The sequence below is a fragment of the Accipiter gentilis genome, chromosome 10 (assembly GCF_929443795.1).
Source record: "Accipiter gentilis chromosome 10, bAccGen1.1, whole genome shotgun sequence".
NCBI classification, from domain to species: Eukaryota; Metazoa; Chordata; class Aves; order Accipitriformes; family Accipitridae; genus Astur; species Astur gentilis.
The window spans coordinates 9,968,466-10,089,219 of NC_064889.1; the positions used below are offsets into that span (position 1 = coordinate 9,968,466).

General features: G+C 39.3%; 1 protein-coding gene across 2 annotated transcripts; it reads right to left on the minus strand.

Annotated features, from left to right (window-relative positions):
- Positions 1-47,736: 47,736 nt before the first annotated feature.
- On the minus strand, positions 47,737-113,026 carry MYZAP (myocardial zonula adherens protein). Of its 2 annotated transcripts, XM_049812237.1 has the most exons (15): positions 112,847-113,022; positions 106,660-106,749; positions 96,959-97,117; positions 94,326-94,418; positions 91,810-91,923; positions 90,801-90,953; positions 88,394-88,519; positions 87,401-87,529; positions 82,528-82,613; positions 78,516-78,621; positions 64,803-64,886; positions 64,275-64,375; positions 53,036-53,731; positions 52,164-52,386; positions 47,737-51,173 (listed from the first exon to the last, which is right to left on the minus strand). In XM_049812237.1, the coding sequence occupies exons 1-15, from the start codon at positions 113,000-113,002 to the stop codon at positions 51,036-51,038; spliced, it is 2,454 nt and encodes an 817-aa protein (XP_049668194.1). In that variant the 5' UTR covers positions 113,003-113,022; the 3' UTR covers positions 47,737-51,035. The 2 variants fall into 2 exon arrangements, with proteins under 2 accessions (XP_049668194.1, XP_049668193.1); XM_049812236.1 differs by lacking the exons at positions 47,737-51,173; positions 52,164-52,386; positions 53,036-53,731 and adding an exon at positions 61,805-62,804 and having other exon boundaries at positions 112,847-113,026.
- Between the last annotated feature and the right edge of the window lie 7,728 nt (positions 113,027-120,754).

Consider the following 120,754-nt stretch of genomic DNA (forward strand, 5'->3'; position numbering starts at 1 on the left):
GAAAAAAGAAACCCATGTAAACTGCAGCTGGCATATGCAAGCCAACCTGCTACAGGCAAAACAGCAGTGTTTACCTACCCTGTATTTGAATTTTGCTTGTACATCTGCACCTGCATGAATTCTATCCATGTATATACTAAGTGCTTTTTATGAAACTTTTGTTTTTCTTTTGAATTCTCTATATGATCCAACTCAGACCTATCTGTCCACAAAAATATCTCATGCTATTAATCAGAGGCTGTATCAGGATCTTTGTACTATGAGCAAGGTTTTACAGGCATCAGTACTCATGGAAAGCATGTTGCCTTTGGATCTGCCAGTGTTCTGCTAAACCACAATAACCTTTAATCAAAAATACCATGAGAGGGAAAAGGCCTGCAAATCAAATTACTGTTTTCTTTTGCAATTTACATGGCTTGTAAGCGGAATGTATGGATTATCTTCAGGCATTTCAAATATACTGAGAAGTAGCATCAGTGAAACTCCTCCAGTACGAGGAGTTGATGTTTTGATCAAAATTTTAGTATTTTCTGGTCAAGTTTTCAACCATGACCACTGAAACAGATCGGATTCTTAGGAAATGTGCATTATACATTTTCTGAAAAGTCAGGACCCTGCAACATATTTTGAAATACTCAAGAACTGAAGCACAGAAAACCATAATAATTTCTGGAAGGCCTGATCATGAGTTATCCCACCTGATGTGAAATTATAAGAGAAAATAGAATAACTTGACACTCATTCTAGTCCCTTGGAGCTTGGAAAGGTTTTAAAGGATGTATATAAAAATCAGTTTAAGAATGGACTGAAAAACATAAAAAAATACTTCAAATGGATTTTGAAATTTTCAAAACTATTTTGATATCAAAGCAAATAATTTTTCATTTACTTTTAATCATTCAATTAAAATTTGTATTAAAAATTATTCTGACATTTGGTTGTTATACTCCTGTTTCTCTCTTTCCTTTCTCTTTTCGCTTTTGAAAAAAAGGAACAGAAAAGCAGGGAGGACAAAACATGGAAAATGCTTTTGTCTGTTGATATTGTTCTACAGAAGATAAAATACCTACATGCAATTCACTGAAAAAGAGAGAGAAATAAACGTGTATGCACACACCTGTCCCAACAATTTTGCATTATATGTACATATTATGTACAGTTGTCTGAGAATGGAAATTCTCTAGTCAAAACACTTGTACTTCTTTAAACCTTTGAGATTTACATTCGCTATGCAGATAATTATCCCATGTGATTAATTTATCTATTTGTCTGTAGACAGAACCATAACATTGTACCTAACTAGCTAAAAATCAAAGTTCTGCCTGGGTTTATTTGATTTCAATAGCAATGCAATTAGGGTATGCTCCTTTGTGAAGGCAACAGCTTACAGTTTGGCTAGCATCATATCCAGCTGCCTTGACTTGCCCAGTCTATGTGAGGAGGTACTCAGTTTCATCTGGTTTGGGAGGGTCAGCTTTCAGAACAGACTAATCCTAGACCCAAACAACCTCATCCTTTCTGCTACTTTATGCAATTTATCTTCTGAAACATGAAGTTTAACGTGCAACTTTAATATTGCTTAAGAAATTTTTATTCCCAGAGTAACTCATACTGGTATCTCACTTCCTATTAGGATTAGAAAGTAAATAAAGCCAATTGTGGCTCTATACAACTAACAATCATGACCATTACTATGTCACTGCCAAGAGAAATTACATGTTGAGTAATACTTAGACGTTACAAACCCTTCATAGAAATGCTCCTCATAAGACTTCAAGCATTTGAATTGTCCCAGCAGCACTGCTTTGTCCGTCATGAGTTTTTTGTTTAGGAGCAACTCTGCAATATATTTTCTCATGTGCTACAAGAAAATAACTTCCTTAAGCTTATTTTTCCCATCAGGAATTTAGACCTAATCTTCCAAATTCTTCCTCAGATATACACAAAACAGAATAGATTCTTTCCAGTTGACAGATTCTGTCCAGTTGTCCAGAGACAGTTGTTAATGGGAATACTTGCAAGTAAAGAATCTCAAATCCTTTGTTAGAGTCATCCAGTTGAACACTAGATACCACAAGTAACGTGTATTTGAATTTCCTCCATACTTCGTATTTTCAAAAAAATCTGAAGGACAGACGCTTCTCTTTCACAATGCCAACAGAAGCTATCATTGGACAGGTCTGGTTGCTGAGAAGAAACTGCAGAACTAAGCCATTTGTTTTGTTAACTACTTGTCAATGTTGCAAAGTGATAATCTAGCTGAGGTACCTAGATTCGCAGCCTTCTTGAATAAACACTGTACTTCCCCACCCTGAACTTCTAAAGACAGAGTTCAAAAGAAAAAGTCAAGTTCATTTTCATATGCTGAAACAGGCAGTAATTAACAACCCTTAGTTAAACAGAAAGGGGTTTATACCTGACTTCTCAGTTTACTTGCCAATATATTTGAGCAACTAAATAATTGAACTAATATGTCTGTTCATAATGTTAAATCTGAAACTCCAAATTAAAATAGAAGTTATGCCTTTAAATGGCATATGATGTGAAACACATTTCATCAACCCTATTAGTATTTTCCAAAATGTTATTCAAAAGGGGAAGAGTATACCTACATACCAAAGCAGCTAAGTTATTGCAACGGAAAACACAATTGATAAATTCAGTGTTCTGCTGAGTCTTTAGTAAATTTTATCATTTTATGCAGTACTGTAGCACATGCACATTTACGAAGTCAAACAGCAAAGATTTTCCCTCCTTACTAGGTGTTGCAAAAGCAGCAGCATAGCATTCTTGCATCTTCAAATTTGAGCTCAAAGGTAACAATGTGTATATCAAGCGTTCCATCATCATATTGGCAGACCCCTGCGAATTAGGAAAATATTTATAAATGCTTTGTTTTGTAAGCAATCACTGTTTCTCTGATGTGTTTGCCCAAGAATTAACACAAATTATTCCCAAAGTACTTTTTTTGAGGTGTAGTATTTATTGGAATACTCCAGCTAGCACTGGAGATCTTAAAACCCTGTCGCAGTAGATATATGTCAAGCTGCGGCAGTAATGTTGCTGTTAACTGTGGTGTGCAAGGCAGCACTCCTGGAATGAAGCAATACCCTTTACCAGATGAAATGATAGAGAAGGGAAGGACAGAGAAGATTTCAAGCCTGTAGGTCAACATGTAGGACACCTGACTACCTCACTGATATTTTTCAGCAGAGTGCCAGTGGAACTAAACATCACGTTTAGCTACAATAAAGATGACTCAAGAAATTTGCTATTTTACCAAATAGGTGTGTCTAAGGCAAGTCTTTGAAGTAAAAAAGTTTTCATGTCTCTGTAGAGAGTGCATGTCATTTAGGCTCCTTATCTCTCAGATGTGCTGCAGTTCTGGTATCTCACCACGCTTTCCATTTGATTAACCCTTCTTTGTCCCATTTCTCCATTTTTCCCCCACATATCTTAAGTGACTTTTGTGTTCTAAAGAGGCTATTTTTGCATCTTTGTAGCATGAATGGCATTCCTTATAGAGCCCTTTAACAAGCAGAATTCCAGACAATAACATTGCTTGCTGCTTTCAGAGAGACAATGCAACTGTACAAATCCAGTTTTAGGATTGAGAATGCTAGTTCTTTACTCAAATGGCCTTTTAAGACATTTTATATCTGATCTCATAGACATGATGAACAACAGGATGAGAGTTCAAGGGTGCAAAAAGCCAACCTGAGTGCTGTTACTCCAGTGCCAAGAGATACAGAAGTCAGCAGTCTTGTTCTGGCTGCAGCTGATTCAAGTGAAGAGGTTACTGGTTCCAGCTGCTTCCCAGCATATCCAAGATCCCTGCCCCACTACTTGTTTCCTAATCTAGTTCAATTAAAATGACTAGGTTAGCTTGAACACTTAAAAAATATATGCATAACTTTTTTCTCAGATAGACTAGAGAGCATTTACAAAGTTATCATGGCAGATCTCTAGGGAGTGGGAAAAGAAACAAAGAGAGCCCCTGAGCAGTAACCTGTTCACCCTGCAAAGCTGCAATCAGAACAGAATGTGTGACTTTATTGTATCTTCACATTATGATTCCCTAGACAGTACTGAGCATTGTTTCCTTTGTCCATAGAAACAATGGCATGTATAACTCCACATGAAAACGTTATTTGCAGAAGTTACTTGACAGTATTGTATTAATCTGACAGAGTTGGGGGTAGCAATTAAATTGTGGAATCAACAGAAAGGCACAATGAGTGCATGCAAAGTACATAATAAAGGAAGTAGATATGACAAACAAGCTAAGGGAAGGTCAAGTTGTCATAGGTACCAAAGGACACCAGACGGATTGTAATGGAGATTCTCTAAAACTGAGCTGGCATGAGACTGACAACAGCTGATAATTCCTTGAAGGAAGAACCTTGGGCAAGTCTGCAAAGCTGGCAGGTCCTCAGGAGAGATGGACTTACTGTAATCAGAGCATTCACCACAAGAAATATTTGGTCCATGCGACCAACATCAGAATGCCTGGACTAGAGGGAAGATGTTAAGAGAGAAGGAAGAATAGTTGTAGAAAGCACAGTCTCTTGTTTAAAGAAATGTGGGAATAAAGAAACTGCAAAGCCTGAACAGGTAAATAAAGCTGAGGAAGAATCCAGGGAGCAGTTTTAATTTCTTTTCAGTGCAACAGTTCAACAAGCACTGAAGATCCTGTACCATTAGTACTGCATAAGTGATGTCATCCATCCATATGCCAAGGGATGACAGCATCTGATCTAGAAAGGAACGGTGCTGTCATTCTGGCAAAATATTTGTTTCTGTGGTTATAATTAGAAGTTTGAAGAGACCCTAGATTAAGTCCCTCTGTATAGTCAACACTGTGAAGTACAACTTTAAAGCTCAAAAGACCGCCTGCTGGGCAGTGCAGGATAGGCCTGCTGGAGGAGTGTAGGAGAGGAGTCATATAGCACAAGAGCCTTTATGGGATCGTCCTGGCCAGCACGACCTGTAGCAGCCCAGAATACAAGATGCTCTGGAGGAAAGCTCTCTGCCCCCAGTCTGCCTCCAGCTGATTACAGAATCCATGAAGATGACTGCTTTAAGCCCTTTTTTGCTGTCCCCACTAGTTATTTGCCTTGAAAAGTAACAAATACTTTCTTTTTCCCTTTTAAATTAAGAACAAAATAAAACAGCATAATCAAGTTAGAAATAAATTCTGACTTATTCTGTGACTCTAGTCATACAAACCCTCCGCAGGATATTGAGTTACACAATAGCCTCAACCAACAAAAAATAACTTACAGGCATTACATCATCTAATCAGACCCAGAGGCAACAGCATTGTTACCTAACAACTTCAGACAGCTGATTAACCACTTTTTGTAGGGTGTCAATTACACCACACCCTGCTTGTTCATAACTATGTTGTTGACAGCACAACACAGCAAGAGAAAAGCATACTATCCCCCACATACACACCCCATGTACACACATTAATGCTACTGCCAGAATGATGTGTTTAATTTGTCATGAACTCAGCTAGAAGTATTTAGAAACCTTCAGTAAATAAATAAACAAGCACAGCAACATAATGGCACATCAGGGCTTGTTACAAGATGGTATAGTGAAATTTTAACTTTCTGCATATTATGTCACTTGTTTGGGGAGACAGAGGGTTTTAGAGGGAACAATGACGGCCTTTATGAAGAGAGCCCTTGACAATGCCACTTTGAGATTCAAGAATCACATATGGAAAAGGTCTTTTAAAAAAATCTTGTTTTATTCAATTTCCTTTACATTCTTTCTCCTTATCTTTAAGGTACATTTCATCATTATGTACATTACTGGTGCTGAGGAATTTAATGTGATTTTTTCAGTTTGACACAGAACTGATAATGCATACTTTCCTTACAACCTCTCCTTTCCATGTGCCTGCTGGAAATTGTTTTTCATTGTTCATAAATCCAAGGCGTGTTTACACTGGAATACAGGAAAAGCTAAAGGAGAATGCTAGTGTGTAAGCCATAGTGGCTTTTTTTGGCTTTTGCTGTGAAGTGATAAATGATTCTTGGTCCCCCATGGGTTAGAGGGCACCAAACTTCAAATAACTACAACATCCGATAACAAAGTTTTTCTCCATCATTTGCAATCAAAACACCAAGAACACAGCCCTCTGGACCTCTCATCCTTCATGTTCAATTGTAAATCCTGATTAAATAGCTTGCAGGTGTCAGGATTAGAGTATATTCATTGGGAGCCTAAACATAGCACCAGCTGGGTTCCTCATTTGCCAGTTGTAGTTGCTTCTTTGTTTTGAAACTGTTGATAGTACAACTAAAAATATTCCTCTGGGTAGAGACGGAGTTAAATAACAAGCAGGATGAGTAAGAGAACAGCTGTAGATATTTTTCTGTGTTTAACATACCTGCCTTGTTGATTTATAGTAAGCCCTCCATATAATGTACATTCTGTGTAATCCAAAACATTTAACCTTTTGAGCTGGGGCTGTGATAAAGCTATCAAACACAGGAAAGGGTCTTGACAAGTCCTGTATTACCAGCCTTTTTCTCAAAGGAAAAGTGAAATATAGTTTCACCTCACTTTTAGTATACAACAACAAGCTGTATTATGCCTTATCAGTTGCTACCAACTAAGCTGTATGCCAGACATCTACATAAACAGCAGCATGGAGATAGAGAAGAAAAGATGCAACTTTGGCAAGTTCTCAAAATCTTGCTGTAGTGGGCGACCAGTTGGTTTGAGCATGGCTTCCTTGAAGGGAAGTTCAGCTCTTTTAAAAACAGAACCAAAGTGAGTACGTGCTCAAAGAACAGAGAGGCCATTTTCACAATTAGTCCTTTGCACAAAAGCAAGCAGCATCCACCAGCATGCAAGACCACCAGTTCAAATTCAAATCCTTTTTATTATGATTTTATAATGCAAGGGTACTCCACTGCCAGCACTGTTGTCTTAAGATGTAACACCGGGGTTGCAACTCATTTCTATCATTAAAGAATTTCTACTGTTACTTCTATTTTGTCCAAAGCCAAATTCTCCTTAGAATTAAGGTCTGGCTACTTAGAAATCCCTAAAGTTTTCAAAGAGTTATTAATTTTGACTTCCTGTCCCAAACTCTTGAGTAAAACATTACTATGTTGTAATCCCAAAGGCCACTTCATTTCAGTGGGCAGTGAACCAAGTCATACGGAATAGATGTAAAGAGAGAGACATATGCGTACAAAAGACATTACTACTTTCCCTATAAAAGAGCAGAGGGAAAAATCTGAAAAATTTAATAGTCTTTTATTACATGGCACTGAAGCAAAAATAAAATTTTTGAGGGTTTCAGATAATCAGTCCAAGATAAGCTTAAACAAAATATTGACAACTTTACACATCTGTATTTATGAGGGGGGAGAATCATGAGTAGACATGGGCCAAATGGTCCCAAAGCAATTTGCACAGTAGTGAGGCACTCACCTCAATCATGACTAATTGAACTCACTTTACCCAACATCAGGTCTCAGGAGAAATTCAAAGCACACTATAGCGTCTATCTTTAATACTGAGATTTTAACAAGTTAGCCTGCAATGCTGCTAGAGTTTTAAAGGCAAGTTCTTCCCAGTAAATAATATAACGAGAAAACATCGGCACTTAAGAGGATGCCACAGGGTTAATGCCAGGTTTTAAAAGACTTCAAAATGGATTTTACCCAGTTCACATGTCAGGAGGCACAGCACGGAATCAATTTACAGCAGGAGCCAAAGATCACAAATTTTAGGGGAGCCTGGGGACTGATTCCCCCAATCGGTGCCGTGGGGTGCACAGATGAAAGAGCAAACTTGTTTTTTTTCTTTAATGGTGACAGCATATTCTGAAATTACGCACAGCAGGCAGGAGAAACCTGCATAGATTTCAAAAGATACTGCAGGTTTGTGTGCTGAAGGACACATTTAAGGTCCTAGTTAATGTGCTAGCCTTTCACCTCTGGAGGCCTGGGCTCAGATTTATCTAAGGTAAAATGAAGGAGAATTTGGGACTTCTATCTTCTTAACCCTTATTGGCCTTTAGTCCACATCACAGAAGTACAAACCAGTTATCACCTTTGGCCCAAACTCTACTTTATGATTCTGAAGTCAACCTGCAATAATAAATCTAAATACTAATAACACAGTTCTGGGTTTCCACTGATTTAAACTGGACTTGCTGAATGAAAAGCCAAATTCTGTTCTTGTTTCTATCAATGGAAACCTAGACCTGTACCAGTATTCAGGGAAACCACACAGAGAAATTAAGTATAAGACATAAGAGAATAAGACACCTACCCAGAATGCAAAGCAGACTTTTTTTCAGGTCTAGAATATTTGCTCAGAGCCTGCTTGGAATATGCCATGTTCTCTATTTTTCTTGTCATGCACAAATACTGTGTAAGTATACCTTCTAAAAATGTGTGCATACACTTGGCTTTTACTAATGCTGTTCTAGAAAGAATTAGAGATCAAGATGTGCCAGGCAATTTCAAACAGACCAAGATAATCCTTTTTCTTGAAAGTGTAGAGCATCACTAAGAAAACAACTCTCAAAAAAAACCCCACCTAAAATGTACTTATTTGCATGGATGTTATTCTGACAGAGTGGTAATCTAGCATCTGTCCATTGAAGAAATGAGTTCTTAAAACAGGGAAAGAGAGCTCGGAAGACCTGTTGGATTATCCAGATTTGTAGGTTTTAGGGCTTCTATAGGATTGTTCCTATATAGTCATATTTCCAAGTGTTTTTCTTAATCTCATTTCAGAATTTCCAAGCAACAAAGTACTCACACCACTTCTGCAGCCCAGTTCCTCTCACTTTTAAGAATTTTCTTCCCAATGCATTCATTCTCTGTCCTAATCTTCATTCTACTCATGTGAATCAAATAATTTATGTGAAACCTTTCCTTTTTAGACCTACCAACTACAAATCTGAGGTTATACCTAACTATTGTGTACTTTTATGCCCATCCTTATTATGTGTAAGATCTACATTTCAAAGATTTGCACTGCATAGGGTATATCATGAGTGGATGTATTACACAGTACTTTTTATGTAGAAGAGCCATTTCTCTTGCAGCATGCTCTGAGGATAATGATGGTATCTTTAATGTTATGTGCTATAGAAAGCTAGTCTGCATTCATAGTTTCTCATATACAGGCTATTCTCTCTCATATCCGTTGTGCTGTCAGATCTGTCAGCTGAAGCAACTACACCTAGCCTTTAGGCTGACCAATCTGCACTCTCTATCAAGGCCAAACAAACTTTTATTGCACTCAGGTACTTAGAGAAAGGTAACGGTACCGAGTTTAGTTCCATGCTGATGCAGATGAGGCTATGTACAAAACCCACTGGTCCTGTATATAAATTCAGTCTTTAACAAAGTCATCTTGAATCTTCATCATCCTCTCTGGCAACAGTAAGCCCCTTATTTCCTGCTAGTATAGACAGTATTTGTTGCAGGCTAACAATTTTTCTGTTAGCACGTTTCCTAAGGACAGACATAACTTCTTGTAGGATATGACATTCCTGAAAAGACATATATATTTTTTTGTTTGTTTTAAAACACAAGGTCATCTTAGGCAGAAGTTTATCCTTCCATTTGTCTTATTTCCTTTATTTTTACAATGAGCATAACCACCACAGTAAGTAATATTCACTGTTGCTTTTATATATGAAAATGCACTTTCTTCTCATTGCATCTGGTTGCAGTTTCCCTCCGAAACAAATTTAACCACCAAATTATATTTAAAAAAAAAATCTCTTTACAGCTTTAAGTCTTCATTGTCTCCAGAGTAGCAGAAAGAGCTGTGAATGATTATTTTAAAAAAAATCTAAATAGCTTTGCTTAAGCTTTCCTCTGCAACCATTACTTTTTAAGTCCCTCTGAAATTTAACTTTAAACAATGCATGCAGCGTTAAGCCTAAAAATACCTCAGCAATATTCTTTCCACCTTGGTTGCGGAAATATTTTGTAGGAAAACATGATTATCACCATTTCTGTTTACTCATCAGGAATGTTCCTCTTTTCCATGAAGGACCTTTGAGTAAATTCCATTGATAATGAACTTACGAAGTCCTCAGCAGGTTGAGAGACTGTTATTAGAATAATTTTTATAACCACCGAGCCAAAAACTTGCTGTATATATTCGCTGGAGTCTCCCTTCCCTGTACTCACTCTTTCCAAGTTCATTCAGTAATCATGGGTATAAAGAAGCCTAGCATACACAGCTGTTTCAATATTGCTGGCTAAGAAGTCTGACATGAACATACAAGTTTGAAGTTTGGCAGTTGTTTGTGTTGCACATGTTGAACAATGTTTTGTCTGTACTTCAAGTGACAAACTGGTTTCAGAAACAGGTTTAACATGACAACATAAATAATGATGAAAAGGGCCACTTCTGTAAGGTAAATATCACATGCAACATTATCAGAGCTCACACACATAGAAAAGTATGTCAAAAGAGAACAATTACACAACAGAAAGGAGTCAGTTATGCCCAATCACTTATGTTAACAGGAAAGTTGCGTTATACAATCCCATACAAAGGAAAAAAAAGTTAACTGTGCTAAATATGACATTTTACAATCTGACACAGTAGACAAGCCTCTAATACACAGAAACATGTAGAAATAAATATATTAGACTGAAGGACTGAACACAAAATGGCAAAATACACCTTTGCACTGGAAGAGGCAGTCATAAAAGATGCATTTTGCTAAAACTCTTTCTTGCTCTGGCTCATTTTCTTTGTTTTAGAAAAATCTTTTTAAAAGGTGTCGTGGTTTAACCCCAGCCAGCAACTAAGCACCAGGCAGCCACTCACTCACTCTCCCCCCACCCAGTGGGATGGGGGAGAAAATAGGGAAAAGAAGTAAAACTCGTGGGATGAGATAAGAACTGTTTAATAAAACAAAAATAAGAAACTAATAATGATAATGATAACACTAATAAAGTACAGTAGTAATGATAAAAGGATTGGAATGTACAAATGATGCAAGTGCAATTGCTCACCACCCACCAATTGATGCCCAGTTAGTCCCCAAGCTGCGATCCCCCTGCCCCCACTCCCCCCAGTTTATATACTAGATATGAGATCACATGGTATGGAATACCCTGTTGGCCACTTTGGGTCAGCTGCCCTGGCTTGTCCTGTGCCAACTTCTTGTGCCCCTCCAGCTTTCTCGCTGGCTGGGCATCAGAAGCTGAAAAATCCTTGACTTTAGACTAAACATTAATTAGCAACAACCAAAAACATCAGTGTTATCAACATTCTTCTCATACTGAACTCAAAACTTAACACTGTACCAGTTACTAGGAAGGCAATTAACTCTATCCCAGCTGAAACCAAGACAAAAAGAAAAAAAAAATCCTTATCAGTTCATCTGAGATCTCAAGTTTTTTCTAAACAGGACAGGTGAGTGAAGCAAGGAAAACAGTGCACAGTGCCTGAGTTACAGTTTACAAGATGACAGCCTGAGCCATACTGCACAGCAAACAGTCTGGCCAGAACATACAGAAAACAGAAGCTTTCTCTTTATAGGTTTCCTGCAGGTATGAACAACCAAATAACTCGAATGTCATCTCCTATGATCAGATACAATATATGTTCATTCATTCACACAAAGCTGAAGTGATGTATGTGAGGCATTACTTTCTCAGCTTTTCTTCAATACAGTTCTATGCCTATATATGAAGAAATATATTTCCCCAAATGGCAATGTCTTCATTCTGTTCTAATGCAATAACTGAGGATAGAAACTATGTGAAAAATATGAGTAAATTTTATTTTAATTGGTGTTTTAACTTTGTTTTCTTATTGACATAAAAAAGTGTATAACATATTCTTTCTTGGAAAGACAAGTAATCTGATCTGTTCATACTGAACTGCATGCGTATAATATATGCAAGTTGTGTGTATATGTGTAAACAGAGAGAAATAAAAAAACCCTGCACGTCTTGTATACACAGTTGGTCAAACAAATCATTTGCCGATTTGAAGCTTAGATATCATCACTAAAATACCATCAATGCCATTAAAGTCTTTTCAGGCAGCTGAAGTACGATGGACAGTCTTCTGTCAGAGTTGTCTGGATTTTGCTTGTCTATCCATAGAGGCTAGCACAATGGTGTTCCAAGGTAAATTATGGAACCTTCAACTCCACTTACTTTAAAGGGGACTTGCTTGGTTTCTAGCAAACAGAGAGATTAGCCTGAAGCATGGCCACCACAAGCAAAGCATAAAGGCATTAATTTAACTTTAAACACTTGAATGGGGCTTTTGAGATTCCTAATCAGCCTGTTGCTCCTGTTCTATCATTCATTTTGAAGATACATTCATTTTGTTCATGGATGATACTCAACACCCCCTGGGACAGCACTTTAGCTCTACCACATGCAGATGTTAAATTTGCATAAGACACCTAGCAATATGCACCCTGCGTTCCATGCCTCACAATTTGCACCTCGCTTTTGTACCCAGACCACAACAGCAGAGTTGTTTGTTGAAACTAAAGTATGCTAGCAGGAAACAGCATCAATTAAAAGATGCCTTGTTAAAAAAACCACACATGGTGGCCTATAAGTGATACAGCCTGTAACTGTTAGGTTATCACTGATTTCTTATGCCCGCTAAAGCAAGAAAACTTGAAAACTGTGAATCGGTTGTTCATGGGAAATAGCACTCAACAGAGATCAAAATGACTATTCAACAGGAATCTAAAAAAGCTACCAGAAATGCCAATTTATACATTTTAGAAAGTATTTGGCATGGTACAAACTGTAGTTTAATACTAACAAAAACACCACCTTGCATAAAAAAGGATGATTTTTCAGCATACATTTTCATAGAGCACATGAATTCCATACGCTTTTATTCATTAAGTAAAATAAATCTGAGATCAAGACATACAGACTGGAATTAATACAGCTATCTTGGTGACATGCATCAATTTAGGGTTTTGTCTTACATGGGCAAATTATTTCCAACCAATACAGGTAATTGTTTTCAGAATAATTATTTTCTGAATGAGTTGCTGCCATACGTTCTACAAATTCTGCTTTGGTACTCCTAAACATTTCCTAAAAGATGATGGGACTCCTGCAAATTCCTCCTAGTCACAAAAAACAACCCTCCTATACCATCTCAAATATTTAAATCAGCAAGAACTAATTATGAAATGATGTTTAACAGAACTTTATGCCTGATCTACCATTAAGTATTTTCATCAAATATGATGGCTAATTTTACTCTAAGTAATAAAAAGCTCTTTCATGTAGTGTAATTTAAAATGACCACATTTTTCAGCAAATGAAACGACATGTTGTCAATGAAATTTAAGCAACCTCAGGAGTACCATAGAGGTTTGACTAAATAATGATCAGTTGAAAAATTAGTTGGTTAAGTCTTACTAAGGATGTCCACACATTAGAGTTGAGTCTGCACTGAAATGCTGCATAAACATATACTTCTTTAGGGTTTCCTTTTTTTCTTTTCTTTTTTTTTTTTAAGTGAGTGTTTTTCATTTGGAGATTATATCATGAACAGATGTAGGATAATGTTAATAGTCCCTTCTGGAAACATTAATCACAAGGTTTTACTTATTATTTGGTGTCAGCATTTAAAAGTTAAAGCATTTCCAGAACTGTCACTGTTGAAAAATTCTTTTTGCTTAAAGCTAAATTACAAAACAGTAATTTATTTTACAGTCCCAGCATCTTTTTTAAGGCATATATAGGAAGGAAAATCAGGCAATGCCCTGTTCTCATGGCAACAGTGTAGACTGACAGTAGTAAGCCTCTTTCTACTTCAGGAAGAGGACTGAAAACCCAACACTACCAAACTTTTAAAATGTTTGGGCAAATTTAAGTCTCCACAGAAGAGATTTTGGTTGTCAGCATGATACTTATATGACGCTTTCAAAGGTGGATTTCCCATTTCCAGCTCACTGAGCAAACATTAACCAGAATCAAAATAAAAGCAGGCTAGGGCCTTGTTACCAAAGAGACCTCAACTTCTCTTCCCTTTACATTCCCACATGCAGAACATTGTGCAGGTGAAGCAGACTGCTACCACTTCAAAATACTTGTTTAATGTATGTGCAGACATGTCCCACTAACTATGTTCAAAACACCTAAGAAAGCAACCAAAACAAGTCCATATCCTTCTATTCCCAGGTAATGACCTTGTTGGTTAGTTCAATGTCCTGGAACGCAGGAAGTCTGCATTACTCTTCCAGTTCAAGATTTGCTATGTATCACCCTGGACAGGTTCAGCAAAGAGCTTACATGCACATTTGTATTTGGGCTCTTGGGGAAAAAAAAAAAAAGGGAAGAAAAAAAGGCAGGGCTGTCCTTAAAGCATCAATGAAATGTAATCAAACACGGCAGCACAGTCTCAACATCCCCAAAATCATTCTCCATTCACATTTGACCAAGGTGAAAGTTAACTGTTTCACATGAGACTTACCTAAGGTTTTAAAGAAAGCAGGTAAAAGAAAAACTATTCACTTGTTTAAACAGTGCTATATTTGTCAGCATTTAGAGGCTAAGAGCTTTACTATAACATCCTCCATTACCTCTTCCCTTTTAGAATATACAGGATGAACATCAAATAAACTCCTCCCGGAGATGCCTGTCTCTCTTCTCCACTGGCTCTAGAATTGAATCAGCTTCAACTAAGCACCAAGTTTTTACAGTGAAATGAGACCATTTAGCTATTCTTACATCTTTAGTTCTGAAATTTCAGCCTTAATCCTCCTCCGCCTAACTCCACTAATTGGTCCTTTAGATCTTGTCTGGCACCTCTAGAGAACAAAAGTGAAGGGCTAAAGTAAAGATGGAACTGCTTTTGCTTCCACTTTTAGTAAAAGAGACCACATCTTGCAGTCTGTACAGAAAAGTGGCTTAAGCCTACTCCCTGGCAAACTGATATCTCTATTTAGTTTCCACAGTATAATTTTCAAAAACGTCTGTGTGAAAATGCAAGCACGTGCACCAAGGATTATTTTGACACATGGTATCCATCATTTGGATTTAGTAATTTTCCAAAATAAACTGTTTTGTCAGTTTCCTTGTGCATGTGAATTTTTGAGTAAAGGCAATGTGTAATGTTACAAGACACATTCATGTGCTGACCTTTCACAAAATCAAAATTGTTAGTAAAGCTAGGGTGGTGGGAAGCACTGCATTTTCGTTTTGGCCACAAGACTAAAACACCCAGATTTGAAAAGAGAAGCTGACTGGCACTAGCTTGTGGCCTAATTCTGCTACCTCACGAGTGATCTGACTGAGAACGCAGCATTAATGAAAGTTACTTGCATGACAAAATGTTTATATAAGTAGATCCTTTCACAAAATTTATCTGCATATGACATGCACAAACCAGGCCTATGCAAGTAACAGTAACTAACTACAGCTTATTTCCAGATCTAATTCCAGGGACTCTGTGTTCCTTTAGTTTGGCACAGGTATTTCCGCAGCACACACTCATAGAGCCAAGTTTTGTGTATTCCTTCCTATTCCTATAATCACAGCTTAACCCCTACTTTTAAGCAATATCCCCTATCACTTCCCATTCACTGGGTATTTATGCACGTTCAATTTATTGACAGACTGAATTCTTCCTTACTTGACAAGATTTATTTTTTTTTTTTAATGTTTTGTATTTCCAGTTAAATACTACACTGGATTTGAATGTATTTAGAAGCCAAAATTCCAACCTTTATAGATAACTACTGAGCAGCTATGGGACTCCATGAAACTTAACCATGGAAAGAGGAGTTACCAATGCAAGTCACTCAAAGCTGCAGTGTGCTCCCCTACCAGGCTGCAGAACAATGTAGCTACAATTTTCTTCACTTGACTTGAGCCTCCCTTCTGGAAAGGGTTTATACCACTGCATGCTTTTTCAAGAGAATTTGCATGAGATCAGTTTATATGCATTCTACTTTTACCAAATCATGGCTCACGTTTTTACACAAAAGCTTTTTCACCACTCATGCATACTGTCTCATAAAATTGACCTCTATTCAAAAGAGCTCACAATAACACAGGTTTTTAAGCTGCACAATCTAAATTTTAGATACACTGAGTTAAAACTAACTTTCCTCCAGTTCAGACTGGTCTCCTAGAGGGAGGAAGCTTAAACAATCACATGCTCTATCCTTCTTTCCATCTGTCATTAAATTTAGAACCCATTCACTCATTTCAACTAAATGCAATGAAGGCAAAACAGCTATAACTCCGAGACCTGTTTTGTTATGGCAAACCTTTAAAAAGCCAGCCTTGTGCCTTCTCCTTTCACTTCCACCAAAGGCAGGAAGAAGCTTCAAAGGAGCAACAGCAGTCACCATCTTCAAAGCACCAGAGAACAGCAAATCTGTTTCATCAGGTCTCTGTTCCCCAGATCAACTTTAACTTCCCACTCACGGCTGAGATACAGCCCAGGTCCTGTCCCCCTGCTCCTCAAGGCAGTGAAATCTAGTTTTGCCAGCAATGCTGAAAAGCCTTTAACTGGTAGCGAGTAATCCTGGTACCTCTCCATGAATTACATTAGCAGAGTAAAAATTCCTGCTTTGTGGACTCTTAACTTCCACTTTCCTACAGCTGCAGTGTTCAGAACAGCCAAGACACTCTGAGGGTCTGAAAACACATCTTGTTTATCTCAATTTCTGGGTACTCAACTCCAGACAACAACATTGGAACTGTCAAGGATCGTTATCAATTTAAGTCCCAGTTTAGAAAGTACTTCTGAAAACACAGTTACAGACAAAATAGGAACACTGAGAAGCTTTTAACTAAGACTCTTTTCACAGAGCTAAATGAAACCCTTACACAGTCCTTGTGGCATGGTCTGGAGCTGCACTCATCCTCTCCTAGGAAGTGCTGTGGCTGCATAACCTGAGCTGTGCAAAGCCATTACTACTGGAGATGTTCATTAATCCCATACCTTATTGCAGCTTCCAACTCCGATTCTTTTGGAAGATGTAAGGGAATACCTCTCCCTGTCTCCCTTCCCTCCCTCCGCACCCCCACCCTATATAAAAATCCACATATTCAAAAAATCCAGACATTAAAAAAATAATAAAACTTTTCTTCCCCTTGAAGCACTGCTCCTGCCTTAAACAATATCAAGTAAAAGCACTTTTGTAAGGGGGAATAATCAATTTATCTTCTTAAAAGTATCTGTATACAGAAATAATGAAACGATCCTTGAACTGTACAATCAGCCTTTGTAGCAGAAGGAAGTTAATTCTGGAAGGACACAGAACTTCCCACCCACACAGCCCCAGAGTGTGCCGGTCAAGGACATCTGACTTTGTACCTATTGTATTACATGACTCAATAATGGGGGTTAGTGTTTTCAGTTTGCAGTTTCTGGCAGGATCCCCAAAGTAATTTTCAATTAAAAGGTTAAATGCTGGTACTTGTCAAATGTGAAGACATACAGTGCCGTAACAATATCAAATAGCTTCCTTACAATTAAATTAATTTCATTGGGTATTTAAGTAGGGGTTGCAAATATTATGCCTTTAGGTAACTTGAAGAAATACCTAAATGAAGTGCAATCATTTTCTGTCACTACTGTGTCTTAAGTGGAATACAAGCCTGGCCTTCAAATCCTTTCAACTGAATGATTCAAATACATGTAGGTCCAACAAACATTTGAATATTTTTGTTTCCATTAATAGCCTGTTTTTGTTAAATTAGCTGTGTTCTTAAAAAAACAACATTTCTCTTTCCAGTGCTAGTCTGTTCCCCCCCCCCCAAATATGTAAACTAGCCATAAATGAAGAAATAGTGATGCTTCCAGATAATCACACAAAGAATCAACAACTTTGACTAAAAAGAGGCAGTACTGAATAAATTAACCCCACCCCACCCCCCAGGTTAACCTTTCTCTAATCAAACTGTTAAATAGAGAATCATTTCTCTTTTATAGGTCCATAGAAAAAGGCTTAGGAAATAGAACACACCTGAAACAAGGAAAACAATAAATGATACGTAACTTCTGGGAATTGAAGGCTCACTCTTACTCCCAGTGAACTTGAGAACAAGACTTTCATAATCTTCAAGACATATATGACTGGGCCTCTAATTTTTACATCTAATTTGATTGAGGAGTGAGAATTATGAAAATATATGAAAGTATACTTAGCCAGAATTTTGAAGCAGTCTGGGCCTATGGCTAAGGCTCTGGCCTGGATTCATCGGATGAACTAACAAGGCTTTCATAAGTTTCCCTGGTTCTAATACTCCTGCAAGCACTTAACCTCTACATGTTTCAGTTTCCTCAGGTATAAAGGGACAATAATGATGCTTACCCTAATTTGAAATGTCCTTAGACATCTGTCGATGAAAACATTTCATAGTTATTTATAATTTAATTAATTTTCAAATCTGTTAAGTAAAATTATATTTTCAAATACTGCTCCTGTTACCTTAGGAGGTCAATGCAAAGATCCTATACCTGGATCATTGTATTAAGTGTTGCAGGATTTAAAAAATGTGTGGAATTAAAACTTCAACTCAGCAAAGTCTCTACAAATGAACTCAATGTAAGTGATGGGATTATCATTGTATTTAAAATGAAGCTTATACACAACTTATGTGTTTAAATGCAGAAGTTCAGCTTGGCTGCAAGAAACATACTGCATACAGAAACAAAGAAAGAATAAATCTTAATTTTTCTGTGCAAGTATAAGTGATAGCCCCCCCTCTTCTAGCCTTGTAACTTGTCCTCCATTCATCAGCTGGTGTGTTTATTTTTGCTATATGTGATGTGACTAGCAAAACTTAGGCAATGAAAACTTTTTAATCCAGTGAAGATCTTCTGAAGAAAAAAGAGGACCTGCTCCACTTCTCAAAATGCAAGGTCAAAAGTTATATACACTCATTTAGACCCCAGTTTCATTTAGTTAAGTTTACAACTAAGAAAAGGAAGCATTTCTTCATACAACCTGTGAAACCCATCGCCACATAGAGTTACTGAAATAAATAACATTTTGGCAGTAACAGAACAGAACTAGCTAAGTATATAACCATTAATAATCTATGTACTTATGCAGATTATAACTCTGTATCGCATCACACAGCCCACACATAAATCAGGCAGAAGTTACTTCCATCTGATGTACAGCACTCTCTTACCCCCAGACAAAGCATTGCAGAAATGTGTTTTTATGCACTCACCTACCATCAGAGTATCAAGTTTTTCAACCAGTAGATATATGAGTAGTCCTGTATTTCACTACCTAGAACACAGAATCAGAAATTAGTCTCTTGCTATGAGGAGTTGTCCCTGCAGCCTCACGTTGTAAGAGAGGAGTGCAGTAAAGATTAACAATAACTTGGAGTGAAATACATACATTGCTGTGGAGCAAGAGAGATGGAAAATGGCAGAGATTTTTGAAGGATTAACTCAGCTCACCTCAATTTTAACAACTTCAGTGAAGGGCATTATCTTACACTTATCGCAGAACAAAGACACAAGACTGAAAACAGTCCTACCTCTGCTAAACATTTCCCTAGAGACATGCCCTTCTCAAAAACTCTGAGCTCTTTCTTTGTACTCCTGGGAAATGCCTTGGGGAACTATGGGATATGTGGTCTTGACTTTAAAGTGCTAGCAGTATGTATTAGTGCTGGAAATGAGAAATGAGTTATTCCTACACTCCAAGGAATGAACAGGAAAATAGGGATAAAAAAGTAACTACATATTTGTTCCTGATTTGTTATTTATTTTCCTTGTTTATCTCCCTTCATTCTTTCTCTATAGAGGCAGAATATGTTCATTTCTTTTCCGCTTTCCAGGCTTGGTTAGAGAAATACAGTAAGTTTACATGAAGCTTAGAAGACAAACAAGTCAATGAAGCATACATCAGCAGAGGAGATGATACCTGAAACTTAAAGGAGACAGGGCAGTGAAGCTGCCCACATGGCTTCATCAGTGGAAGGCACAGCTGTAGACCAAATTTTGCACCGTCTTTAAAATGATGAAAGGAAACAAGTCAAAACTATGATAGCCTTTTCCATTCTGTCTCTACTACTTCCTATGTATGCCCAAGACTACTTTTTCCTTTTTTTAAGCAAAACCAAAAATCACAGCTAGGTTTCTTTCTCCCTTCCAGTAAGCTTGCTTTGTCCATGGCGCCTGCTACACAGCCACAGTGGCTTTGCTTCCTTCTAGCCTCAAAGCTCCTTCTAGGATGATGACCCCATGCTAGCCATGGGCAGATACTTCAGCACTTCACCCAGTGAGGCACTCTCTACATTGCTGCTATCAGTTTGGCAACCGGAGGTGGATTATAACGTCAGTCAAACAGAAAGTTATTTGCATTCCTCACAGACTACGAGGAGGTTACCTGAAAGCTAAGTTATATCTGTAGTGATGTATATACCTCAAATGTCTGTCATTCCATGCTAACTTCTGTGTGTGCTCTTACACACCACTAACTGTCACAGGTATGAGTTAACTTGACCTTCTCTCCTCTACCTGTAACTGCACCATGAAGTTCGTCTTACAGCAGAACGAGAGCATTGACAAAGGCAGTTAACACAGTATACCTTGTGAACTGTGGTTTCCCTTTCATTTGTACCTCACAGTAACTAATTTTTGTACCCACTTGTCTTTAAGCATGTGAAGTACAACAGCAGCTGCCAAACTGAGGATAAAGCTGTATTATACTGTTTTGTAAGACCATTCCAAAAGAAGAGAGAACACCACCTGTGTCAGGAGAAAAAGCTGGGGAAAGAAGCAAGCAAGTAAACATGAGAAAATGAGGGAAAGTGGAAAAACATGAACTGTTATAATCTGCATACAGCAGGAGTTTGGGTCTGATGAGAGAGGGAGTGAGAGAGTGGGAGAGAAAGAGAAGCTGAAGCTTAGGAAAGGGAGAGCAGTTTAGCAACAATATTTGAAAAGACCAAAAATGAGATAGGAAAAAAAAAAAAGGAAAGACTCAAGACTTAAGTGGAGATATCTTTTGAGCTTAGTAAGATAACTCTTCCAGAACCCTATGGCTTAGATTTAGAGCTTTTGGATTAAAATAGTTTTATTGGACTTAAGAACAGAGTCAGCTTCTTAGCTCAGAAGGAAATTTCCATTCAGGAAGTTCATAATCGCAGCCTTCAGTACCAATCAAGAGAAGAAGATGGGATTGTTCTCACTTTTTTTAAATTGCATGTGAAGTCAGTAGAAGGAAGGGCTCATTGCTCCACATAGTTATAAGCTGTGGGGTGCATCAGCCCTAACAGCACTACGTCCACGCTTTGTTCTAAACCATCAATAAAGAAGCCACAGTTAATGATGAGGTCACATTCAAAACTGCTAAATTCTTTATGGCCTTTTCCCATCATAGGACTATGGCACTAGAAAAGGATTTTTATGAGCTAGTCTGCAACTGCTTTGTCAAACCATTCAAAATAATCTAGTTATTTCCATGTTTCATACAGATGGCTACAGCTTTCTCATTAAGATACAATCAGCTTACATTAATTTAAAAATAAGTTTTAAAGATATAGCCAGCTTTATCAAACTCTTATTCTATTTTCACATGTATACATTCCATTCACCTATTTTGTCAGGTTCAGATAGTTTAGTTCCATATCCAGTCAAACTTGATTCCTTCAGGGAAGCCTAAACAACTGCATATTTAGCTCTCTGGGTTTATTTTGTCAACAGCTATGCTACTTACTTTTAATCCTTCTACTGCAATGTTCATTTTCTAGAGAACTGAAATTCAGTGAAACTACCATTACCTTTAAGCACCAAAGGTAAGACATTATTAAGGCCAACAGAGGATGAAATATAGCCTTAGGGAAATCAGCAATGTCAGATGTTCACTCAGCATCAGAAATTACATGGGTTCTGGTCTTTGCATCTTGAAAAGAAATAGTAGAAGTAAAGAATATGTAGAGAGAGCAGCTAAAGTGATCAATGGTTTGCAGCAGTTGACTTACAAGGGAAGAGCAAAAAAGTCTAGGATTTATCAATCTGGAGAGAAGATCAAAGGGGAATACAATTGGAGTTTCCAAAACAATGAAGGAAATGTGAAAAATGAATGTAGAAATTTTATTTACAAAAATCCTCCAATTTGGGTGCTATTAGGAGGCACTGAATTAACACCTAAACCAAAACAGATAAGGTACTTTACACAGCAGGCAGTACGCTTCCTGACCTTGCTGCCAGAGGAGGTGGCAAGGACAGAGTATACCAGCAGGTTCAGAAAGGGATTATACAAATTCACGGACAATAGGTCCATAAGTGGATAATATACAATGATTATTGGTGGGCTGTACACACTGATATCCCTATATAACAACTGCAGATGCTGGGGAGTCTAAGGAGAATAGACCACAGCAAGCGGTAAGGCTCATGTGCACTCCCTATAGTGTCTCCTGTTGCAATGGTGAGAGCCACAGAGCTCCTCTGATCCAGTAAGTCTTTTCTTATTTAGATGACCTTAAGAAAACAGTCACTTTATTTAACCATTCAGCAAGGAAATGTTACCTGACCTATGTACTAAAAACTTCAAGATAGCTGCACACACCAGATTATTTGTGAAACATGCAGCCAGATTAGGACGCTAAAGGAGAGCTGTGTGGAAATGTCAGAATGCGTTAACCTGCATTGTATATGGATGAGGAATGCATACATAAAAGAATGGTATTTCTGTATTTAATGTGGACGATCTGATCAACAGTGTTACTCATGTTTATCTGGAGTACAGTGCACTGGTATATATATGAAGAGTTTTTCACAGTTCAGTAATTGTCCCAACCACAGAAGTCATACAAAATAAAAACTTCACATGGAAAACCATTATTGTGTCAAACCAGTATGCAAACTTTGAGATTGTGGGTTCTACAATTTTTTCTTTTGAGACATAACATTGAGAAAAACATCACCATCCTTCCTGTGAGTAATGAGCATAGCAAGTTCCCTGAACAAAACCCCTTCTTTCAAGAGAAGTTCTCCTAAAACCACAAGGAGCATAGAAACATATCTTAAGTAATGCATCTTAAATTTTTCAGGATATATTACAAACACAGCTGCACAAACGTTAGCATACGAAAAAAAGAATTTTAGCTAATTAGCACGTGAATCATCATTTAAAACCCCCTTCGGTGTCATTTTTTGTTTCAGTCAGAAGAACTTAACTTTCATTTGCAAATATTCTGGGATATTTATTTTATGTTAATCCACTTTTCAAAAGTTTGAATCTACTTTACTTTCATTGAAAAAGATGTTTCTAAAATGAAACATCTGGCTAAAAGAAGAGGAGGAGTTTTGGCATTGCTGGGCTTTAAAAATCTTACATATATGAACCTATGGTGACATGCACATCAAAAGGAAAAAAAGAGAAAAAAAGGAGAAAAGCTGTCATGGACTTAATCCTGCCAGAAGGACAATTGTTTTTCTTCTGAAACAGAAGTATTACAGCAGCTTTTAGAGGATTTCAAAAGTACAACTTATCTTGACCAGAGAACATAAAATACTGATTGACGTCTATATAAATTTCCACACAGCATATTTATTTTCATACACTGCTGCATTCTATTGTTATGAATGGGAAATACTTATGAAATATTCCTCTTTGAATACCATGTCATTCTGATTAGACCACGAATATGTTGACAATTTTATCAACAAGATTTTGGCTGTGTATAAATTAAGAGAGTCCTTTTAATAAGAAGAAAATTATTCTGGTTTCATGACACCTTCCTTCCTTGGGTGCTCTGAGAAGGAAACAGATAAGAAGGGACTTTAGCAAATGTATTTTTGAGCAAGTTATAAACACAAGTTAAACTGGGAATGTCAAATATTTTCTTTATTGGGAAGTAAAAAGGCCTGGTCCATCTAAATACATTAAGTGGAATAAGTAAGCCATTTGTACTATTAATTGGTGAAAAATGAATGTTATAAAAAATAAATTATAACAAAGCATATGAAAATCTGGAAATCCATGAAATGTGGAATAAATATTGGCACTGTGGAGCAGCTTCTAGCTCTGCACACTGATTTGCTAGTCTTTCACAAGGGGTAATGACAGATGACCTTTAGTGCAGCTTTAATGCCTTCACTTCCAAAACTATAAGGATTTGTTACATTTTGTGGCCTCCTAGAAAGGGTATTTTTCTCTACAGCACCAAGGTTTGATCTACTACAGTGAAAATACCTTAAGGCATTACTGATTCTCAAGTTTAACCACTGAATCTAAAATAAAATGTCACGTAATTTCTACACACTCCTTAAAATGTTGCCATCCAAGTGCTAACCAAAAGGGAGTAACTTATGATTAAGCAAGAAATTATAAAGCTCCTCCATAAGACTTTTGGGTCATGCCATTAGCTTCATCCACAGAAAAGCATACTGTACTATTCCTCTGATAAACTGATACAGCTCCGTAATAAAACTAGTTAGTTCTTCTCATTAGGTCCCACTATGCTTGTTCCAGAACCTGGCTCTTCTGTTAGTTAGAAATCTAAACTGCAGCTCAAATTTCCTCAAGGCCAGTTTATATTGATTTGTTTGTGTTTAATTGTTTTCTTTTAAATAGCACTGCTTTTCTGGCATTTTCTCCCATGGATATTTTATAAGTCATATCTCAGATTTCATTTTGCTAGGCTAAATAAATGATTGCCAATTTTGTTTCTTCTTGCAGATAAGCTTATCATTCCCATGATCCTGGTAACTCTTCTGTGGATTTGTTGTGACTTGAGTTCCCTTTTTGCAACAAGGAAAATTGGAGTTGTACATGGTATTCAGATACAGCTTTATCATGCCTTGTCAGACACAAATACTTCCTTATTTCAACTGGGAAGACTTGGTCAATCTCAAGTTCCGTTTGCCCTTTTGTACCTGGAACATATTGCTGGCTACTACCTATCCTGTGATCACCTAATATACCCAGGTCTGTCATTTCCTCCGTTATTTCCATATAATGAGCTTCCAATTTATATCAGAAATTGTCAGTGATCCCAAAGTGCATGACCTGGCACTTCATTCCATTACTTTCAGCCTGTTCCTATTACTCCAAACCTAGAGGACATCCATTTCTTCCTGTAAGATATTCTTGCCCTTTCTGCATTAGCAATGGGTCCCAAATGTATATCATCATCATCAAATTTCCTCAATATTCTATGTCTTGTTATGCCAAAGTCATTAATAAAAGTATAAAACATATCCAGTCCCCTGACTGATCACCAAGGAACTTCATTTGTAACCTTCCTTCCTACCCAGTACTTCCCCTTTCAACAGAACCCACTCTCCTCTCTCCTTCAAGCAGTTCCTTACCCACAGTGCCTGTACAAATCCTTGCATCCTACAGTCTAACACTAGGAGTCCCCTCTTGCTCTCTAGCAAATGTTTTGCTGCAAAATATCTAGAACAGATGTAGTTTTTCTAGACAAGCTGTTGTTTTAAATACCTGTTTAATGGGCTATGATCTAACTTTGGCAAGCATATCTCACTTTTTTTTTTTTTAAATCTCCATCTTTAATTATATTTTGTCTTTAACACTTGCTCTCAAGCCTTGAAAGCACATTATATCCACTACAGGAAGGAGTATGGAGTGGCACACAGATTCAGATCCTGAACTGTATCTACTCTTGAAGAATATTTTAATATAAATTCTCTTTCTCATTGCTTTTCTACCAATGGATTGGAGGACAGAGTGTATGACATAGAGATTGTTCAATACTTTCTAATTCTAGATCATTTGTTTGGCTGAGATCTTTACTAGAAAGAGACGACAGATATGAAAAAGCTTCTACACAATGGGAAACAAAATAAAATAACACTTTAGTTGAAAAGAGATAACTTGAAGGAAATATGGTTCAACAGAGAATGACTAGTCATTATTTTTCCACAATAAAAAAATAAAGTAGGACTACCATGTAAAATGATGTAAAACAAACAAAAGAATTTGTTGCCATAGGATATGTGAAAGTCAAAAGTAAGAATGCTTTATGAAAGGGATTTGATCAGTTCATGAAAGATAAATATACCCATGTCTATTAAACACAATAACCCAGCACAAGATATTCTTAAGCTGCCAGTTTCCAAAAGTTTAGAGGGTCTATACCTGGCCTATAAGAAAAGGCCACTGCTGGTATTTCATTAAATGAATATCTGGTCTGACGCCATGATTTTCACTGTAAAACGTGACTGGGTGGAACAGCTAACACAGCTAATTCATTTAATGATCTCCAGTTATATCATCCATGGTGTTGAACAGAACTCAGGCCTCTTCATCAATACATAGGAAATATCCCTTAGAAATTAATGGAACATACTTCCCTACTGTATTCATTGACCCACACAAAATTCCAGAAGACTGTACAATCTTATTTTATCATGCTTCTCAACAATTTACTCAGCTCTCTGCTGAAGTGAACTTGGTCCCACATCCCTCTTACAGAGCACAGAAAGCGTTTCTTCCCTTTAACTTTTACTTTATTTGAAATTGTGTAATAACAAAACATAAATAACTAGTCATGTATGGAAAACCATGAAGATCAATTTTACAGGAAACCTTAGCACTTTGATGTACTCAAGTGAAGCACCTCCCGTCCAATACAAACTGCATTTGACAGTATACCTGTAAGATCCAATGCACTCTAGAGAGTTCAAACTCAGCCAAAAATATGTTTCCTGCTGAAGCATAAGACAAAGTCACAGCCCCCAGAAGGAGGCTGTGGGTGGAAGAGAGATGGGGGCTGAATAATTTTTCTCCCAAAATCAAGGAATTGTTTTGGCTTCTTCTTTGCTGAGGTCATTTTGTGTCTGCATAGATAATAATAAATAAATACATTGTAATCACTGTGGATTTCTGAGACAACTGAAGCTATTTGGGCTCTTGGAGAAAGCAAGGCTAGGAAAATAAGCTGGCAATTTTTTTGGTGTGTCACATGCCCAACTTAAACAAGCTTAAATATAATTTCCCTTATTCATCTATACTTAAAAAAAAAAAAAAAAAACAAACAAAAAACCCCAAAAAACACCAACCACAGCTGTCATTAAACACGTAGTGTGTGGGCAGCTATATTATGTGCGCAATTTGCAGACTTCAGAAGGAGCACTCACAGGCTGGTTACAACACTGACAAAGCAAATCCTACCCCAACTGATTCTCACACACCCTTGGCAATCAGTTCTCTTCCTGCTTTTTTTTCTGCCGTAAATTAATGTTCCAAATCCTACACCACTAGCTACACCCTGCTGATTTTGTGTCATACTTATGAGCACAATACAACCATTAGAGGGTTTCTCCAGATGAGCCACCACAGAAATAAACATCACAATTTATTTTATTTTGTTTTGTCTTTCCTGAAAGGAAAAGTTCTTGATGTGGCATCTTAATTTGGATATCTATTGACTGGTGTAGCAAGCTGTCTCTACCTCTGAGATCCCAGCTGCTTCCTCTACAGACATTAAACTTTTTGGAGCTTCTATAGTAAAAGGCCAGGTTCAAAATATTGGGAAATAATACCATGATATTTCCTGAAGGAGACCTTATAAGGTCAATTCACCCTGGCATGTCACCTTATGAATACTGTGATTTGCTGAAGTGATTTTCAAACTCTCATTAAAATAAGTGTTGTTGTTTCCTTAGCAATGCCTTTCCCTCCACAGGAACACATTACTGGAAGCTACTAATGGTGCTATTTCAGTCCTAAGTTCCCACTCATCTACAGCTTTGGAGTATAAAAGGATATAGGGACCTGCTTTGGGACCCCTAGCAACGTGCTACACAAGAAATACATACCTCAGTCTTCACACCGTTTTATTGCCAGCTTTTTGCCATTTCATCTGTACATTTATTGAGGTAGGCTTACTTAAATGAAAAAGATACAGTATGTAGCTTTTCCATTTTTAAGTTCTCCAAGGGACTCTAAATCTCGTCCTTGTCCCTAAGCCTTGCAGAGATAAGAGACAACAGAAGGAGACACAAGGAACCCCAGCCATTTCAGTTACGAATGCACAGCTTTTGAGTGGTCAATGAATTGAATTTGCCCTGCCCCCAAACATAAACTACTGAAACCAGTCAGATCTTTCACATACAATGAAAATAAAGTTTTGGCTGACTTAGCAGGAAGAACTCAACAAATGGAGTGAACAGGACAAACACTTTTGTAATGATATGGGCAGCCTTATAGGACTCCACATTCAAAGCTGACAAAAAGATATTCTTAAGACAAAAACATTCTTATATCTTCCTTAGGGATATGGCACATCTCTAAGGATATCCAAGAACAAGGACCAAAAATTAATCTCTAATCACTTGCTGAACATGGCATTTCTCTGTTGCTAATGTTACAATCAGAGGTGCCAGTTTACTTAACAGAAAGTACTTTACCTTAGTAACAGGTCTGAATATTAACTACCACAACTACTACTTGAGGCCCACAACATGAATGGGAGTGAGGATGTGTACCTTAGTGCCTAAAGACCAAACACGACCAGAACCCCTTCCTCTAAGTATTGCCAAAGCCTGTGTGCGCTGAAGCAGTTTAAGAGGACAGCACAAAGGGAGGGGACAGCACATACAAACAAGCAGAATGAGCAACATGAGACCACTTAGTCATGTTAGTTCTACATTTATGTATTTAATTTTCATGGGTAAGACAGTATGTCACTACCAGGAGCCTAGCTAGCTGTAGTGAAAATGGGTTGCCTTTAATTTCCCATTCTTGCTAAACAGAAGACCCAGAGCACTACAAATGCATATTTGCCCACCTATGAGATTTTGCAAGGTTTTAAGAGCCAGGAACAATATATTGCACAACATGGGTTATGCTGTGAAGTTCCAGCTTCCCTGAAGTCCACAGCAAAATTCCCATTGACTCAAGCAGAGCCAGGACTTCCTATCAGTTCCCAAGAGGTCAGCTGTGCTGAGAACTGTGAGCTGTGTGCATTGCAAAGAGCGAGTATCACCAACCCTTCAGCTTGCACTCACTCTTCTTGTGATCGTTTTTGCATGTGGTGGTTTTAGCTTTGCATGCTTTACAGATCAAGAAGCCACCACAGCATTCTGGTTTTGTTTTATTTATTTCATGCAATAATGAGGCACACTTAGTTTCTGTTTTCCAACCAAAAGTGCTGCAGGGATGGAAATCAGATAAAACCTCATAATTCATCTGGTTTCCCACCCCCACCACCTAGTTCTTTTTGTAATTACCTATTTGTTGCAGCTCAGTTACTAAAACTTTTCCCTGCTCCAGATAAGCTTCAAACCTTGTTTCTTCAGCTTCAATTACACATTATCAACAGAGCTTAAACTGTTCTTGCCTTCCTGATGCATGTATGAAATCTGAAGACAAATTTAGATTTGGATGAATTGCTGTCCCCATAAGGACAGTGGTTGATCATGGAAAGACAACACAGTCCATTGGCAGTACTGCTCCTGACAGCTACCCTATCAGGCCCCTATCAGGGCCCCTAGCCCCCACAGCCACATGGCAAAGAAGAGGAGACTAAGATAATCTGCATAAACAGATAGGGCCTGAGCTGTAGGAAATTTTGCAAGTTTGGTTTGCACAGGTTCTTGTGAATTTTTCCTTTAATTTTTCCATATACGTGTTTTTGCACCCCCTGAATTTCACTTTGAGTTTCAGGTTTGAACAAGAATGTTAAAAGCTCAAATTGAAACTCACTTGAAACCATCAGGTTTCATTTGCAAAACCGTAAATGGGCTTCAAGTCATTTGAAAGGTGCAAATTCAGGAATTTAAGTGAAACTTACAACAGACAGTTTTATACCTAAACGCAGAGCAAAACTTGAAAGTAGGCAAGTTTTGTGTGGTTCTGTAAGAAACATTTCATGCAGCAGTTCTCCTGGGCTTACTCTTGGTGTATGTGGAGAAATGTGCTCTCTGCACTCGCTTAAGATGTCGCAATACTCTAATATGCCAGATTATTTTTTCTTTAAACCTCTGCTTAATATTGCTCCTCCTTACTCTCTCTGGAGCAGAACCAGCACCAAGACCTTTGGGCAAGGAACTTTTATAATAATTCCCCATAAATCTCTTCTCCTATTTTAGGACCTAAGGAGTTCCTTGCTCATGGTTATGCACCATCTGTCATTATCTACAAAGACTAAAATGCCAAGGATGGCCTTCAGCTGTCAGCTCTGCCCCTCTAAACAGGGTGTTACAGGATGTCTCATTCAGCATTTGCAGTCACAGGAGAGGGGAGATTCTTTCATTCAGAGCAGGGAATAGCCTCCACAGCTGCAGAACACAGGAGGCCCAGGGAACTTCCTAAAGCCAGCAGCTGTGGAAGCAAATTTTGGCTGGATTGGTCCATTATTGTTGATGTACATAAGGCCTGAAAATCAGTGTCAGGAAATAGTGCACATGCAGAAAGACTCATGGTCTTATTTTTCATATTTAGCTATGCAACTGCATAATAGTTAAACTTTGCTTTGATGTTATGTTCAATATTGTTAATATTAATAAAAACTTATGCCAGCTCTTCCGGTGAAGTCATATTTAAAGGAAAACTCAGACCTGCCACCACCTCCCTTTTCAACCAAACCAATTCCCCGGTGCAGTAATCACGAGTTGAAAAAGTTGTCACAAGCACCAAGTTAAACTAACTCAGACATCTCTTCTTTCATACTGTAGTGTGTATGAAGTTGAGGACATTCAATTTTCACTCTTACTGTGACATAAGGACCAACTACTTACCATCCTAAATTAACCAGCAGTATAGCTGTATGCCCAATCACATTGCAAAAGTTCAGCTTTCAGAAGCTTCCTAGGAGACCTACATGAAGACAATGAAACCTAACACAGCATTCGGCACTATGCTTTTTTAGTACTTCTGGCTCCGTCATTATGCACAACCCTGAAGATGGGGAGATTTTCTGTCACTCTGTTGCCGAATTGCTTGAGTCTTCTTGTTAACTCTGGGCTAACTCATATTATTTTTGCACCTTGATTTCAACTCCAGTAATATAGAGGCAACTCTTGCCTAACTTCACAGAGACGTGTGTTTAGTTCATGACCTTCCAATACGCTCAGATGTAAATTCAGAACATTATTAGCAATACACATAATCCTAGAAACGTCAAGGACATTTTTCCCAACACGTTCAGGCATACACTAGATATGATCCTTCCATTTCCTTACAGTTTCAGTCTGAGGCGAAGGGGCAAAGACTGCCCTCCAAATCTAGAGTCAGCAGATTTGGCGTTCCCTACTTCACACCTTGCAGAGCAAGCCAAAACCTAAGAAACAGACTTGGTCAACAGCTGAATGACAGAGGCAGAAACAGATCCATTCAGCAAGGAGAGCCAAAGAAGGAGTCAGAAAGAAAGCCAAAGCCACCAGCTTCCTCATGCTGGCTATCAAGTAAGAAAGGAGCCCAGAAAAATGGAGGCAGCAGAACAGGATTACACTGGGGTCATTTGGTTAACTCCCAAGTGGCTGCTAACAGATGCCTCTAAGTAAAATTTGCTCTGCGTTGCTGCTGCCTCATCACCCTGGAGCCACATACTCCATGCTCAGTTTGGCAAACTGCTTCTCCTCGTCTGCTTCATCTACCCAGGCTGAGACCCAGACATCAATGGGCCCATGTGGGGGGTCCAAACTCTGCTGGCTGCCCTGTGTTTTGGACCCATCCCTAGAATGGGTAATTATTCCTTTAGCAGTGCTTGCCTGCCAGAGAGCATCTCCCAGCCCACCCCTGCGGAGTTATGAGAAAAGTGCAGCTGAGAAAAGGACTGATATAGAATGTGTCAACTGACAAGCAGAAAAGGATCAAAGACCACTTGATAAGCATAGGAACAGAGGATAGTGAGACAGGAGAGGACACTGAAGGAGAGGACACCAAAAGGGACAGAGAATTTGGGGAACAAAAACGTAAAAGGAATAGTATGACATGGTGGCTCACAACCTATGGGTTGAAGGCAAGACATTGTAAATGTTGCTTGTGACACAGGAAATGAAAATGTTCCCAGGAGGGCATAGAAAACAAAGTACAACGTTGCCAGCAGCGTGGTACTTGCTCAGTGTTGTTGTCAATAAGCTAACACAGGTTGTGGAGCACAGCTCTCTATCTCCCTTAGGTAGAAGTTAAAATTACTCCACCTGATTCCCCTCCAATTTTTTTTATTTTTATTTTTATTTTTGTCGCTGCATCTCTGGCTAGAGGAATTTGGCTCTGGAGCTGGCCAGCTCTAGCTGGCTACAGCATGTGTAGGCACACTCTGTAGCCAAGATAAAATGGTCACAGCCCATTTCCCTACAGACAAGCAAATACCGCACAAAATGTCCCCAACCCTGCCTGTGGCTGAACTGGCCTCTAATTCTTAGTGCTGCTCATTTTGGTGCTCTCACCAATGAAATGGTGACAGGCATGTGGAGAGATGCTCACTGCAGCTTTCTGGGCTGATCCTGTTTCTGAGGGTATGATCTTAACTTCCAAAAGTGCAAATCTGCCACACTTCACAAGTACCCAATATATCACAAAAAATTGAAGATTCCTGCTGGAGATCAGATGAAGGAAAAGACCCTCCTGTGAGAATCAGAAGATAATGGAAAGTCTTCATTTCTAACCAAATAAACACTGGAATGTTTATTCTCTGGTCCCCATTTCATGTACATGATGTTTTTGAAATATTTCTGTTTATTTTGTAATATGCAGCAAAATGAATGCTTCTTACACACAGAAACAAACCACCCTTTTTCTCCCTGCCATACACACACACACAAAATTCTAGTAAGAAACTTCCTTCCACATCCTTCCTCTGTGGTTGTGAACTCCTCTGGGGCTGACAACTCCCAGCAGAGCCAGCAGAACACTTGCCATTGCTTTCTGTCAGAACATGATTGTGCCCCTTTCTTGTAGCAGGCAGAGAGTTAATTGAACAGAGTAGGAGATGTATTGTAGGAGACAGGAGTAAATCAAATTATATGAAAACATTCCCACGGTTTTGATTTACTTCACAGAAAGAAGCAAAATATTAGACATCTTATATTACTTCACGTATGCCTGGAGGGCAAATGTGAGGTAAATGTTCAGAAAATTCTAAAAATGTAGCAATAAGCCCCTTGTACTCAAGTCCTGTCTGACCTGCATTACTGAGAATACAATATTATTCTAAGATGCTGAATAGCAGTCTCTAATCCTGTTTCAGAGGGCAATAGATTCCACCGGTTTAGATGGGCTATTCCTTTGCAAAACTGAAATTGGAAAACTCACTAAAATCGTAAACAGCACTCTCTAAGCGGTAAACTGGTCACGTTTGTAGTTTTGCTGACATCTACTGAGGGAACGCGAAATTGCACATCTTGGCAATGGGATGAGGGGAGACTTGGGTGTTATTGTTTGCCATTTTAGTTTTCAGAGCATTTTATGCATGTTTGCATATTTATTTATTACTTACCTTGTATCAGTATTCACTTGCTTCATCTAAGGTCAGTGAGTCAACAGAGACGTTACAGGAAACGTTTAAGAGGAAATACAAGGGACATTCATGAGGCAGTATCCCTTATATAAATGCTGCAGACTTGTCCTTACAGTTATAAAAGTCTGAATGCCCGGATTGACATACAGCATCAGGTATATCAGGATGCACACCTAGTTCATACTGACTGCACATAAAGCCCTCAAATTATGGCAGCTGAAGCCAAAATCCACATAGTACAAAATACTAGATTAAGCAAACCATGCTGCGTAAGTGATATTGAAAATTTATGTATCATTTTTTTCCTATAGGAAGTGGATAATTTAGCTAAACTATGGCAGGAATAAAAGTATCATCACTAACAGAACGGTACTCAAAATAACAATTCAGAGATACTTTCTGATCTGTGTGTCTGTTGTCACGATGACATATGGCAGTTAAACTATTCAGGCAATTCAAGAAAAATTTTTGCTGGTATCTCATGCATTATAAAGCATATTCTTTCCCCATGCTGAACAGAGCAGAATCCATAGCCATCCTTACAGCCACAGAACAATAACCATTACTACAGATCTCATGTCTAGGGATTTCATTCTACAAAGTTAACAGATCCGTGTAACTCAGTTTGGGTAATAGCAAAACTAATTTGGGGGGGATACAGGAGGGAGGGAGGAATAGAAACAACATATAAAATTCTAATAGAGTTGGAATTAATCAGGGTGATAATGATTGTGAGTTGATTTATGTTTCTCCACTTCTGGGTGAATTTCTCATTGCTGAAGTTACACTGAATTTACAGGATTATAAATAAAAACTAATTTGGCCAATAAATATTTGTAACATAGGGCAACACTATCAATAAAGCAGCTTAATTAATTTTCTTTTTGTAATAAGAGAAACATCCAAAGTCAAAATTAAATATCGTATTACGAGATTTGATCTGTGATGAAGTTGTTATGAAATGCCCCTCTTACCTTGACAGGGACAGGATTTCAGTGTCTGAAAGGGCTTTTCACATTTGTTTCTGCAGATTCTGAAATGGATATAAACATAAGATGAGATCTTTGGCTCATGTATCTGATGTATAAAATATCCCCAGCAGTCATTTGTGGTCACACAGGGCTAAACCCCAGCTTTTTTACATGAGTAGGTCCAACGGATAAAGCTGGTGATAAACACTCAGCTCCCACTTAAGTTATGCTTTGAGTATCACACATAGATTAAAAACTGCAGTGCAGCGTTGAAAACCCTCTCCCAATTGTTCTCTTACTGAAGGTACCTCATTTCCATCTATACTCCAGTTATCACCTTGAAGTTTTCTTGTTACCTAAAGTTTGGCTTCTATATACATTCTGACATGCCACAGTCTTGGGAGGGCTGTACAACTCAGCACTTACTTCTCACACTGGGGTCCATCAGGATTCATGCAGTCATCACTTGTATCTCATCCAGTATACATTCTCATTGGTCACACTGGCCTCCTCAGAAAAAGTAGTTGCAGCCTCATCTTTCTTTCTGGAGTAGGAAAAGGTGGGTTATACAACTTGTCCACCACAATAATCCTTTGAAGAGTGACTGGAACCTAATCTTTCCCTTCCATGTGTCAGAGAGGTTAGAAACCCAGGCCATGTTCTCCCTCTCCCTGAGGCTTGCTAAACTGCATAACAGCTTCCCCAGAGAAGATAAGCTTACACCAGTACAGAATAGTTTGCAGGCCTGTGGCTAATGAATTCTTCAGAGACATAAAAGAAATAGACTTGAAGGGAACAAGCTCTCTGCAATAAAGGGATTTAATTCCAGCTGAATTTTACAGTCACCTAATCATTGGATGGAGTGATTTCAGAGAAATGACAGTCACCTAACTTCTGAAAAGAAATACCTAGGAACTTTTTCTCTTGCCTGTCAGACTGCAAATCCAGCGTACCTGGAGGTACTTCCTTACTGGCTCTCTTTTTGATTTCTGGTGTGATCTGGACTTTGCATGGGTCTTTCAGAGGCAGCTTCTCATCTGTTGTGTAAGAAGCCCTGGCACTTAACTCACAGCTGTGCCTTTCACTCTGTGCTCAGACTTCTAAAAACTGCACAGCACAGTGCTCAACACTGTAACATCTAAGTCTCAGAAAATCTCTTAGTGAAACGCCATTTATACACTTACATCAATGCACTTTAAATGGGCATTTAGGAGGGTCAAGTATCTAGCGAAGCAAAATCACACAGCCTGGTACTTGGATGGAGTTCTAACACGGTGTTATATCTAAAAATACACAGATTAGAAATAAAGATGAGGGAGCAGATATATTTGAACAACTGTTCCTGAACAGAAATAATTTCCTTATTCTATTATAAATCTACTTCTGATTACCTACAAAGAATGTTGAAACTTTTGGCTTTCTAGAAATAACTTGGTTCCAAAGATGAGTCTCTGAAAAGGCTCATTCTGGCTTGCACTCATTGAAAACTAAGGCACTCAAATTAATATCAACATTTTGGCAATTCTAATAACAAAGACTGCCAAGAGTATGTTGTCTATCAAACATACATGGAAGAAAGATGTTAGAATATTAAGAACAGATGTCACAGATATCTTTGAAAATACTCATGCTCCCTAAGTACTCTGCAAAACAAGATGTACAAAAGCTCATGAAAGATGAAATTAATGCATTTTGTCCAACTGCTTCCAAACGCTGTATATGTATGTAAACTACTTATAAAATATGTACACTTAAAGATGTTAGAAAGGAGGATTGTGTCATAATTTGATAATGGCATTGTATCTTAAAATTTGAACTTTAACAGTTCAATAAAATATTAAAGACTACTTTTTATAGTCTGTAATTTAAATCTTTTTGTTCTGTTTCACAGAAAGCGTGCAAAGTTTTCCAGTTGAGTATTCATTTATTTACCTTTTAATTCTTATCCTACTGACAAAGAAAGTTTACAAAAAAACTTTTCAAACCCTACAAAAAATTTTACAAAAAATTTTCAAACCCCAAAGCAAGTTCAATAAAAGTAATCTTTACATAAAAATAACTTACTGTCTAAAATTAAAAGACCACTTAGAAAACCTAAGTATCTTGAGAGTTTATTTGAGCAGGCACAGAACATGCTTTCATCCTCTGCTCTAGTTACTTTCAGTATTGACAATTGCAAATAGTAAAAATTAAGCCAGGTTCCAGAAAATCATGGGGATTGGCTGATTTACTTATTTATTTATTTGTAAATATAGGAAGCATTGGATTCTTTTTAACTGACAGAATTAAGAAAAGATTTTACCAGCAGACCTGATGTTTCCAGATCTCAGGTACTGAAAATCACCTTACACAAATTAAGCCAAAATTTTAATATATGACAGATTCAGGTGATAGTGTGTTAAACCCTCCCCCCCCCCCAACCACCCCCCCCAACCCTACTGAATATTTTAAAGCTCATAATAAAACAATGGGCAATGACAACACTGTGTTACTTATGAGATGATATTTTAAAGTCAACAACCAAGAAACTGGAACATAGCAGTTTGAGCTAATGATTTTGATTTTTTAATTTTCATACTGAAACCAACATTTCAGTAAGAAGTGGATCATGGCTCTATAAAATACACCACCAACTTGCATTCACTTGAGCAACCAGAGCCGAACAAGAGTTGTCTTTATTTTAAGTTTAAACCTGTGTGCATGCTAAACTAAAGATTTTCTGAGGTAAAAGACTAACTATTTGATGTTAAAATGACTGTTCTGAACTCAGAAGCATGATGTTGTGGATGATATAAGAGCAATGTAGTAACATAATAATAAAACAATACAATCATAACGTAATAGTAGCAACAACAGTGACATTTTCTGTACTTTAAAGTTTTTAAAACAGTGCTCATGTCTTCTTACTGTATAATGCTGACAGAATAATAGCAACTCAATACTGACCACTACAACGATAATTTCTTGGCTAAGGGCGGACTGGCATACCCTCACAGCTTCACAGGACACAGACTGTCGAGCTCCAGCCCCACCATGGAGGCTGGCTCTCCTCCCGCAGCACAGCCCTGAAAAACATGTTTTATTTCCATGAGCACCAGCATGTGTGAGGGCTTCATTGAAAAGAGATAGATTTAAGCCTGGTTTTGTGAAGTACACATTTACAGGCTTTGCTGAACCAGGCCCTAAACCATGACTTCTCTTTTTTTCCACAATCATCCCCTTACAATTAACAGATGTGAAGGCAAACTTGACATATATGGATGGCTTAATTTTTTCCCTTTGAATAACCTGGTTATATCCAGTTTCCTCAGCAACTGTACAAGTGTTTACATTGGGGTTTTTTTTGTTGTTGTTGTTTCCCTCTTTTAGTAATATGAAGCAGACGCGGTGCATCTGATTTACCTCAGGAGGCAGCAGGAGAGGAAGGGTGCTGCCGGCTCCTCCGTGGAATGTGCCGAGGGGAGTGGAAGGGGGCGCTGCGGTCGGAGTTATTTATATTGTTAATATCTTCAGACCCCAAGGGCCCCATTCTCATCCTCCCTGGCCGGTCTCCAGACCGAGGCTGTCAGCCAGGGAGAGTATAACATCTTCAGGCTATGGCCCATTTAAAGTTTTTCCTCAGCTCTGGCTGAGCTTTTCCTGCCGCTCGGGGGGGGGGAGGCCACGCCATCCCGCCTTCCCACGCAACCGCCATGGCCACCAGGCCCCACGGGGCTGGGCCCCCTGGTGCCTCACAGGGCCGGGGCCCCACGGGGCCTCTCCCCCCGCCTCGGTGCACCTGCGGAGCCACGGAGTCACCCACCTGAGCCTGCTGGCACACAGTGGTCATGAGGCCAGCTCCTCCCTGCCTGAGCAACCCAAGACCTGCAGTGCAGCTGGGCCATCGTTCTCATTTCTGTCACCCCGGTGTTTTCCGCCCCCTCACAAAATCCCTGGGCCAGTACTTGAGGCTGGGATTTCTCCCCCAAGCCCCGGCCCCTGGCTTAGGGGGTGACTTGCAGGGAGTTATTCCTGCTTTCTGCACTTCCCTTCTTAAGCTCCCTAAGGAAGGCTGATATTTGACTAAAGCATCATGAAAGAACTAGATATTTAATTACATGATTATGTCAGATAGCCTAGCTTGATAGAACATCATAAATCCTGAGAAAAGCATGTTAATGCTGGTGTTAAGCTGTTACCCAGAAATTGCAAACAGGCCAGCTACATTCTTCAAGCAATGGAAAGAGAAGGAATATCAGGCAGGGTAGCATATACCTGTATTTTTCAGTAAAAATATCAAAAGACATTTGAAAACCCTCTTAAAGAATATTCAAAATTTATCTTGGTTGGTTACTCTACTGACACAAGGGTATGCTACCTAGCACAACATTGTTCATTAGCAGGGCTTCGTTAACGCAGGCAGAGCTCGGTGCTAATGGGGCTACATTGCCTCCAGTGCCCTGACAAGTCAGCCAGCTTTCTGGAGTGCTGCCTGGTGCCATGTTGATGTCTCTAATGGCGTTACACCAGGAATACAAAAAACTAGTTAAAATTTTCAAACCCTAAAGCAAGTTCCAAACAAGGCCTTTTTTTTTTTTGGGGGGGGGGGTGCGGAATTTGGTTTCACTCTACCTTAGGGTTTAAAATTACTATGGCAGCCTTGAACCATCGGCACAATGACAAAAAACACAAAATGCCTTGTAAGGCACAGCTCAGCTCTGCAGCAGGGAACAGGGTGATCATGGGGGGACACTGACTCTCCACCCAGAAGCACAAATTAGGATTTTACTGAGGTCATGGTTCAGTCAGATGGCAAGCCTGTTTTTAAGCACCTAGTCCTGACCACAAAAACCCCACTACTATGCAGGTGAGACAAATTGGTACCTGGTTCAGACTGATCCCACAGTTTCACAATTTGTTCAAGCTGTTCTGAAAAACACCTTTCTCCTGGCAGGCTATGTGCCAGATTATTGAGTATTGCCTGTCCTTATGCAGCTGGCATAAAATCATAAAGGCAGCACAACCAGCATACTGTCTGCTCCAGCTAAAGAGACAACAGGAGTAAGTTGCGCATCCACATAGCATCCATCCTGGTTGAATTAGTACTGTTGGGTGATCCTGTATTACACAGCACCAGTATTACTAAAAGTAAAACCATAACCTAGAAAAACGTTTCCTGCTGCAGTGGCAGGCTGTAAAGTGGAGAGTTTCTCCTTCAGTAAGTCTCCTGGTTCTCCACTGGCTATGCATGGCCAGGTGGTCCTTGATCAAAGTCCATGTACAATGTATTTATATGCAGTCTGATCAAGGGCGGCCCTGAGACATACAGCACTCCTACAAACATCCTCTTAGATTACTACCACTGACATCCATCTCACTGCAGTGTCCAGGCAACAAAGTATGGATTTCATATCAAGTTCCACGATAAAGTGTAATCTGACTCTCATGTCTCCTCTACTCCCATCAGTAAGGCCATTTATTTAGACATGAGTTTAGCAGGGAATATGTAAGTATTAAGTATAGGCTAGGCTTAAGGGTGAGTGTCACGCTCCCCTTTCTAGCACATGGCTGGAAAAGGCATTCTAAGCTTTCATCCTGATTTCTACATCATTGAATCTTAGAGCCTCCAAATATTTCAGAGCTATCCTTTCTTATGCACTAACACTTGAAAAAGAGCACACCAAGTTCTCTGTGAGTGCTTGCCTCCTAAGCTGTGGCAGAGAATTATGGACTACATACACAGGTTAGACAGATGTGACACAGGCTGAAACACAAACTGTTGCTCCCTCCAGACCTATGAAACTTTATCTCTCTTCTCCTGTTTTTAAAAGGTAGGAAATGTGCAGTTCGGGTGACAGTCTCCCACAGATCCTCAATCTACCAGTAAAAGCAAAGTCTGGTCATTCTAGCACAAAACAAGAGGCAGAGACCCTTTTCTGTGGAAGAAGAGTGTGAAATCTCATAAGACAGGCATAATGGGTGAAATCTGAAATGGTGCTTTGTCAACTCCTTTTATGCTAAAAGCCAAACACAACTGATAACCCTGAGCAACAACTTGTAAGATAGAGAAGAGAGGTCCTCTGAACATCTGGCTAATATACCTGACCTGTACTCTGTTTTGCAGGAGTCGTCTCATATCCTAATAACAATATATGCTGTTTGCTGGGTTGTTCTTTTGGTTGTGGGGTTTTTGTTTAAAAAAAAAAAACAAACAAAACAAAAAAAGGGTGCTATTTATTAAGTAGCAAATTGTAGCTTTACCATCTAATGAAATATTTACTTAACATTTTTTTTCTACATCTTGCCTTTTCTCCTTTTTTAAATTTTCTCTGCATATAATGTGGGTAATGTGGCATATGAGTACAAAAGTCAGCTTGTAATGTAGATACTTGAAGGTTTGTTATCTTTGGATCTCTACAAAACTTTATAGTCATTTAGGAAATAAAAATACCCAAACAGAGTAATCACTTAACATTTTAAATGTACATATGTCAAGTGTCTCAATAGCCACTAAATACAAACCTATGAAGTTCACTTCCTCTCTACTGTATGGCAGTTTGAGTCAAAGGAGGGGTCAGCTCAGGCTCTTTCGCCTTTACACAAAGCACAAAAAGAATACATAAGGAGAATTTACATCTGCTACAAGTAATTTGAAGTTAATCTTATTACTGTTTTCTATCAGCATTTTTCATTCTTGGGAAGAAGTAATCAATGTTGGAACAGGGCACAGCTGATAAGACAGCTACCCAGACTGCCCCATCCTTTCAGCAAGACCAGAAAAAAAACTGGACAAGGAAACCAGAGCTGTCGGTGTATTTCAGATTCAAGATCTGATATGCAATTTCCATTAAATTCCATGGGAGTTAAGGTAGCCAAACCAGACCCTCAGGTTTTAATCACAAATAGAACTGGAAACAGTGGCTGCCCTGTAAGAGAGGAGTATGCTGCAGTTATGGCATGGGGCAGCACACAGAACAACAGCACATCCTGATTACCCATTTACCTGGTCAGCACAGACCTGTTCTCTGCAGTCAGTACTTTGTCCAGTGGAGTTTTAAGCACCTGCAGATGAACACCTAACACTTTCCCATAGGGGATCATTCAACACATAATTCCTCTGTTTCAAGAGTTTTTGCTTAGTAGTCACAATCTACATTTTCCTCTTAGCTTTATCCATTCAGCTTTATTCCCTGCCTTTCCTCAAATGCATCTCTCCAAGTAATAAACCTCTAAATAGTTTGTCTTCCTCATCCATGTTCCTATAACAATGAATAGACACCACAAATTTACGGTGCATAGTTTTAGCAATAAAGAATTAGGTATTCTGATAAACACAAGGTTAAAACTAGGGGAAATTAATTACCAAGCTATAGTTCAATGAACAAAAGGTGAAACTGCTGAAGAGATGCTCTTATTAGATTATCAGACTCAAGGCTTGATTTATAGCTTTCACTGTGCTTCCTTATCCATCATTTTTATAGTATGTAGAAAGGGTTATAAAGCACAAATTGCCTTTTTTTAATTAACATTGAAGTTTTACATAGGCTTAGATGAGGATAACCAGGCTGGGTTACTTTTTTTTTCTTTTCCCCAAAACATGAAATCAGAAAACATATTTTATTGATCCAGGGGAGCTGTGGCAGAACTGAGTAACACAATATACTTGTCAGCCTACAGCTTCCTAATATGCTTGCCTATGATTTACCCAGAAATTACAACAAACTGGGGAGCAGCTGTGCTGAAAAGGCTCTGAGGGTCTTGGTAAAGAGCAAGCTGCACAAGCTAGCAGTGTAGTGTACCTATTCCGCCTGGAGAAGGGGAGACTTCAAGAGGACTCAACAGCAGCCCTCCAGTGCCTATGAGGAGGTCATCAAAAGACAGAGGCAGGCATAAGCTGAAACAAGAGAGGTTCAGACTGGGTTTAAAGAAAGACTCCCGCCCAGGAAGACAGTCATATCCAGGAACAGGTTGCCCTGTGAGGTTGGAGGTTTTCAATACCAGACTGGATGAAAGCCCTGAGCAACCTCATCTGGCCTCATAGCTGACTGCTTTGTGCAGGAGATTTGGCCAAGAGCACTCCTGAGGCCCCTTCTAACCTGAACTGCTGTATGAACCCAAGCCTGACTCAGGACACAACAATTTTGACAGCTAGCACACAAGGGATTTTCTGAATTGTACTCAAACACAATTCTGCCTCTTCCACCCCCGAAAGCGATGATGACCTGTAGGTCAGGCTAACGCAGCAGTTTGCTAAAACTTTCTTAACCTGTTGGTAAAGCATAACTCAACCAGTGGCTCAACAAAATTGACAGCCAGCTTACACTAGTGCTCCTGCTAGCGACAGCTAAGGTAGGAAACTGTAGGAACATGTGCTGATGTTGACATCCTGGGCTGTGGGGAAGCATAAATTAAACTGAAAGTGGCAATAAAGATTACTAAATCCTGAATTCTCTTCAGAAGAATCCCTCAGCTTGTCCAGGGCCACTGGCAACAGAGATACAGATAGTCTCAAATTAATAATAATTTAAAAATATAAAGCATGAATGTAGTAATTTTAATATAATGTGTAAATAACTCTTCAACTTCAGAGACATGATTCATTCCTTCTGAAATAAGTGATTTTGCAACTGTAGCCCACACTAGAGGCTTTTCTAAGGAATATAAAAGTTGCACAAAATCTGAGCATGCTTTTACTAGCCATTCCCTCATCACAGTTGTAATATCAAGATCAGATCTGGACTGCAACCAGTGTTTCATTCAGTCTTGTAGCTTCATTGCTACCTCTTTTAAATACTTTGGTACATACAAACATCTCTTCGCTGCCTGTAAGGATCAGATCTGGACTGCAACCAGTGTTTCATTCAGTCTTGTAGGTTCATTGCTACCTCTTTTAAATACTTCGGTACATATAAACATCTCTTCACTGCCTGTAAGGGATACCATGTTCTTAGCACTACCATTTTACCAAACTAAAAAAAATTTAAAAAAGCTTTACATAACTAAAAAAAGAAAAAAAAGGAAAGGATCTTAAAAAATATTGAGAATAACTTTTAAAAATTATTATTTATAATTTTCATTTCAGCACAATTTAGTGGTTACCATAGCTGGAATGAATTACAGTGCACCACCAGGATTTTCAGAAAAGGCCCTTCCACCCCAGGAAAAGTTCAGTTGCATTCTGCTTTAATGGCTCTTGGCAAGCTTGCACTATTGTTTTTGTACAAACAGAAGTAAATTTGATATAAATAAAAAATGGAACTTTATGTGAATGAAATAAACATCAAATTCCTTTATCTTCAAAAGAAATTCTATCCCTGAATAATTAACTATGATATATTTATAAAACTAGAATAATTGAAAACAGAATTCTAAGTTGATTCATGTGGACTGTGCTGAAATATTTATTATTGCAAGTCCAGAAGATCTGTCTGGGTTTTGTCACTGGAAATGTCTAAACTCAGTGTCCAGATGTTTATTTAAGTTGCTCCCACATAGTTCTAATGTCAATTACCAGGGGTTATCAGAGAGCATCACTGTGTATCTTCCTTGACTAATATTCTCATTTCTTCTGCATCTTTGATGTTTTCTTTCATTAAAATTCCTGGCTCACAGCCACAAAAATCTGCCGTGCAGGCAAAAAACTGGTCTGCAGACATGACACATGATGATGCCCAATGTCTGTGCAAGGATAATATTTATCATCAGCTATCATTTAAGCAGTACTATAATCAGTACAATGCCAATTTAAAGCAGCTCAGAGAAATACATGTGAAACCAGGGAATAAGAACTTCTAACCAATATGAAATAACTTGGGTCAGTAAAGAAAATATTATTGCATATAATGAAGATTTTGTGAATCTGTGCTGGGGGTTTTTTCCCCCCTTCAGGAAAAAGCAGGGGGAAAGCCAATGACAAAGTAATTTCACACATAATTACAAATGGAATTGATGGATCTGTAACTCTGGAAACCACAATTACATCGAGACTTTTATAGTAACCAGGAGACAACACAGGCCACTCGTAACAATGACTTAAACAGAAAGAGCTTATCACACAGTCTCTGAAGATTTCCTATATTGAAATACAAACAGTTAGCCAACACAGCTCATTTATACATATATACACACATATATATATGTTGCCCAAAACCAGTTGGTTCATTTAGTTTGTAGGCAAATTCTGGGAGATTTATTTTTAAAGATTTGTATGAAAACAGAAGAAAATCAATGTTAACTCAATATAAATGGAAGCAGAAATATAAGATGGCTGGAGAAAACGGAGCCAATGCCATTTCATGTTTTCATGTTAGTACCTGGGTAGTAAGACTCCTCTCTTGGTAAGGAACATTACCCATTTTCATTCTAATCAATCAGTAAGAGATGGACACCTTGTGACTTCAATGGATAACAGTCTGAATGACTTGGAAATGTAAAACTCATTCATTATGTAATTTACTTCTCTCCCTACACTGTCAGTTTGGGAAGGTGTACCCACCTAACAGAAAAAGCCCTAATAGCTAAGCATTCAGCCTTGCTGAGAGCCGTTCTCCCTCACCGAGATCTTCTACAAGTGGTGTCGTTGCACCTCCAGATTCAAGTGTGATTCTGTGTGTGCAGTAAGAAATCCCATAGCTTCTTGCAGAATCACAAGTTTTGTCACAAAATTTGTGCTCATTGCAGCACAGGTTGCATGCAACCTGTACGCACTGCAAGGGCAGTGCAGATGATAGTTTCAATTCAGAGATGGATACAGGAGATCCCATGCTGTTATAACCAGAGCTGCAGTACTCCCACCACTATCTGACTAATCTCTGAGTAAATTAAATGTATATGTTATGAGCATCAAGTAAAAACTGGGAAAACATTTTTCAGAAAAAAACATCAGATGAAAAACATGGACAGAAATTTTGCAACTGAAATTTCTATTCAGGAGAAGCATACAAAGAGTATCTCCTATCAAGTGCTCAGCTTTAGAGACTCAGCAAAACCTTGGACTGCAACTACTTGCCACATTATATCACTGCCTTGATCTGATAAGCAACGATATAATACCAGCTGTGTGGATAGAGGGAGGAAATATGAATATGTTCATTAAGCATTATGGCCCCACTTATCTCCCTCATGACTTCAGTGGAGATGTGCCAATTCGTGCATGACGCAATTATGGTCCCCAATATCAAACCTGGAAGAAAACCAATAAGGGTGTCACTTAGTACAAACTCTTATAAATTACCCTGTCAAGAAATCTCTCTTATACTTACTGCTGGAGGACACATTCACTCATATTTTGGTATAAAAAATGAAATACTTAGTTCAATGATTCTAGCAAGTTGAAAATCAATTTGCTTCCCACACACATTTCAGTGTGCTCACTTGTGTCATCTCCTCACATTCAGTAATTGGTTTGCAACTCTTATTCACAAATTCCCTTGCACACAGAGATAAAACAAAACACAGAGTCAATACCCCAGCTCAACAGTTCACCTGCACATAAACGTTCCTAGAGCAATCTTTGAAGTAAGCTTTGACTTCAGTACATGCTTTCATGCTTCACCAAATCAAGGGCCAATTTAATAAAATCTTAATAACTAAATGATCAAAACAGTTGCTTTAAACAAGGGATGACTAAACGCCTCTAAATCTTTGCATACATATGGAATAATAATTACAGTATTTACAAAGGAGTCAAATGGAGTTAAGCACTCATATCGCACAGAAATCAATGTAAGTGTAAAATGTTTGGACTACAGTCAGTTAACATGTGCCTGCCACAACATCAGAAGTCACACAGCACTGCAGAAGTAAAAGAATAAAACACAATCATTAGTTTATGAAAAAGACAAAAATACCACAGCAAAATAAATGTTGTTTTCACACAGCTGTCTATTCTACTTCCCTTACCCTCCCAGAACTGTGGGAGTTCACAACCTAAAAACAAACATTAAGAAACCAGGAAATCTCAGTAGTGATCTCCACACATACCACCCTAAGAGCAGTGGACTTGCAACAAAACATGAACCACAAACTCAGGAAAAATACAGTTCAGTTAGCACCTCCCTGAAACAAGACCATACCATGCAAGATCTACTCCCTACAAAATTTGTCCTTACAAGACACTTTGGAGAAATGGCGCTTCTTCTTATACTGCTCTGAAAAAGAAGCAAGGCTGGCAAAGAAGAGAAAAGCCACCTTTTCCTACAACAGAGTCCACAGGGTAGGGCACAGCTTCTTCCAACACTGGACTCCCATTCCCTGACCTCTTTCTGCCATTCGTTTGATATAAAAGGCCAAGAATTCATTGCAATTCCCCTGGCCCAAGGACACTCCTTGCAGGCACTAACTTGCTAAAGGCAGATGATGAGCCAGATGCCGCTCAAATTAAGCCAAAAAATTTTCTGAACAGGGTACCACTACAGACCATTTTCACTGGCAAAACCCAGCATGGTACACAACACAAAACAACTGGCCAGCCAGACCTCCACCTACAACTCAGGCTAGTCAGGTCCTACCTCCTCCGCGAGACTGCTAAAGGCTGCCAGCTTGTGGTGTGTCTGCGATACAGGAATTGTCTGCGAGTTCCAAACACAAACCCCCAAACTACTGCCCGGGGCTGCTCATGGAGCATGACCAGCTTTTGCCATGGCTTCCTGCTCAAGTTTCAATTCATCAGTCTGTAGCATCTGGATATTCTTTTCCCTGACTCCTGATACTGCAACCCTGTGGCAGGTTTAGAAATTCCCCTGCACAGAGCCATGGTTTTCAAATTCTCTCAATTTGCAGGCCCCATTTCCTCCACACAGGAACTTGCAGCTTACTGTCACTGACTTTTTTTTTTTGGTTGCATGGCCCCTAGAAGCAGTCCACAAGCCTTCAGACAGAAAACTTACTTACAGAACTGCTGACCTGTCAGCTAGGTCTAAGTCTAAAAACCAGGAAAAGCTGATGCATCTTTTCTACCCTTACTTACTCGTATAGTCCCCCAAAATAATTAAGCAGCTTTTAGGCGTTTCTTCTTTCAAATGTTATTTCCCAAATACTTAACATAAATTTTTAAGTTGCTAAATCCTCTAGATCATGTTATCACCACAGCTGGCAAACCAGACAGCATGTTCTCTCCCTCAGGAAAGATTATAGATCTGAACAGAAACTCTATTACAGTGCTTTTCTTCTGTGCAGCCTGGGGATTGGGTACTCCTAACAATGCAAAAATCAACAGACTACAGGTCCTGCTGCAGATACCTGCCTCACATGCTATAGCTCTCAGACTTGCAGCACACCTAAGCTCTATCTCTGTGCCATCTTTCAGACTTGCACGATTGCCCAGCTTTAGGTCTTACAGATCTTTTCTCATCCATTTGCATTTCCAAAAGTTTTCTTTCTCTGTATAGCAACTGTTTCCTAACTGCATCTCCAGTGCTTTCCTTTTGGAGCACTGAAGCTAAAGGTTCCAGTTTTCCCCCAGATTTGACTGCAAACTTTACACGGTCAAAACAAAACATTATTCACATGAGGAACTTCAGAAACATATTATCAATTCTTTATTTTCTACTGGGTTAACAGCCCACTCCAATAAAACAGTCCACTCCCAAAAAAGAGAGCAAGCTCCTCAATTCTCAGTGTACATTTTGAAATGTTCTGGAACTGGAGAATAGTGAAATACACAACAGCAACATCATACTCGATCAGAAACTTAATTCAGTATGACTAAACCATTCCATGATTCATCCTCTTATTCTCTAACTTTTTACAACCTTCTGGATTGCACATCCTCCTTAACATGGGTCTCTCTTTATACCTGACTCTTTGCTTTCTTATTACGCACAAAATCTTAATTCAAAGTACCTACTGTGCTCAGAACCTAGGACCAACAACTCCCCATGAAAGCTTCCAGTTTTTGCAGTAACACAAACACTTTATCAATAACTTAATATTCATACCTTAAGCTTGGTTTTGTATTCATGCAGCACTCTCTTCCACAAGAACTCCCCCAGCACTGTGCTGAACAGCTGCTAATTGTATACAAATATATAATACACTTCACCTGTTACTACAGTGATGAATTTCCCCCCCCTTTAAGGGTGAAGTTTGCCCATTCAGGGGATCCACTTCGGCAAAGCCCCAACATGTTGAACACTATCAAAATACAGACCAAGAAGACTGCCTCTGCTTCACAAAGTTTAGAGTGCAAAAGTAAGCCTTGAAAGCACAAGGAAAGAACATAATTTTAGTTCGCATACAAGAGCAGTCAGCAAAAGCGTACATTGAGATAGATTTCAGTAATCTAGAAACAACTGTGTGGATTTGTGTAAATTCCTTTAGCACAGAAAAGCCAGCATGGAAAAACCACACACAGTAACTTAAAAAGGTGTGACAGCACAGTCAGTACAGGGACAAGGATGATGATATTAACAAGGGGGAAAGACGCACACAGGCCTGGAAGTGGTAACGTGTGCTTCATGCAACAGCAAAGGGAAAGCCAATACACTTCTGAGGCCTTTTGTCCTTAAGCAGTACAACAGACTGAAATAATGGGAGGACTGATGGTAAGACCCAGCTGACAAGCAGGTGGTATATCATGGACAATGATGATCTGAGAGACAAACTACATCCACAAGAGAAGAGCACCCCCTTGGCCTGTGGAGTCAGAGCCACACGCTGAAGGCAGAAATAGATACAGCTGAGGATCAGATGGATCATCAACATGGATGCCGACATATGAATGACTGAAAACATGCCAAAAAATAGAGCTAACAAAGACAAGTGATGGTGAGAAGCTGGAAGGATGAAGCAGGAGCACAGAAGATGGGCGGGGGGGAACAGGAAAAGGTGGTAAAGAAGAAGTGGCAAATGCCTGCACAGTCTGAAACCAAAATAGGAACTAAGAAAGAAAAGCCTCAGTAGGGCAGCTGTGGCAAAAACACAAAGACATTCAGGTCTCTGTCAGCTATTCAAGTGACTGAGCTATGTAGAGGGTGCCCAGGTGCACAGCTGATATTTAGATGGAGTTACAGAAAGCCAGAGAAGATAGCAATGGCAGGAGGATGCATGACACATGGCCCAAGTTAAATGCAGACACAGGCAGCGATATGTCATATGAAAGAGAATGGGTGGTGCAGGGATGCAGAATATGAATTTGCTTTAGTGATGGAAGGTAAGCCTTATGAGGAAAAGGGAAAAGCAGACAGCTGATGAGAAGACAATGAACAATAAGAACAAGAAACCCGTGAGAGGAAAGGGTACAGGAAAGTGGCATCACAGATGACCTAGTCAAAATATACCACATATTAGCTTAGCAGCAGTTCCACCTGTCAAACCGTATAGCCAGTGTACAGACTCTGCCACAGGGACTGCCTGGGAGAGCTTGTGGAGCGTTTGTGAGAGAGTTACTGCCTGCTAGTAAAGTGCTGTAGGCACTCAAGAAGTGGCAGAGACTTTCATCCCCCATTTCTAGATGGTATCGTGCAGCTTTTTGAATGACTGAGCAACCCTGGTTTCCAGAAACACCATTCCTGCAAGAATATGTACACATCCAGGGACAGCCTTGCACACACTGCTGCATCTTGGAAAACAGGTGTTGCCAAGCTATACAAGGAATCTCTGAGGTTTGTTTTTTAAAACTGAACTCATACTAGGCTTGGAATATCCTAGTCAACAGTGGAATATCATTGTGAAATACTTCTCAGGCGTGTTCCTTATCTTTCAAAATTCATATTAAAAGGCAGAAAATGTTATTGTAAGGAAGAATTCTTTTTTTATCTTCAAAGAACAGCTAAAACTTCAAAATACACAGAACATTTTCTCCAAGAAAACCCGAGGGTGGATCTCTTAATCTTTACAGTATCAGGCTATGAAAAAATAGTATTCCAAAGTATGAAAGCAGTGTACAAAACCATGGAAGAACACCAAGACCTTTAATAAAAATATTAAAGTCTTTAGATTAACTTGATCTCTTGATGTGCTTTGCATTAATAACAAAAAAATGAAACAGCAGAGTCCCTTAAAGCCCAAACAGAATTTGAGTTACAAAATAACTTGAAATTCTAACTTATTTACAACATAAGGGCAGAAAGTGTTATTTTAAGGTGCAGGCACAGAAACAAATTCTCATATGGTACGAAGCTAACTTACAGCCTAACTATCACATATTTATTGTAGCTGTCTGGGCATGTATTTTCACCATACAGTAAAAGCAAGATAATCTTAAATAGGTAACAGAAGTATCTCATATTTATACAAGATAAGAGCTTTCACACACGTGAGCATTTCACAGGCACCTTGGCTTACTTTACAGACATCTGTGACGATGCCCTCTGCAATCACATTTCTGTGCAGAAGAAACCTTCTCTTGTAGATGACTCATCACAGCCTGCAAAAGCATATTAAAGAGCTCACTTTGCTGTAGCTGAAAACTATGGGGCATTCCACAAAGATTAACTGCCCCAAGTGCTCAAAAAACAGTCCCCAGATAACACTGGGGCTACCGCTTAATAACACATATATTTATGGGGTTTCTAATGAGCCCTTCCCATAGCTGAAATGTTAAAATTTTAAGAAAAAACTGACTAGATCAAGTATTCTCAATATCCAGGTTTGCGTTTTAAGAAGTATGACATAAAGATCAGTTACGTGGCTCATCTTCAGGTACTCCTTCTTGAATTCAGTCCTCTGCTGAAAAATAATCTTCATCTCTCACTTCTCTGTATTGCAATGAGGCCTCCCCCTCTGGTTCAAACCTGAGCATTTTTATATTCAATCTCTCTGCAAGCTTCTGTGCTGCAAGCCTGGCTTGCATTTCCTATATAAAAGAAAAAGAAAAAAATAGGACACAAGTTAGAAAAAGTGTTCATTTGTCATTTTTATCCTGGTCATGAAAAAAACTAATATACTGAAGTATAAACTTGACATAATAATATTAGTAATTCCAGAGTGGGCTTAATTAAAAGCTTTAGTAACTAGCGAAGAAATTTCAGGTTTCTTTTCATACTTATAAGTGTGCTATTAATATTTTAAGACCATTTTATAGGAGTTGAAATTCTCCATGTGGCCAGCCATCCTCACCTGCGATACTAATGTCAGCTTTAACAGAACAAAATCAGTCCACAGAAGAGAGCAGCTGTGCGCAGTAACCATGTAGCGATAGCAATGCTTGGCATTCAGCAACTTCAGCAAAAAAATCTGTCTCCATTTTCCAAATAAATTACCTCCATTAAAGTGTCAAAACGACTAAATTAGCAAGTGCTTTTAAAAAAATACGCAGCAACAAACACTTTTATGATAGCGTCTAATTTAAACGCTAGCTTGGCACTACCTGGAAAGTCAAAATCAAAATCTATTCCGACAGAATTTGCAGAACCTCAGAACTCAGATTTTTCAGGCACAGCATAAATAAAGGACAATGCAGATACTTGCATATTTTAAGACTGACAAATACTGCTAGGCCTTCATTCATGCAAGGGCCAAAACCTATTTAAAGACTAATAGGCAAAGTATAATTTTAAATTTCTAGTCAGAGATGAAGTGAGTGCAATGAGGTTAGCATATCAATACATGAAAAATCACACTGGATTTTGTTTAATGCAGGAATAATGGTTTCAGAAGGGATTATTACGTTATTTAATTATATCATTAGAAGAAACAAATAAAAGAAAAAGTGCCTTTCCTCAAAGTCTGCCCATCTCAATTTCATCATCAAATTCATCAGTATGGAATGATCCCTTTATGCTTTCTTTTCTAGGAGTGATCCCAATTACATAATTGCTTTTCAGACCAAATCGTAAATTCGTACCTCATAAGCTTCTTTTTGCTGTATCTGAATTGCTATAGATTCCTCTATGGATAATAGCTTAGCAGGAGAATGGTGAAGCGGTGGTAGCCGAGCTGCTGTGATGTCATTCAAATGTTTCTTATCTCTAAGTCGTTTTTCTTCAGCAGTGATTGGAGAGCCAAATCCCCCAGGTGACTGACTGGATGAGGAACTATGCGATGATCCACTCTGCTCTCCTGATAATCTGGAAGAGATAAAACATAAAAGTTGTGACCCAAATTTGCAGCACGAGGTCAAACAACTTCCATTCCAAAACTTGTTATTTTCAACATGTAAGAGCTGAAGAGAAATCTGAAGTGTTACGACACCATAAGCAGCACTCAGAAAAACTAAAAAGATTTCTCTGCAGAGAGACAATATTCCAAGTTACTCCTGACAAGTTACAGTGAACAAAAAAGGTATGCCAACTAATTAGCAAGCATGAAACAGCAACGCTTTGGGATTCACACAAAGTATAAACCGTCCAGTACATTGTCATTTCTCTAGAGGTGCAGGAAAAGCAAAAGGCTGCCTGCTATTAAAGTTCTACAAGTTCTAGAATCGATCCACAAGAAAGTTTTGCCAATTTTTTAACAGTTTTGTAGCTTAAGCTATGAAACTCTGTGAAGATTCATGACAATTGTTTCAAATGGACAGAATTAGACCAATGCTCAATATTGAGATCCTGCAGCACTTAATGCTAAAGAGCCAACCTATTAACCTTGCATGTCCTATGACTTTAAATCTCTTTAATCATCAGAAGACAATAAACCCACCATGCTTGTTCTGTACTATTTCCAATTTTATACAAGTGAATTATTTCACAAAAGGTTTTTCTATTCCATAATACTTACACATTTGTTTTAAATTTGCTTTTTTTAATGACTGGGTTCTTGGTTCTAGACTCTAGAACTTCAATATAATGTGGTGTCTTGGGGTGCAGGCTTCCAAAGATATTGCCCTTATGTTTAGCCACATTCTGCTGTTTTTCCAATACTTTTTCACTATCATCCCCATCTACAACTGTAACTTTTTGAAAGGCATCAGCCAACGCATCTTTACTGTCGTCCAAAGCACCTGTACTTTCTGTACCATCCTCAGTATTGCTGTGAAATACCTGCTGATCATTTGTCAGATGACTGCTTGTGGCTGACTTGGAGACGGTGTCACAAAAAAGACTCTGATCTTTTGTAACAGTCTTTACTTTATCCTTTTTCCTCCGAGTCCTTTGATTTTCCAGAGCGTTATTTATGGCATCTTGCTTAATACATTCTGCCTCCTGCCTTTGGGAAGCAATCTCAGAACTTTCCTTAATATTAGAGTTTTCATTAAAGACTAAGAAATCATCACGGTTCAGCACATCTTCGTTTAGGTTAACTTGCTGTTTGCTTGTATTAATCTTCTCCTGTTTCACCTGAAACTCCAACCTGACAGCAGATAACAGCTCAGCCGTCCTTGCCACTTCTTCCTCCTGTAAAATGGCAAGCGTCAGCTTTTCAGCAAAATCGGAGATCTTCTTACCCTTATCTGGAAGCCTAGCAATGAATTTCCTAAGGCAAAAAAAAAAAAAAAAAGTATTTAACAGGGTATAAACCATCCTATTTCAATCTGAGATAGAGAACTGTTTTATTAGAATAGTTAATGTGGCAGGTGTCTCATTCTAACATTAGCTTCTTACTTACATGCTAGATTTCTGAAAAGCGGCCAAGATGCAAAGCACTTGCAGCCTCAGATGTATACTGTGATAAAGCAATTATTACACTGTTTTCTGCCCAAAGATGTAACTACTGCTCTGAAATGCGCCGTGTGCAAACAACGCCCAGTATTTTCATCAGTGGAGCACGCAGATTTTGCTGTCCGTGTTCCCAGAAATACCCATACAGCCGTCAACGTGAATGCCCGCGGGCTGCAAGACCACACAGGCATGCTTCGTTTGAACGGTATCGCCCGCCCAGGAAGGCGCGGTGCGGTTCCACGGCCTAACGCAGCGACAGAGCCGCTACCGAGGGGCCGGGCGGGGACGAGGCCCAGGGGGAAGCGCTGAGGGGCGGCAGCCCCACGCCCTCCGGCAAAAGCAAGAGGCCCCTGCGAGGTACATGCGGCTGCAGCGGCCCCCGAAGGGCGTTAGACAAGAGGTGTGCCCTCTGCCGCCTACGCGAGGACGGGGTAAGACGGCGGGAGGCCTGACCCGCTCCTCGGCGCCCGCTCTCTGCCTCTCCTCACCGGTTCGCCAGCAGCCGCTCCTGCCGACTCAGCATCTCCCGCAGCTCGGAGAGGCTCCGGCCCCGCAGGCCGGCGCCGGGGCCGCCGCCCGCCGCTGCCATGCCGCCCCGCCCCGCCTGTCACCGGGGCAGCCGCCCGGGCCCGACGCCGCCGGCGCCGCTTCCGCAGCTTCCCCGGAAGCCGCCATCTTACCGGAAGCGACGGCACGGCGGCAGGGCCCCCCCTTGGTGGGAACGCGAAGGCCGACGCGGCCGCTGCCTGAGGCGGGAGGCGCGGCCCCACCCCGTTTCACCGCTCCTCCTCCAGGAGGCCAGGGCAGTGCGGGAGAAACCACCCCGAGTAAAGGGGGGCCAGGCGGGGATTCTCAGAGTGCAGAGGCCGCCGGGGCCATTTCACCTCAAGCGCTAGGGACTCGCTTCGGTACATACATCCAACGGAAGCCTACAACGAGGTCAGACGTTGGTTCTCCGTCAGCTCGAGCAGTTGTTGCGTACTGCGGAGGGGAGGACGCGCCGGCCTCCCGGCGGGGTGGGCCAGGCTCCATGGCGCTTCGGCCGCAGCGCTGTGGGGGCGGCGGAGGTGCGCTCAGCGTCCGTCCTTGCGTCACACCCCCCTGGCGACAGGAATGACTTGGTATTCAAGAAGCGTACGTCCCATGAGCCTGGCTGTGAGAAGTTGCGCAGAACAGAGGCAGACTGCTGCTCCTGAACCCGGCACTCTTTAGTATGCTCAAAAAGCTGCGAAAGATTGAACGTTTCTTAATTATTTTGCGTTTTCTTTGACGAAAGCCATGCCATTTCCATGTGTTTGAGTAGCTTTTAGCAGAGTTAGGACTCGAGGTTCACTTTCCAGGGATACGTTAAAATTTTCTTTACATGGCATTTAAACAAGCTTATGTATGAATCGGGGACTGAATACAGAAATTCAGACTGTAGCACAAAGTCAACCTGCTTACTGCAGACTTTCCTAACTAACTGATAAAAGCGCCACGAGCTTTAAGTAAGTCCGCTCCATCTTCTAGTAGTAAGGTCATTAGCCGAATGGTACTTCCCAGGTGGCAGATGTCAGCCTTTTAAAGTTGATCCCAGTGGAGCTTTCCTGATCCAAGTAATAGTGAAGAGGCACATTTCTCAGAGATTGTTAAAACAGTTGTTTTATGAACAGGATGAACAGACAGTCTACCCCGAAGGGACTGGAGGAGGAAGTGTTTTAAAATGGCTGCCCACCCCTTTGTTTGCTCAGCTGGACGGTGAATGGAAAGGCTGAGGGCCAGGGGAAATGAGATTAATCAAGTAGGCAGCTACCCATGGAAAAAAATACCATGATCGGGGTGAGAAAAGCCAAGTTAAGCGACTGGCTGAAGAGACCATTTCACTGTCTGTTGTGCACAACCTGGCTCATCTGTGGAAAATCCCTCAGGGAGTTTTTCCTAAGAGTTTAGGGAAGAGGAAATTACTGTGAATTTTTCTCACCAGGAGATCACCAACTGCTAAAGCACACAAGTTCTCTGAATCGCTGTCTCTGTAATGCAGGCTTAAGTTATGTCATCTATGTAACATTTCTGCATCTTGCAAGAAGGAACACTTTAGCCTGCTTTTTAGCCTCTTTCTCCTGTGCAGATTGGAGAAAGTGGGAAGGCTGGGCATGGAAACAGAGCAGTGCTGCTGCCCGCAGGGAAGGGAGAGTCCAGAAGGAATGATCTCATCAGACCATGGCTCTGCACTTACATGATGATGGTTCATCTCGGTTCAACTGCTGTTATTACATGTAATGCCAGTATTTACAGCAGGTTTCAACTTATGTGCCAAACTGCATAAACACAGAAAAATAGAGCAAAAAATGAAGAGAATAAAGTCTTAATAACATGACTGCTGGGAATCACGACTGATCATTCTGTAGCCTCACTTGGAATACCATTCACCAAGTCTGTATATGTCCAAGGTCATTGGGAAGGAATATTGTTCATCTTTATAGTTCAGGAGTGTTAAGTTTTAGAATACCATAGTCTGTTTACAGGTAACACACAGTTCCAGAATGATGAACAAATAGCTGAAATTTTGCAGGTGTCAGAACAAATATATTCTTGTTTATGGAGAGATGGGCAGCGTCTAGATACAATGCAATGTAGACAGTATCAATTTAGATAGAAATGTTAAGAAGGAATAATAGATTTAAGCTTTCTCAGATAATGAGCAGAAGTATGGAGCATTTGTGGGACTGAGGAAAAGTATATACTTAGGCATTGCTTGCCCTGGGGCAAAATACAGGTGTGTAGGAAAATCCTCGCTAGCCACACTCTGAACATGAGTAATCACCATCCGGCAACACTTACTGCAAGTTTAGTCTTAGGACTTTGCTCTTGCTTCTCTTGGGAGACTAACAGACTGTCATTTGCAGTGCACAGTCATATTTTTATTGCTTTCCTCAGAGCATTCTTGGCCTTTTTGATGAGGAGCTTTGTTTTGTATCACTTTCTTGAATATTCTGATCAGCATTCATGTGAGCTAAATATATAACAAAACTGGGGCGTTTATTATTTCTTACGTAATGGGCTTTCCTATGTTTCTCTCTTAGGACATTATCTCAAGAGCTATTATTAGATACAGTTTTCAGTCAGTCTGTTTTCTGTCACTAGATATCTAGAGTTAAATATAATTTATTCTGCAATAGCATGTCTGGAATTACTGTGCAATTTAGTATTATTTCTACAGGAATATTAAATTTTTAGAATGACAAGAAGAAAATCAGATATACTAACAAAAAAGAATAAACTGCATAAAAAAAACAACACAAAGCAAGGTGTGACCCAGGACTACCCATCATCTTACATAGTATGGCTAAAAAAGAAAGGTATTCAAATAACAAGTAACTTATTCTAGCATAGATTTTTTAAAATAATTACACCAGTTACAAGGAACATTGCAACAGACATTTGTGTCTGAATTTTTAGAATTTATCAACACCAGTAGTGACTAAGCTGATGTATTCTAGTCATATGACATTTTGAGGGAGATGGCCATGAAGTACAACTGGCTGAAATTTTTCAGGTGGAAAAATTTCATGTCGGAAATATCTGTGTCTGCCCAAAATTGGTATTAAAATTAAAACCAACACTCCTGCTTCTTTTCTGTTAAAGGTATAATTTCCATTGTCCTTTTCTCCTTTCTTGAACTTTATAAATACATAAATGTTCCTTCTTTTCACTAGGAAAGGGGTAACATACTATAGAATGTAGGTTTTGAGGGGGAAAACCCCTACAGTTTCTCTGCTCCTAGGTGGAGATACTGAGGGGTAGGAGGAGAAGAATCAAGCCACACATACAAAATAAGGCACCCCCAAAGTAAGAGAAAAAGTGGTATGAATATTTGCAATTTAAATTAATCATTTTAATGTCATTAAAAAAACCAACCCTTTTAATCAGCATGATGCAGCTTTGTAATAATTTGTTTTATTTTCCTTAATTTAAATAACTCCTCCCTTAACCTTATTTCTCAAAAATGCCCCAAACACTTTAAAAGCAATCCTACAGATGCTTATACTTATCAACATACTGTTTTACATATGGGAAGCAACTGTCAGGTTATTGTAATATGTTTATACACCACACACACCTTTAAAGAATATTGTAACTTCATAGATGTTCTCTTCTACATATTTTCTCTTTAATCCACCAGGTCCCCTTTTCTTTTGAAAATTTTCACATACCTTAAGTTGTAGATGGCTCATATCACCTCATTTTACTGTGTTTATTCCATGTGCTAGTGGTTGAGGTAGAGCTGGAAGGGCCTTAACTCATCAGGTCTCTTAAGCACATTTCTTCTTTTATGCATGCAAATAGCCCCTGGTGCTGAATGGGAATGAAATAAAACGTAATTGGAATAAAACTCTCAGCATGTATATCTCCATTCTGTGGAGCAGGGATTTCCTGTACAAAATTACAAACTTAACAATGCGGAGAGAACTTACTTCTTACTTATTTGCTCATCTATCCATGTCTAAAACTCTTCAGATGTCAAGATTTAAAGCCTCTCTGAAAAGCATTAGTATCCAACTCCCAGAATCCTATGTTGCAAGTTCAGCACTGAGCATTGCTGATCTCAACAAGATTTTATGAGGTCCTTTTGGCAATCTGTACTGATTGAGCATTATAAACTGTAACACTGTGATTGTCATGTTTGCATGACCTCTTCTTTAGTTGACATGTAAATTGTTTCACTGTGACAGTCTTAAAGATAAATCTCCATTATCAGTGAGTGGATATAAACTGCAAAAAAAGATCGGCCACAGTCATCCCAATCTCATCACGCTGAAGCCTGGAGAGCATCATCCCAGATGTATTCAGATGTTATTATCTGTGTGATCTGAAGTTGTTGGGGTTTTTTTGCAAGAGCTGTGCTGCCCAGTTCTTGTTTATCCTGTGCAAGTCAATAATTCTTTATTTCATAAAAGAGTTCATCTACTTTTGTTACTTGGCTTTGAGAAGAGTCTTTAGTCTTTAGCAAGGGAGTGTCTTCCTGTTCTCAAGAGCCCATCTGCCAAAGGAAACACTGACAAGAACATCAAGGCTCCAGAGGAACTGCTTTTGGATTCATACATGTTTTGAACAAACAAGATTGTGTAGAGTAAGAGTTTGCAAGGTTTTAAGGTAAGTTTATTTCTAAATGAATGTTGACCCAACAGAATAGAAAGTTTAAATACAATATTCATTGCAATTTATCCTTTTTGCGTCCCACATACAGGATGTATTAAAAGCATACAATGTAACTGCATTATTTATACAGCATATATGAAAACTGTATCCCAAAATACTTTCCAGAGTATCTGGAATAAATCACAAAAGAATACTTATCGTGGTACAAATGTAGTCATACAATTGACTTATATTTATGCACTTTCTGGGACCTATCTATATGGCTTTTATTGATGTTTACAGAAATTTTACTAGTTTCTAATGTTATAGTACTAATTAACCCAATCTCAAATTTAAAAAATTTATACTGAAGTGTTACAGTCTTTTCAGTCAGATTTGTTATTATCTATGCTAATTTACATTGCTGCTAATTTGGCTGGGAAGCTCTACATTTTCATGTAACAATTATATAAATACTGTTCCTCTCCCATTCTTCACAGTTAACAAATTTAGACCAGTAGTCCAATCAAATGATGGTCATCCAGCTCATTGCATGTCAAAATGCTCTTAAAATACAGCATAGACTTCAATCCTTACTTGGTTTAGAAAAAATAAATAATCGTATTTCATCAAATAGTCAAGACAGAATTTACACTGAAAACTTCCACAGGAAAAATTTAATGCCTTGCTCCAGTCTTGGTAAAGTCTTGAGCAGATTATCGTAATTTTGTTAAGTCTCAGAGTTAAAATAGCTCGCAGTATTTTCAGAGGAGATCCTCAGGAGCATATTAGAAGTAGAATTAACTTCCTTTTGAAGTCTATGTCAAAACATTTTGATACTTCATCCTGCCCTTTCCTACCATTCACTGAGCACCTCAGTCCTCAGGTTCTGTTTTTGGAATTATGGCTAAAACCAGAGGAATAAAGTATCTTTACTTACTTCAACTTATCAGTTAACATCTTTTACAACACCATGCATTTCCTTTTATCTATAAATACCACCTTCATCCATTCAACTTAAGTTTAAAGGTAACCTTTGCAAACCATGGTTCAGAATTCCTGAAATACAGATGGACTATTTGGGCACAAAAAAATGCTAAAAGGCATTATGTAATGAACTAAAGCTGCATCCCTAAGGGACATTAATATGGCCAGTTGGGATTAGTTTTTAGTGTCTTTCGCTTCAAAAAACAGATACTGTCCAAATATTTGCTGTTATCAGCCACTAGAGGGAGATATGATCACACAAGTACAAAGCTTATCCCTGAAGTATGGAGTAGGGTCATCACCTTTTGGGTTCATCCATACACTTCCAATTTAAATGCGTTCTCTTTTAGAGTTTCACTTCATTATCTTAGTTGTTCATAATCATAATTCATTTAGTTATTGATCACATTAACTGTTATTTGGGAACTTGGTTCAGCAAACTCAGTCTCCCAAATTCATTCAAGCATCAAAACTTCAATCAAAAATACCCTATGCACTGTTAAAGACCACAGCTTCTCCATGTATCAGCTGTTTCCATGTCTTTGGTATTCAGGTACAAGACAATTTCTCTGCTTTGCATAATGAGGGGGTGCTTTATCTAAGGACTGTTTTTATAGGGAGCAGACTTTATTCTCAGGGACCTTCTCTTCAAGACCTTTCCCACTCTAGAGGTTTTGCACCTCTTCTCTGGGAATAGCTGTTTAAGCAAATGTGTGGGATTATGCCTGTTTACCAGTGTGACAGCTGGAGGGTTTTCTTTGCCCTTTTGATGTCTATGAGATCCTATGCAGTCCCTCATCATGTGCAAAGTAAACAGAGTTTCCTTTTAGAGGTATTAAAACTAATGATGTATTTTTTAATTATTCTTTTTAAAAGAAACACTGAGCAGCTGTTAATGTTTGCAACTTCTGTACCAGCAAAGATTACAGGCTTCCTTCACTCAGTAGAGAATTTACCTTTTTGTTAATGGCTTTGATTGCAATTATTTCTTGAATTTTGTGCATAATTCAGTTCATAATACTGTTTGACTTCTTAGAAAGAATGACCATTTTAAGTTCTCAGGAGTTGAACACATTGTGAGTTAAAAAATAGCTTATGTGCAAACAGAGGATGATCTGAGCACAAAGCTGGAGACGTTTGAGCTTCCCATTTTATTTTGTACATGCTTTGATAACATCAAGCAATTCATGTTCCTGCAAGATACCTGTACCACATCAAAACATCCTTCAATCCATCCTCCAATACAGGCTTCTTTATTTAGTAGTTAAACGGCACAGCTACAAGAATAAAGTTCCCTAACAAATTCAGAAACCCATGAAATAATGTAGGAATAAGATTTGGATTATGAGGTCAATATTATTATTTTAAATACAACTCTACTGAGTATACTTAATTTGAACAAACAGTACTGAATTTTAAAACTTGCATTAGACTGGAGATAAAAGCAATCACTTTGTAAAGCCCTGTGACAAGATGAGTACCTCCTGGGATTGACATTCAATGCAAGAACACTATTAACCATACAAAATGTAAGTTGTTTGTTTTCCATAGCAGTTACTGTAACCAAAATAAAACAAAACCCTTCATTCATGTTAATAGGACTACAAGAAAATATTCATAATTCATTTTAGTTCACCAAGACTGGGAGATCAAAACAAGATATAAAAAAATACCCTATTTATATTTAAATAAGTTCACTACTAGATGGAATCATTCCTGCTGGTACTTTGAAGTCAAGGATAAGATTTTTAAATTATTTTTTTTGGGGGGGGGGGGGGGGGGGGGCGAGAGAGAGAGTAATCAAAAATCAAAATCTTGATTCAGGATTGCTATTGCTCTAGGAATTGCAGAGACTGTTGCAGGTTGCTGTAGGCAAAATTCTGTTTAATGAAAATTCCTTCCTCTAATGGCAAAGTAAATTTAAAAAAGTGACAGCGATTTTCCTACACAATTGCTATTGGATGTATCACCAATAGTCACTCTATCCCATGACTGAGGAAGTGCAAACCAGTGCCTCAGTCCAACAAAGCAAAATCCATTATAATCTGCTCTTTCGCTTTCTGTTTTGAGCAACAAACATGCCATTCATCTGCATGCATTGAGGGAGTTGTTCGAAACAGCCCAGTTGCAATCTCTCCCTCCCAGCAGAAGTGTGATGGTTATGAGTGAACTTCTTCCAGGTGAACAGAGCCCTCAACTATACCAGGTCTCTATGACAGGCGTGAACAGCCCTCACACTTCGTACACAGAGAAAGGGGCACCTTTCAGACTAATGCCATCTGCCAGCATAGTTTCAGATACTGGTTCTGGTAATATTGTAAATAAAATATATTAGAGCTTCATTACACAAACAGAATTACAACAGAATTGAAGAAAAAAACATGTACAGCGATACAAGTCTTTCCTTACAGACATTTGAAATGACACATTGCACTAGACAGCTTCTGAAGAAGCAATATTGACTGCTGTTTCACCCATCCTGCTTCTTCCATAACCCCCTCATAGTTAATGTCAGTAGAAACTTCAGATACGAAGTTACTAAAGAGCTGCTCTCAGGATAAATTTAGCAAGACTCCATGCTGCTGTTCTTCTCTATGACTTGATAAAAATTTATCTAATCAAGCTGCAAAGGCGCAAGATATTTGCTCATATTTAGAAAGCACGTTGACCTGAATGCTCAAGACGTACTGTTCTTTGTGCTAAATTCCAACACTCTCTTGAATGGGGTGTATGTCCTCACCGGCCTTGCACTTTCAGGAGATCTTCCATTCTCAGTACTTGTACTGTTATGGAGACAAGAAAAAGCTTACAGAGTTAATGTCAAGAGTATCAGACAGCTGGGCTGGAAATGCCACAGCAATGAACTTGTGCCTCGTTACTGATACTGACAGGCTAAAATGAAACTATTCAGTGTATTTGCTATGTTCCATATTTCTTTTGTATAATGCCACAAAGAATATTTGATAAAAACCATGGCACATACAAGTTTACATGCAGACATCTGCTGGAGCTCATATTGGAATGTCCAGCAATACAGTTACTAGGACTAAGGATCCTGCAACAATAAAGGCAGCAATATTACATTTAAGAACACAATTAGTTGTGAAGAGTAATTCCATAAAATCTAAATTGCATAGAGGTAAATTTCTGCATTGAGATAAATCTCAAAAACAGGAAAAATACCAGATAAGTAGGGCCTGTGGTTATTACATACAGAGGGGCCCCAGAGAGGACAACAAAGATAGCTTTCTTTTGGCACCCTGAGTGAACAACACTGTTTTTGAGGTTTCAAAACTCATGCCATTAAAATATGCTCTAGGCTGAACACTGAAATGAGTGTATTTTTTAAATGAGAAGGAAAGTTTAGTTTGTATTGCAGCTTGCTGATTTCATATACTAATTTACATTCCTCAAACTAAATTATTCAATTTGCAGGGCAGTTAAGGTGAACAAGTTTACTTGGTAGTAAAAGTAATGTGCAATGGTCCTCCTTACCTTACTATTTTCCTTTCTGTTTTGCCCTTCCTTGTGGTGACTCATTGGGGGGAAGATTCAAGTGCAAGTCCATAGCCTTGCTCCCAGGGCTCAATGCAACCCTGTTGCTGTGTTCAGGGCAGAGAAAGGGGAGGCAGAATACCTGGATCTTTACAAAGCCGGGCTACAGAACCACTGGCCACCACAGATCAGAGACAACCATTCCAGTGCAGAAGTGGTAATGTTACCACACTGTTTACTTGGCAATCTTCCACCTGAGGCTAGGATATCTCCAGAAATTGCTGCAGCCCTAAACTGTTACTGTTAGTGTTACCTGCCCTTTAAAATGGTCCTGGACGCATCTCCCAGAACACAAAGAATAAAGCATGCACGAAGCCAGCACTAACCAGCCTCAGGGTAGAGTTGTCCATTGTCTTCTGCATGGTACCCACAGACATATTTCATCAATATTTCCCATATTTCACAAAGTCAGATCTCTTGACTTCTAGCTTTACTCCCTGCTTAAATCACATTACTGTAAATAAGTACTCCCCAAGGGTTTGCAGTATGATTACATCTTTTAAAAAAAAAAATATATCCTACTCCATAAGTCACTGGAGTACACTACACCTAGTAGATGGGCTCTTTTAAACTGAGGAAAATTTTGCAAGACCCCACAATCCACTCTAACAATTTCTCAGCACAATGGTTTACTAATACAACACCAACAACGGACATTATGAAGATGTTTCCTATGAACAAGCAGAAAAAGTAAATACCTGTATGGAAGATCACATCCTACACCAGTATCTCTGGTTTCTATATTGGTCTTTGGTTGGGTTTCCATTAAGTAGTCCAATTTATCTTGTAATTCTTTATTCTGGAAAGCAGTAAATTTCATCGCAAGTTTATTTTATTTAAATTATGTTCATTAAACAAGGAAACAAAATTGCACATTGGCTTATCCCATAAGAAATAATGTAGAAGTATTTATTGAAAAAATAAAGGAATCCTTACTTCTGGGAAAAAATATAAATTAAACCAACAGTTTTATTCAGAAGCTTCTGTTTTAAGTAATTATAATACTGTTATAAAATTGTATGTTAAGAAACTTAGCATGAATATTGAGACTTTGTATTACATACATTCCTCATGCGACTGGTGTCGTAAGTTTGATTTCCATACTGAAGAACAGCAAACACATATAGTAAATATGCATCCAGATAACATCAGGTGACATCGGTTCAAATTTTATTTGGTTTCATAAAATAATCACAATAATGTAAACTTAAAAGGTAATGCCTTACCTCACATTCTAAGAAAGAGATTTTTTCTAAAAGTTGTATTATAAATAATTCCTTTTCTTTTACTTTCTTCCTTAGCATTTCAATCTATGAAGACAAATAAAATAAAGACATTTAGTCTAATGGGGATGGGAAGAGGAGGAAAAAGACCTAGATACCACAGGAAGAAAACATATTTAATTTTACTGTTAAGCAACAATTGAATACCTATACGTATTCACAAGCTGCTTTAATCCAGGGATTAGCTATCATCCTATACAATTAGGAGCATTTACATAAAGATGATACACATATACTAACGTGGCTTTTAAGAATTTGTATTTTTCTGGAAAGACAACAGAAAGTCAAACGTTGTCATGTAACAAAGCAAACTAGGGAAAACTCCATCTTTGATTCAAAGGCCTTTGCTCTAGTCAATTTTAACAACGTCCAAAAACATGTTGCACATTTGCTAGTTTCTTGAAGGTCTAATTTCTTTGGTTATTTCCTGGCATACCAGACTCCTTGGAAAAAAAGTGCATTTTCATTTTGTATCTAGGAAATGGAAAGAAGTTATTTACAAATGTTCATGAAAATTAAAATAAAGTTAGCTGTACCAGAAGCATTGCATCTTAATACTGTTCCATATGGAACGGAAGACCATGCTCCTTATATTCTGGGATTTCTGCTGGTCACAGAGCCATACACAACAAGAATTTTTGCATTAAATCTTTCCCTGCTATCAGCACAAGCAGGTATAACCAGAGAAACTGGGTATGACCCAGATTTCATACCAGTCCCTTGCTGCTCGCCCAAAGCTCTTCTGATTGTGTGGTAATGGCTTTTTAAAGTTCCTAAAGCCACAGTTTTCCATTCTGCTGATCCCTTTGCTTAAAGCAAGATTTGCTGAGTGAGGTTCATACTGTTACCAGCAATAGTCTAAGAGATCTGTTGACTGGCTGAGAGGTCAGTTCCTTTCAGTAAACCGCATTCAGGAGACAACAGCATCTTGTGCAAACAAACTGAATCTTCTCCTTGGACCAAAGGAAAAGTCACTTGTTATTCTCTCTCAACCTATGCTGACTACACCTACTAAAATAGCAGCTAATAAAAAGAGCAAAACAAAACAATAGCTAAATAACAACTTCAATTGTTACTGCTTCCCCAGGAGGCAGTTCAGGTTATTATTCTTAGACAGCTGTAGACATACATCACTTTGCAAGCACAGAAGACAAGGTACTTCCTATATCTGTAGTTACAGTCTACTTCAGATGCAGAAAGCAGTATTAAAAACATGTATCTTCCAAGGAGAATCATCAGAAGTGCACTGAAAGATCAGTCTGAAGGAGAAATCGTATTCTGCATCATGTTAGTGTGCAGGTAGGAACTGGAGATTTCCCACAGTGTTCTGTGCTCATGCAAGTCTTGTCCTGCAGCAACGCCAATGAAAGCTGATAGCAGTGGATACTGGGTTTGCTCCCAGTGTTAAATGGTGCCAGGTCAGTAATTTTTCCAATTAAATTTCAATCCACCTTTCTTCAATAAGCCATTTCAGGTCAGACAACATGAAAGTCAAAAACCCTGTTTTCCCCCTATTAAGTCCTTGGGAACGTGTCTCTCAGCTGAGGTGCTTCAACATCGTTAGCTAAGCCCCTCTCCATGCTAGCTCTCTTTAACTAGGCAGAACCCAACCAACAACTTCTGCTTTACCAAACAGTGCATTATCTCAGGCAATTGTCTCCACAATTCATTAAAGTAAATTGAAGATATAAAAACTTTCCAATCTTAAGCCTGAAAGCAGAATCAGAAGTAAACCAAGCTAGTAAATGGATGGTCTGCATCACAAATGGAATGCTAGAGTCTGCCATGCATGCAGTGCTTTTAGTAAAGTCTCTATTACTGTACATATAAAAAAGTGCACCCCTTAAAGCTATGTTAGATGAGGAAAGAAAGATATTCAAACTGCCATTTCAGCACTAGAAAAGTGTGTATCCTGCACATTCCTTCACATTTTTGGGCAATATGCCAACAGTGAAAAAAAACCCCACATCTATGTCTATAGCTTTTTTATCACCAGAAAACTGTAAAAATACCTATCATAATAAAAAAATAGGTATTTTCTGTAAAACTTCACATTAAGTGAGATAGATTTATTTTGTCAGGTTACCGATTGGCTGTGGAAAAAAAAGTAAAAAGTATTTGTTAGTAAAAATTTAGTGGACTTTTACGAAAGTGAATTCATTTTGTAGAACAGCCAAACTGAAATCAAGGAAAGCTCAGAATACATTAGTTTTTCCTGGCAGTCATTATGTTACATCGATATGCAAGAAAGACCATTTCTAAATATGTGGGTCAAATTTTCCATGCACTCTCACCAGTCACTTTTTAACTCTCTATCTTAAAATCAATTTTGTGAAAGAACATTAACAAACCCCTTCAAAACCACCAGTGTAAAACTTTTCAGCATGTCTGGAAACAATGATTAGTAGAAATATCCACATCCTGCTAAAAGAGAATGATAAAATGCTCAAAGGTACAATAATCAAAACAACAGTAGTACTATCACCCTCCCAAAATTTACTGCTAGGTATTATAAAACATTTAAATCAAAACATACAGAACTATGAAAAAAAATGAAGCAAAACAAATGCATAAATTAAACTAAAAAATTGAAAAGTTATAAAACCAACTTAACTTTGGTCTCCATGATCTTCAGTTATCACATCTCATTGACACAATGATCAGTTATTACTTGGAAATGCTAACATGTAAACCCCATACAGTAAGTGTTTTCAGCTGAAGAGTTACAGAATATGAGTGCTATCATCATCCATCTTTCTCAAAAGCAGGTTTATGGTTTTTTTCTTTTAAGGTGCATGTAAAAACTATCCACGTCATCTAAAGCTATTATCATTTCAGTTTTCAAATCACAGAAACACAAAGCTTATAGCATTTTCAGAAAATCTTAGAACATATTTTGATCTTCATATTTAATTACAACTTTATTTAGTAGTATGACTAAATTAAGTCAGCTATATCTTCACTGGTTCAATAGCTTCAGTCCTGCCAATAAATTCCATTTCAGAAAAGATAAACTGTTCTTTTAGGACTTTCAAGTGAGTCTTCTCTATTAATATTCTGTTCTCCTACTATGCATACAAGGAAATAATTTTAAGACCAGTAATCAGTATGACACAAAGATGACTGAAGACAAGCGCAGCTATGTGATCAGGGGAGTGGTTTGCCCTGACAGGTATCCATTCTTGTTATTGAAGATAATATACTTCAGCTGCTGCCTATTCCATTTTTTACATTCAAACACAAAACATTTCTGTTTCCAAGTAAGATCAAATTATCTGTTATCCAAAAGCAAGACCAAACTCTTGTGTTTCATAGCCATTTACGTTGATAAATTCACTATATGATACAAAGTGTCTAAGATGTGAAATAAGCTATGATTGTAACCCTTATGTTTACCAGTATTATGTACAAATAGATTTAGCGTAAGTTAAAATCAAACTTTTATTTGTTTATTCTTCATATTGGCTACAGAGACACAAACTCCCTAAGGATGTTTTGGAGTTAATTTAACTAGAATAGTCTGAAGGCAAAAATGAGCATGGGCAGCTTAAAATCTAAAAATCCAACAGAGAATACAAAGACGAAGACCTCAGCTTCCTCCCCTTCCCAAACATAAACCTGAACTCCAGAAAGACATTTTGTCATTAAGACATTTTGTCATTTGGCAGGAATGTTAGTGCTTTTCCTTTTTTTTTTTTTTTTTTTTTTTGTGAGGATCTGCTAAGGACTGGCAAACTGAACTATACACAACAGTACTCCCTGCCTCATTTTAACATGTTTACATAGTACCAGTCAGAAGCCATTAAATCTATCCACTTTGTCCCTCTGAAGAATTATGCCAGAATTTTAAAATATGCCTTCTCTTCTACGATATGGAGAAGAGACAATGTGGTACTATATCATCACATGCACAAAGTCTTAGTCTAGCAGTAAAACAGAATGGAATGATTAGACCATGCAGATTACAGATATGATAAGGGTAACATATAAAACCTTTTGGTTATGAACTCAAAGACGCAGCCCACACAGACCAAATACATTCCAGGAAAAATAAATTCAGCAGTAGTTAAAATGAGAGGCTGTTTCAGCACCAGGAAAAAAATCCTGTAGTCCCTGCTCCCCACATGCAGCAGAGCTACCCTTTGAGACTGCTGCAGAAGGAAAGCATGGCCAGAATGTAGCAGGGCACCTGTATTACTTCATACAGGCATGCTGCACCCCCAAACAAATGGCCAACTAGTTGTCTCAGAAGCTACTAGAGTCCAAGGGCTGAAACAATTTCCAAAGTTATGACACACCTTTAAACCTACCCACAAACCAGACATAGATGACACATCCCACCAGAGTGGTTTACTACAAAAAAAAGTTTATTTACTGAACAAGGACTTGAGTACACATCATCTTATGCCATTAGGACCAGGAGTGAGCAAACTTGTTTTGATTAACCCTTGAGGGAATATGTCCCAGGAAACCAGGAAAAACAGGAATAACTTTAGGGGATTACATTAATATATTACTATATTAAATAAAATGCAGCCTTAATTCAATACATTTATATGTCACATTGCATAAAGTAAAAGTGATCATAATGCTGATATTTGGTAAAAGCACTTCAAAAATAAAATTCATGCCTTGCTACTTAATATCATTTTGATTTTTCCATGAAAATGTTAGTTATGGTGAACTAAAATAAGATGGTAACACTTACAGCACCATAAACCTGTATTGCACAAACCCAAGTCTTCAGAGTGTTTTTATTTCAAGGAGTTGCATAAAGCGAGAGAATGACTAGCAGGAGACAGAGCCATAGATTTTGACTTTTGGTTGAATATAAGGTAAGGAGGAGAGGAGAAGCAAGATAGGTCAGACACAATACTGAACTGAGGGTCCAAGTGGCGGCCAGAATAGTCTAGGGTCAGAAACAAATCAGTGCAAGTCAAAGACTCTCAACTTCCACGGACTGACTCTTGCATCTGAGTCACTTCTGGACTGACTCCAGGACAAACTTATCACCAAGATGTTCCTACATTTTCTTTGCTCAATGCCCAAGGCCTATAATCTACCTCATCCTTGCTCTGTCTGCAGACTTTAGCATTTCAGCTCACTGCCAACTCAGCAGTTTGTTGCCAAATCTGGTTTTTGCACAACTATCCTCTCAGATTTCTCCATCATTTTCTACAAGCGCTATTCAGGTACATCCTTCAGCCTCTCCTCTTCCAACCTTCTCTGGAAATGCCCAGACAGACCTCCCCTAGCACTTACCTCTTGACCTGACTTGCACTGTTAGACTGACTAGCTGTTCTTTTCCCTCCATGTTTCTACCAGTGTTTTTACAACCTTCATGTCCACATTAAGCAGTCAAACAAAACTGGCAACCTACTTAGCAATATCATTTTACATTAATGACACTCATTCCTTTCAAAACAGTTCTGCCAACAGCAAAAATGTGAGTTTAGCAACCCTGGGTGATACTATCACCCTTTTTCCTATCACTTCATTCTCTCTTGCCTCCCCCACCCCACTTTATTCATTCCTCCTGCTTTTCCTTCTCCCTTGGGAGACATCTGACCATTCCAAAACTGGGAAGGGAAGAGCTACAAGGCCCAAGCTATGGTTTGTAATTTATCTGGTCTGCCAGCGACTAAGGGGCATCACGTGCTCTTAGGCATCCCAGGGGCTGGGGAGCAATCCCCCCAGTGCTGTAACAACTAGGAAAGATGAATTCCCTGGCCTGGTCTCAGTACACACATGCTGCTCAGGAGCTCTGTATCTGGCAACAGGGTAATGCGGTGGGGTGCACATAAGCTCAGCCCTGCGGCCACCCCTCTTCAATCCCCAGCATTTGGCTGTCAGGCAGAGGAAGGGCACCTGATTTCTCCTCATCATGGCAGGATCCTGGAAGTTCCCTGCAGATTGTGCTGGGTGTGCAGCTTGCATTTCACATAACCCACTGCAATTTCTAATGATCTGAATCAGCATGTAAGGCCCCACATGCAATGTGAATCATCCTGGATTTATCCATTGTCTCAGGATTAATATGGCCACAGAACTTCTTTTCAAGCGCTCTCCTCCTTGATTCAGTCCTATGGCTGTTAGCAACTCTATGTTTTTGCCTCCTTCTGAAACCTTAAGGTCATTTCTCTCAAACTCTCTCAACTCCCAGATTGTCACCTTATCTTGTAGCAACTCCCAGAAAATTAAATTCTTATTGTCCATTCCATCAATGAAGATGTGTTTCTTTCTCACTACCGCACCTTGTAGAGTCTTCAATGCATTTCCTCAAATACTAAACAAAATTGTCCTGCTACTTGAATAGACTGTGTAAATACTTTCTAGTAAGAGCTGAATTTCTGAATTTCTCTTGCTCCACCAAGCAACTAAACTTTGCTTCAGTAAGATGGAAAGCTAGATGTATGAGTCAACAGCGTTAAATTGATCTCATGGTGGTGTGGTTTATCCCCAGCCAGCAACTAAGCACCACACAGCCGCTCACTCACTCCCCCCCCCCGCCCAGTAGGATGGGGGAGAAAAATCAGGAAAAGAAGTAAAACTTGTGGGTTGAGATAAGAATGGTTTAATAGAATATAAAAAGAAGAAACTAATAATGACAACGATAACACTAATAAAATGACAGTAGTAATAATAAAAGGATTGGAATATACAAATGATGCACAGTGCAATTGCTCACCACCCGCCGATCGACACCCAGCTAGTCCCCGAGCGGTGATTCCCCCGCCCCCACTCCCCCCGGTTCCTATACTAGATGGGACGTCACACAGTATGGAATACCCCCTTGGCCACTTTGGGTCAGGTGCCCTGGCTGTGTCCTGTGCCAACTTCTTGTGCCCCTCCAGCTTTCTCGCTGGCTAGGCATGAGAAGCTGAAAAATCCTTGACTTTAGACTAAACATTACTTAGCGACAACCAAAAACATCAGTGTTACCAACATTCTTCTCATACTGAACTCAAAACATAGCACTGTACCAGCTACTAGGAGGACAACTAACTCCATCCCAGCTGAAACCAGGACACATGGATAGAACGCCTAAGAAGAACAGTCAAGAGAACTGCAAGATCTAAAAGAAAGACTCTCTAAAAAAATGCTGGAGATGCAAGTAGTGATATTAGAAGAGGAGTCAACAGAATTACAAAGCAATTAAAGCAGAAGGAAAAAGCATCTTAAGAGAAAGTTAAAGTTCTGTCCAATTGCAGAACCTTTATAAAGAAAGTCTGAAATAGCAAACGTTGTTTTATTCTGTGTATTCAGACACAGTTCTAGAGGCTTGAAATATACAGTGATCTATTGCATTGGAACAGATCCAGCTGTTAGGTAAATTCAGTCAATATTTACCACTTGATATTGTCATCCAGTAGTTTAAAATATTTATCAGAATATGACAGTGTTAATATATTTAAGTATTATATATTATTCAAGCATTGTGTATTTTCCTTATTCATCTACCATTAATGGATTATGCATCTGTAACACTGATATAGAAACATGAACAAACTGGTCATAAATATGATGAAACACAGGACAAACACATACTATATGATACAAAACAAGACATTGCAACATCAGCCTGAACTCTCAGGCTGTAATTGCTGTACAAGAACAAGATTTGACTCAGTCCAATATTTCACTGGACCTTAAGTGGTATTTATCAGAGGCTAGACAAGTGTTGAAATTTTTTCAGGGAACATAATACAGTAGGAATGAGCACCTTCTCCTTTCAATCCTCCTTAAATCACTTGAGCGATCCCTCAATAGTTTTTGTATTTTAAAACTCATATTGTATTTACAGAAAAAGTAACAGCTGATTGATTTAAGTCAATGCACCACCTCTGAGACCTTCCTAAACTAATGAGCTGTATGAACACATTACACCAGTCTTTGATGTACATCTATTGCTAACGCAGGCCTGCAGGGCCTAGATGTCCTAATGAGTTATAGACATTGGCACATTGTCTAACAGTTCAACACACCTTATCAAAAGCTACCTTAGTAATGTCCAAGTTTTCTAATTAATGACTTGGCCAGGCAATTCCCACCTGAAAGAGCTGATGCTATGCATGAATAAACACTCTCACCCAATACCAGCAGTGATTATACTTCTGCCAATAGATAAGCAATGTACTGCATTGCTCAAGTCCACTGAGGTATGCCAAATGCTTGAACTGGGGGGTTGGCAAGTTATTTATGTTCTGCTGTTTATCTTCTTCCTCCAAGCTCCCAAGGTGGGTTTCTCTTTCTACATCTTTTTGTTGTGTGTTTTGTTGTTGTTTTGTTTTTACTGTAGGTACTATGCAATACAGATTTCGGTTAATAAAAATTTGGCATCTGTCTGTGGCTGGTAATTCCATCTTCTCTTCCTCTATGCTTCTGTATGGCTTTTTACTTGACCTAAAATTGAAACTGTACTTCCATATTAAAACTGGGATATTTTGCTTTATATCTGGAGTTGGAGTATCTTGACACAGAAGTTTTCAGCTGGTTAAGTCTTTCATGGAAAAATTTCTTCTTTATTCCCCATTTATGCAGTACAAAGTATCTTCTGTATTTGGGATATCATTTGCTCATTAGCACTTTGTCCTTTCATGCAAGTATCTTCCACAACAGAAGAGGATACAGCTTCTCCCTGGTGTTTGGTCACCATTTATTATCCAACGAATCTGAGACTAAAGCTGGAGAACAGCTCATGGGCCATGACCTAGAGACAGTTCAATTCAGTAGTTAGGGGGATTTCATGTGAAATGCGAGTTCTGTAGATAATTTCTTGGCATGGAATAAAATATCCTTTTCTCATCTCAGTCCTCTTCAGAACAACTCCCTATATCTGCATGAACGCACTCGCCTTGCTTACAAAATGTAAATGCTTATTTCCTTCCCTCTCCTGCTTCTCAACAATGAAACAGTAATACATATAAAATAAACTTATTGTGCCATGAAACTGCAATCCATTTCAATGTCAATTGCACAAATCTCAAAAGTAAAATTCTCTTAAATCTCTCCAGGTTTTAAATTGAGATCAAGCCAGGAAATACTTCTGCTGCTGATTTAAAAATCAATGTTTTGTATTTCATTTGAAGACTTTTAGCTTTATCTTACACTAAACTCTCTCCCATCTCCTACACTGGCACAGACAGGATAAACTGACCATATCGAACAGGTAACTTAAAAGACAAGCTTTCAGCCCTCTCACAGAACAACAGCAATTTCAACCCTGAAAGAAACAATGTGGTAGCAGCTTCCCATGCCCTCCCATAGTGCCTCTGTGCCTGCATTTGGCTGCCCAATTCAGTCTCTGCATTGGAAAGTCCTTAGTGGAAGGCCCTGAAGTTTGCATGCTTCCACCTTTCATGCTGTGAGTCTCCCTGCAAATTCTTCCTCTGATCAAACTGGCTTTTTCCTGGATTGTCTTTGAAAGTCTCTCGCTGCCCAGCCGTACTTTAAGATGGCTACAAAAGCAAGGGCTAAAACCAAATAAACAAAAAAGCTAGTCAAGTCTAACCATTACTAATGTTCACTGACTTCACCACTGAGCTCTAGGTGACCCACGCTGGCCACCTGTCTCTTCTCACTCTTTTTTTGAAAGCCAGATATGTACAAATAGTATGAGAAAAGGGCTAGGTTTCTATACACCTGCCAAATGCAGGTCCTGCTCTTTCAACTGCCAGCACTTCATGTAAAATGTACTGCACTAAGCTGGGAACAAATAGGTTTATTTAACAAACAAGTTCAACACAGGGATAAACCTGTCAGCCTTAAATAAGCTGCAATCTCTCTCTATTGGACATCATGAACATGAGACTTTAAGACTATGCAGGATAACTTTCTGATCAGCTGGTGCTCTAATGGGCTGAGATCTTAGCTATCACAGCAGAGAATCCCTATGAGGCTGAAAAATGTGTGTGTGTGTGATCTAGCACACAGAGATGTTGAAGGTCACTGACTCCAGCAAATGCGCATTTTATTTCTTCCATTTATTTTCTTCTGAAAGTTGTTTTCCATTCTCCTATTTAATTTATGGCTGGTCTGACTAGGTCAAGTTGAAAAAGGTTCTATTAATGCCTGAGATAGAAGGATTTATTTTCAGAGGAAAAAAATATAGAAGCAAATGGTTTCTTCGCTAAGGAGTATAAACACACTGAACTGTGATTGTCCTCTGCCTGGCCTAAATTCCACAGGTCATGTACCTACTGTGTTCAGTGCCAACAAGGTGGGTCCTATGAAAACGAAGGCTTTAATACTCTTTTTCTCCATGGCCTCTTACATTTGGTCCTTCTCTGCCAGCATCCCCTTTCATGCATGCCTAGATTAGGACTGACCACAGTCTCCTAACACATTTTTAAATGCCATCAAAACAGCACTGGAGGTGTTAGAGCTACCTACTGCATTACAAAACTCCACTATAAAGCTTCTCTTTCACTTCCTCCTGACTGCTTGCTATTCTTTTACAGAATGCCCTGTATCTGTCACTTGCAAATGATCCACTATTTTTCCCTAAAAAGGCCTGAAGAGCAATCTATTTTGTGATTTTTCAGCCAGCAGATTCATCGTTCAGCACTTGTTTGATTTTGACAGTTCTCCATATGAGTTTGAAGCAGCATATCTTGTTTGTTCAACACCCCTTTGAAATGATGTTCATTTCTGTAGCTGCACTTTGTCTAAATTGGAGATGAAACCCATTGTGGTTTACACTGAAAGAATAAACCCCTCATTTATACTTCACATCTGTGTCCAAATATACCAAGATTAACACTAAATAAAGTTCATCCTGTAGTCAAGCAAGTATAGGCTTAGCCATCATTCTGACCTAGTTCATACAGTATCTTTGTTTCAGCTTCTAACAAAAGCACTGTTCATAATTTTGACTATTTACTTTCTTTCCACTTCTCAGTTTCCCAGGTTGGCCTGTTCTTGGTCTATTCCCATGCAACAGAGAAGCTAAGCATTTCAGAAAGCAGGCTTTCTAGCTGCTTTGTTCATTCTGTCTTTCTCAATTATATTATTTAAATGCAAGTTATTGATCATTATAATACCCTCATAAACCCTAAGATGGAATGTTACTTTACAGATACCAGCCATGAAAGTATTGCAATAACGAGTAACACGGCAGGTTTTCATAACGGTTTTCTAAATATCCCTAGCTGTTACAGTCTGCATTTGGTTAAATTTAATGTAGTGAGGACTTGCATTCAAATATGCAATGAACACATTTTCTGGGACTTAAATAGTAGTGCAATTACAAAATCTTCCCTATTTACTCTAGAAAGTAAGTTTAGTACTGCTGCTCACTAGTTTTTACCTTAACTCGAGAACAGACTCTTCAGATAGCATTCCTTTTCAACAGCCTACCTTTTAAGAAGTATCTTTGTTGCTGATTTTTCAGCCTCTGGCATAGTTAGTAAGTGTTGCTTAAAGTGAGCCTAAAAATACTTTTCTAATATTTACGTAGAGAAGTGCACAAAATCATGCAAACTACCACATGTGTGGATAGCTCAGAGCATACACATCTGCAACGCTTTTTATCTTCCCCCATGGTGGACAGCTACTCTTCTCTGTACTATTAAAGCTCCTATTTTTAGGCCTTTATTTAAAAGAATCCAGTTTAAAATAGTGCATGCCAACTATATCATAGATATTTCCTCAAACACAATGCAAACATAAACCACAGATAGCATAAAATTAAAAAAGCATTAAGTGCCTAATGTATTTGGTACCATCTGACCTGATCAAACCTCTGTTACAGGAGTCTTTAGTTAGCTCACTAATGAAAATACAGATGTAGCTACATGCGTTCATGCAGTTCTCAAGGAAACTGAATTAAAGAAAAATTAAGACACACAAGGACCAAATGAGAGAGCAAAAACATATTCCCTATGGCTACATGGGAGTCAAGAATTTGTACAGAGATTTAATTGATTTTGAAAAGCAGGTAGTCAGACATCCATAAAAAGTAGACATATTTGACAGATAAGTAGTGAGTTGGCCACCTAACATTCTACTTGTTAAACAGGATAACCAAAAGATCTAGAAGGGCTTTCTATGTATATGAAGGCACCAGCACACATACATTACAAGGAATCAACAAGCTAAACTCACTCATTAAACCTAATATTTATGAAATAATAATCATTGATCCAAGCTTTATATGTGTTTTTGCCAAAATACCCCATGGAACTGATAGTATTTGTTATACCAATGCAGCCCACTAGAGGTCAGGTTACGTTGAGCAGTTTAAAATAAATTTAGTAATAAAGGACAAAGTTTAGCCCACCATCTTCTTATATATTACTAGAATCATCTAGGTTGCCACATGTATCACAAAGTGACAAGTCCTTTAGAACTTTTGGTTAGAACAAAAAAAAGCTCATAGTATGGCGGTTGGCTTGGAGAGATACAAAACAGATTAAAGAATTGTTGATAGACTGGATTATTAGATCGGAGAAGTTTTCCTTAATAGAATACATGGTATAAAGATTGTTAGCTCTGTTTTAGACCACCTGCTATGATGCTTGAAAACAGTGAAAATGGCAAGCTGAACTAGAAACAAAACCTCAAGACTTCATACCAGTCTTCTATACTGATGATATGACAGAATAACTTTAATGCAAAGAGATACTTTTGCATCCCTCTGTGTAAAAGACACTATCACACATCTGATCATACAGCAGGACTACATCAGAATCTTATAAAACAAAACAAACATAGGTAAATATATATATATATATATAAGTATAGGATATATATAGATACATATATAGGAGAGAAAGATATATATAAATACCACCCTGATAAAAAATGGAAAAACCCCATGTCTAATGAGAAATCCTGTAAGAGCACATTGTGAATGCAGAAAGAATGCCTTAGGTTAGAATGTTTTACAAACATTTGATTTTGTGAATGTGTGATGTCCAAATACAAATATAAGATATTTCATGAATGCCTATCCTCTGTGCAATAGAAAGGCTTAGTGTAAAAGTGCTGTCAGTCTGCTTTGTAAAGCTCCAATTCAGACTTAATTTACCTATTTCCCATGTCATTCTTTCATCCACTTGGAGAAACAGAAATGTTTGCCATCACAGCCTTCTGACTGCTAAACAGTTTCCTGGCATGTAGGTAGCCTGTAACCTAAAGCAGCTTTCCAGCAGAAAGCCACTTAAATTTTACAGGAATTTATATCAGCTAAGGTGATGTCCCAAGACCAGGGTGAAAAAGATGAATGGTGAAAAACTGTGTTTGCCTGCCTATTTCTGTGATGAACCACATTAAAAAAATTAAAAAAAAAAAAAAGGGAGGGGGGCAGTTTTTGCCTTCCACTTCTGTACAGTAAGGAGACCCTTAATGACTAGTCTGCGTTGTTTCTGCAGTTACCCTCTGAATGCTTCAAATTAAGTTGAACATTGTATTTCCTTGACTACGATGAGGAGTTCCAGAATTAGCATCAGCCTAAAGATCACAGTATATAACCCACAGCCACTGCATTAAACTGCTTTCACCTAGTCTTTCTGCTTCAGTAGCTCCAGATGCTTCCATTCTGTTTGTAACTAAGGTGGCATAAGGAAACTGCACACAGAACAGAGATCTCTTTCGATTATGTACTAAAAGAATCAGTGTTCCCAAAAGACTCAGAATTGTTTTACTAGATCTCACCTCCTCAACCATGTGCTTGACTTTCTTCTGTTGGCAGTGGACCATATCATCCAGATGTTTGATTCGCTCTCTTAGACTAGCTGCTACCTCCTCCAAATGCTGTGACCTAGCAAAACATGGAAGAATTTAAGCATCTAAGTGGGGAGCTATGCAGTACAAGCAAAACAAGAACAACCCACACAATTCCACCATAAATCAGAAAGACTAGGTCAAGAGGTAGGCAAATCAAATTCCACTGACAGATGTCAATTTGTCCAAAGTATATTTTCATGGTAGTCTTTTAGACAAAGTGGTTGTCTCCACCCAAGCCAACTCACCTTTCTCTTGCATACTGGCATGCTTACTCAGAGCCTGAAGTGCTGACAGTTAAACAATTTGACAATGCTCATCTCAAGATGTCTGTTTTTCCTTGAAGTGAAAGGCATTTAGACAACTAGATCTTTATCACCAGAAAGACACATTTACCTTGACTTATTACCACCTGCAAACTTTTTGGAAATATATACTAAATAAAAGCCAGGAAGCACATCTGCTGACATCCTTTTAAAAGCTCTCCTACTACAGGAAAGCCTTGAGTCAAGGATTTGGCATAGTTGCCAACAGCAACAGAATGCTAACTGGAGTAGTATTAACTCATCAACAGTCAGCAGGAATTGTTCTGGATGTTTTAAGTTTGTATGTACAACTCCTTAGATAAGCAGATTTAAAGAAATGCAGAATCTAACACAGAAATTGAACAACCACAGAACTCCTGCCACAAGTTGGTTTGACAGCTTGCCAGAAAAGTAGTTTTAGAATATGCAAAGAAACAGGAGGGATGCTTTTTAATAAGTTTTTGACATGTTGGCCGTGGGAGCCTCCATTTTTATCTGAAGGTACAATTCTTGAAATTCTTCAAATAAAGCAATTGCTTGCTTACAAAATAAACTTCTGTACTCCTAGGTTCAGGACTGGACAGAATTTGAGAAGTGGAGGAAGGGAATCAAAACCAAAAAGGCTCTTTTCATCTTGGTCTGTGCACAGCAGAAGTGTATTGGTTTTGTCTGGCCAGGTTTTGGTAGCGGGGGGGGGGGGGGGGGGGGGGGGGGCTTACAGGGGTGGCTTCTGTAAGAAGCTGCTGGAAGCTTCCCCTGTGTTTGAGAGAGAGCGAGCCCATACCAGCCGGCTCTAAGACGGACCCACCGCCGGCCAAGGCCGAGCCAATCAGTGATAGTGGTAACGCCTCTGTGATAACATTTTTAAGAAGGAAAAAAGTTGGTACGGGGAGAAAACAGCTGCCGGAGTGAGGAGTGAGAACATGTAAGAGAAACAAGCCTGCGGACACCAAGGTCAGTGAAGAAGGAGGGGGAGGAGACGCTCCAGGCGCCGGAGCGAAGATTCCCCTGCAGCCCGTGGGGAAGACCCTGGTGAGGCAGGCTGTTCCCCTGCAGCCCAGGGAGGTCCACGGTGGAGCAGATATCCACCTGTAGCTCGTGGAGGACCCCACACCGGAGCAGGTGGGTTCCCGAAGGAGGCTGTGACCCCGTGGGAAGTCTGCGCTGGAGCAGGTTCCTGGCAGGACCTGCGGATCTGAGGAGAGAGGAGCCCACAGAGCAGGTTTTCTGGCAGGACTTGTGACCCCGTGGGGGACCCGCGCTGGAGCAGTGTGCTCCTGAAGGACTGCACACTGTGGAATGGACCCATGCTGGAGCAGTTCGTGAAGAACTGCAGCCCGTGGGAATGGCCCACATTGGAGAAGTTCGTGGAGGACTGTCTCCCGTGGGTGGGACCCCACGCCAGAGCAGGGGAAGAGTGTGATCAGCCCTCGCCCTGAGGAGGTGAAGTGGCAGAAAATAACGTGTGATGACCATAAACCCCATCCCTGTCCCCCTGTGCCGCTGGGGGGGCTTGGTGGTGAAATCCGGGAGTGAAGTTGTGCCCGGGAAGAAGGGAGGGCTGGTGGGAAGGTGTTCTGAGATTTTGTTTTATTTCTCATTACCTTGCTCTGGTTGATTTGTAATAAATTGAGTTAATTTTCCCAAATTGAGTCTGTTTTGCCCGTGACGGTAATAGTGAATGATCTCTCCTGTCCTTATCTCGACCCGCAAGCCTTTTGTTATATTTTCTCTCCCCTGTCCAGCTGAGGATGGGGGAGTGATAGAACAGCTTTGGTGGGCACCTGGTGTTCAGCCAGGGTCAACCCATCACAAGAAGAAACTGTTGAAGTTGCAAACAGAACAACCATTCTAAGGCAAAGCAGCAGATGGCAAACTGTATGACATTATTCCAATGAATGACTGAATTGTATGCTGTTTCCCCGCCAGAAAGAGTCTCTAGCAGTGAAGTACTCTACAGAACTGTAACTGCAGCACTTTGACAAGGACTCAAAAAATCAAGGCATTGCCGCAGGTTTTTCAATCCTGCATATTAAGATCTCACAAACCCGCAATTTACATTTTGATTGCGATTGTAACACATATGTGGTCTCTCATTGAAAGATTCAGAATTTTAAGCCCTGATAGCAATGGAACAGAAGTCCTTCCTCAGGTGGAGCTCAAGTGTCTGGTTGGGTAGAAACAGGTAAAGAAAACTTACGAACATCTGAACACAGATTCATTGCTTGTATTGTATAGATTACAGCTGTGTGCTTGCTTGCATTGCACAAACTCCTGTCTGAATATGGCCTTTACCCTTTTTACTGCAGCATAACTTTTCATGCTGAGTGGACAGGGCAGGATTCACTGAAGTGAGAAGAGTGTCTGTTATCCAAAGGTAAAGGAAGAAAGCAATTATCTTTCATCTCCATATTCTATGTTTTATGTGGCATCAATTAACTTCAAATTATTATTTTAACAGGCTGTTGTGAAAAGCTGTTATTACCCTGAAACTGGATAAGCTGGTCTCAGATCAATACAACTAGGCAATGAGAAGGTCTTGGCAGGGACCTCCCTTTATGATTATGCTTCCTAAAGAACAGTGGGATACCAAAACCTTAAAACTGAATTTCTGGGTGCCACAGAAATATAAGTAGTAATCAAGTACAATTTTTCAGTCTCTGCTTATAAATCATCTTTACCCACTCAGGTAGTGTCATATAAACCTTTGAGTGGCAGATGCAATTTTCACTCCAATGGCAGTTACACTGTTTCAGTGCTGTATAGACTTCTCTTCAAACTTTGTCTCTGGCTTTGCTTGAAGCTTTCTTCTGCCTGGTCATGGTGCTATGTCAGTCTCAAAGAAGTAGTAATGGATGCACATGCCACCTGTGGGCAGAAACAGCACATCCAGGTGCCACCACACCACTAGACCTTGCTTCCAAGCCTCATGCTTTTGAGGACAACCATTCACAGAGGTCTCACTGCCAGAAACATGACCCTCACTTTCCCCAAATAACTTAATAGCTTATTTCTGCACTGTGATGCTACATGACAAATTTCCTCCACACCTTCATTTTGTTCATGTGCATATGTTAATGTGTACCACATGTGTAGATCTGCACCTCCAAGCCTCAAATATAGTCCCCTGCTTTCCCTCTTTTATATAAGAAAAGAGGCCTCTGGCAGTTATATGAAAAACTCTTGCTCTCTTCAAGAGTTCTTTTCAAAGGGGATGTCTTACAGCTTAATACAGGATACAGACTGTCTTTTCTTTTAGAACTGTGTTGAGCAGTTCTCTCTAGAAGGAGATAATCAAAGTATTCATAGTGAGAATCATACTGTGCTGAATTTCGGAATGCAGATTTAAGAAAAATGCACTCCACAAATATAGCACAACTTGTTCCACCTAAAATGTACTCTGCATACTCGCTAACAACTTTTCAAGAAAGATGCACAAAAGTGGTTTTTGTTGCAAAAATTAATCCTCTTGATATTTTGTATGTAAATAAACTTATATCCAGATGGACAATTCCTACCAGACTGCAGTTTTAAAGTTAGAAAAAATAAAATTCAGATGTCTTCAAAAGCAACCAAACCAATCCACCCCTAAAGTTTCCTAGCAATACTAGAATTTCCACAGACAAGACATATCTCACCTTTCACTGTCACAGTTGTTTTCAGATTTTGCTCCAGATATTTGTATTTCATTTAGTTCAAGTTGTTTTTGCAGCTGGTGACGTTCCTAAACAAGAAATGTTATCCTTCAGTTCTCTGTTTGTCAAAATGTAAAGGCTTCACAAAGCATATTTCATTGCAATTCCAAAGATCATTTGTGAAATTAAAATAGAAACTGATTAAACAAAATTGATGCATTTCCTGTAGCCAAGGAGCACAGAATGCATAATAATAAAATCAAATTCCCAGCTATGCATGGAAAAAAAGAGTTTTCCATTTCCTATTCAAAGATGTACAGTTGTACTTGAAACTTAATTTTTTTAATAAAAAGATGAGTCATCACAATCTTTACATAAATGTAAAATTTTCCATGTTATCCCTCCAAAAAGATCTCTCAATCCAAGGCTGAGATAAAAGGTATTGCTCAATTTTCCTCCCCAAAATATTACAATTTTTTAGGTGTCCACCGGCACAGTACTCGTGAAGATCTGTATCAACTTGGGAACTGAGTCAACAGAAATTAACAGAGGAGTATGCTATCCACTTTAATGGGAATTTAAGAGACATTCAGGTTTACTCTGCAAGTATCAGCCAGATAAGAGCAAATTAAATAATCAACGTGAAGAAACTCATCTGTACTTAAGAACTATATCGCAATCCTTTATTCACTGCATAATACTTACAAGTTGTAGGCTGAAGCCCAGATGACGTTAACAGAGCTACTAAAGGGGAATATTAAGCTGAACGATTTCTCAGCGTAATCGCTAATTCTACTAATAGATTTGCAAGCATTAAACAAAAGGGGCTCAATACAAATGCACATTAGACTAACCAGTCAAACTAACAAGACTGGCTTATAAGAATCTGTTTCTCAGTAACAAATATTTACTATACTAAACTAAAGGTGGTGAATAAACACTTCACTTGTAAAAACAGAAGATCATATTCTCTCTACTTACTAGAATGCTCTCTGCTTCTGTATTTTAGATAGCAAGGCACAGATCTTTAAAGGTAATGAGATGCCGGCTACTGAATGAGATAAGAAATGCCGAAGTACATCCAAGAGCATCAGAGTCTTTTGGAAGGCCTGCTCTTATACTATCCCCTATTCAGTCTAAGGACTAAATAACATTCATTCACAGCTAGGTGAATGATACCACAAAACGAAAAGGAAATTTCACCGTAAATGTTTGAGACAGAAGATACAAAACTTTTTCAGATACCTGAAAAGGTTCAACAAATGAGATTCAGATGCATTGTATTATGCAAGGAGGGTACTGTGATACACTTAGGCTTAACAATACATTAAAATAATAATCATCTGACTACTAGTCTGAGTTTTGCCCTAGAGCAAAGTCCATAAAAGAGAAGAAAAAGCAGGAAATAAAAAGAAGCAATGCAAAAACTGCTACAACTAGTTTTACAGTAGTGCTGCCAGTGTTACAAGAGGGAAATGTGTCTCAGCATTTCTGCTTTCAGAGCTTTAAAAGTAAATTGTCAAAAACCTGCTCTCAACTACAGTTTGGTAGGGCATATTTAGCCAGGGAGAGGCATAATTCTGCTAGCAAGAAAGGAAAAACTTAAGTTTTGGATTAAAAGGCAGTAAAAATGATTTTTTCTTCTCTCCTCAAAATATTCTGAGCCATAATCTAAATAAGATAGATATCTGCATGGAAGATTAAGTGGTTGCTACATACCCACAAAAAAACCTCAAAACATTTTAGTCTGAAGCTTTCAGTTTAGCATTTCATCCACATGTGGAGAAATTTGGACACACAATTCCAATCAGGACTATAAATAGCTAAATAGTAAGGTCTATTCCTAACTAAAATGCATTTTAATCAACCATAGAATCATAGAATGGTTTGGGTTGGAAGGGACCTGAAAGATCATCTAGTTCCAGCCCCCCTGCCATGGGCAGGGACACCTTCCACTAGACCAGGTTGCTCAAAGCCCCATCCAACCTGGCCTCGAACACTTCCAGGGATGGGACATCCACAGCCTCTCTGGGCAACCTGTTCCAGTGTCTCACTGCCCTCACAGTGAAGAATCTCTTCCTTGTATCTAAATCTACCCTCTTTCAGTTTAAAGCCACTACCCCTTGTCCTATCGCTACATGCCCTTGTAAAAAGTCCCTCTCCAGCTTTCCTATAGGCACCCTTTAGGTACTGGGAGGCTGCTATAAGGTGTCCCCAGAGCCTTCTCTTCTCCAGGCTAAACGACCTCAACTCTCTCAGCCTGTCTTCATAGGAGAGGCGCTCCAGCCCCTGATCATCTTCATGGTGCTCCTCTGGACCTGCTCAAGCAGGTCCATGTCTTTTGTATGTTGGGGGCCCCAGAGCTGAACACAGTACTCCAGGTGGAGTCTCATGAGGGTGGAGCAGAGGGGGAGAATCACCTCCCTTGACCTGCTGGTCATGCTTCTTTTGATGCAGCCCAGGATGCAACTGGCTTTCTGGGCTGGGAGCACACATTGTTGGCTCATATACAGTTTTTCATCCACTAAACCCCCAAGTCCTCCTTAGGGCTGCTCTCAACCCACTCATCGCCCAGACTGTATTTGTGCTTGGGATTGCCCCAACCCATGTGCAGGACCTTGCCTTGTTGAATGTCATGAGATTAGCACAGGCCCACCTCTCAAGTCTGTCAAGGTCCCTCTGGATGGCATCACTCCACTCCAGCGTGTCAACCGCACCACACAGCTTGGTGTCCTCAGCAAACTTGCTGAGGGTGCGCTCAATCCCACTGTCCGTGTTGCCGACAAAGACATTAAACAGCGCCGGTCCCAATACTGACCACTGAGGAACGCCAGCCGTCACCGGTCTCCACTCGGACATCGAGCTGTTCACTGCAACTCTTTTGAGTGCGACCATCCAGCCAATTCCTTCTCCACCAAGTGGTCCATCCGTCAAATCCGTGTCTCTCCAATTAAGCAACAAGGATGTTGTGTGGGACAGCGTCAAATGCTTTGCACAAGTCCAGGTAGATGATGTCAGTTCTTCCCTCATCCACCATTGCTGTAACCCCATCGTAGAAGGCTACAGAATTTGTCAGGCAGAATTTGCCCTTAGTGAAGGCACATTGGCTGTCACCAATCATCTCATTATTTTCCATGTGCCCTAGCATAGTTTCCAGGAGGATCCGCTCCATAATCTTGCTGGGCACAGAGGTGAGCCTGTAGTTCCCTGGGTCTTCCTTTTTTCCCCTTTTTAAAAATGGGGTTAAATTTCCCCTTTTCCAGTCAGTGGGAACTTCCTTGGACTGCCACTTCTCAAATATGATGGGTAGTGGCTTAGCCACTTCATCTGCCAGTTCCCTCAAGACCCGTGGATGCACCTCATCAGGTCCCATGGACTTGTGCACCTTCAGGTTCCTTAGATGGTCTCAAACCTGATCTTCTCCTACAGTGGGTGGTTCTTAGTTCTCCTGGTCCCTGCCTTTGCCTTCTGTGACTTGGGTGGTGTGGCTGGAGCACTCACCACTGAAGACTGAGGCAAAAAAGTCATTGATTACCTCAGCCTTGTCCATGTCCCGGGAAACCAGGTCTCCTTTTTCCTTCTGGAGAGGGTCCGCATTTTCTCTAGTCTTCCTTTTATCACTGATGTACCTATAGAAGCCTTTCATGTTGCCCTTGACATTCCCAGCCAGATTTAATTCTATCAGGGCTTTAGCTTTCCTAACCTGATCCCTGGGTGTCTAGACAATTTCTCTGTATTCTTCTCAGGCTACCGGTCCTTGCTTCCACCCTCTGTAGGCTTCCTTTTTGTGTTTGAGTTTGTCCAGGAGCTCCTGGTTCTTCCATGCAGGCCTCCTGGCATTTTTGTCTGACTTCCTCTTTGTTGGGATGCATCACTCCTGACCTTGGAGCAGCTGATCCTTGAATTTTCTTGGGCTTTCTTGGGCCCCTCTCCCCTCCAGGGCTTTATCCCATGGTATTCTACCAAGCAGATCTTTGAAGAGGCCAAAGTTCGCTCTCATGAAGTCCAGGGTATTGAGCTTGCTGTGCACCCTCCTCGCTGCCCTAAGGATCCTGAACTCCACCATTTCATGGTCACTGCAGCCAAGGCTGCCCTTGAGCTTCATATTCCCCACCAGATCCTCCTTGTCGGTGAGAACAAGGTCCAGCATAGCACCTGTCCTCATGGGGTCCTCTGTCACTTGGAGAAGAAAGCTGTCATCAGCATATTCCAGGAACCTTCAGGCTTATGCCCCACTGTGTCGTCCCTCCAACAGATATCATGGTGGTTGAAACCTCCCTTGAGGACCAGGGCTTTTGAACATAAGGCAGCTCCTATCTGTCTATAGAGGGTCTCATCTGCTCAGTCTTCCTGGTTGGGTGGCCTGTAGCAGACCCCCACTATAATGTCACCTGTCCCTGCCCTCCATTTAATCCTGACCCCTAAGCTCTCGGTCAGCTCCTTATCCATCCCCAGGCAGAGGTCCATGCACTCCATGGACCCACCAACAGCATTTCTAAGAGACTTTGGATCATTTATGATTACTACTTCATTAGGTTTAGGAGAACTTGCACACTGAAGGAAGACTGACTGGCCTTTTTTAACTCTTTCTTTAAAATATTGGTTAATTTACTAAATAAATTTTGACACTTTAGGCAGTCCTGACTGTAAAGACCACTAGCGAGACAGAAGAACTACTTAATCACAGTGTCTCTACAGTAGTCCAGGTCCATTTACTTATATGGATACATAAGTAAGATGCAAACAGCAATGGTATGTTACTGAACAGGATACTGAGCAGAAGACAAAAGAACGAAAAATTAAATTAAAAAAAAAAAAATTTCCTCCATGCAGTTCTGCATTTCCTTTAAAGCTATCAATCAACTAAGTCTCATACCTCTTCCATGCGTTCAATCAGTCGGTCCAGCTCACCAATTCTCTGGTCTTTTTCCTGTATGCTTGTTTCTGTAATCTGCATCTTCTTATTTGCCTCTTCAATAGCCTTCAGAAGCCGATTCGTTTCCTCCTTCAAATAAGGACACCTACAGTCACGTTGACATCCAATATATTGATGAGGATTTTTTTTTTTTAGGCCATACAGCCAGGCCTAAATAGCTTTTAAGCTGTGCTCAAAGCTTTTCACTACACCCGCCCAGAAGCCTGGAAGACCTGTGACCCTAAATGTGAATTGTATAAACCAAAAGATGTGGGGCACTTCAAATTGCATAGGTGTTTGTAAAGCATCATTACGAAAATCTAAGAAAAATTTTTACCCGTTTCTTAGATAATTTTTTTCTCTTCTGAGGATGCCGTGAAGTAACAGCATAAGAAACACACGCTGCTGCAGAAGATGGCAAACTTTGCTGTTCAGAATGCTACGTTTAGCTTTGTACTTTCCTCACATATAAAACAGTATGAATAGAAAGACACTGGGGAATCTACCTTCAATCTCAGTCATTACCTATCTTTATTGGTTAGAAAAATGCAATGACTAACTGCTCATAGAAACATTTTACTTGGGGGTGGAGGGAAACCAGGGGACAGGAAGAGTTCTTGCTCCAGTAGCGTCCAATGAAGTTGTTCCGCCTCCCCTTCTTAAACTATCACTAAAATTAGAAATTATATTTTCCTCTTTTTTTAGAGAATCAGAAGTTAAAAAACCCAACTTACTCCATTTCAAATTTTGAAATCTACATTATCATCACTGTTACTGTGTTTGAACACATTCTTTTCTTAGCCATACAACCCCCAAAGCTTGGAAAGTTTAGTAATTATGGCATGACTAGTCACAGAGACAGGAGTGAAAGAACACATGTCAACTCTGGAGTATTAAGTGACTGAGAAATGACACCCAAGCTAAGCACCACTCATACAGACTGGCTGTACATACTAGGAGGATTTCTTTCTCAGCTTTATGTTTCTGCTCCTCTTCTCGCATTTTTTCCTCATACTGACTATAGAGTTTTCTTGTCATCTCTCTCATGACTTCAGCATTGGCTTCCTGTGACGATTCCACCTATGAGAGGGGAAAGTTGACCCATCAGTCAGTAAAGCACTGCTGGCAGCAGGAGAAACAAAGTTCATATGATGTGAGTGTAACACTTTGAACTTCAGCTCACCTTGTTATAACTTTAACACTGCTGAAGCAGATTTTTATTTGCATCTAGAGCATTTGTCTTCCCCCATTTTATAGAAACATGGATTAGAGATGGTCTAGACTCAACTCCTGTTTCTGGATGACCACGACCATTCAAAGCAATAATTCCTTTAAGCTTGACGTAAGTATGTGTTGTTAACTAGAAGACACTGCTGTACCCTCCCTCCTCTCTCTTGCTTTTTCACATACTGCTCTTTGTGTAGGCACAAGAACTGGGGTGACCACAGAGCAAAGCATAGCAGGGAACAATCAGACTTAAAATTAATATACTTGGGGGTTTGGAAGGGTTAATTTTTAACCACAGGACCAGAAACTTTACTACTGCTATAGGGAAGAGGGCAGGAATGGTAATTCAGAGACAGGATTTCCCGTCTGTTGGCTCAAAATACTGAACCACACCCTCAGTGATTGGACACCAGATAGGGTATTCACAGCTTAAACCCATCTACTCTGTAAACCGCAATAAAAGCAAAGTAAAATAGCTGGTCCAGAACATAGTTCTCTTACCAGAGATGCTATAAATCAGACAAGGTTATAGCAAAATGCTGTGGGTGCTACAAAAACGTCAGGAAGAGGAGGAATATACTGTCATCTGGAAGAAGAATAAAGTGTTCCCTGCTGATCGCTACAGTTTACACAGCCATCAAATACCCGATTCTGATGATTAACATTTTGGGTTCATTTTTTTCGTTTGAAGGACTGAAAGATTTATTAAACCATTGTGTCTATCTTGCATGGTGGGAACAAGCTGTTTTACTATCCTGTAGGATAACAACAGTATATTTTACCCTTTGAAAAGGGACTGAGCTCTGAAGGACTCCACTTGTACTGCAATTGCCCCCTTTGGCATCTCACCTAGACCAACACTGGGGCAGGGATAGTAACCTGCACTTTATGAGAGGGAGTGGAGTTAAATTAAGTTTCAGTACAACACAAAACCTTCCACATTTTAGGAAGCCTGAAAGAATCCTATAGTTCAGAAAAAGCCAACAATGAAAACTCAGAGTTCTTAAGATACACTGAACTGGAATATGATCTCTGGCACTGTCTTTCCATCATTCCTTTGCTTATAGCTTGAGCAATGAGAGTAAAAACAAGCATAAAAAGGTAGACGCATCAGGGCATCTATAACAGTACTCTTAAGCAATGTCTCCAACCTCAGTTATTGTTATGATTGTATGAATAAACCAAACCTACTTAATAAGCTACATGGATGTGTTCTCCTACCCAGAAGGTAGTTACTGCTTTTCAACTGTTAACCTCCCAGATTCCACACCATCTTACGTTCACCACTGGAATGGTGAACATCCAAGATGTCTTAGTATCTTTGATACACAATTTTATGCTTAACTTTCAAAGACAGCAATGAGGTATTTTATCCACTAAGTTTGTAATAAAACTGCAACTTTGAGGTAAAAATTTAAACTTTTTCCTCATTAATTAAATATGAATAAATCAGCAGTCATTTTAATTTCACAATGACAGATTCCAATACAGTACTATACCCAAATTAGTCTATTTTGAGCAATTTTAAGAGAGACAAAGGTTTCCAGAAGAGGTATTTTTGGTTGGGGCGTGGTTTGTTGTGGTTTTTTTAAATGAGATTAAAGGAATACATTTGGCAGAGGAGGGGATAAAACAGTCAAGCTTTCTGGCATATAAAACCTTCCAGTTTGCATTTTATTCCTGTACATTTCTCTGAAAGAAATAGCTTAATTCTCTTTCCAAGACACTTGCTCTTACAGCATGTATCTGCTGACCATATGCTTGTAAGACTTAACAGATTACCTATTAAAAATTGTGCAATACCAAATAAACAAATTCAACATCAAGAAATTCTTATAGCACTGTGTACAGTTATAATATTCCCTTACTTACAGCAATGGACACTAATAACCATTTAATTATTTGAATTTTCACCTGCCAACATCCCTGAATGGTAATCCCACGTTATAGAAAGACTGACTGCTGCCAGCTGAGATTCTTTGCTATTAAAAGAGTATTGATTCGCAGGAATATGTCAGCTCTACGGAACGATGAAGGCATGAAGAACCCTTTACAAATAAGGCCAAGGAATTAATTTAACATACTTCTAATGCCCATGCTGTGCAATATTTTCAGGGGAGTTTATATACCGCACCTTTAATTTCAGTAACTGATTTTCAATTTGTGCTGTTTCCAGTTGCTTTTGCTTCTCTCTCAGCTTTTCCATAGATTGCTCATGTGTATGTTTTAAATTCCTTATTTGTTCCCTTATATCGGTGTTCTCCAATGTAACATCCACTAGAGTTTTCTAGAAGAAAGAGGGAAACCACATATTAAAAATCATAATCAGTCTGGTGAACTAATACAGCCAAGAGATTATGGAACAGACAGAACATTTAAGAATTTCCTGATGTATCAATGCAGCATGAACAGTTTTGCAAGTTTTAACATTTAAATTTATGGCTTTGGTTGTGTTTAGTTTGCTAGGATGTCTTTCCATGAGGACATGCTCAATGAAATCAAGTCCTGGAAAACTATATAAAAAAAGAAAGGACAGGGATACATTTCAGTATGAATGCTACTCCCAACAATCTTGTTTTCTTCTCTCCAAAGGCCATTCTATATGTATTAAGTGCACTAGACCGAGAAAAACTGTGACATACAAGAAAGCAGGAACTTTAAGTTGTTCAGCTCAGATACATGGGAATTTGGAAGTCTTTAAAACAGAAAATTCATTCCCATCTTCTCCCTCTCCCTACATTTCACAGTATGTAAATTCTCACAAGTGTTTAGCATCCAAACATGCCACTTCCATTTATGTTAACCAGTGAAGGTAGGAGTAAGTCAGATGTACCATTTTCCACAATACAGAACAAATCACATTTTCAACTTAGACTTTTTGTAGAGACATAACTAGTGGCATTAGTCTGCTGCAGATCAGTATCTCTTTATTGTATACTATTTTTAACAGGTTTTTTAAAAAAACACAGGCGTTGGAATTTTTTTTCTTAGTTTCCTAAATTAGCTGCCATAGATATCCAAGACAGTACTTTATAGGCTTGTTTAGTGTTAGAATCTATATTTGTCATCCATGTTTTATGTATGCTTTTAAATCCATGTCAGAAAAGGCAGTTGTCAGCTGTGAAACAGCTATTAAAATGTACCTGCAAGTCTATTGATGCTGATGTCAAGGAGCTGTTCATTTCACTAAAGCTATCTAAGGCTGCAGCCTGCACTCGCACATGATTCTCTAAGGATTCCTGATGAGCATTTGTCACCTGAGCAGGAAAAAAAAAAAAAAAAGTTTTATGTAGAATAATGATTAAGTTTACCTATTCTTTCAAAGGGAGCTATGGAAGAGAAATACCCCATGGTTAATTTTCACAGTACTAGGATGCTTAAAATATACAGGCCTCAAACCGTATTCTTGCACCTCAAAAACAAACAAACAAAACTTAGTATCCAAATATGCTAACAGAAATAAGGCACAAGTATCTATGTTTATTGCTAGTCTGTAATCACTGTAAAAGCTGCTCTTTTTGAAAGGACAAGAGGACACTTGTCGGATGTCTACTTGGTTTATACACACAGAGAGGGCAGATTGTAAAAAGTCACAGAATGAAAAGCAGAAGAATGCAAGAAATGAAGGTTTGGGTGAACTGTAGAATAGCTTTAACTAAGAAGGAACTGACTAATCAGGTATGTAAAGAAGCAACATCAAGAAGACTTAAGGATGAAACAATATGAAGCAGGTAGAAGTCAGCAGAGAGCTTTGTTGTATGATAATATGTCATATTCTGTTAAGTACACAAATGCACTTAAAAACTGGAGGGGTAAAAAAAAAGGCAAAAAATTACATCATTTAAGAAGAGACCAAAACCCAAACAGTGTAAATAATTATGAACCATCCAATAATAAAGAGAAAAAAAATGTTACTAATGCAGGCCAGCCCAATTCACATTCTTAAATAGACCAGACTTGTTTCTTCATAAAAACATAAGAACACTAGGGACTGATATGGAGAACAATGAATGTTTAGTAACCAAGTCATACACAGATTAGGTCAGCACAGGGAACAGAAGTTACTGTTAACCCTATATAAACGTGTGTTCATGTAAAAACAAACGAACAAAGAAAAGCAGAAATGCTTTGGATTGATTAAGAAAGTTACAAGATAAGAATTTGTATGAAGAAGCATACTGCTCAGGGCAGGATATTGGAAGTACAAATTTCAAACAAACTTTATGAACAATAAGTAGTCCTGGAAATTGATGGGGGAAAAGCACAGTGATTTAAAGCTGAAGCAAAGAGTATATAAAGGATTTTAAACAGGATCCCCAAATAGTGTGAAAGATGGCAGTCATGTAAAACTAAAAACAGAAACCAAAGCAACCAACCAAACAAACAAAAGCATATATTATTAGGTAGAACAACACTTGTGCTTTCTTTCAGGCAGTCTTAAGTATTAAAAAAGGGGGGAGGGTGTCTCATAATGTGCCATTTATGTCAGAAAGAGTGCTTCATAAACTGCTAATTTGCTGCAGAACTAGACATTCTGTCAGAGCTGGTCAGAAACCCTTAATTAAGAGAGATGTTCAGACTCATGCAGGATTTCTACAGGTCTGACAGAAGATCTGGAAGTGCAGAATATCATCAACTGCTATTCAGTAAGGATCAGCAGCAATGGCAACAAAACAACATCTGAATCAGCATTTGCCTGCATGCATACTGGGTGGGAGACTCACCTTGCTGGCATCATTAAGACTATTTAACACAGTTTACAGAAGTGCAGTTTTCTCTCCCTCCTCCTCTCAAATCAGGGTGATTTTTTTGGTTGTTTTTTTGACACTAGTTGCCACAGAATAAAAATACCAGTTTAACAGCAAGTTCTGATCTTTATACATAATGCAGCATGCAGGGAGCTGACAGCCTCCAAATGAGGACAGCAGAAGGGCACAAGTCAGGGTCTCAGTCCCTTGAAGGCTGGATACATTTAATTGCCAAAGCTTCATCTGAACCAGGGCTGTGAAAATCAATGTTGAATGCAAAATCCACAGCAAGTTTTCAGGGAGATTTTTTGGACCAAAGAACTTAGCAGTTTATTATGAAGGATGCTTCTACAGACTGCAGTAGCTTTTATTGCTAAAGCAGCATGTCAGAAGAAAGAAAGGTCATCAAATGACCACTGAAAGCCTCAATCAAGAACCAAAAGGTAAGTAATTTCTAGAACTGTCAAGCACTTTAATACTAAAGAATATTGCTACCTCTTTTACTACAGTGTCTAAACAATGAAGTCAGTAAAACAGAGCAAAGCCTGTTGAAATGACACCAAGTTGCATGTTACTCCTAATTATGTAGGTTATTTATTCAATTCACCTGGCAGCTTACTGGTACAAACATCTCCACTAATTGTCAATACACAAAGACAATGCTATCAAGATCATTCTTTTATTTCCAAGAAGCAGGCAATTAGTAATCCCATATGCAAAAGCACCCCTCTCGTACTTTACCTTCCTGGAGGGAAAAATAAATAAAGAAATAAAAATATAGATGTCACATAAAACAATGAACTGGAGTGGTTTGAGAAATTAATTCTGTTCTGCTGAAGCACAAAAGGTTTCTAGATAACACTGGGGCACTTATTCTCATATGCTTTCCCTGCAAATAAATGTATACTTACTTTCAGTTCATTTGTAAGCTGCTGTATTTTTCGTTTCATTTCATCATATTCACCATACATTTTCTTTCTTACTTTTTCCAGAGTTGCTCTCACCTGGTGTCAGAAAAAATAAAATGCCTTTATCAAACTTATTGATGATACTGTTTACATGAGGACGGGATTTTTTTTTTCTATGTCCTTCATTGTTACTTTCAGTAATTTCTGTTGTTAATCTACCTTTTCATCAACAGCAATTTACTCTCAAAAACAAGACAAAAACTTAAGTCTTTAGACTTGACTACGTAGGGCTGACATGAATAAACATCTCCGAGTAATTCCAAACTTCTCTGTACACACGTAAACACTTGTAAATTAATAATTTAAATAATGAAATTCAATTAAATTATCTGTAATTCATTCTAACCTTACTAAATGAATTAAAATTAATTTGAGCATATAATGTTTTCTTTCTGAAAAAAAGCATCCACACATGGATTTAATACACCTGCATACTTTTTAAAGTGGTTAATTAGTTTTCCCTGAGTATCCCTTGAGGATAAACCCTTTAATTTTGGACTTTTAGGCTCCTATCCAGCTAAACAATGTATTAGCATAAATTTACCGATGCGATTTCAAATCTGAAGAACAGAGTACTCAATATAATTTTATTTAAGAACTATAGATGTAAATTATACCTTGCCTTCTTAAAAAAAAAAAAAAAAGAAAGAAAAAAAAGCATGCTGGAAGCCACTTGGGTTTACATGCCATTGCAATCATGCACAGAACCAGTCTTCTCAAGAGCACACATTGTAAATGATAGTGAAATATTTGCCTACAGTCTACCTTCCAGCTACATAATTCAAACTCCCCAACCCATCAAACACAGACTGACTGCAGACAATCTAGGGCTGTTAGCTTACCTCTTCTCTGCATAGGCTTGGGGAAAGGAGCGAGGGGAAAACATTAGTAGGGCCTTATACAGGAGGGGATGTTTCTAGCAGCTCTGCACTATACCCACTCCTGCCTAGAAAGAGGGGCATTGGCCATCAGATCTATGCAAGGAGTAGGCACAAGCTTACCCCAAACTACATGGAAGGGAGCTGACTCCAGCACTTCACCTCAGGAAAGCACCCCTCGCCCTGTCCCCGCCCACACATAAGCATGCACACACATGCACACACCCTGCTCTTTGCGAGGTGCAAATTTGAGTCAGATACAGAGGAAACTGTCAGCAGTTCTGACGTGGCCCATCATTTTTGGTCTATTTAAGTCAGCATATACGTGGCACAAGCTGAGGACTCTTATTTAAGACTCTAGAGATGAAACTTATCTGACAGACCAAAGTTCACAAATTAGCATAGCTCAGCACAGCTTCCAGAAGATGGGAGAGCAAAGGCCAGTGCGTCTCTTCCCACATCTTTCCCACTTTTTCCTGAAAGGATCAGTACCCTGAATGCATACGCAAGACATGTAGTTCACCTGGTCTGACATGTCCCTCCACGCCACAAGCCGGCTGTGAACAGGAAAGGCCAGGGAGATGGTCCCAGTGCAAGCAACCTGTGCCAGGTACCAGAAACAGCCCAGCCCGGGGAGCTGGACCTGCTGTCTGACAATTCACCCATCCCCTGACACCATCCCAGCAGGGTAGATAAGCTACCCGGGCAAACAACCAGCAGCCAAGGCAACTCGAGTGCCTCGCCTGCACTGCAGTAGTGACATACCCTAACAGTGAGTGCTCGAACTTGAGAGCGGTGAATGCTGGGAGCTAACAAACTGTGAGTAATAAGGGACAGAAGCAAGTGCGGATAGGTAGGACCAGGCAGATGTTAAGAGCACACATAATTACAATCTTTACACTGCTGGCTTGACTTGGTGTTCCTCCCTTTTATATCAACTCAGTTTGCACTTGAATCAGTGTAACACTGATAACCATTGAACAATAGCCTCCCGGGTGGTGAAGGTGGATGGAAAGAGAAGGTCAAATTACTTGCCCTGGGCTATTTAGGGGATTATTGTCAAAGTAAGTCTGAGAGCCAAGGACTGACAGGCAAAGAGATGCTGAGTTTCAAGCACAGAAACCAGCAGCATCAGAAATGCTTTTTTTTTTCTTTCAGGACAGCTTCTGCCAATTACAATAAATGAACATAGACAGAGAAAGTAGTACAAAGTCATCCTTACTAGGCTGACTATTTTAAGGCTGCCCCAAAACACATTCAAGTGATTTTACTATGTCACCTAATTTAGGAGCCTTTTCAAAACTGGGGGGTTTGAAGCAGGGGAAGAGAGGAGAGAGTTTATCCTTTTAGGTGTCTGCTTACATAGTTTCTTCTGTATCACATTTGAAATTACGAAGGCTTCAGGACAGGAACCCCAAGATCTGTTTGGCAGTTTGCTTGCCCAGCTGTAGCCCAGTCAGCAAGCATTAACAAGTACCACTTGTCACAAAGGCCCTGAGTCTGGACCACACAGTTCCCAGCTATGTAGCATGCTTTTTTTCCCCAACTCAAATACTAACAAGGCAAGCCTTTAGCTTCAGAGTAGGTGCCCAATTCAGGTGTTGGGCTAGATGTCAGTCGTCCCACATACACTCACAGCTCTACATGAATATATGGAAAGGATATTTGACAAATTTTGAGGCTGAAAGCATAACTCACTTCTTTAATGTAATTCATCTCCTCTTTCAGCTGATCAGCTGACCACCCATAAACCACCATTTCTCTCTTATGGTTGTTGTCAGTTCTGTGCACAACGCCATACACCATCCCATGAGAGAGCTTCCCTGGAGACATGCCATTTGGTACATGGTAGAGCTCCTTAAAAGTAAAAAAAAAAAAAAATTAAAAAAAAAATTATTTTTAAATCAGTACTAGAATAAAAAAATAACAAACAAAAATACAGTAACATAGGTCCAGGAGAGACAGCCAACTCTAGTGAAAGCATAACAGTACCTAAGAACATTAGTTCCCAAATGTTTTGGGGCCAAACTGTCAACCTTCATGTTTTTGGAAAGATCAATGACCAGTTTATAATTGATAAAGATGATAGAGATATCTAATTTCCACTGGCTTTAATGGAAGTGATATAGGTACAGCTAGAGACAACAGATTGGATTTGTGCAAGGAGAGGTAAAGGCATGTGAGAGAAAAAGTTATCCTGGCTTATTTTCATTCACCAACAGATGCCACCTTTCTGCATTCTTCCAGAGAATTGTCAGCTCTCACAGTTCCCTTTAAACTCTTGCAACCACAGAATTGCCCCTCACTCCCCGAACTCCCTTCTGTAGGAAATATAAAAATTCACAAGTTTAATGAAAAATTTTATAAAGTTCTCTGAAATTCAAACATCTTAGGCAAGGTTCCTTAAACAGAGCTCAAAAAGTATCTGTCTATCTTGGAGATAAACAAAGTAGAATTTCAGTTTGCATTTAAAACTAACTAAGGACCTCCAAAGCAATCAAATATTCATTTCAGGGCTGCATTTCTCTTATAGAAGTTGTACAACTGGCATTGTAAGAGCCCAAGCAAAGCTATGAAACAGCATTCATGTGGGTGTTCCAGTGTTATTAACGATTGTAGGAAGATAAAACTTTGAAATCAGGTCTTGACAGGTAAATAGAAAGGCTGTTTAAAAGTGCCTACATTTGTTATCTTAATGATCTGCAGAAATTTGTAAAAAGTACTTGTATTAATTGTGTATCGTACTTTAAGGCACTCCTTGCAACAGACTCCTCTTATTCATCTCATCGATACACTTAGTAAGAAAAATATTCATGTAAACAGTAGAAATCATTTCCCTCAGCATGTAAATAAATATCTGCAAGGTCAGATGTAACCACCCGACCTGACTACTCACCTAGCCTCCCTCCTAATCGACCCAGAGAAACATCCTGTAACAATCATCTGAAATGAGTCAGTCTCCAGAAGTACTAATTTCTCTTCCTGATTACAAAGAATTTAAACTAGCTTAGATGAAGACATCCACATTATGACTTTTTAGAAAGAAGGGAAAAATATATTCTTACCTAACTTTGAATATTTGCAAGCTAGGAACCTAAAATTAGATTATTCCTGAATAGAAAGTTGGAAAGATGCAATCTTGGAAATACAGCTGTTACTGCTTAGCTTTGCATGTTGTTTTTCAAAGGACAGTGCTGGGGACAAATCAGTTATAGATAATTTTACTGAACTTTCTCACATTAGACATACCAGGATATGGGTAAAATTGAGAATATTTACTACATTGACTTTAGAATATGTTTGGGGTTGGTTTTTGTTGTTCAGTAATGACACTGTATGAAAACCGACAAACTTTGAGATTCTTTACTAAATTAAGAGTCGAAGCAGCATTTAAATAATCTCTTTGACACCAAACAAAGGCTGCAAGAGATGAAGCTCAGCATCTTATACCCATCTGCAGCTGCATCCTAGAGAGTCTCCAGTCCTTACCATGACATACAGTGATGATAGCATCTGCAGTCTAAAGCAGTAGCACTTCCAGTTTTTAGCAGCCAAACAAACACGACTATGGTGGCAGTGTAAGAATAAATACTTCTTTGGGTAAGGGAAAAACAAACAGAAAAATCTACTTGCATTAAGAAGAATGGGTCATTTATTTACATTGTGTCCCTCCCGCATGGCACTGACAGATTTTCTGAACGTTGTAAATCCTACACATTTTCCTTTACCGTATTATTAATAGCTTAACCATTTTGATGAAGCTCTGGGTGTGTGTGTGCAGGGCTGGGAGGGGAACAATCACAGAGCAGACGCCTAATAAATAATGTTTCAGGCAAAGAACAACAAAGCTATAAGCAATCATTTAAAAAGAAAGCCTTAAAACCACACAATGGAAAAACAATGGGCCACCACCCCTACCTATACATGATAGCATTTTGCACTTTGAAAACATTATATGCAAAGCTTCATATCCTGCTAATCAGAAGTTTCATAATTATGTATTATTGGGGGTTTTGTTTTGCTGCTGGATGCATACAAACAAAACCCTCACACCTGATTTTTTGAGAGTAGAGAAAATGCATAAACTAGATGGGGACATAACTCAAAACTTTTTTGTGTTTGTTTGCTTCCAGGTTTGTACAGTTTCTTTGATAGTTTCATCACAGCTCCTCCCCTGCATCTGGATATAGGGATTACATCCAAGTTTCCATCTTCCTGATAACCAAATAAATAATCACTTTGATTGTTTAGAGGTTACTAAGGCACCAGACACTGAATTCATAAATCCACACCCTTTACCCATGACCATTCATTTTTTACAAGCTGAACAGCTGAAAACCAGAAACTATGAAGATCCTTTGTGCCCCAAAACATTAGCAGAATTGTTTACAGTGCTGTTTGCAGAGTTCTGTAAGAAAATTATGATCACGTTCCTTATTTTTAGAATATTGTAAACACATTCGTAAGGAATGCTTTGAAGGATTTTTTTTCCCCTCTAAGACCAATAAATTCAGACCAATGGGTTTGCCACTGGAGATTCACTCATGGCACTTACATATTTCACAGCTGAACAGACTTAAATTTACATCATAATGGGCAGTACATGCAGGATTAAGTATGCACAAAGCCAGACTGGTGACATGTCTCTTGCAACAATGCTAAACTTGCCTGTTGTCTATATTTGCAAAAGCCTCCCAAGATGCCTTTGTCACTTCTCTTTCAGAAGATGAAAAGAATCTCCATCATCTTTTGAGTGTTCCAGTCCTACTATGTGCTACTTAAAATACAGGATATTGCTTTTACCCCCTTCTTATTCCTCCTTTGTATCACAATCCCCAGGCAAGCACCTGTTAAAATTTCAGTAGAGTTCTTGCTTGACTTAAAGCTGTGTGAACCAACAGCTATGCAAATAACTGCTCTCCTTATTTCTCTAGTCTTTTTCCTTGCTGTTGTATTCCACCTATGCTTACCTTCCACTCCCGCTTTTCTCTGGTTGGTAACTCTTAATTTCCATTCAATGACAACCTGTTTCAGGGTTCAGCATATGTCCTGACAAAAAAGAGTTAACCTGATGCAGTCTCCTCTTAGAGGAAGGGTTACAATCAGGAAACTTTGCTCAATGCAGGGTAGATGGGTTGCTTTGTTTGTTGACTATTTTTTTAATACAGGAGGCCTTGCTGAATGGCTCAGTTCTCAAATTGCTCCACGAAACTGTAAGACTAAGTATGCATCAAGTATACTTTCTGCCAGTTTGTCTCCTCTTTTAAGCTACTTTCACCCACCTTTGTTTATTTTTCTCCCTTCAGTGTTTTTTCCTTTTCTGCCTTGTCCTCTGTTCTTTCTCTGTCATGTCCTCTCTCTCCCATGCCTCCTCTTCCACAAATCCCGGATTTTCCACATCTCCAAGGTCTACAGAATGTTTTTTAAGTCAAATAATTTTTACTGTTTTCCTCTATGTCCCATACGTATCCACTCTCAGAACTCAGTTTTCTGAGAAGGTCCTCACCTGTCCCCACTCTGATCAGCAGTGAGGCATCTCAGTGATGATAACAGATTAAGTAAATACATGCAAGTAATTAGGAACAAGTCAATACTGTAAAGCTAACCAGAAAAGTGCTTGAAGATGAAAGGTTTTGTTAGATTAGTTAACCATTGCTATTTAAGATCAAAATATGAGCCAGCTCTGGAGTACAGGGAAGTTCTCACTCCCCACCTGCGTATGCACTTGCTGCACTGAAACAAGCCCAGTTGTTGCCCCAAATTATGCTCAAAATCCCTTCTAATCTGAGCTGCTGATCTGAAAAGGCAGGCTTATCTTAAGCAATTTGTGAATATTTCTTTGTACGTATAGTCAGTTATATGACCGTCCAAGGTAACAGCAAGACATCATGCTGATGCACATGAATACTGCAGCAGCTTCCAGGAACATGCTTTGTCTATGTTGAAGCAACAGTCACGTTGCACTTCGTGTGATCACACAGCATGTACTAAAGAAATGCAGACTATGTTTACTTAATTCATAAATATTTAAAACTGAAGCCTACACCCTAAGGTTGCAAAAGTCTTGATAATTGCCATTCATCCTGCTTATGTCTCTGTCCAAGGAAGTAGTACAAGTAGCATGAAACAGGTGAAGCAAAGACAGTGTAAAATCAAACCCTACATATGAGTTGTTAGCTGCTTTTTTAATTGCCCATGGTTTTATTGGCATTATGTAAACAACGCTGAGGGATGATTTGCTACCTAATCTATCTCCATCAGTTTTTGAAATGGAAGTCAGATACCTCCATACTTTATAATTTCTCCCAAAATTGGAAGCAGAAGCACAGAAGAGATAAAAACGGACATCTAATGTAATGATTAGCACAATTCTGGTTTATAAACAAACTCATATGGCCTTAAAATTTTGCTAAATCATGATCTGTTTACCTACACCATCTAAAAACTCTTCTTTTAACCAGAACTATGTCAGTTAAGCGAGGTTTTATCTTTTCCTCAACTGCCACATTCCAGAGGTTTCTAAAATATCCAGTTATCTTTTGTTTTTCCACTAGTTGTACAAGGAACAAGAACATTCACATTGTTACTTAGGTTATGTATTTTCTGTTTAGTAAAATGACAAGTTTATAATATAGAGCTCACCAAGGAAAGTTACTGTGCTCTGACAAAAGCTAGCTATGCTTTTATGTTTTTTTATATTCCTCTCCAGCCCATGAAACTCATGTAACATTTATGGATGTTTCATACATAAATAGTATTAAAATAGGGAAAACACGTGAAGATGTAGACATGGTGTTCTTAAATTCATGACGTTAAATAAGAAGTATCGTTTAACACATTCCAACTTTTAAGCTCCTTGAAACATAGAATTTAGATGCCTATCTCAAAAAATAGAAGTGACAGGCATTATAAAAAGTCGTATCTGATCAGTGAAATCCGTGCACAGAACACCAATGTTTATACACTAAGAAAAGAAGATACAACAAATACAGCAGTAACCACAGAAGCCAGTGGAATTCTTTCTGTGGTTTTCATATAGTGCTGTTTTTAATTAAGGTGTCACTTAATTAGTACACATTAAAAAAAAATCAAGCAATCGGTGCTGGAGGGGCTGAGAAATGCTAACATCAGCCACCTGTATCACGTGAACCACATTTGTTATGACACAACTTCTGCTATGCTGATGGGAGTGGGCTGGCAGCAGCAGATCAGCAGAGAAAATAGACACTGTGCTCATTGAATCTAGGACAACAGCCCCAGGTTCATTGCACTCATATTCTTTGGTCCAGGCCTGACACAAGTTTCTGCCTGATTCTCTCCATCACATACAGGAGCAAACTCCCCTTCTGGCTTCTTTACAGCCTACTTTTTTGCTGGGGAAAAAATGTTGCTATGTTTCTGTATTCCTGCTTAGGAAGCAAAAAGAGTTTCACCTCTTGGTTGTGGTGCTTTAAAAACATAAGAAAATTAAAGAGTTTGAGGATATATACAGCCAAATTACCAACTAGAGTTTAAGACTAAATGCTGTTCAAACTCTGTTGAAAGCCACAAAGACAGGCAAATGACACAAATTTCTAGAGTGTTATCTCATTTTCATTCTCTTGTCCATGTGTCCAAATGAAAAAAAAAGAAAAATCTGTCTATACATATGTCCATATTCTGCCCTCAAATGACTAGCTGCAGCTTCCAATGACACTGCCAAATTTAGGCGTGACAGTGAAGAAAGGGACTGATGGATAAAAATAAGCTCAATCCCAAACAGGGACAATACAATTGTCTGGTAGCCTTTTATTACACAAGACAAGGCAGGCTTCAGGACATGCAGATTTTGCATACAATCTGATGAGCACAATACTCCTTTGTACTTCATGGTGAAGTAAACAGCCTCACACTACTGTCATCCATTGTCTATCATGAACAGAAGTAATGGAACAAAATCATGATAGTTTCAGATTCTCCCTACCTAAAGTGCTAACAATTCAGAGATACTTAGCAGTAGGCTTTTAGCCTGTAAAAAGCAAACAAACCAACCAGCCTTGACTTGTAACTTCAATTCTCATATACTTTCTTAAGGTATCATAGCCTAAATACGAATATAAAAATCCAACCTGACACACTGGAGCAGACGCTCACTCCCCCTTCAGTTTTTGAGATCAACTTCTAAGTATGCACCATCTGCCAGCCTTTGACAAAAGACAGGAAGAGGCCATCCTAGTACAGTAGTGCCTGCAGCAATTTTGTTGCAACAAAATTGCCCAGCTCCATCACTTTGTTTTAATCTCTTACACTGGTTCTTTTTTATTTCATGGGTATATAGCAATAAAAAAGTCAATCTAGAAACTTAATGCAGTGATACAGATTTAATGAAACACAGTACACATTTTTCTGCTAAACTTGGTCTACAATGAAAAAGGCTAAGTTAACACAACCCATAGAGAATCAGTTCTGACCTGACATCAAGCTCCAGAAAAAATTACTGGGAGGATGAACACTATTAAAATCTTCTGTGCAGTTCACTAGCTGATTTTGCAACTGAAACATCTCTTAGTGGTACTGAGCCCCAGAAAGATACAGAACAGTAGGAAATGGTCAGTAAACCACCACCATGTCACATTAGGGCAGCTCAGAATCACCTCCTTCTAATGAAGGATTTGGAAGAGGAGATTACAACCAAATGTCACGCCATGGTATATTTATAGTTTTCTGGCATTCCCTTTGACACAGCAAGGTCTCCACTCTCCTCCCTCACCAGGAGTAGGCAGAGGCAGGGAAGAGTCTGTTGCTCTTCAGCACTTGCCCTGCCCAAACAGGAGAGCGCCTGGCAGCCAGGCGCAGACTGCCTGATCTGCCTGAGTGCTCCAGCAAAAACTGTGCAATCATAGAACAGCTCAGGTTGGAAGGGACCTCAAAAGATCACCTGGTCCAACCTTTCGTGGGAAGGGGAGCCTAGCTGAGATTATCTAGCACCCTATCCTATTGCATCTTGAAAACCTCCAGTGATGGGGACTCTGCCACCCCTGCAGTTCATTTCCATAAGTCACACTAATATATTTTAAATACAAAAAAACATTTTTTTATTTTCCCATAATACTTAATACAAGAGATCTGCCGTTAAATTTGATTCTTGAAGCTGTATTTTTGACCTTAAATTATAAAGTGCAAGGCAGAAAACTGAGCAGTTCCCTAATTTCTCTCTATTATCCCTATTTCCAAGGGGGCACAGTTCTCATAAGACTGTATGAGGATTATCTAGCATTTGTAAAACCTGCTATTCTCAAAGTGCTTAAGCAGTTTCATTAACATGGAGTCAGTTGAACATGGGTGGATCCACAGAGATACGTGATCACTGCTTTTAGGAGATGCTTTTTTTTTTTAAATTAAATTTTGCAGTAAGAGAAAAGTATCACAGCATGACTAGTCAAGAATCCTGTGTGCATTGTAAGTTGCTGTGTAACTAATTAAAATACATAAAGCAATACATTACATAGACAATAAAAATCTACAGGTAATACATTACTGTCTTGTTTTAGAGACATGAGGAAAAAACAGTTCATGATCAGTGATTTTTTTGTCACCACTTCTATAGACTATGACTACATGATCTGTAGGGCTATTTTTTTTTTAATTACACAAAGACTGTAAAACATAAGTAGATGGCACAATTACTCTGTGTTTTTTAATTACTATGAAATTGACTAATTAGATCCCATCTACCTCTGAAGGCTGTATGTATGCTTTCTGCAAGTCTTTAAATTGTGTAAAAGCACTGACCTTTAGAAAACTACTCAGAACGTGCAATAATTAAGTTATATACCTTTTCTTTTGGTCTCAACTAAAAAGGACCCATCTCTTAAAAATCACTGTGCAATATACTGGAATGTAAGATGAGCCTGATAATGTATTCATTACCTTTCATATCCTCTCCTTAACAATCTCTGATGTAAAACCCACTTTCCTTTACTTATATTATGGGGGAAATACAGCTTTCCTTAAATACAAGGTGCCACAGAGAAAAAAGTTGATCACATAAGAAAGTCACTACAAATTGTCCAAGTCCTAATCATTCACACTTCTTTCTTATTATTACACTACTCAGCACAGTAGAGTAAGTCATGAGTCAATACCTATCCTCAAAAACAAACTTACATTACTCTGAGGGCAATGAGCCCATATGTTTAGGCCAGGCTGAGGGTTTCTGCAATCAGATATAAACTGACAAGAGACTGACAGAGTAAGTGGTGGGGGAAGCTACTCCAAGTGCTACAACTAAACACCTCTGTACAAAATTAATTACTGTTCAATGGTGGCCCAAATTTAGTTTGCATTAAGGCCTCTTTAATCCATTCTGTAAGTAACATTTACAGATCCTCAAGGACCTATTACTCTGCCAGAGGAGTATATGAAAAGCTGAGTGTATACAAGATTCCACCATTAGAAATATCTGATAAGGAATCTTTATCTTGACCATTTTACTTTGCATTTATTTTTATTGCTTTAAAATGTCTTTGAGTCATTTTACAGTTACTTTTCCTTCTGAGTACCACTAAGAAATTATTTCAAATACATCCTATTGTTGTTTTGCTTTCTATTGTCATATTGCTATTCAGACACTGGGTCTGGTAAACTTAGCCAACTTGTTTGATTTTGGTTTATCAAAGTATAAATGTGAACTTGTGGAGCTTGTCCACCTTCCCTTTTTAGTCTCCATCCTTAAGACAAATTAAACATCATCTATTGGTCTGAAACAGCTCTTAAAGAACAAGTTCTGCTTCTGCACCAAAGCAGCTGTAAGATTTTTTTGTGTGCACACTACTTACTTCTACAAAAAAATTGCCCTTCTGAACCCTTCTACGCACATGACCTTCAAATCACTTTTCACTTCACAACAATCTTGAATTCTTTATTTTGTATTTCTTATTAGTACATCACCCATTACCAAAATCAGCCAACACAGCAAAACATTTAAATACCAGGCAAGCCAGCTTCCATACACATTGAGGCTCAAATCTTGCACACTGTTAAGCTTGCATGAAACATAAAGTCCCCTTCAGGTGAGCATCAAGATCCTGTTTAATGCAAGACCCTGCTCTTGATAGCAGTTTCCTACTCTTTAATATATATAGATATTAAATAATGAAGTCTTAAAGGTACCTCAGTCACAAATCACTTACAATCTCTGTGCTGTTCCTCTACTACTGTCCTAGTTTACATGCAATCTTGCTATCCCCCCACAAAGAGGCTCAGGCTCAAAGCTCACAGCTGACTTAGCTTCCACACGTTCTTCAGTCTTCCAAGTTGACTGGGTTTTGGGCTCCCAAAAACAACTAATACCAGCTTCTGTGGATGGCAATATTTACTCTTTGTTTATACAGGATTTAACTTTGATTCTTAAAACTTACATTTTTCTTTCTTTCAGGTTCCTTTGCTCCCTGTTCAGGCTGTGAGCCTTCATCAGGTGGTACTGTTAAGCGTAACCTACAGACGTTCATCTGAAAGGAAAACAAATGTTTGGTTTTAGATTTAAGTGTTAAAAAAATTATTTTAATAACTTGCTTTACAGAATGAACTGTACTAAGATTCAAGTTTTAATTTACTATTTTCTACCTTCTGCCACGTGGCTGACAAAAGATTATGTTTTTAAAGGTTGGAGGGGTTTTTAGCTGGCAAGAAATAATTCAAGGGCATCCCCATAATTACATGCCTGAAATAGCAAAAATCCATTTCAATCAACATGTTCTTATGCACTCATAAATGACATTGAGAGCTGAGATAACAGAACAATGAACACCATTTTCTAGTTTCTCAGTTTTGTTTGCAGATTTAGCATACATTTAATCTTCAAAAACTTAGAAACACAAAGTGTATTCTGGAGTGAATGCCTCTTTTCTGTTCAGTATATATCTAAGTATTTGATCCAAGCATACCTCAGCACTGCAATTCCACTGAATGTGAATAGGAATATTACTGAAATTGGACACATACAAGTTGTTTGTAAAAACTAAGCTTCAAAATGATTCAGAGAGAATTTAAGAGGTATTGTTTCCCATCTGATTTCAGAAAAGCCATTCTCTTGTTGAGCAAACAGGCCAATAGGGTTGATACCTTTCTATCCACAGTTGCAGTTTGCCTTGCCTTTGCCTCACAGATTTTAGGTGTAACGATATTTTTAAAGCAATACATTTCATACAAGAAACTTGTTTAAAACTTTCAGTCTTAGTCCTCTTCATGACACATTTTTGTGGAAAACAACTATAGGTCCTAAACAGAGCATAGCAAATATGAAAAGAAAAATTTGTCTGTCCAAATTTGAAGCTGCACAATACTTTCCCATGAAATCCCAGCTGTTGACAACAAACAGGCCTCTTAAAGCTCTTGCTCAAAATGTCTAAAATATCTCTTTCAAGATTACTGTGGGCCATCACCACTGTTCTACAGCCCAGCATCTCATCTGATCTAGATCTCTCCAGTTTCTCCTAAATACTTAACTCCAGTCATGCTGAATGTGTACCTTCCCTCTGAAAGCCACCTTTCCATTGCACTTGCCCAAGCTCACAGCTCATGTTTTTGCTCATTACAGCACTTCCTTTTGCCTTCAAAATGGCAATCGTGTTCTGCTCACAGGCATTCAGAACACAGCTGCAAAGTCGTTTTCATAGACCCTAAATCTGCCGTTTTATAATTCACTTCTTCCAACTGTCTCTCATATCAGTTAAGCTAACTTGACTTCACTTTCAAGGCTCTTTACAACATGACCTCATCAGAGCACCGCTCTTCAGCATCACAAGGATTCCTGTTTTCCCTGTTTGCAAACAACAGACTCTTTTCAACTCTTCAAACAAGCTTTAACTTTTTCTTCTTCCCAAGCAAAAGCAATTAGAAGAACCACCTGCAAATATCTGCAGCAACTTCACTGTTTTTCTTCCAGCCTTTCTTTAAATCTGTTGAGATGACAAATCAACAATGTTTAGACTAATGGTATACTGCCAACTGTCTTAAAAAAAATTCTACTTTGTATTGCTTTTCATCTTCCTCCTCAGCTTTGTGTTTTAGGTCTGTGAGGCCTTCTACCAATAAAGAATAGTGTCCTGAGACACAGCTAAAGTTTCTATAAAATATGTGAGCTGTGTCTGTATTATAAATTAGAAAAAAGAAAAAAAAAGAAGTCTATAATAAGGTCAAGGTGAAATATAACCTACTCTTTAGACACATCTGTGGAGGCTACTTTTTGTGCAGTGGGCTCCTCACCGTTAATTCATCATTCAGCCATATACTCGCAAATACAGAACAAGAAGCCACAGAGAAAGTGACATAAACCCCCCAAAACTTAGTATAAAAGCAGGTTATGCTTTCATGTTTGCTAAAGAAATCTGAAACAATGAAACGCATTTAAAAATGATGAATCCTTGCACAGTGGCTTTTCACACTGATTTGACTGCTATCTTTGTTCTTCTGAGAACACCAATGCTCCCCATATACTGCAGAAGCTCAAGGTGCTTCCCGCTTACAAGTCAGTTATCAAGATATACTAATAATAAACTCAACTTTGGAGCTTGCTGATTCATAAGGTAATTAATACCACCTTTTCTCACCTATTTAATTTCCATTTCCCCCTGCTCTTTCTTCCCATTAGCTTAGCAAGGCGGCTCTTTCCTCTTAAAACATGCCTGTTTACAACAAAAAGGGAAACAGACTGGCTTTCCTCCATGTAGGCAAACAAAGAAAGACCCCACCCATAAATAGGAAATTGAACTGAATTTGTGCTGTGCAGAAAGTGATAGATGAGGCCAACTTTTTCTTACAGTGATTTCAAACGAAGAAAAACTGGACTAAAAGGAATGAAAGGATTGTTAGGAGAAAACATGAAAAATACCTCAAATAAATAAAAACAGGTAATCACTGGCAACTCTAAGTTAGGAGAAATGGAGCTGTGTATGATTCTCTGAAGCTGGCAAATGGCTTCCCTGTTAGTCCCTATGCAACTAATTATAGCCAACATACTTATAGATTCACAGTGTAGCGATTGTAAATAAGTAATTATCCCTGTACCTGTATACCACTTAGTGAATCATGACTGCCTGTCCCATTACAGCAATTGATGTGTTACAGGGTTACTATGAAGGAAATCAAAGCAGCCCAGTACAGATGGCAGTCAAATCATAACAACTACGTTGGAAATCTAAATTAATAACAGTAATCTGCTGAGACTAAAACATTGTACAACCAAAGGGTTGTTATAATTTAAACTGCTTTTCTTGCCCTTTTCTTTTCACATTGCTTTCTCTATTACCCCCCTGAATCACTTTTTTCCCTCACTTCCTCATTTCCACACTTGCTCCTTACTTTTAAAACACCTCAAATCATTATCATATTTTTGGCAGTATTTTTGACACAAAATAAAATTTTAATGCTTTACTTTGCAGTCTGTTGCATGCAAATGCCAAACAGAGGGTGGCATTGGCAATCATCTAAGGATTCCAGCCTTGAAGTCATGCCCAGTGAGGCTTGTACAGCAGTGACAAAGTACCACCCAGTTCCTGGCTAGGACAAACTTATATAGGCTGTACTCTTGCTATTGTTTATAACAATAGGACTTCCTCAGCATCCCTGGGGAAACAGCAGCAAATGTATAAAGTAGCCACTCACTCCTGCTCCTCCTAGGCCACAGATGATGCACTCTACCTAAGGACAGAACTACAGACTAATCTGTTAAAAATCAAGAACACTATAGAGATTGAAAGGGAAAAACAACAGGCACCACTTTTGCCTCTAACCTCCAGAAGCAATTATGAATACTGTACCCATACGGTTCTCGCTATGCAGTGATTCCTGAAGAAACAACACACTGTAACATTTGTCGGCAAGTTTACTCAACCAAATGAATGAGCAGGCTCACATGGAAATTGCAGCAAGGCCTCCTCCAACAGGAAAACATTGCTGCAGTGATGCCTTAAAATGGAAATGAAATTGTAACAGGAAGAACCTTGACTCAATGCCAAACAGTGGCAGAATAATGTGCAACTAAGGATGAAGAAGTAATTTCCAGAAACAAATTGGGTTATGCAGAGAGAAAGTGGGGAGCAGAATGAAAGAGAACTCCCCTAGCAGGGAAAAGGCTGTGATTCAATTTCCTTCACCTGCTAACTGAGAGTAAGAACAAGTGAGGAAAATCAGGGACAGACATGACTTCCACCCTACCTTTGTGTCATCGACATTTTAACTTTGTGAGTGTAACTTTTAAAAAGAAATACCAGGTAGAAGAAGAACTAGGTATCAGGTTTTCTAGACTATCAGACTTTGATTTGCAGCATCTACAGCTTTGGCAAGCCAACAATATAAGTAATTGTAATTGTGCCAACGTTTTATGTTCACTCCTGGCTTTTTGACACTAACAACCCACGAGCGGTAATTGCAAAGCTCACCTGATATCATTTGTGAAACAAATATGCAGGCAGGAAAACAAAGACTGACAGGTTCAGCCCAGTGCAACACTAGACAGCAAAAGTTTGCTGAGTGCAATGGAAATTAACAAGTGAAGACATGCTCTTTTACCAAATTTCTAAGAGGCTAGTGGGACAGCACAGATGAGAGCTACCGCAATATGGCAGTTAAGAAAAAAGCCAATCTAGGTTAGTTAAAAATGTTAAGAATTCATGGCCCAGATCCACAATCCACGTTCATGTTTACCATCCCACTCAAATCACTAGGGTGCAACTTACAACAAATACAAACAGATTCAGTTTGAGTAACGTCCTTCAGCTTTTTGTTCTCCCCTTCTAAAAAACAAAGCACCCAGAAAGGCATCGATCATATTTAACTATGTCCTGAAATAATTACAGAGGTAGCATTAAAATAATGAGCAACATTTTATAGAATAACCAAAATTACTAGTAGAGGAACAGAAAAATACAAGCTGTTCTACTTAACAAGCCCCATTCTAATATTTTTACAGTACCCCCCACAGGGAAGATGTGGTTCAATACTGATCTAGCTTCAAATCAACTTTAGAGTTAACATAGCCAGAATTTAATATGATTGATCTTTCTAATGTCTGATAATAAAATGGCTTGGGGATAACACATTTGTTGAGTGACTGTCTGCTAACCTACCAGCTCAATGGCCAAAAATCACTCCCTTTACCTAAGACCCAATGTTAGTTTTAGACTTTTGAAGGTGAAAGCAGAAAAGGACTTTAATTTCAGTCAGTCCTAAAAAGCAAAGAAGAAAGTACTTTCTTTGGTCATTTATCTGTTGATCAGCCTGCTCCATTTATGAAATCTCTGCTATGAGATTCCCCACACAATTAAAGGGCACTTTTCCTGTGACCACAGGCACACAGGAATGTGACAAACATCTTTCATTTATTCAGCAGTTATTCTAACTGTCTTCCTCCCCTCTTTTGACAACTCATGGTAAGAGAGTCACATTTCACTAAAAAAACCAACAGCAGCTTCCCAGTGGGTTTTATTTGCAAATTAGGTTTTTTTACCCGTTTCCATAAGAGAATGTATCAAATACAGTTCATTTTACATCATCCCTAGGAAATATGTCATGGGGATGAAAATAAGAATATTATCACTCAAACACAAATTCTCTTAACTTTTTTAAGAAATGCTGAAACAGGAAAACTCAATGGGAACACGGAAGACATGCAGGGAACAGAATTATGATTTCTAAGTCATGTTAATTTTTCCACATACATGAGCAATTTCGTTTTTATGAAGGCCAGGGATTTTTTTCTGTGGAAGAGCCTGACCTTCACGTTATCATGTAAAACACGGCAACGTGACATTCTTCGTTGTTTCAATTATGAACTCATATTTTTGGAGTGTCAAAACAATCACTAAGTAATTCAAGAAGTCTTATGGTCACACGATTATATTTCTTTGTAAGGACAAGCTTATCGCTTATTTTATTTCTCCGCACTTGGGATGCGCACTCGCAATGAGAGCAGCGTGGTTACAGCAGCAAAAAAGCGCTATTTAAAGCAGGGTGGCTGTAGAGACATTCCTGTCCTATCTGCCAGAGTTTTAAAAACTTTTCAGAAGCATTTCCCAACAGATTAATACTTCATTATTATTTATGAATTTTATGAAAATTACAAAAATTACATCAGTAAATCATATTTCTGTATTTGATGACCTGATTATAAAAATACATTGCTACTGCCATCTAAATCACTACGGTGAGTTTCTCACGATAGATAAAGCCTGGATAGGCAAGTTCTCAGTTGTAAATACCGAGACGCGTTTTCGGGGGGGGGGGGGAGTCTCCGACACAAGCACACCCTCCTCGCAGGTTTCCGTAAGAACTACCAGGGACTAGCACTACAAAGCCTTGCAGGAACACCCCAAAAGCTGCTCGTTTCCCAGCACCTCCTACAAACACGAACAAGGTAGGTACTCGCACACCGCAAGCGTCACCTGAAAACACCGAAAATGAGTAAGAACAACAACAAAAAAGCGCTCCGCAGGTAAACTACGGGAGGAGGGGGGCGAGTGCGCGTGTCAAGCCGCCGCTTCGCCCCACGACCCCGCCCGCGGGACCTCCCCGCCGCCGTCCCCCGTGCCCCCGTCCCCCCTCGCGCACCTTCCGCCGGGCGCGGCCGCCGTCGCCGGACGGCCTCCGGGGGGTGGTGGCGGTGACCGTGAGCCCCGAGCTGTAGCGCAGCATCCCCACGGGCCGCCGGGCTGGCGCTGACTGCGGCTCCCTTTGGCCGGCGGCGCCGCTCCGCCCCGCGCACATGGCCGCGAGCGGCCGCAGGGGCCGGGCTGCCCCAGCGGGGGCGGGCCGGGGAAGTGGCGCCCCGCTCCCGCTCCCCCCCCGCCTTTCCCGCCTCCTCCGCGGCCCGCCCCCGCCGTGCTTGCGTCGGTGGCGTGCGCCCCGTTTCCTCGCGTGGGGTGAAACCGGGCGAAGTCGCTGTGGGACGCTGAGGCCCCAGTGCAGGGTGGCACTCCCTCAGCTCCCGGGGATTCTGGGTGTTGGGGGTGCAGCATGGAGAGGGGGGGGCTCTGAGAGGAGACCCAGGCGGGTCCATACATCGCTCGGCCACCCCTCGGGCAGTGGAAAGTGGGGTGAGGTCTTGCAGGAGCCGCTGGAGGCCACTCAGTCCCGTTCTCCGGTACCCACCTCTGAGTGCTCTAGCCAGAGAGCGCTGTGTGAGAGCCGGACCCTGTCCTCTGCTCCTTCCCCCAGCTGCAATTTGTGAGCCACCCAGGCCCGTCAGCTTATTAGCCGTGCTCTGGGAACGGGTATGAGACTGATCAGAAAGCACCCAGATCCCAGACAGCCTTGGGTCAGAGGCACAAAGCCGGTGCAGCTCAATGCATGAGTGACAGCGTAAGCCTGAGTGCCAAAGGTCCAACAAGGAGGTGAGTCTGGCGCACTGGAGTTAGCTGGCTCTGAGCCACATTGCAGGTGTGGACTTCAGCATTTCAGATGCTCAGCTCTTCTGGGATCTGGGCTAAGGGAACGCTGTAACCCTACACTGCTGTACGGAGGCCTAGGTGCACACACATCTTCATCTGCAGCCTTGCTTGTCTGTCACGAGCAGAACATTCCTCGGTAATCAAAGGAGTTACAACCAAAGGAGATGCTTTTGTTTGAAAGAAATTGCAGATTAAATACTCATAAGGGCATTTTTGAAATAGATTATCCTCTGTCTCCATGTAATTACCTTGAAATAATTAAGACCACAAGAAAACAGTTATGGCTATGCAATGTCCTTGCCCCTTACGACGTTACCGATTGTGCTGGTTCCCAATTTGGAGAATGCTGAAGAGAGGAAATTTGCATTGAAAAAATGGAAACTGCACTGAACTACCAGTGCCTCACCCTCTGTGTACAATGCCTCTTCTGCCTCTCAGTTTCCTGCGCCCAGGGCAAGATACTGAGCTATCAACATGACAAGGATGTAAGGAAGAGGGGAAGAAAGCATTGCCCAGGCCCAGAGGAATGAATAAAGGGTCTGCATTCAGTATTCAGCATCTTTTCTGTTGTTTTCCCACCTATTATTCTTTTCTCCACCTGAGGAAGGTAATATAGCCCAAGGCACATGAGATGGAACAACCACTTGTATTTGGATTTCTCTCAAGATTGGCTGCATGTTACACAATTTTTTTTGTGCGAAGGTGTCTTGTGCCTCCAAACAATTGCATTTCCGTATGAATCATCCACTGTCTTAACTCCTGGTTGTAATGCTGCTTTCAGAGTGGGTTTGCAGGTGGAGAATAGGTTTAGCAAGTATGTCACCTACCCACTGGGCTGTCCCTTAGCAGTGGTCATTAGTTGTTCCTGGTCATTCTGGTTAGCACAAATGTTTCACTTTAAATTCTGGTCCGCAGCCAGCTCGTGGCCTTTGTGGTTTCAGCTGGGAAGGAGTTAATCTATCTGTGAGATTCTCCTGGTTAGTGAAAAGTTGTGCCTTCTGGACTTTATTCCCCTCTGGGAAAAGGTGTGTACACAGGGCTGTCTAGTCACTGCAAGGCACAAACAGAACTGCTTTTCTAAGAACAGGCACAGAGATGAAACTTGTGCCACGCTAATGGGAAAGGACCTCCCTTCCCATACACTAGAGCATGAGAGAATAAGGCACAGTATCAGATCTCTGGGAGAAATTGCAAGATCTACATCAACTCTGAGAATTTTTATAACTTTGAAGGAAATCCTACTGGTGCAGATGAAGGAAAGACTTGTCCATGGATAATACAAATATAGTTTTCTCAGTTTTGTCTACATTACTAGCAGCTCTCCCCATTTCTTGGAAAACAGCAGCAGGACATGTCTACCTGATTTACCAGTATCTGTTTGAACAGGAGCATCTTCTAATTTTTTGCACATCCTCAAATTAAAATTCTCTAAGAAAGAATAACCTGCATGCATGGTTAGTAGTCTGCTTTTTTGGATACTCTCTGAATCATCCATCTCCTTCCTTTCCCCCAGTCAGCAAGCTGCACAAATGTAGTAAGGAGTCTAATTTGTTTTCTGCCTTGCTAGTTGGCTGTGTATCCCATGCACCCACCTGCAGTCTCTTCAGTCCTTGTGTAGGCTGTGTGATCCTATGTGCACTGTAAGCATTTGAAAATACCTTATAATCTCTAAGCTCTGCCAAGGCTGAGATGAACATGTAGAAGTGAGACTCCAAAAAAAAAAATAATCAACAAATACCTGTCTTTGCATGAAAACAACAACCATCTGCAAAGGTCTGACACACTACAGGGATTATGGAACCAGCTGCTAGTACTGAGTGAACACCTGGTACCCCCAGGTAGGAAAAAGGAAGCTCAAGAGAAGATGTTGCAGCAATACGAGATGTACACAGAAGGGCTGCATAAAAGCTCAAAGTTATAGAATTATTTTTGCATAAATACAGGATAAACAGATTTGGGATCTTCAGCTTGGACAAAAGACAATGGTGGGGAATGGGCAACACAGGCATAGAAGATGATGACTAGTATGTAGAAGTGAATGGGGAATGGCTATTCATTATTTCCTACCCTTGGGAACAACGGATTTGAAGTAAACCAGGCAACACATTTATGTGCGAAATTAAATTATGGCAGAGGATATTCTGATTATGAAAAGTGTAAATGCTCTCAAAAAGCAGCTGGATAAACTCATGGAAGACAAGCTATGAGGGCTATAAAACATGAAGGTATGTCTACAACTACTGACTCAGGAGGCCCTTGAATTGTGGGTTTGCTTTCTTGATAGCTCTGCTATGACAGGACCTCTGACCACTATCTTTTCGGCCTTGACATGACAGACTCCGCACCAGTAGTGGTAAAGATGACAGGCTTCTAGGAAGCAACGGTTCTCCTCTGCTCTGAAAGGAGCTCTCTCTCTGTGCCCAGCATCTGTCCTTGCCTAGGGCAAGCTCTGTGTGTATTTATGGCTGCAGCTCATTATTCCACATTTGCCATTCTCTCTCCCCTCCAATGGAGACTTAAGCCATGAAGTGACTATTCACAGAGTAACTCCCTCTTTGAGTCCCTGAGAGATCAGAGAGAAATGTCTGCTTGGTTTCAGCTTGACCCTGTTTGCCAGGACCCGTGACCTGGTTCTGAAATAGTCTGAAGGAGATTTACCACAGTTTACAGCTCTTTTTCCCTGCAAGGGTCATAGTACGCTGTTGTGAGCATTTAATACTGTCTGTAGTTTGGACATGGCACTAGCTTATAGGAACAGCATGGTGGAATAGAAAAGTAAATCACTACTTGGGAATTAGTTTGGCTAAAACAACAGTATTCTACTGATTTTTACAGTCGGACAGACTACACAAAAGGTGTACAGTCATAAAGACTGCTTGTAGACAATATACAATGTGGTGGCAGAACATAATAAATCTGACCAGGATGCTGAGCTTTCAGCTCAAAACCTACCAGCGCTTTGTGAATGCAATGATCCAAAGGCACAGCAGGTTAATTACAAGATGATACTATAGTGTTAATATCTGGAACAATAGTTGTTGTAGAGCAGCTAATATTTACACAGAAACTGCAAGAAATTTAAAGCGTAGGCACCTTCTTCATTTTTTTGCAGACTACCTTGTTCCCCACCACCAGCATTACTGATAGGGTTTTTTTTCCTAGGAGGCCCAAAGATCATTGTGCTGTGGGAAAAAAGAAACAGGATGTCACAGAATCAACAAGCCTTTATATGAAAAGCCCTTTGTCACAAGATGGGCAACAGAGCATACAGTACATGGAGTAGGAAATAGGTCTGCCCTCACAGAATAGCAGATAATAAAATAATTCCTGCAGGAGTGGTAGCCTGATCTTACCTTAACAAATTGCCTAAATGTGGGCACGATAAAAGGCTGATTTTTTTTTTTTCATCAAAATCTCTCCATCTTCAGGCTAACTGCTGACAGAGTCCAGAGGAAGAAGAAAAGTTCCAACTGGAATATTAATCCTGTGGGATTTGGGAATAATTGCAGAGTTACAAATTGAACAAGAACTCACACCTGTGGTCATTAAGGTTATAAAGTCCCATTTGTATTACTACAAAAATGAGGTGTTATAATTAACTTCTAATAGCCTTTGCTTTCCAGGGGGATTAAAATCTATTCTGCCTTCATCATCCCTAAGGCATGAAACCCATTTATAGCAAAGATTATCAAATGGACAGATGCATGTAAAATATTTCAGAACCAGACTCAGTAAGACCTGTGGGCTTGATCACCTATTTTTCCTCAGAGCTGTTTCTTTTTTCTGCTAGCTTTCACCCTTGTATTCTACAGGCACACACTTAGCTCAGCATCATGTAACTCTCAAGCTCTCTTTTTTGGGCATTACACCTAGCATGAAAATTTTAGCCTGCTAACAGTCATAAAACAGCTTGTTGGGGACACATATCAGAAACTGAGCCCCCAAATTTGGTAGTCATAGGTCCCCTTAATACGCAATATACAAACCAAAATATAATATTGTACAGTTCTTCTCTTGAGCAATATTTAATCTTTCACTGGCAAATACATCTTTGCTGCATTTGGAGCTACTGTGGTTTATAGTTACCCTTTTGAAGTGACATAACACATACAAATATCTGAATGTCCAGCTTGGTTTAGCTACAAGCATTACATTACTTCCCAAACCTATCAATATAACTATCACTTAACACTCCTGGTACATGGCTAATACAGGATTACTACAGCAACTTGGAGCCTCGCCTGCTGACCTCACTTATACAAATCTGTAATTAGGAATTCCCACACCAGGACTTTGAAATGCAGAATATACATTTTATTTTGCAAAGCCATCAGTACCTATTTTATGTGATTATTTCAGTTATGGTTGAATTGAATAAAAAAAAGAAATTCCTGGAGTTACTTGCAATAACAGCTTGATTCCATCATTACTGATAATGTAGAGTGACAGACTATAATGGCAATAAATGTTTCTTTTAATGTTTTCTGCTTTTAATTGATGTCCTACTTCCTACTTAAAGTCCATCTTCTTGTTAAGGTTCTCAAAGTAATTTTTAACTATATGTCAATAAAGTCACAAAATGCTAGGTAGCTCAATAAATAAAACAATGCAATGTGCACTATCATTTCCTCTAGAAGAGACAGAAAGGACATAAGAGAATAGGTTAGTCTCTCAAAGCTGTATCTGGGCAAGAACATAGAGCAAGACTATAGAAGCCAGTCAGGTAATTATAATAGCAACAGAATTCTGCCGTGTACCTTTATACATATTTATGTATGTCAATGTGCATCATACAGTTTGTGCACCTAGCAGTTAGAAAAATGAGGATTACACCTGGTAGCTATGATTTGCAGACTCAGACTGTTAAAAAGCAATTTATAGCGGAACAAAAATTACTTCTAAGATTTTAAAGAAGGCTGCAAAGCCCTAGAAGTTCAGGAAAAAAGAGATATTTTTAGCTTTATTTGGGAGGGCTTTTGATTGAGCATGTCAGTAAGCCATAATATTTACACAGCTATAGTCATGGCTTTTATTTCATTGAATGAAAAATAAAAGCTTGGACTTTACCAAAATCAACTGCGAGTTACAAAATATAGAGACAAACACAGGGCAGTTTCATTTATCATGAATATGTGGCCACAAATGAATGAAAAAATAGCACTGTTATTTTTCAGTCACAAATTCTTAGGGATTTAGATAGCATCTCTTCAGCTTTTTCTGAAGCATATAGGGCATTAATCCAGTTCTGATTCAGCAGAAAAAGTACCACCCCTTGATTCATCTTCACCATTTCCTCTTTCATGTAGGTCTCCCATTCAGTTAATAACTGGGTCGTAGCCCATAGCAATGTGGCCTGAGACATGCGTGCAATGCTAGAAGCTTGTCATTCATACTTCAGCAGTAGGTTTTGGTTTAGTCAGTCCAGGCAAGTAGGACAGTTCAGCACAAGTGTCATGTAAAAATAACACAGCACATGAGCAGCAGCATTGTTCACATAGGGGTGTGACTTGGCCAGGTCACGTAATTGAACTGGTTAAGGTAGGTAGGAGAGTAGAAAACAGGCACGCCCCACCATTAACACTACAGTTATATTGTTAGGTAGCTGCCTTTAAAATCACATTCCACTCTCTTGAGATATCAAAGGATAGACCTCTTCCAAAAGACTGATTTCAGCATTGTCATTGTGGCAGGAAATAAGGAAATTTTAGAGGCAGAAATAAATTGTGGAGTGCAAGTTCTTCTATAAGTATAAGGCACGGACATTTTTCAGGGAGTAGGAGCATTAAGGACAGAAAATCACTACATGTATTTGACTGACTTCTTTTAGCTTACAAAGGGGGAGACGAGACACATTTTGCCTTTATTTCTCCACAGGAAAGGAAACATAGAAAAGGAAGAAGGGGAAAAAAACTATATTCTGTTTCAGCTCTATTTTATGATAGAAGCCCAGAATAGCAAGAGGTGGACTTCAGCCCTGCTTCGGGGCAGAGTATGATGGAACATTTTTCTAACCAACAAAGCAACCTGGCATTTATCTAGAACATCTGCACAGATCCTAGAGAAGTTCTTGGTTGTCTGGCTTCCCCCTTGTTTTAGATCTGGTTTAGGACCTCCATGTTCCCCATCTCAGAATGATACACATGGGAATTCAGCAGTTCTTATTGATTTGCCCAGCCCATTGCCAGTTCACACACAGCTGGGACAGGGAGCTGTGCACAAAAGTTGTGAAGTACAAGTGGAAGATCTGGTTCCATTATTTATCTTCTTTCTACATACTAAAAAGAAGTTTATTAGAAGTTATATTAAAAGAAATAAGGTGGAAGGGGAGGTATTTTAACTGTAAAATATCAGGTCATACTGACTCTTGACATCAGGGGACTTTGGTCAGGAAAACTTTGGTCTCTCCAGCTCCAAAAAATGCTCTAGCAGACCTATGTGTATCTACAGTATAATGAAATTTTCTTATGCTGTCATCAAGAATTGTCTCATTTCCTCTGGGCATAAGTCATTACAAGAATAGAAAAAGAAGTAAAGTTATAATCAATACAGACGACATTGTTGAGCCTAACTGAAGTTATTAGGAGGCAGCATAGGGAGGACTAAATAGTTAAGGGTACTTGCTAATAGCTCAACCACAATGACTAAATATTACTTAGAGAAATACCCCTCTAATGACAGACTCAGTCCTAGGAAGGAAATGGATTCACACACCTAACCACTTATATATTTGGTCACACACTGTATCTGTGAATCTAGATGGTCACTCCCCAGATTTCCAATGTGTCATTCTTCAGGCCACTTCAGGCCAGAAGGAGGAGTATCTTTTTCCTTCACCTGCATATAGTGCCTCATCCAGTTAGCAAGAATGCAGCTGAGTAGCATGGTTCTGGGTCCTGATCACAGAGCAAGAGATTTGAACTATTCCAGGAAGGCACTTTTAAGAAGTATTACAGACTTTGAAATAGATCAAACCGGTATCAGTGACTTGGACCAGTACAGGAGGATTTCCTGACATTCTGCCTGCTTGATGATAATGTGAAATCTAAATAAACCTGTGGCTTTTGAGTGA

Excerpts from the sequence above, each read along its gene's own strand:
- MYZAP (XM_049812237.1), bottom strand. The coding sequence starts at position 113,002 with ATGTGCGCGGGGCGGAGCGGCGCCGCCGGCCAAAGGGAGCCGCAGTCA. Across the intron at positions 88,520-90,800 it reads ATCAGTTACTGAAATTAAAG|GTGGAATCGTCACAGGAAGC; the intron begins GTGCGGTATATA and ends CCCCTCTCATAG. Across the intron at positions 64,376-64,802 it reads TCTCTTTCTTAGAATGTGAG|AATAAAGAATTACAAGATAA; the intron begins GTAAGGCATTAC and ends ACTGCTTTCCAG.